General features: G+C 42.3%; 1 protein-coding gene and 1 non-coding gene across 2 annotated transcripts; one reads left to right on the top strand and one right to left on the bottom strand.

Annotated features, from left to right (window-relative positions):
* Positions 1 to 17,298: 17,298 nt before the first annotated feature.
* On the bottom strand, positions 17,299 to 101,072 carry PREP (prolyl endopeptidase). The gene is made up of 15 exons (XM_056856421.1): positions 101,025 to 101,072; positions 98,267 to 98,341; positions 91,960 to 92,093; positions 90,940 to 91,070; positions 90,482 to 90,691; positions 89,671 to 89,792; positions 79,880 to 79,985; positions 64,664 to 64,855; positions 57,718 to 57,915; positions 49,686 to 49,789; positions 32,386 to 32,522; positions 26,647 to 26,741; positions 24,316 to 24,447; positions 19,159 to 19,315; positions 17,299 to 17,779 (listed from the first exon to the last, which is right to left on the bottom strand). Exons 1-15 carry the CDS (start codon positions 101,067 to 101,069, stop codon positions 17,485 to 17,487), a joined length of 2,133 nt encoding a protein of 710 aa, XP_056712399.1. The 5' UTR covers positions 101,070 to 101,072; the 3' UTR covers positions 17,299 to 17,484.
* Positions 101,073 to 136,197: 35,125 nt separating this feature from the next.
* On the top strand, positions 136,198 to 136,272 carry TRNAC-GCA (transfer RNA cysteine (anticodon GCA)). Its single transcript has one exon. It is a non-coding gene; the product is annotated as a tRNA-Cys (tRNA).
* The last annotated feature ends 7,907 nt before the right edge of the window (positions 136,273 to 144,179 follow it).

Consider the following 144,179-nt stretch of genomic DNA (forward strand, 5'->3'; position numbering starts at 1 on the left):
TAAAATGGCCATCCTACTTTCCCTTGTCAATGCACTTTCATTTATTATGGATGAAGTTCAAGAGAAAGTCTTGCTGCAAAGGTTCTGGTAAGAGTCTTCTAAATGGCATTGATTAATTATGTGGAACAGTAATTCACCTATAGGCTTACATTTCTCTAACAGTATTTTTATTCTAGTAATATTATGATAGGAATAAATCACATGATGGGGGTAGGAACACTTTCTCAAATTAAACTTCAGTTCAGCCACAATACAGTGAGATCAGTACACTCCACAATCTGATTAAAAACAGCTTCATGTGTATTATTGTTGAAACTCTTTAATATATGTAGCAACATGAGAGAATAATGGAACTAAAGAAAGAGACTGAAAATCAAAATGGCTTTAACAACATACCATTGTTGGGTTAGATTTAACAGTGATGATGAGCATACACACAAAGTAGCCATGCAGCATTTCACTCTCCCAGTGTAAAAAGGGTAAAGGTCCCCTGTGCAAGCACCGGGTCATTCCTGATCCATGGGGTGATGTCACATCCCGACGTTTACTAGGCAGACTTTGTTTACGCAGTGGTTTGCCAGTGCTTTCCCCAGTCATCTTCCCTTTACCCCCAGCAAGCTGGGTACTCATTTTACCAACCTCAGAAGGATGGAAGGCTGAGTCAACCTTGAGCCGGCTACCTAAAACCAACTTCCGTTGGGATCGAACTCAGGTCGTGAGCAGAGCTTGGGCTGCAGTACTGCAGCTTACCACTCTGTGCCACGTAGCAGTAGCTATATCACTAATCTTTTTTAAAAAATTTATTTTTTACATAAACAGAACAGAAAAATGAAAACAAAAGTTGTATCATTGCAATGATTACTATGACATTCAAAAAGAGAAAGAAAAAAATCACAGTGAGAATTATACATACAACTTAGTAAGCTTAAAAGCATAAACAATAAGCATTGCTTTATATTAGCAATAATTATTGACCATGGTTATTTTAGTGATGGTGATTATCATAATTAAATGATGAATTTCACAATTCTGTTTCTTAGCATAAATTATAAAGTACCCTATACAATACTTGATGAATTTAGATAAGAAAAATTGCTTACAATAATAACTGCTATTAATATTTTCTAAACATACTTCCCAATTTACACATTATTATCCTCTATCCATAATACATCTAAGAGATTTCCATTTCTCTTAAAATACTTTAATTGGTTTGTTGTTCACATAGTTTGTTAATTTTATCATCACTGCGTATTCAGCTACGGTAATTTGCTTTCCCAGTCCTCTCAACGTGGAACTCCTGGACTTTCCATCTTTCTGCAAATGTAACTCTAGCAGCCATTTTCATATATCTGAATAATTCTTCCAAAGTTTTTGTAATATTTTTGGTACAATGCCCAATAACATATTTTTTAGCTCCCATTGCATATTTTATTTTTAACATTTTCTGAATTTAGGCATGCATTTCTTTCCAGTATTTCTGCGTTTTTAAACGTCCACCACATATGATAGAAAGTACCATCCGCTGCTTTACATTTCCAACATTTTCCTTTACAGTTCCTGTCCATATTCTCAATATCCTTGGGAATAAAATACCACAGATAAAACATCTTGTACCAATTTTCTGTTAGTGTTTGACTGGCTGTAAAATTTATGTTTTTCATCCATAAGGTTTCACATTGTTGAAAAGATATTTCTTCCGCAAAAGTTTGCATCCATCTAGCCATGCATGTTTTAACTTGTTCTGTTTCTGTTTCAAATTGAAGTAATAGCTTATAAAATCATCCTAATAGATGGTCTTTCTGCTGTTATCACCTTTTCAAATTCAGTCAGCTTCCTTATTACGCCTCCTGCTGTATGAGTGTCCTTTTTACATCTTGAAACTAGTTGGAAATATAATAGCCATTGTACTTTTTTTACCTTCATCCTTCATCTTTTGCCAAGACTTGATTTCTCCTTAAAAATTAATCATATCTCCATATGTTAAAAGTCAATATTTCTCCTCACATACTTATTATAATATGCCTCTCTAGGAGGACATTAACAGTGATATCGGAGGACTACCCATCTTATTCTAGTAGAGTTCCAAATTCTAAATAGTCCATCTCTAATTTCATGGTTTTTATTTTGTTTTATTTTTTATTGTTTTTTTTAATACTGTAATTATGTAATTCTTCTTCCAAGTCTGTTGTTTCTAATTTTATTACTCCGGGTTTTTCATCCAATCCACAATCAAAACCAAGCTGGCTGCCTGATAATATAATTTGATATTAGGTAAGTACTGCCCTGACCTGGATGGCCCAGGCTAGCCTGATCTTGTCAGATCTCAGAAGCGAAGCAGGGTCAGCCCTGGTTAGTATTTGGATGGGAGACCACCAAGGAATACCAGGGTTGCTGTGCAGAGGAAGGCACTGGCCAACCACCTCTGTTAGTCTCTTGCCTTGAAAACCCCAAAAGGGGTCGCCATAAGTCGGCTGTGACTTGAAGGCACTTTACACACACACACACTGCAAGTCTTCCTCTCTTTTTCTCATCATGTAAAACTCTAACAGTGCATTCCTAAGAAGAGTTACTTAGACTGGAGTAACTCTGCTTAGGAATGCGCTGTTGTTGTTTTTTAATTTTATTTTATAATTAAGGGGATACAAAAAGGAAAAAAGGGAAGGGTAAACAGTTTGATATACAAAAACAATATGGCAATTTCAATTGAGAGATAAACTTGGTCAATTACAGTAACATATAACAAGCCTAAATACTGATCAAGTGCGATATAATATATCTAAAAAAGTAATTATAAAAGTATAAAAATAATTCAAACTATCTAACTCTGAGACATTAAAAATATAGCATATTAAAGCCCAGCATTTACTTAGCAAGCAGCTGAAACATATTAGACATGTTAAATAAAGCATTGCCTGTTATTCGTTTTCGTACTAGTCAGTATGTGTCATTCATTTGATTAACTGGAGGTCATGTAAGTGTAAAATGATTCCCACTTTTCAATGGAATGCGCTGTTAATCTGATTCTTGGTTTTTTTGCCATTCCATATAAATTTATTTATTTGTCTCTGACATTCCTTCAAAAAATTTTCTTATATGTAGATTGGTAACATCTGAAATAGAAAATTTAGTTTTGGCAATACATTCATTTTTATTGTAGCAATTCTTGCTAGTCATGACATTTTTAGTTTAGATCATCTCTGCAAATCTTGTATCTTCACCCACATTATTTTATAATTGTCTTTAAATAGTATGTCATTTTGTACAGATATTTTTATGCCTAGATATTTAACTGGATCTGATGTTACCGCACATCCTATAATCCTTTTGACATCATCCACTTCCAGAAATTCAAAATTATTTCCGTCTTCTTTTTATTAATTTTACAACCTGAAAAAGATCTAAATGTTTCAATTTGTTCTATTGTATATGGCATCGACAGGTGGGGTTTCTTAACTGTCAGAACATTATTAGCATAGCTTTTGATCTTAAACTTTTCTCCATCCACTTGCAATCCTTTTATTCTAGGGTCTAAAAGCAGTGAGACAACAAGCTGAAACCTGATTTGCTCTTAAAACTATTACTTGCTATAATATGATTAAGCAATGCTAAGAACTTTGATGACTTTGGCATTTATATTCACCGTAATTGTAGAGTTAACTTTTTCATGCCTCTATTTTCTCCCTGTCTTGCTCAATAAAAATGAATATTTTCTTTTCTCAATAAAAGATAAAAGTTACTACTGGTGTTCTGTCTTGTTTGAGGGTTAATAATTCAAAGAACTGAACTCAATCCCCTTACTCTTTTGTAATATCAGAATTAAAGGTTGTTAATAGGGTTGCCAAGTGCCAGGTGGTGGTGGGCAAACCCCTGCCAATCCACCTGGCCGCCCGCTGACCAGCTGAGGGTCGGCGGGCAATTTGTGCAGGTAGGGACAGGTCACTAGGAGTTTGAGTGGAAACCAGCCCTTTGCAATGCAGCACTTCCTACCAATCAGGGAGGTGATCACATGTATATCAGGAGCTTGATCACCCTGTGGCCAACTTGCAATTACTGTCTTAACTAAATTCTCTGTGGGTCATTCTGACAGCCTATCAGTTTGGCCTGAACTTTAGCCTGGAAAAAGAAACATTTAAATCAACATGCTTAAAAGTCTAGAATATCAATGAAGAAAATATGGAGAATACTGATTAAACAGAAACAAAAAGATTGGCACCATGAGGGGTCACATCTTCCTAAGACTATCTGATGAATTATATTATAGAAATGCCGAACATTCTGCCTTTCAGTCAGCAACAGCGAAGTCTGCATGTTATAGTTTTCATCTCAAGCTAGTCAGAATCAATTTTCATTGAGTCATCTGGTTTAGAAAAAAGACACTGTGTTATTTTAGAAGACTTCGGTATCATTTCCCCTCATTATTTCCATTATTTATTATTTATTCAGCCTGGGACCAGCTGGGCACTTTACAAAAGGGAAAATGGAAGGCAAGCCTTGTCTACTAAACTTACATGCGAAGGAACAAAGAACAAACGGACGGGGGAAAGGGTGTCTTGCTAGTCATCATGTTACTATAATTTCCAAGAAGCAGCCATCAGGAACACCTCCTTTGTCTCTAGATCTGGCTGTAGCCGGAAGTTCTCCTCCTTCCAATTTCCAGATGGTATTGCTCAGGGCATCAGAGACCAGGGAGCCAACAGATGGGCACCTCCCAGCCTCTCCAGATCAAACTGAGAGGCCTTCTCCTCTCAGCTACCCATTGTCAGCAGTGAGGCCATCTTCTGTCAAGTGAGGTGTTGCACTGAGGGAGCAATTCTAAGCGAGTGTCCTCAGAAGCAGCCTCATGCAATTGAATGGAACTCATTCCAAGAAAAGTGCCCTTTGGATTGAAGTCTAAGAGCTGTGCCTTGCTTTCTGATTGTTAGATACAAAATTGCATCTGTGCTCTTTCTGTCCTTTTACTCAGGGCCGATCAGACTCTACAGCAGAGCTTTGGGACTGCGGACTTTGTATCCAGCAGTGGAGAGATGGAGATTCCCAGGCAAGGATCCTTTTAAATAAAATTAAGCTTTACTGAAAACATTAACGCTTCCTAAACAGATCTCGTTCACACAGAACACTCACCCAAAGTTAGGTTGGCCAGACCTGATGATGGTGGTGGTGGTGGTGGGATTGAAGAGTTCCCCCCCATGCTACATGAGCAGGAGAGCACCCATGATGATGGACCGTAGAAGTCTGCCACTGCAAATCTGGATTTCTCCTTTGTAGGGCTGGTGATGTCACAATGCCTTTGGCCTCCTTTGCTCTTTCTTCACATCTTTTGCCCTCCCCACTTATTTTGCAAAACTGGGGTGCACCCAGTTCTTGCTTGGTCCTTGTTGCCATCTTTATTGCCCTTTTGCCAGGCTCTTTAGCTGTGTCCATCTCTGGCTGCTTTAGGGTTGTTTCTAGGGTTGCCAACCTCCAGGTGGTGGATAAAGATAATGGTATCAAGCTCAAAATGGTATGCAAAAGTGATATATTATTTACAAGTGCAGATGTTATACAGAAATACAAAGAATATGTAGCATAAAGCTACTCAAAGAAGGCAAATAATTTTCAAAGGTAAGTACAATGACTTGTAAAATACTTTCAAAGGTAAGTACAATGACTTAATTTTTTCTCTTTACAGAACAAAATAATGGAGCTTGAGAACGACGTAGGCACGCCTCTGCTGGAGTGTTTTCCGGATGCTTTAAACGCTTTCGCCATCCAAAGACAGCTTCATCAGCCGGTGGCCTTAAAATGTTGCTCCTTCACAAAAGTCTTATCATTAACAATATTCGTATATTCAAAGTCTTATTCTTCCATGCACCAGGATGGCTGCCAGAATAAAGCTGTGTGAAGATGGCACAGGCCTGTCTGTTTCAGGGCTGGACGTAGGGAGCAGCCTCGTCTTGTCTTCCACCTTTGCAATACTACTACTCACAAATACATTTCCCACACACACTAGCAAGCATTCTCTATCTTCAAACATTGCTCAGGAAACTGGAATTGTTATCATTGCTGAATACACAAAATAGTTCAGGGCCAGCTGCAGATTTCAAATTTAATTGTTTTCTAGGTCCTGCAGACTTAGAAACAGACATAGGCACATTTAATTTTTTAAAATTCCATAAAGTCTATATTCGCAACCAGCATTAGATAGGGTTGCCTGCTATGTGTTGGGAAATACCTGGAGAGGTTGGGGGTGGACCCTGGGGAGAAGGGTTGCCAGGTCCTCCCTGGCCACTGGCAGGGGATGGGTGGTAGGTTTGCTAGATCCATGTTGGGAAGCTCCTAGAGATTTGGGAGGGGAGCCTGGGGAGGACAGGGACCTCTGTGGGGTACAATACCATAGAGTCCACCCTCCAATGAATAACTTTTCTCCAGGGGAACTAATCTCTGTAGTCTGGAGATGAGCTGTAATTCCAGGGGATTCCCAGGTCCCATCTGGAGGCTGGCATCCCTACCTTAGAGGGTGGGGTTTGGGGAGGGGAGGGATCCCAGCATGGTATAATGCCATAGAGCCCACCCTCTAAAGCAGCCATTTTTTCTCGAGGAACTGATATTGGTCATAATATTGGGAGATCTCCAGATGCCACCTGGAGGCTGGCAACCCTCAAGTTAGGCCACCAATCTAGATTCCATAGCTGACACAGGAAGTTGGGGAGGGGAGGAAGTACTTTACAGAAGAGGTATACAGAACAGGGATACAGCCAGTGCTTTTGTGCCACTGTTGCTCTGTCATGCAGACTGGTCCATCAGAATGTGGGGCCAGTAGGGATCGGCGCTGCTCCCTAGAGCACTTGTAGGTATCAGCTATGCTTATTCAGCATGCTTGCCACTCAGAAAAGCCTCCATTGTGAAGCACCCTAATGTGTGGCTATGGCCTTACCTGATCAATGATCCTTTGTTGTAGTTGTTTGCTTAAGCTACTGGTGTAGTGGTTAAGAGCGGTGGTTTGGAGCAGCGGATGCTAATCTGGTGAACCGGGTTGGTTTCTCCACTTCTACACATGAAGCCAGCTGAGTGACCTTGGGCTAGTCACAGTTCTCTTAGAGCTCTTTCAACCCCACCTACCTCACAGGGTGTCTGTTGTGGGGAGGGGAAGGGAAGGCGATTGTAAGCAGGTTTGATTCTTCCATAAGTGGTAGAGAAAGTCGGCATATAAAAACCAACTCTTCTTCTTCTTCTTCTAAACTGACACTGAACTTCCAGACTCTGATCTTTCTTTGGCTATTAATTCATCCAATGTGGGAAAGGATGGTGGCAGAGAATCAGGCCAATTTGTTTTGCTCTGTAGCTGCAAAGGAAGCAGTAATGAGAAGGACAGAGAATGATGAATAATAGAGGAATCCACAATAGTGTCCATGGATGTTTTACATATTTGAAGTAAAAATGATGACAATTTAGCCTTGATGGTGGCCAAATCAATGCTAGACCCAAACCTCATTGTTTGCATGTCCATTTTTATGAAAAAAAAGAGAAAAGAAATGCATATCCATAGAAAGCAATGCTGTTTATACCTCCAAATAATATGATAATGAAGGAGTTTACACAACAGATTAGGGCCCATCATGGCCAAAGTAATTAAAATGACAAAATAGAGTCGAGGAAGCTAAATCATCATTAGTTCCAACTGAAAGACCCACGAGGAATTAACCAGACCAGAAGGAAGTTCTAAGCAGTAAGTGTGCATGTCTGATAATTCTGGCTGATTATACAACCCTACAATTGTAACCAAGCATCTGTTATTTAAAATAGGCGACCTGATAGATAATGGAATGGTGCTGAATCAAAAACTGATTTATTACACAAATCTCAGTCTTTCTTTGAAAAATTCACTGTGGTTTATATGACACATCTAGCTCCCTTCTGAGTATTGATCAGGCTGGTATCTGCTTAGCTTTACAACTGTAATGTCGGCACGTATCCTCAGACCATTGAATCGGATCTTCAGTCTGCTCAGTTAATTTTCTTTATTTCTGAGGATGACTGTTTGCGCCACGGGGAAGGTTCTGCATTTTGCTAAGTGAAGTGATAGGATCCAACCCATTATCTAATTCCATTGGAATAATGTGTAATCTGGTACGATATTAGAAGACAACTATCAGAATGCCCATTTTAAATAATAATTTTCATGAAAACAGGATGAATCCTGTGAATTGTGCTATAGAAAAAGCAGAAATGTAGTGCAACATAGTGGTTAGAGTGTTGGACTAGAATTGGGAAGCGTGTGTGTAAAGTGCCATCAAGTCACAGCCAATTTACGGCAACCCCATAGGGTTTTCAAGGCAAGAGACTAACAGAGGTGGTTTGCCATTACCTTCCTCTGCATAACAACCCTGGTATTCCTTGGTGGGCTCCCATCCATGACCTTGCTTAGCTTCCAAGAGCTGACAAGATCAGGACTGGGCGCAAACTCCCAGTCTGCCATGAATCTCAGTAGATGATCTTGGGACAGTCTAACCTGCCTCAGAGAAGTATTGCTAAGATAAAATTATGTGCATGGGGGGTGGGTGGAGAGGAGACTAAGGACACTAAAATGTATATATAGAGAAATATGCTCTTGCAAAAAAATAGTGCCAAATATATTAATTACTAATGTGTGGATGAAGAAACAGAGGAATGCATCTTGTTGATGAAGGCGCAAGTTCAGCTCTGAAGGAACTGTGTATGCTAAACTTCCTTATGCTAATGATCCACATAATTCAAGGTGTAGACAAGGTGAAAACTGCTGGAAGACTAAGGGGTGACAAATGAGCGCAGATAATGTTAAAACAAATGAGAGAGTGTGTGAAGGAGGGCAATTTGTTGAGCTCAAAATAGCTTACAACAGTACACTTGCTATGTTCTTTACAGGGTGAAGTGAACAATCAGGTAAGGTTAATGAGGGAACGTGAGACAAGATATTAAATGAGGACTGAGATGTATTCGTGCCTTGAAAAAAGAAATGCTTTTGGGATTTCCGACAGAAAGAGCTCAGCTTTGCAGAGAGGAGATCTCTGGGGCTGTTCATCAGTGGGTTGTGTGGCAGTCCTGAACAATCCTCTATGCTCATTTGTGGGACTTGCAAATAAGCAGAATTATTTAGAATAATTTGCTCTATGCTGAGCGGTGCCTTAGACAGCCATTTGACAAGTGTGACAACTTGGAACTAATTAAATACTTACTTTGATTCTTCCTCAAGCTTCAGTATTTAAAATACTGATAAGAAGACAAAAATTGCTTTGCCACCTTCTTTATATTTATTCATATTTTATATTGTGGATGTTTGGATTATGTCTATGGGCTATTTTGAATGCTTTAATGGTTTTATTGTAATTTTGTGAGTTGTTTGCTATATGTGTGAGCTGCCCTGAGCCCAGCTTTGCAGGCGGGATATAAGACCAATAAAATAAATAAATAACTGAATAAATAAAATGCCAATGAAGACCAGTGTTCGGTGGCTGTTCAAATGCCGCACAAGCAAGGCTTGAAAGCAACCGTTAGCCTTGTTGTCTAGTTTTCTGTGTTGGAACATACAGTTTCTATTTAACCATTATGACTGAAAGTTTTTGATCAATACATTCTTCTTCAATGTATCTACTCTCTTTTTAAAGCAACCTGGACTTTTAGCAAATACCGCCATATTTAGTAGTGTTTCATAAATTAATACATACTGTATGAAGTTTTCAAAAATATCTCTGCCATAAAACTGCCCTTTTGAAATGTGGGGGAGGAACCAAACAGCATAGTGTTACAAATATGGCTGCAATCAGGGAGGGGCTGTGGCTCAGTGGTAGAGCATCTGCTTGGCATGCAGAAGGTCCCAGGTTCAATCCCTGGCTTTTCCAATTAAAGGGACTAGGCAAGTAGGTGATGTAAAAGACCTCTGCCTGAGATCCTGGAGAGCAGCTGCTGGTCTGAGTAGACAATACTGACTTTGATGGGCCCAGGGTCCAATTCAGTATAAAGCAGCATCATGTGTTCAATTCGTGGCATTTTAAAACCTTCTGTTAGCTTTTCATTCCTTTCCTATTTATTTATTTATTTTTGCCATCAAGGCCCAGCTGACTTATGACAACCCTAGGGTTTTCAAGGCAAGAGACAATCGGAGGTGGTTTGCCATTGCCTGCCTCCTCATCATAAACCTGGTACTCCTTGGAGGTCTCCCATCCAAATACTAGCCAGGGTTGGAGCTGAGAGTGTTTGACTGGCCCAAGGTCATCAGCAAGCTTCCCTGGCATGAGTGGGGGATTTGAACCTGTGTTTCCCAGATCCTAGTCTGACACCTTAACCACTATACCATGCTGGCTCTTTCCTTTTAAAATAATCTATATTCTATAACATTGTGTGGTGTAGTGTTTTGTAGCGGTTAGAGTTTCAGACTAAGACTTAAGAAACCCAGATTCAACTCCACACTCAGACATGAGTGACTTTGACTGGGTCACTCTCGGTCTTCTAGGGATACCAAAGGTGGCTTGGAAAATTCCTGGAAATTTGGGGGTGTGTCCTGGGAAATATAGGGTTTGAGGACAGGAGGGACATATGCAGGGTATAATTCCATACAATCCACCCTCCAAAGCAGCCATTTTCTCCAAGGGAGCTGATCTCTGAAGTCTGGATGTCCGTTGTAATTCCAGGAGATCTCTGGATCTCTGGAGATTGGCAAACCTAAAGCCTAGTTTACTTCACAGGGTTGTTGACAAGACAAAATGGAGGTTGGCAGAATCAGGCCATCCGGAGTCCTTGAGCTCCACAGAGAAAGGAAAGAATGAAAATGTGACATAGGCTGTTCCCACATGGCGGTGGTAGCTTTCCAAAAGTGTGTGTGTGTGGGGGGGAGACACACAGAAGCAGAATGAATAAATGACACCACGTGGATGATCCCCCAAATATTGCTACTCTAAGAAAACCAAGCCCTTGGGGAAGGTAGGCTGCTGCAGGGGGCTGAGGCAAGGGAAGCACATGGAAATCTTCTCTGTGAATGCTCCCATTGCCACCATGAACGTCTATGAAAACTACACAGAGAATTGTCTCCATGTGGAAGTAGCTATAGATAACAGGGAATTGTCACAGTGCTGCTGCATACTAGGCATGTGCATCCAAACAGAAGCTAATGAATCTCCAAGCCAAACAAAAACCTAATTCCATACAACAATTAGCATTATTCATCCAAACAGTACATCCGTAAATAGAGGGAAGATAGTTAATCTTCTGAATTCTCTGGCTTTGTTTCTAATTCAGTTCTACAAAGGGAGGGAGACAGGCAGGTGGGGAGAGTGACACAGCAGATATAAGACTTTAAGCAATGGCTCTCAAACTTTTAAGAGTATGAGAATCCCCCCTAAGATAGGGTAAGGTTACCAGATTTTTTTCAATGAATCCGGGGACACTTTTCAACTTCAGTCGGAATGATAGTTCGATAGGAAGTTTGCCTTTATTACTAAGATAATACATTAAAACAACTACATTAATGAAATGGAAGAGTTCTCTTTGTTTTGAACTAGTTGTATTTTTCCACAGCTCTAGCTCCCCTTCTGAATGGTCCGAGGCCGAGGAGGCCCCGCCCGACAAAACTCCAACATGGGAAGGCACGGCCGGCGGTAACATATTTTAACAACTTAAAATATAAATTCGGGGACATTAAATCAAATCCGGGGACATTCCGGGGACGGATTTTGTCCGGGGACAGATTTGTAAATCCGGGGACTGTCCCCGGGAAACGGGGACGTCTGGTAACTGTAAGATAGGGTGTCTGATGGTTACAACAGAGATGTATTTCCTAGTGGCTCATTTGGTAATGAGGTAGTAGAGCTGCCCTTGAAATTGAAGCTGGCTAATACATTTTTCTAGTTCAGATAAGAATGCTTCTGGTGATTTTAATTTTAGTTGCCTAATAACAAGTAGCTGCTACACATACAGAGAAAGCTTTTGGTTTGTACAGTATCTAAGAACTGAACATTCACCATCATTTTAATACAACAAATCTAATGTTAGCATTTCACATACCACAACCAGATTTATGAGGCATTGAAGTACCAAACCAAAGCCGAAAACAAAACATCTCTTTCCCCCCAATAACATCTTTTTTCACCAGTGCTATCATTTATTAATGAGCCCATTTGAATTATAACCTCATCTACCCAAATGACCAGAGTTTTCAAAAACATCTGAACAGTGAAGAATTCGGAAAGTTGCCAGAATTTCTTAGGCACTGAGCACAGTGATCCAGCAGTTTCAGCTCCAACAGACTACAAGGAAAACACTGCTAAAGATCCCTGGACTGATCTCTGTGAATCCAAATGGCCTACTGGGGAACAAGCAGGAGCGATATTGCTGGCAAAGTCCAGATAGCAGACTGTGATGGGATTTCACGAATACCTGCGCAGCCTTGCTTACCTATAGTACTTCATATATAATTAGCGGCTTCATTAGCAAGGCAGGGGAATTCTTGGGAAGATGTCTGCCAACTGTATACGGTCAAGGCTGAGCATTTTTTCTCATCCTGTTTGCAGCTGTCAAAGCCTCGGTGAGACCTTGGCTCTTAGCCTGTAGCTTGCAGACTGTGCTGAGATATAGTTGGCCCAGTGGATCCAGGAATTACCAGCCCTGGAATTACGCTGTACATTTTATTTCCTCTTCTTCATTTCTGTGTTGTTGTTTTTTTCCAGTAAGCTGCTTCAGGTCCCCAGTGGGGAGAAAATCAGCACATAAATGCCAAAATAAACAAATAAATAAATATACTTCCTGTACTTCCATGTATTCTTCAGCAGCTGTTTCTTAAATTCATTTCTTTTATCATCGCTTGGGGAATTACTGGAAGACTGAGCTTGTGCCTGTGCACATAACAGATTTTTCAAACAGCCTCAGCCTACTATTAGATCTTAAGAAGAGATCAGATTCTGAGGTATGCCAACAACATTTTATGCCAGTTAAAATCAAGTCATAGAGGCATTCAGGTAAACCAACTGGAACGTTGGTGTCACTCAGGTTTTCAGCCTTATTCAATCAGTTGCAGCACAAGGAGTTCCTCCTCATTCCCCAAGTGCCTTGAAACATAGCATGGCATACTCCACTTTCCTGGTATGGTTTTCAAATTCCTATTGACAATTTGAGCAACCCTGTATGGCAAGAGAAACTTGCTGATCTATGTTCCAAAACATTTGTGGAACAAAAGAATGATAGCTGTTCATAGACAAGGGGAGAGAGACAAGCAGATACAAGGAAAAGAGTGGTGGCAGCAGAGGAGTGACAGCTCCCCAAATCTATCACCTGAGGCCACTGCTGTAAGCAGTCGGACCTCACCTCCCGCTAAGGGGTGCCACAAAGGCATGGGGTCCCAAAGACTGGCATAAAAGCAAGACACTGCTCCCCACAAAATGGATGCTTCTCAAACAAAACATCAAATGGATGTTTTGGGATCCATCTTGAGTGTCAAACTTGGGCAGGAAGGAGGATGGCAGCTGTACTTTTGTCCTGGCCCGAAGGTGTGCCTGGCTGCATAATGGGACTAGCTAATCTCCATTGTATCACCTTAAGGTGACTGAATCAGCACTCCAAGCAGACCATTACTTATCCTATCTGCACCCATCCCAGTAATCCATCAGTATTCAGAATAGCCCAGGCATTCTCCTGGATCCTGGTGACTCATGAAGCCTCTCCTGTCTTTTTGTTCAGACCCTGGAAAAGCAATCAATTCTTTGTCTCTGGCTTTCCTGCCAGCTTACTTCACATCATCTCAGGACCCATTTTGGGGTATAAATTGGTCCTTTGTCTGTTCATAGTGTGTGTGTGTCTTGGATCCGTACATATACCACTTGCTTGTGGGCTCCTTTTCTTCACTCCCGGAAACACTGGCCATTCTCTTCCTCAGCACTGCTTTCTCTTGATGTCTCTTCTGAACTGGTAAATATTGCCCATCCCTAAGCTACTACAACTTTCTACCCTTTCACTTTCTTAGCTCTTGTATGATTCACGTGTGTATGTCCATTGCTTGAAAGGTACATTCTTTTATATTTTATTCTTTAACAAAACCCTTTTGATTTGTACAACTGCCTGCTTATTTGAGAGTTTCCCCCGGATTAATACTAATATACATAGGTTATAGATCCCAATTACCCCCTCTCACTAGCTCTGTCTCCTCAGATAATTCCCTCAACTAAAGTGGAGAATGCCTAATTTGGGTAATTCTGCCTCACCTCATTTAATTACATAGCCATCCCTGAACTCATTTTCCTATACAATAACATTTATAAAAAATGAAGGTAAATGACTGTTTCTTAGTATAATTCACTGAAGTTTTATTCCAATTGTTTGTTAATTTTAATGCATGCAGAACTGCCAACAATCAGATAAACTTATTTGTCTTCAGTATGTAGAGCTGTGCTATTTACTGCAGTTCCTGAGAAAAGCACTTTCAACTACAAACATGATTCTGATCAAATGTCTCAGACTATGGTCTCCATTAATGTTAACCTAATCTTTGCTGCAGTTCCAAGTAGTTCTTATGAATAATGAAATCTAACTGAACACTTTTTATTTAGTTAATCCAGGAAGAGGGTTAGAGAAGCCTATAAAAGCTACTCCAGATCACGGCATTTTGCTGGTTGCCATCAAGAGGACTAGCCACTTTGAGTAATAGGTTAATGAAGTAGAAAGTGTTGATCTTCATTTATTCAGTGTTATCATTGCACTCAGTCAGTTTTTAGCAAAAGCAGCAAGACAAACTACCAATATTCTAACTGTGGTGGCCCACACAAACAGATATTTACCAAGTGGTAACTCTCTTCAGCATAAACCCATAGAGATGACCAAACTACCTCAGTATGATCTCTCTCATACTACAGCATCTGTTTGTATATACTGCCATACAATAAGGATTATTTCATTATACTTTCATTCCAGATTTTCTCCAAGGAACTCTGGATGGTATACATGATTCTCCTCCACTCATCCTCACAATAACCCAGTAAAAAGGTGAATGTATGCGACTGGCCCAACATCATGGCAAAGTAGGGATTTGAACTCATGGCTACCCTGTCATGGGCTTATACACAAACACTATACCATACTGGCTTACCATGTACTAGGGCACTGGTTCCCAACCAGGGGTCCGTGGACCCCCAGGGGTCCGCGAGAACTAAATTAAGGTCCGCGAAACAAAGTTATAAACCCATAATAAATTAATATTTTCAATTAAAAGTTATCTATTATAAAAATATATATTCAAATATTATTCTAAGTTTAATTTTTAACTAACAGTTATGATTAAAGTTTATTTTCAAATTCTCAGAATTTTTATTTTGAACCTTGGGGTCCCTGCACCGAACAAAAAAGTCCTAGTGGTCCCTGGTCAAAAAAAGGTTGGGAACCACTGTACTAGGGCATCTAAGGCCATTCCTCAAAAAGCATGATCTGGCCACAATGATCCATGCTCTGATTAAATCCAAGTTAGATTACTGTAATGTGCTCTACATGGGACTGCCTTTGAAAACAGTACTTCAAATTGGTCCAAAATGCAGTGGCCAGATTATTTTCAGGGGTTGGTTACAGAGATTGTATCGCCCCTGTGCTGAAAGATCTGCACTGGTTACCCATCTGTTTCTGGGCACAATTCAAAGTGCTGGTTCGTATGTTTAAGATCATAAACTGCTTTGGGCCAGGGTACCTGAACCATCCCCTCCCATACTATCCAGCCCACCAGTTAAGATCTGCCTCTCAAGCCCTGCTCTCTGTGGTGGCCCTGCCTTCAGAGGTGACGTGGGCAGCACAGAAAATTGCTAAATAAGCAATTTTAAAATGGCAATCTGTGGGGCCTCCTGTCTCTATCACTTTTTAGGCAGTGCTGTCAATAGTAGGGCTGTGCACCTTTTTTTTTGGTGTTTTTTGGATTTAGGTTTAATAAACTCAGAAAATTTCCAAAAATCTCAAAAGCGGAATATAATGGATTTGGCTTTTCTGGAAAAAAAATGAAAATTTCGGGTTCATTAAACCTGAACCCCAAAAATATGCAGTGCAGAGCTGAACGCTGGGACTGGCAGACCACATATTCTGAGACTATTTGGATTTTGGGTGGCTAGTAGTTTACCTGGATGTAACAGAGAAAGGATTTTCGAGAGACTGCATATATTTAGAGTTTAAGCTATTTGTTATCTTTTGTTGTGTCAGGATAGTAAGAGTCCAGATTTACCATGGAGATAATTACCTGTGACTTTACAGGACAAAGATTATGTCAGTATATAGAAATTAAATCACTTATAAACCATAGTTGCCTTGATGTTGGATTTAAATGAAACAGTAGTCAACTGCTGGCAATTGTTTTATAGATTTGTTTAGTCTTTTCTTGCAGTCAATGCATAATAACCCCTTACAAAAGAAAGAAGTCCTATTTCTATGTGCCAGTCAGAAATTGGTGGGCAATTTATTGTCATTATAGTGAATGTATTCCCTGAAGCACAATATGAAGCAAGAAAAATGAGAGGTGTTAATTTCTCCTTCTTTTCACTCTTGTTCTTTTATAACGATTATTTGCATCCTACATATTTCAATCCCCAATAAAAAGGAGTGGTGGTGCTGAACAAGGCTCAGCCTCAGCCAACTGATCTTTCCAGGGATGTTACAAATTGTTCTATGCTATAAGAAACAATATTGTTTTCAATTAGCACTATTATAATTTATCAGGTGCTGGAAAAGATTCCATTTCATTTAAAGGGAAAGCCTGATTTGCTTGGCAGCCACTGGGAAGCTTAAACAATATCGTCATGTGCAGGAAGGAAGGCTGTTTCAGTGTGATTTTCCCTTTGAAAACGTTACCAGTTAACAGCCGTTGGCCCAAGTGTTACTGTTTAATTTAAACCAACTTTATACTGCCTCTTCCACTTACAGGATGCTGAGTACTAATAAATCTGGAGACCTAACATGGCTTAAAATGAAAGATGAGATTCAAAAAGCAGTGTTTCGGTGCATTACATAAATAAAATGCTGTATTACTGCTTACTGAACCGAATGTACAAAACCTAGTCTTTACTAACACACAGTCTGAAATTAGTCAGCATTTGTAGTAAAGAGTACTGGGGAAGTACTGGCAGCAATCCCAACAGTTACTGTGACTGTAAAGAAAACATTGACTGACAGCTTATACTGGAACAGTACTTACATTTATTTACAAGTGAGCCAAATCTTTACAAGGAGAAAAATTACACTGAAAAGCATTTTGTATGAAATAATCACCACCACCACCATGACTCTAAGTATCCACATAACAGCTTCATCTGTAATCCAGCACGTGCTATTGAAAACGAATGACCGGAACTAAAATGAGAAGCCAATTAACCACTGAATAGAAGCAGAAAAGATACAAAGTTGATAGGAAGCTGGGAATTGCCATTCTTAAATGTAAGTACTATACCAGGTGCTTGGTTGGCTCATGTTTTTAAGGTGATGTTAAAGCCCTTGATTTCTAACAGAGACCATTGTGATCTATTCTATCCACTCGAGATTTAGGCATCGTGCTATAAAGGCAAACATATCAGACACTTCCTCTATCACTTTAGCGGTTGGCTTTCCAGCACCATGGCCGGCCTTGGTGTCAACATGAATGAGCAGAGGACTGCTCTGTTTGGGGCTTCGCCCTGCAACATGCTGCAGAGTCGCAATGAATTTCAAGGAATGAAGAGGCACCACACGGTCATCGTGATCGGCTGTGAGAAGTAATATGGCAGGATACTGGATTCCATCGCCTTCAGGTATTTTAATGTTATGAAGTGGAGAATACCTGTAAGAGGAACAGAAACACAGACAACCTTTGAAAAATGGACAGTATGCCTGATGCGCTCTAGCCCTTTGGTGGAAGCAGCTAGGCAAATAAGCGTACAAATAACGGTGATAGAAAAGAGGCTACTTAGGTGGAATCATGGAGATGGATTATAATTAGTGTGGGGTATGAAGTTTTATCAGGTGATATATAAGGAGCTGAGAATCTGACATGTGCTCTGACGGTCGTGGATGATTGGCCCTTGTGAGCAGCTGGATCGATATACAAATGGTGCACATGGATTACCACAGCAGGTTATGGTTTTTAAGCATGGTGCACTTGTGCGCTGACTGTACACACATTTTAAAACTGCAGTTAAGATGCATTACATGCCAACTTCTTAAAAAGCACTGCACAGTCTAGTAACCTTATTAAAGTCAAATGATTTCGCGTTTGCTTTTTAAAATGTGCTATAAACTGATAAAGTGTTCTCACATTCTGATAGCCACTGTATTAATCTCCTTGGAGGACAGCATCTATTTCATATAACTAAATCATGATGACTTTCAAAAATGCAGTTTTTAGAAGCAATCTACCCATATGCCCCTTGGGGGATGGAAGTTTTGGCATTGCAAGCCATTCTATGGTTATATCTGAATATAAATTCAGTAAAACCACAAAGATTTCTTATTTGGAAAAAAACTGCACGTTAATGATCATAATCTTTTGAAACACTCATTAGTTTTCAGTTAATGAAACATTATACCATTCCCTGGCCTCCCAAAAGTGGTCAAATGATACAAATCTCAGTAGTTTTATAAAGTTGGGTTTTGCAAGAGCCACTTGGGATGCTTGTACCACAATCCCAAATACATTCCCTCTGAAGTAAATTTTACAGATTAATGAATTCTGTTTCCAAATAATATACTTAGGACTGTGGCCTTGGGTACATGGCTGTGTATATGTCAGTAATTTCCTGGACTCAATGCGTGCGTAAAGTACCATGAAGTTGCAGTCGATTTATGGCAATCCAGTAGGGTTTTCAAGGCAAGAGACTAATAGAGGTGGTTTGCCATTGCCTTCCTCTGCACGTTGACCCTGGTATTCCTTGGTGGTCTCCCATCCAAGTACTAACCAGGCCCGAACCTGCTTAGCTTTTGAGATCTGACAAGATCAGGCTAGCCTGAGCCATCTAGGTCAGGACACTGCACTCAATAGATCATATATAAAGAAAACTGCCCTAAGATTTTGTGTTATCACTTTTAAATAAATCATTTTATAATCTTCAGCTGTTGTGGGATGAGACAGAAAAATAGTTTTCATATGAAATGCATGATTTATGATTATTCGGCACGTAAGTGCAGCATGCTGCATGTCACCAAGGAAGAACTCTTTCTTACTTGTACAGCCACTCAAACTGTTCTTTGTAATCCGAGCAGCCATAGTCTGTTGTCCAAGCGTGACCAATTGTGAATTTGTGGAACTTCAACATGTCCATGACCCCTACTTGAGCAATAACACAGCCAAAGAGATCTGGGCGCTGATTGGCACAGGCAGCTTGATAAGATGCGGAATGAAAAAACAAACAGACAATCAATATTAACGTTTAATGTTGTTATTAGTGCTACATAGCAGCTATGAATAGCAATTTTTAAAGCAGGAATAGGGCTGTAACATTTGTGAAATGTTAAGAGCACAATGGCATATGAACCTCTTGTTGCTTTTTTTTACTTAAGCACCAAGCACAAAGTTCCCTGAAAAATCAGGATGCAATGCAGGAGCCCCTAAAACATACAATGATGAATCAAGGTCTAAGCAGCCAACAGCAAACCTGTGTGTGTGTTTAAGATACCCTTCCTCCCATCAACACTGGAGGGGGGAAAGCAACATGGGCAGGGAAGGGGTAAGCATCCTCTGCAGGCCACAACTATATATGAAATCCACACACATCCCCACACACACTCCACTTTTACCCAGTGGGGCTTCCCACTTCCTACTCCGTTGGATTCTTATTTCATTGTCCAATTTACAGTGCAGTCCTAAGCAGAACTACACCGTTCTAAATCCACTGAAACAAAGGGGCTTAGAACAGTATGATTCTATTTAGGATTGCACTGTTAAGCCCAGAATTATCAACTTCAATTGGCAGTTGTTCTCATAGGGTTTTGGACAGGTAACTTTCCCCACCAAGGCGCCTTTCAAGTGGATGCCAGGCACTGAAACTGGGACCTTCTGTATGCAAATTAAAGGCTATCATTGATTTCTGGCACCTCCCTGATATGCTCAACCAGGGCTTAGCTTACACTGAACATGAAACACCTAACCCTAGAAGACTGTTCGGCATGCTTGAAATTAAGAAGAAAAACAAACCATTTCCCATTGGAAAGATGGCAGGTTTTTAACATTTAATGCAGGGTTTGACCATGCAGGCACTGTGCTTCCGTGCTGACTTTAAAAATTCCTGGGGATGCTTGAGTGTTTGAGGCTGATCCTGCTGGCCACAACAAGCCCCAATGCTGCCACTGCTGATCACCTGAGAGGTGTGGCCATGCCCCCAAAGACAGATAGAGCCAGGGAGGGGTGAAGGAGGCCTCAAAACAAGTAACCTGTTTCTGGGGAGTCCTGAAGAGCGATCCAAGTGAAGGGAGCTGGGGAACACTATTCAATGCTGTCCCAGTTGTTGAGGCAACAGTCTCAGCAGAACTAGGTGAATTATTCAGGTGGCAATTCTAAGAACACTTTCCCAAGGGTGAGCCTCACTTAATGAAATGGAATGTATATTTGAGTAGACCTGCTTAGGATTGCTCCCTAAATGTTGGTCATGTTTCTTCCTTGCCCAGCCTGCTTCATAAACAGTTACACGTTTATTGTATTTGTTATAGGTGAGTCTGGCTCCTAATTTTGGGCTGGCTAAGGTTGCCAGCTCTTCTGCTGTTGTAGGAGAGCTCCTGCTGGTAGTGCCCACACTCTGCTGCTGTTTGGTAGGGCAGCATGGGGAAAAAATGCCCAGGATAACACCATCGCTCCAATCGTGTGATGACACTTTGGCACAAACCCAGAAGTGATGTCACTGCATCAGGGCGATAATGTAGGATTTTACTGAAACTTTATGTTCGTAACACTATCCTAGATCCATAGGAAAAAAATGGGAAGGGTGATGTAATGGCTGGCAGTGAGGCTGCTCTGAAAGTCCCTTCCACCGAAATTGATTCAAGGGTCAAGCTGAAAACAAGGTGCTGCACAGTTTCTATCAAAAGCCAGCTTTGCGTGATGCCGACTGGGTAGTTTCTCTTGATGCCACCAAAAAAACCCTCCCCCAGTTCCTGGACCAATTTTATACTTTTAAAATTTTATGAGACAACAAATTAACAGATATGTATAAACAGTTATGCAGCAGGTTAAAAGAAATCAGACAAACAGGCTGCCTGAGGCATGAGGAAAAGGGCAAGACTGATAGTTGAGCCAGAGTTCAACTTGTATGCAGGCATATCTGTTACTTTGGTTGTGAAGTCAGGCTTATACCACAGAACTCTGTCATTCCATATAATGCTTCTTTCACCCTACTGGAACGTCAGAAAATTGTCTGTCTCACAATTAGTGAGTATGTGCCCCAGATCTTTTATTTTATATTTAATTTCTCTCCCCTTCCACCTAAACAAAACACTGACTGCCTCATCCTCAAAGGATTCGAAATCGAAGATTTTTTTCCTCCCCAGAAGGACATTTCAAATCTTCCCTTAACTGTACTGGGCAATTAAGGCCATAACCCACAAACACGTTTTGCATTGCTGGACTCTACTTGTCTCTGTTGATGCTGCCAGTTTCTTCAGCAAGCCCCAGGAATGTCTGGGGTCTGGGCACCACCCAGGTTCCAGGTAATGGCCCCAACACTTTGATGATTTGTTGGAGAGGGCGACTGACCAGTGCCTCCAACCAACGCAGGTAGAAGGTGCACAGGCTGTGGAGAGTGTTGCCTTTCCAAGATCAAATATCAGGCATCTGAGCTGGAGAAGGAAAACATCAGTGTTGTGCAGCTGTTTGTGAATCATGCCCTGAGTGTACACCTCAGATTTTTTATTATACTCCGGAGGATAAAGGGTGTGAGTGCATTTTGCAAATGAATGATTTTGGGAGTACTGCTCAAATTTATTCAGTGTCACCTTCTAGTAATGAGACTGGAAAGAAGCAGTGTTCTGGATGAATGCCAACACTTCTGTTTTCTTTTCAGTGAGTATGATCAGAGGAAACGTGGCACTAGGCCTTTACATCTGAGACAGCAGTTTATACTGAGAATGCTGACTACAAGTACATGAACAGATTTTAAAATCCACTTAGATATCATTGGGGGGGGGAGGAGAATCCCAGCATCTCCTTTGGAGAAAACATATATGCAACATTTTAAAAATAAAATACTATGCTGTCTTCCAAAATGAAAAGTTCTCTCAATTAACTCTCTCTCTCTCTCTGTATATACGTGTATGCAAGAGAGCATGTGTGTCTGGTAAGAAAAACTCCATAGATAGGACATTTCTGAATGGACTAGGCAATTTTAAATGTACAATTCAAATAGAAAAGTCCCCCACACCATTAAGCCAGTGTACTTTCATTACATGGTTTTGTGTAATGATTTGGTGGCAGTCCTTAACAGGAGCCTGCACAGATTTCAATGAATTTATAAGTAGTGTGTTTAAGATGAGGGTTCAGCTTGTCAGAGTGATTACGCAAAACACAATTAAGGAAAAAGCATCAATAGCAGTTACCCTGATGCCCTGATGAACCAAGCACCGGCCTGCATCCTTCATGAATTCACTGATTCACTTCCCATGGCAACCCATTAACCCTCCCCCACATTTTGTTCCTGAGGGTCAGTGGACCCTCTTTAACAGAATAGGGAACAAAGTGGAGATCTTCAGTGAAAGGGGGGGGGGAGGAGTTAGCAGAAATAATTCCTTTATTTTTCTACAGCAGAATGCCCTGCTGTTTATGGAAATAGATGGTAGGACACAAGCCATCATTTGAAGACCTGACACCTGGTATCTGCTTACGGGTGCTCAGAAATTCATTTACTTGGTTAGTCTATCTCTATGAATAACAGAAAAAGTAAATGGAATGACTAGGAAATTGGTTTCTTATTAATTCCTCCCCTTTGTTTACACCCCTTCCTTGTTCCCAGTGGGGACCCAAGGAATTTCACATTGCTCTCCTCTCTTCCTGTGAAGTAGGTAAGGCTGAGAGTATATGACTGGCCCAAGGTCACCCAGAAACCTTCCATAGGAAAGCAGGGATTTGAACCTAAGTTTCTCAGATACTAGTCTGACACTCTAACCACTGCACCGCACTGGTTTCTGTCACTGCGGCACAAGTAACCACGGTCCTGCCTACCTATACTCCCATGCATAGAATACAAAGGATCCTTTGTTTATTAAGCTATACTTTTTTTCAGTAATGGGCTACTGGTGTAGAAAATCAGTTTATCCTAAATGAATGAATTGCACATGGCCAGATGATGACATCAACACAGGATTCCTTAGAGCCAATTCTCACAATTCATTTTTGTTTTTTGAGCAGTCCTGACTTTTTAACAGTGTGCTCATACACGCAAACATCTAAGCAAGCTAAGACCCACATATTTTTTTCCAGCTGCCGCATCAACTGAAATTGCAGTAGTTTGTGTTTAACCGATTCACCTTCTGCATTAGCTCATATGACCAAGTATCCATATCGGTCCTTAGTTGCACATTGGTCCAAATAAGTATGCACACTTTAGATTATGACAGAGGCCAATAGCATGGTGAAATGTTGTCAAAATTACAGTTAATGGTCTAGAACATACTCAAAATGGTGTGTGCACTACTGGTCTCATTCCTAAGTGCTGGAGAAAGGTGGGATGCATCAGTATCAGCAACGCAATAATCTGGGCAGGAAAAAGCCAGTCAGTATTTTAAGACCAGACTAAAAAATGCTAAGATGTTTCACTGCAGCTGGTCATCTTCCAGTGATATTTCAAGAGAGGCTTTGGTCCTAGACAGACATGAACCTTCAGAAAATGAAAGACATAAGAGCCATAAACCTGAAATAGAGGACATGAAGAAGGAGACACTGGCAACTAAAAATACAGGCTGAATGCTGATTCAGCTAGTTTCTAATACATCTGGCCTCTTTGCTTCCCTATCCATTATTTTTTAATACACTGTGTTCTGCACATAACTAGTTCTAACCTATCGGAAGAACAGATGTTTCTGAGCAATAGTGATGTACATAGTTCATAATGGCAGATAATTGCTTAAACTGGTAACTGGTATTCTACAGTAGAAAAGAGCAAGAGCCCAATAGCACCTTAAAGACTAGCAAAATTTCTGGCAGGGTATGAGCTTTCGTGAGTCACAACTCACTTCTACAGACTTCAACAACATTTGGATGCTGAGGGAGAAGCTAATTATGTGGTTCAGTCAACATTATGATGCCACCCACTTTTTAAAAGGTCCTTTTAGAACATACTTTATATTAAATCCCTCCAGGTTAGCCATAAAAACCAAGGTCATGCAAACCATCCTTACCCACTAGCAGGCCTCCATTTGAGCCTCCATTAATGGTCAGCTTCTTTGGAGAAGTATATCCCTGTTTGATAAGATACTCTCCGGCACACTGAAAGTCATTAAATCCATTTTGCTTGTTGGCTAGGATACCACCTAAATGCAAACAACGAAATTGTGTTAACCCATTTAGAAACACACGCAGACACACTTGATATTACTGATTTAGAATATTTGTTCTTATATGTGTGTACATGGAAAAAGAATTGCTTGGGGTGAGTGTTCAATTTCATTAGCATTTTAATAATTCATGCTGTGGAGAAATACAAAGACAATGGTGATCTCTTTCAAGAAAGAATTTACAAGATGGCTCTGCCAATAACTTTAATGCTTTCAGAAGCCTTGAATAATACATACTTGGGCTGAGGATTGAGAATAAAAAAGGTGATGTTGCTAATAATTGAGACATCTAAAAGCTGCACATTGCAGATTCAAGATGAAGTGACCAGAAGTGTCTCCAGCTCTGATTTAGCTTAATGGAACATTTATGACATTATATTCATCCATGGCATTTTAAGATACAGAACTTCTTAAACGTGACATTGCAAAAAGCACATGAGCAGAGTTTTTGGGGTCTTTTTTTGTTTTGTTTCAAACTTGCCAACAATATACATTTGAGGATATGGCATTTCCAGCAGATCAACTCAAAGTATATAGCTGAAGCTAGCCAGACAAAAAGACAGAACTGAAAAATGGTTATGAGGAAAGTTGACAGCACTCTAATGTATATGTCCTTATTTTCTGCTATGCTTTCAAAAGTTGTTTTAGAGAAGTGGGCCAAAACATGAAAATGCATCTCCCTCTCACCACTCCCTCTCACTACTGTAAAGAAACAGATTATTTTACCCAGGACTGCTCAGAAGCTACACCTTCAAAGAAAGGAGTCTTTGCCCCTAATTTCCTCAGTATGTTCTCAGTCTACAATGCCTCTGAAGGTCAAGAAAAGTACTCTGCCCTACTCAAAGGCAGAGTTTTATTATTAATTTATATTGACAGAGCTCTGTGACTTAGCTCCTTTAAAGGCTACACTTTAATATTTCCATTCCTTTTTGTAACTTCTGTACTGTGACTTTATGCCAATAAAGGAATGATGATGATGATGGACTTAGTTCCTTGGCTCAAATTATGGCTGACTATTGGGAAACTGAACTTATGTCGATAAAAATAATATCCTTATATCAGTTGATTTTGGGTGTTCTTTACTGATTTGGGGGGGTTAGTTTTGTAGGACAGAGCTTTTAAAAAATCACATATAAAATCCAGGCTTTGATTAGACGCTGGATTTCATCACTTCCAGCACAAACAGTTGGCATTAACATATGAATACATCCCATTTACCATTGTCTGTGTTCAATTTTAATCCTGTGTCATGCATAAAAATAAACCACCCAATATTGATACCTGTGTCTTTAAATTCATGAAAATAAGGAGCAACACAAGCTTGTACAAACTGTCTTGGTATCAAGCTTATGTTAATTACTATAAATTACAGACATGGAAAACATTACTTTTTGAAGCAATGATCCATAACATTGATTGCATTAAAAAAATTGTGTTATGTATATCATGGATATAGGTAGTCTGTAAACATTTGTACATGAAGCTGTTTAGTAGAACCCATTGTCTTTTCCTTGTAGATTAATAAAATCTGACTGTCTGATTTCAGAAATGCTTTTAACTGCATCTCTTTTTTAATAGTAATGTGGTAATGTTCTAGTTAATCATGATCCTCTCCATGAAATCTAAGCAATTCTAAACTTTCTAAACCTCAGAAAAAGCTGTCTATGAAATTAACAAACAACAGACTTCCAACTAGAACCAATACATGGACTGGTGCAGAAATTAAGCCAGGAAATTGGGAAAAACAAACCTCTCTTTAATCAGGGTAAATTTTATTAAAAACTCATTAGAGAGCTACGGTTAATTTCCATTACTGAAGGGTACTTTGTCTTGAGGAATACTACTGTGCATATGCTATCATGAGTGGTTTCTCTTCATGAAAATCATCAGATTCTCTTCTTTCAATTACTGGGAAACATTCCAGACAAGCCCTGCCGCCCAAATGAAAATAATGATACTGATCAAAATTGTGAAAGGATAACTTGGCCAATGCAATGCAGGATAACTACAATTTTTCAAGAAATTGTTCAAAATGGCTTTGGGAAAGGATGCAGCAGAGAAAAAGAAAGAACAGCTCCAAATTAGTTTTTGCTGCAAGTACAAAAAAGGCCAAAACAACTATCTTAGAGTTTCTTAGCGTGGGTAGTTGCAGAAACGACAACAAGAAATCATTACCTTTGTGCCACCTCTCTCCATATTCACCTCCTCCTCTGATGTTTGCTACAGCTAGAATACCACCAAGGTGCCTTATAAAAATAAGTCTTGAAACACTGCAAATATAAATAGACAATTGATAGGTCAATATTTTCACCACATGGCCCCTAGTATTCCTTGTTTTCCAAGCTGTATCTGTTGAAGAAAGATGTTCCTATTTGCATAAAAATATCAATGCGATGCTTCTCCTGCTGTTCTAAGCTTAGCAGCAAGGATCAAAGATGGACGCAGAGATAGCCACAAGCATAAATGCCTTTAAGACATATTCATGGAGGATGGAGTCCATCAATAGCTTCTACTTACGGTAACTCAAAGAAACCTCCATATTCAGAGGCAGCAAACCTATGAATACTAGTTCTAGGTGACAACATCATAGCTTAGCCTCTATGCCCTGTTTGTTGGCCTTCCAGGGAAATTGGCTGGCTGTTCTGCGAAACAGATTGCTGGACTAGATGGGTCACTGGTCTGATCCTGCAGGGCTGATCTCGTGTTCTTATGGTTTTTTTCCTCAAGGAGAATCCTGCTCACATTTATATAAATAGTGTTGGGTTGTTTGTTTTTTTGCTGTCAAGTCAAAGCTGACTTATGGTGACCCTGTGGAGTTTTCAAGGCAAGAGATGTTCAAAGGTGGTTTGCCATTGGCTGCCTCTACATCACAACCCTGGTATTCCTTGGTGGTCTCCCTTCCAAATACTGACCAGAGCTGTCCCTGCTTAGCTTCTGAGATCTGACGAGATCAGGCTATACAGATCAGGGCTTATATGAATATGTCAAAAAAAAAAACCCTCCTTATTAATTATAAACTCTTGGATCCCCTCCCCCTTCAAAGCTCTGTATAAATCTAATTCTGCAGCAAACTCTTCATTTACCAAAATAGATTCCAAGACCTGTTTTCTTCCTGAGTCATAGCTCTCCAGAGAATTAAGGTGATGGGCAGCTCCCAATTATGCATGGATAAGGCAAGAAAAAAATATCAAGCTCTTGTAATTAAGGTCATTCACTGAAGTTCTAATAATTCCCTACTTGTTTAGACTTACAATACTGTTTGAAGAGAGGCACAGTGCTCCTAGGTTGGGGTCAGCACTTTGTGATTAGCTGGCAATCAGGTCACCAGAATTTGGACATACCCTATTTAATGAAAAGGAATAACTATTTCCTTTGGACTACTGTCTATTTATTTCTGCAAAAAACAATGTATTGAGTTTACCAAATACTAAGAAATGAGCTATATTCTTTCACCAGTGTTGGGGAAACAGATTTCCTCACACCATTTGAGTTCAGAAAACAGCAACCAGACTATTGCTTGGATGGGAACATGTCTTGCCCAGTTTAGAACACATCTTGCCTATTTTAAAACAGCTATATTTGGTGCCAAATCATTTCAGAGTTCAATTCAAGGTAATGGTTATGACCTGTAAAAGACCTTCTCAGCTTAGAATGCACACATTAATAAAGTAAATAAAATTAACTTCCTATGTATCCCCATGCGCCAACTGAGGTCTCCTGCTTAAGATGGCCTGTTTGGCATCTACTGGTACCTTCTCTGTAGTGCCTCTCACCTTTTGGAACAAGCCTTTTTGAGCTGGCGAGGGGGCCCTGTCATTAGAAATGTTCAGGAAACCCTATAAGGCCATTTTATTTGTGAAGGCTTTTTAACAGGGTTGAATATGCAGGCATTTTCTTGGGGAGGAGAATTAGTAGCGCTTTATTGTATTTTGCATGCTTTAAATCTTGGGATTGTAAACTGCCTTGAGCTACAAGGGAAAGGTGGGGCATAAATATTTTAATAAACAAAATCATGGTTTGAACTGAATTTATTAGTCCTAAAATAGTTCTATCTTAATCCTACTCCTGGACATTAGCCTTCACTAAAACACAGGTCAGGAAACCAGCCAGGTCTCTGTGGGTGAACTGGGGAAATAGTGAAGATGACGAAACCAATATTTGTTGAGGAAACTATGGGTTTGAATGACTGCCTGCAAGCCAAACCCTGCTTTTACACATTAACCATAGTTAAAATAGGCCACAGAGCCAGCATGGTGCAGTGGTTAAGTATGGTGGACTCTAATCTGGAGATCCAGGTTCGATTCCCCACTCTTCCATATGAAGCCTGCTGGGTGACCCTGGGCCAATCACAGTTCTCTTAGAACTCTCTTAGCCCACGCAAAGGCAGGCAATGGCAAACCACCTCCGAACGTCTCTTGCCTTGAAAACCCCCCAGGGGATGCCATGTCAGTTGTGACTTGATGGCACACACACACACACACACACACAGTAGGCCATGACATTATGTATGAATCAAATCATCAACTTTGCTCTATACATTTTTGCCTTTGGGTAAAGGCTTTTGGTACTCAGTTCCATAACACAGTTAATTGCACAGAACGGGGCGTGTGGAGTTCGCATCTAGAAACACCATTCTGCTCAAAGGGAAATCTCAGTCCATCCACAGATATTTGTGAATGGGGAAATTAAAATTAAGAAGTAGATAGCTTTTTTCAGTTATGTTGCTTGTTTACTTGTATTACTACTCTATGGGCGAAAACGCATGGTCGCTTTAGCCTCCTTTATTCCCTGTTTCAGCCAGAATTCAGCCAGGATCGAACGCACGTTCAGCGAAATGCATGCATTCAATCCTGGCAGAATCCTGGCTGAAACAGGGAATAAAGGAGGCTAAAGCAATCGTGTGTTTTCGCCCTATGTATCTTTCTTACCCCTCTATTAATAAATGAGTATTAAAAACTATATTGCCAGCCATGGAAAAGATAGGAGAGGAGAAAAGGGCACTGTACTTTATTTTTGCTTTAAATATTTATATTTGTAAGCCTCTCCCCAGTGGAAAACTGTTACTTCCCCTGATGTTTGTATTGCTTACAAATGCTAATATACGTAATACTGGTTTAAAAGGGAAGTACCAGTATTACCAATTTATTTATTTGCTCACATGCTGTTCACCTGTTACACACAGAAAATATCTTTAATTTCTACTACCTAACCTTTTAAATCTTTTTCAGTGCAGAGGAAAACAAGAGTTCTGCAGCTCATTATGAAGACGTCTGAATCATTAATCATTTTTAAATATAGTTATTAAGCAAGACATTTAGAATTAGTGATCAAAAAGGTGAAATGATAAGAGAAAGGCCTGCTGTCAAATAAGCCTGGAAATTAATGGATGCCCGAATACTGACAATGCACAACAAGAATAGACTACAAAACATTTCAGAGTTTCCCCTTAGTTTTGTTGTTTATTTGCAATTTTAGCAAGAGGCTTGCAGTCAAATTCCACTCAAGCATAAAGCTCACTGAGTGACCTTGGGCCAATCATACACTGTCAGTAACGCTCCACAAATTGGTTACTCTGCTCCCTCTCTCCAGTTCCTTCCCTACCTCCTGGGCATCTTTTGACTTTATTTTGCAAACACTTTACATTTGAAATTCTGGAATATGATCAGGACCCAACTGACCTCACGGGTGGAGACAGAGGCAGTTTAATCAGGGTCTGAAGGCAGGGCTCAGCACACAAGCTGAGAACTGGCCTGAAAGACAGAAGAATCTAGTCAGGCTGGATTCGCCCCTGCTAAGGTTTCCAGCCTCTTTTCTCCTGATTTTCTTCCACTGTGCTCTTTCTCCTCAACTCTGAGATCTTGTCTCGCCAAGCACACCTGCCCGATCCCTCAAAGTAGCGCTAGCGGCCCAAACACAACATTTCACCCTGTCCCATCCTGTTAGCACTAACAGTGAACAGTTCAAAAGCGATTATGGTTTGTGGCTACTGAGCCACAGACGGTCCGAGGTCTTTCACTCTGAACTACTAGGAATATTTTATGACTTGTTAAAACCCGCAAAAAAAGACTGACACGCAGCCTGCATGTATTCTGTTTGCTATGTGGCTGAAAAGAAAGATGTTTTCTGATCTTCCAGCTGAGGTCCTTTATTAAGCAGGAAAGATATCCAGCCTCAGTACTATGCAAGCGTTTAAAAACCCCACTTTGCCATCTCCTGGAACAGACATTTTGATTTCCACTTCTGTACCTACAAGTCATACACTTGGGTTTTATTGTCACATCAAATCTATATGTGCATGGTTGAGTGTGCGGCTGCTGGAGAAGACATATGTTAAGAAAAAAAATGGAAATATAAAGCAGGCAAAGAGAAGCTCTTGGGCTGTGGATGGTACAAAGTCTCCTGCTGCCACCAGCTCCTGGGATCTGGCAGTTATTCAAATACAGAGTTCAACAATGGTATCAACGTGCTACCTGCTTGGAGAATTTCCCTCTAAATTTATTTATTTACTTCATTTGTACCTCACCTTTCTCCCAGTGGGGACCTAAAGTCCTCCCCTCTATTTCATACATCTGTGAGGTAGATTAGACTGAATGTGCATGACTGGCCCAGGATCACCCTGCAAGTTTCAATGGCAGAGTCAGGATTTTAACCGGGGTCCCCCAGATCCTAAAGCCTGCTCTTCTGCCAAAGAAACCTACACATGAAAACAAATACTGAAGAGAAGGTGGGCTTCATAACCTCCGCACTTAAAATAAAGCTAAACATCCAGATTCTGTGCCAAGGAAATCCTGATTGTGCAATTAGGTTAGGGTTGCCAACCTTTAGGTACTAGCTGGAGATCTCCTGCTATTACATCTGATCTCCAGCCGATGGAGATCAGTTCACCTGGAGAAAATGGCCGCTTTGGCAATTGGACTCTATGGCATTGAAGTCCCTCCTCTCCCCAAACCCCACCCTCCTCAGGCTCCGCCCCAAAACCCTCCCGCCAGTAGCAAAGAGGGACCTGGCAACCCTAAGTTAGGTGCAAACAAAGTACTTTCCGAATATTTATTCTAGAATTTAAGACAAAAAAATAAAGGGGCAAAGGTCAAGGAGTAAGGAAAAAGAAGGCAAGACCAAGGATAATATGCAGGTAAAACCTCTGCATGGACCTGAAAGGAGCTTTCAATTCAGATCAGGAGTAGGGAGGCCATATTCTCTGACTACAAGTTGTTAGCCACTGGATAGGAACGTCGACATAAAGATTTAAGGTCATTCTCAAAAGGAAACTTTCACAAATACATTTTATAGCATCAGACCACTAATTTTCTAACTTTCTGGAAACTCAATAGGGCTTCTGCTGCTTTTTTACTTATTTCGTTTAAAATTTCTACTTTGCCATGCAGCTCAACAAAGCTCTTAGGTCTTTTTTCACAGTGTAATCCCGAGGTACCATTTAGGCACAAAGGGAATTTAAACTTCTCCCCGTGCTTCAGACTATTCCTCGTGATTTCTTATCAGGAATATTCCCAGTGTAAGAAAAATGTAATGTAGTCCTATAGTCCTGTAAATGAACTGTGACCTCTCAAACTTGTCTAGTTCTGTTACAGGAGAAATAGACCCTAGCATCTCTGTTTTAAAAGTATTTGCAAGGGCTGGCTACCTAAATCTTCTGAACAGCAAAGGAGCATGCTATTTAATTTGTATAGGATGGCTTCAGTTTTAGTCATCTCTTTTGAAGTGAACAAAGATCCAGTGTTGTGAGAAATCCAGTTCTGTTTTGGTTTAGTATCAGTGGGCTTCAATATTTGTTAGTCACAAATTAAACCTACATAATAAAACGATCGCCTTCTCATTCTAAGATTACCGGTGCTTTTGTTACTTTGATCAATGTTTATAATACAATATCAAAACACTGCTCCCAAATCTACTTACCTGTAGCTTGGTGTGATAGATATGTTGAACCCACCATAACCATAAAGGAACGCAGGATGAGACCCATCTAATTTTATTCCTTTCTTGTGGATAATAAACATTGGGATCTTAGTACCATCTTTGCTGGCATAAAAAACCTAAAACACAGGGGGGGGGGGATAAATCATTACTAAAATAGAGAATGGGTTTGCAAGAATGCAAGTTGAAGGTGGGCAAACCAATTCATCCAAGAAACAAAAAAAAAAAAAATAAAGTTGAGACTTGAGTTCCTAAAAACCATCAGATCAGACTGCAAGATCAGACTGGAGTCTATGTAGTCCAGCATTCGGAAAGGTCAAAAGACAGGGATAAAGGCCTTCTCCTTTACTGTATCTGCAATGCATTCAATGCGGAGAGCTCCATTTCCTAGAATCATAGAGGTGGAAGGGGCCACCAGGGTCATCTAGTCCAACCCCCTGCACAATGCAGGAAATTCACAACTACCTCCCCCCACCCCCCCAGTGACCCCTACTCCATGCCCAGAAGATGGCCAAGATGCCCTCCCATTCATCATCTTCCTAAAATCATAGAATCAGCACTGCTGACAGATGGCCATTTAACCTCTTCTTAAAAACCTACAGGGAAGGAGTGCTTACCACCTCCCAAGGAAGCCTGTTCCACTGAGGAACCGCTGTTAGAAAATTCTTCCTAATGTCTAGACGGAAACTCTTTTGATTTAATTTCAACCCATTGATTCTGGGGCAACAGAAAACAACTAGGCACCATCCGAGCTACATGCTAACTACACAGATGGCAATACATGCAGCCACACTCCTAGATTGCTAGGAAAGCTATTGCCTTTCATCCATTGTTTTCATCAAGGGATTTAGAAGCATTTAAACAAATAAATGGACCTTACAAGAACTAAACAAAAGCCAACTCAAGTTTCTATGCTAAAGAGAGGCTTACTGTCAAGTTGCCTATGTCACTGGTCGGCAAACGGCGGCTCGCGAGCCGCACGCGGCTCTTTGGCCCCTTGGGTGAGGCTCTGCCCCTGGGCGCCGTGCCTGCTGCTTAGTCTCCCCCGGGGCCGGCCGGCAGCAGTTCCTGCCGGCGCTTCTCCTGTTGCTGTGACGGCTGGCGGGCGGCTGCCCCTCCCTCCTCCTCCAAGACGCCTCTGCGCAGGCGCCGCCTCTCCCGCTCCCGCCTGGGGCTCCGCTCCCCCGCGCGTGCGTGGTCACAGCCTGCCAGCCCCCGGGCCGTCAAGCCCAACCCCGGTCCCAGCGCCAACCCACAGGGGAGGGGGGAAGAGCCCTCGGACCCCCACTCACCTGGAGAGAAGCCTGGAGAGGCGGCAAATGGCAGTCGGCTAGAGCCGCATTCCAGCACCCGGGGGGGCGGGCTCGAGGTCCCCACAACCGCCGACCGGCCCGCTTGTCAGCTGGTCCGGGTAGACCAAGCCCGGCCAACGGGGCGCTGCAGTGGCTGTGACGGCCCCCGGCCCCCAGGCTGGCCCGCCAGCCAGGTCCCCGGGGAGAGGCCGAACTGCCCGCCCATCAGCTGGCAGGCGGAGGGGGGAGCGCAATGGCGGAGGGAGGCGCCGTGGAGGCAGAGGGGTCGGCGCGGCTCCAGTCCCAGCTCCCACTGGGAAACGGTTGGCGGGACGGTGGGAATAGGCGCTGAGAGGAGACGCCTGAAGGAAAGACCCACCCCACGCAAGACGGGCTGAGGGTGGGCGTAAGAGCCAGGGGAGGGCAACGATGAGGCCCCCACCCTCTGAGACAACTCTCCTGGCAAGGAGAGGAAGAGGTGTGGGGGAAGGGATCTTTATAGCCTCGGGTTGAGGGAAAAGTGGGCGGAGCCTAGGTGGCTCTCAAGGGAAATCTCAATTGTTGTGCTGTTGATGTTTGGCTCTGTTGACTGGCGAGTTTGCCAACCACTGGCCTATGTATTTTGTAACACAAAGCAAACTAGTCTTCCAGCAATTAAAACAATACCTTTATAGAGATATATCTATATACAAATAACAGCAGTGTTATCTCATTATCATGCTCTAAACCAAGACTGGACCAAGTTTAATTCCTAAGGGTTAATTAATAGTGTGTTTAATGAAAATGCTTTCATTTGTCTCTGAAAGGCAAACAAAAGGGAGTAACAGAGGGCTTCCTTAGAAAAGCAGCTACACAAAACTTCAGCCACTACTGAAAAGGCCCTACCTTCTTGCTCACAATGGTGCTATTTTACAGGGAAAGCTGGATTAGAGTTCTCCTGATTATATTAATGAGCGGCAGAGTGGGGACAACAGCAGCTTCTTGTTAGAGCTGGCTGAACCTAGGCTATTTAGGGCTTTAAAACCAACACCTTCTATTGCTATGTAGACCTTTCCAACCAAGGAGAAATAGAAAGAGAAAGGAATGTTATTTGTGGTTTTTTATTTGCTGCCCAAGGAAACACCAACTATCATTCTAGTAGGTCATCCAGAAAGCTGGGCAAGAGTTATTTTTATACTAGCGGGTAACTCCAAGAGTAATATGATTCTCTCCACCACATGATATTGAATAAGTACATCATCATGCATACTGCTGGTAAAATTAAACGCCAAATACCAGTATGGCATCTCAAATTAGTTTGTCAATTGCAGCTGTACAGGCAGAAAACATTTCAGAAGCAAGGGGAGGGGGGAAGAATGCAAAAGATAGATGTTTAAAGATGCTTTGCATAAATTCCAGACATTTTTCTTTTAAATCCTCATGTTGCATGCAAACAAGTGACAAATAGTTCCTGAAAGCACTTGATTTTTACAGGTTTTCTACCTCAGCACACATTTTCATAAACAGTGTACAGAATGACAAACAACCTGCAAATCTGCAATGCAGAGTGATAGGGATTAAAGTATTGCATGTGAAGAGGGGGAATTGAGGCGGCATCAACCCCACAGACATCTTTCGAGCTCCTCATAAACATGTTGCCTTCTAGATTAAAAGTAATCAAGCAGTCAGCCAGCACCCTAGTGGGGAACAGGGGATCCCCTGGCACTCAGGTGGTGCTTCCCACTGCCAATCTGAATGGCAGCAAGAAAAAAATACAATAAAAAATGACTGTCAGCAAAAGATGTAATGCCACTTCTGGGGAAAATCAGAAATGACACTGCACCTCTCTAGGAACTGGCTGAGACTCTGTGGTCAAACCACAGAGTTTTTGACAATTCCTACGGAGGCGTGACAACAGATGACAGCCACCCCTATGGCCCCGCACCCCCCCCCCCACTGGTTGCAGTGGCAGTTAAGACATGTCTGGAGAACTTCTTGTGTAAATGGGGCACTTCTCCCAATCCCCACATGCATCCTGATTCAGAGACCCTGTGTTCTTTAATGAACATACTGATATCTTGGAGGTGTGGGGTACCCCATTCATTCCAACAGAGAGAACATGTTTCCCACATGCAAAGGAGTGCAAATGTGGGTGGACAACATACTGTGTCTTCAGTGGACAATGGAAAGTCTGTATTTAAGAGGGCTTAAGTAAGATTCAAAGTTTTAATTGAGATAATAATTATAAATCATGTTCTTCCCTGGAAAAATTGCTATAGAAGAATAAACAAACCAACCTCATAGTTAATTCTGTGCAGGCTGGCGGATGTTTTGTCATTTAAATAGTTATCTAGGGATTTAATTTTTTTCAATGTTAACAGCAAATTATTTTTCCTTCCCTTTCTAAATATGGGTTTTTCAAACATCTCTCTCTAGTATTTTCACTTAAAGAGTTTGGTAGCTAATCGGCACTAATGCTATTGAAAAAAGTCTTTAAAAACGTCAAAGTGACATTACTCTTCAGAGTTAGAATTTATCCCACATAATCTTTTCTACAATGATAATGACTTTAATTTTTATGGTGAAATGTAACATGGGAACCATTTTAAGAGAAATTTGTTGCCAGTGTTTCATAATGGCCACCTTGTAACAAAATTAAAAATCCTAGCAACTGTGGAACTGCAAGAGGGAAAGGACAACTTTAAATGAAGTTGCAGAAGTTGTGGCTGTTCTGTATTGTAGGAATAGATCCAGCTACACTATTGAAGAGATCACTTTAGTGTGCCTCAATAATTATTACTTGTTTTTTTCCACCAAGCATTTGCATTATGTGCCACCCTTATTCATATGTCTCATAAACACTGTGTCTAGATTATACCGTTGCCACTCCTTAATTTGATATGATTAGTAGCCATTTGCCCTGACCTGGATGGCCCAGGCTAGCCTGATCTCGTCAGATCTCAGAAGCTAAGCAGGGTCAGCCCTGGTTAGTATTTGGATGGGAGACCACCAAGGAATACCAGGGTTGCTGTGCAGAGGAAGGCACTGGCAAACCACCTCTGTTAAGTCTCTTGCTATGAAAATTTCCAAAAGGGGTCGCCATGAGTTGACTGTGACTTGACGGCACTTTACACACACACGGTATCCATTTATCTTTTTAAAAATATCCTGATCATTTATAGTGAACACAAGACCCCATTCCGAAAGGATATGGAACACACCCTTTAAGAATATAGGACTATCCAAGACCCTGATTTTTCAACCTTCAGAAATAAATATAAAGAAACAATAATATCAAGTCCCTATTCCTTATATTTATGGAATGGAAAAAGTAGTTAAACAGAAGGCAGTGAAGTTGACAGTACTCTAGTATTCTAGCTTGTGACTGATATAAATTCCAAACAAGAAATGTCCAGGCTCACTTTACTTAGCAGAAAAACCATGATCTTCTCAAACCTGGGTTCTATTTCTTGGTCATGTTAGAGTTTGAGAGTACCCATAAACTGACTTCCCTAGTTTGATAAGAAATACAATGGTATCTCAACAGAAATGCTTGAAGTTACCTCCTGTTTTGACGTGGCTTATGGGTAAGACAACATTCTAATTGACTGATAGTTGTTCTAAATCGAACTACTTTCAAAAATTCCTGAACTTAATAAATAAATAAATAAATATATTTGAATGACCAAACTGATCAGAATACATAGACAGACACAATACATAACAGAAAACCTATCCAGTCAATTGAAATAGCCATTTTGGTAGCTAGAAAAATTCTGAATATAAGAACCAGATGGCTAGATAGTAAAAACATGAGAAAACTAAATAACGGATCTATCTATGTTCAATAAAAAGCAAAGGTGCCCAGCCATCATTATGTTAGGTCACAATGAGAACTAGTTCACTACTTGTAACTACTGCATAAGTACACAAGAAGCCTCTTGAGGGTTAGTTTCTGCTTTGCATGTCCTTTAGTTTTGGCCTTGCAAGGCTCCTGTATGCAAGTGGGCTGCTGATGTAGCTGACTGAGACCGACTAAAAAAGGCCAAGCCAGAGACAGAGTCAAAAAACTAAAAAAAAAAAAACCTTTCTGAAGATGAACAGGAAGCGTTGAGGGCAGCAGGAAAAGAGGAAGACCCAATAAGAGATGGATTGACTCTATAAAGGAAGCCACAGCCCTCAATTTGCAAGACCTGAGCAAGGCTGTTAAGGATAGGACACTTCGGAGGACATTGATTCATAGGGTCGCCATGAGTCGGAAACGACTTGACGGCATTTAACACACACACACAAGATGAAAAATAAAAGGTTTCTAGCCTCAGTAAAATAGTTGCATTCAAAAGTCATGTGAGACACTACCTGCATTGCAGTCACATACTCTATCAGAGTAGGTTATTTTAAGATATCTCCCTTGCAAGAATCTAGATGGTAAGGCCCGAATTCTTGGTGAGTACAAAATAGAGAATGGGAGATCCATGTCTGCTGCTGTGTCCTGTTGTTCATGATACTACAATAAGCTTCTCAAGTCATGCTGGGTTTGAAGCATGTCAGCAGACACCGTGTTGACAGCACAGAAGCTGATGTGTCCTGTTGTTCATGATACTACAATAAGCTTCTCAAGTCGTGCTGGGTTTGAAGCATGTCAGCAGACACTGTGTTGACTCCAAAGGCAGCTTCATGTGTTTAGCTTGACTGCCATGTGATTCTTTTGTGTTTGACTCCGCCTCCTGTGGCAGCCATTTGGGGTGGCACTCAGCAGTCCTCTCAACATTTCCCTCAGGCTCAAAAAGGTAGGGTATTCCTGCGAGATTGCATCACAGCTATGGCACTGTATTTGATATGGTTTGATGGTTCACCAATACAAGTAAACATTCACTGTTCTTCTCAACAAAGTATGCACAAATGGCATTTTCCCCCTGGGTTTTCAAATACAGGATGTCAACGGTGATCTGGAGATAGTGGAAACATCTTGGGATGCTTTTTTAGAATAGGGACTGCTGTGTTTGCATCTGCACTGCAGGAATCATGTATGCACTGGATTTCCATTTGTCACACGACTATCTTAAATCTGATTTACTCCAATGAAAGAGCAGCAGCTTGTGCTTATGCAATACAGATGGTGCCAAACTACTGAATAACAGAAAGGCTTCTATATACAGTTAAGGATGTCAGATGCACACAGACCTTCAAAAAAACTGTTACAGAAAATAGCAGAGTCGTTATAAAATAATCAAGGAGGCCTTCAGAAGAGTTCATTTCACCACCCACCCAAGGGGACGAGAAGCAGCATCATGCTGGCAGAGGCTAAGTGCCAGAAGGCAAGTCATTTAGAAAAATCCCTTGTTAGTGAGCCTAGCAGCAAATGGTTGCTGGGATGAAACTCACTAGGTGGCATGGGGGAAAAGGAGGATAATTCTTTTTTAAAAGGTTCAGACAGAAATCCTGCAGTGAAAGAATAATGTTAGTTTTTTGTTTTTTGTTTGCTTAACCAAGATTTTAAAGAAAGATTTTTTTACGCAAATATCAAATGTCAAAAGGTTTGATGCAAGGTGGACTAATCAGTTGCTTTTAAAATGTATTGTTCTTTTGCTCAACTAGAACTTTATACTAAAAAGTGTCTATCATGTGAACACATGACTAGAGAAAAGTGGAGAAATTAAGGTCAAATTCCTTTCATTAAGGTAGAGTTTAATACCAGAAAACTCTGTGATGCAGGCAATTATTGAACCAAAAGCCCACAGCCAGGGGAAATGTAGTAAAAAGAAAGCATAAACCCAACACAGAAGTATCTGCAATATAAATACGGGAGGCATGTATTCAATTTAACTGTGACGCACAATCTTGATCCTTCTTCTCCCAACCTGCACTGCCTCTCACTTTAACAGTGCACTCCTATGCAGAGTTACTCCTGTCTAATCCCATGGAAATGAGTGGGCTTTGAATAAACTTTCCTTTGGATTGCACTGTGAGTTCTCTTAACTGTCTCCCAGTAGGGAGGTACTGTGTGGACCAGCACAATGAATGGAGAAACACCTTCTTTCACTGGATAGCAACAGCTGTTTTATACCTTGGGACCCATGACTCAGTCCAGCTCAGTACTGCCAGCCCAGATTGGTGGTGGCTCTCCAAGGCCTCAGACAGGAGTACTACTCGTCTGCTACCCAAAACATTAAAGTAAAAAAACTGTGCAATTTGTTCATCTAAAAAGGATTTCATATTTTACTATGTAGGTTTCAGACTGTTATGTAATTTTGTTTACACCTCATCACTCCACATATAAATAATTAAGCTTTTAAAAAAAAGCTTATTCAAATTAGTCTTTTACCTACTTTTAAGAACTACTTTTTGCTGCTCTTACTGGAAACATGATTTGTAATCAGACAATTTATTTACTAGTTTTTATAGTACCTGCTGGCTGGAACAACATCAATCTGTGACAATGGAAACCATCTCTTTATTTTCCTGGACCTCTCAGTGGCTTTTGATATAACTGATCATGGTATCCTTCTGGACTGCCTATCTGGACTGGGACTGGGAGGTGCTGTTCTGTGGTGGTTCTGGCCTTACCTGGAAGGTAGGTTTCAGAAGATGGTGTTGAGTGACTGCTGTTGAGCCCTTTGGGGTCCCACAAGGCTCCATCTTGTCCCCTACACTCTTTAACATCTACATGAAAGCCATGGGTGAGGTCATCCAGAGATTTGGGCTCGGCTGTCACCAATATTGTTGCGTTGCAGGCTATCAGCTAGCTGGCCTGTACTTAGGGCTGCCAGGTCCCTCTTTGCCATTGGTGGGAGGTTTTTGGGGTGGAGCCTGAGGAGGGCAGGGTTTGGGGAGTGGAGGGACTTCAATGCCATAGAGTCCAATTGCCAAAACAGCCATTTTCTCCAGGTGAACTGATCTCTATCGGCTGGAGATCAGTTGTAATAGCAGGAGATCTCCAGCTAGTACCTGGAGGTTGGCAACCCTATTTCCCACCCAAAGCCAGGGAATGTGTGTGCATGCAATAAGAAAGGGGAAGAAAGGTAGATAGGAAAGGGAGCTGGAGTGATCATTTCCCCATCCTCCTAGCGTTACCAACCCCCAGGTGGTGGCTGGAGATCTCCCACTATTACAGCTGATCCCCAGGTGGCAGAAATCAGTTCACCTGGAGAAAAAGGCCACTTTGGAAGGTGGACTCTACGGCATCATACCCCATTGAAGTCCCTCCCCTCCCCAAATCCTGCCCTCCTCAGGCTTCGCTCACCAAAATCTCCAGGTATTTCCCAACATGGAGCTGTCAACTTGACATCCTCCCCAGCTTTGAGTGTGTGTGTGTGTGTGTAAAGTGCCGTCAAGTCTCAGCCGACTTATGGTGACCCCTTTTGGGGTTTTCATGGCAAGAGACTAACAGAGGTGGTTTGCCAGTGCCTTCCTCTGTCCCCAGCTTTAAGGGGACAGATAAGAAAGCAATTGCAGAAGCACAGGAGGAGTGGAGACCTACTTTTAGTTACTGGTCATTCCCGAGTGGTCTTCTGTCAACCTTAGTCTATCATTTACTGGGTCCAAGAATCAGGGATATACCTTGGAAGCTTAGTTTAAAGGCCAAGTCTTCACAGATCCACTTGACAAGCCAAAAGGTGATTGAGCACAGGCTCACCCTAAAATGCCACCTTTGTTTGATTAAGTTCATATTCCAGCATACGTTTGACACACACATATCCTTTGTCTAGAGTTCTATTATATTTAGGGGGGAAAACCCAATTTATTACTACCTAAGACTATGTTACAGCACTACCCTACATTGTAGGACTGTAGGCATGTTCCCACATGCACTCTCTTCATTTGATGATTACATCAGAGAGGGAGAAGATAATTAATCTGAGAATTAATCAATTAATTAATATGATTAATTAATTAATTAATCATCAATCAATCATCAATTAATCACTCTCAATCAACAGTCACTGGAATCAAAGGCCCTCGCCAAAACTTTCATACAATTTCACAGGAACTTGGGCATAACGTTTTTCAGTGGAGGCATTTCATGCTTCAACTGAGTCATCCGCCAAGACATACACCTATGTGAATCAGCAGAGAGAGAATTAAATTGGGAATAGAATTTTCAAGCTGTTTTTATTCATCCCAACTACGTAAGTACATGCTGAAAAGTGTGAATTCACCACAGGTTCATCACGGGCAACTGCTGTATTTTAATGATTGCTTTGCAGAGGAAGAAATTACCATTCTCATATGACGGGACAAATTTAGGATTGGTAACCCTTCTGAGTAAATCAAAGATGACTGAGGATGCATGAGGCATCCCATGCCATCACCAGCAGCTGTACATAAAACGCAGCACTTGCCGTTCACAGCATTTCATTTCCCATTATCAGACTCAAACCCATGCTGTTTATTATGGCTTCCACTTTGAAAAAGTGCCATCTGGAAATCAATTTTCTCTGGTAATGGCTATGGGCAAGGTGTAATGTTTTAACTGGCTTTGGGGAGATGGAGAACGCAGAGAAACTGCCACTTCTCCCATTGTTTTATTTATTTTTATATACCAAATTTATATCCTGCCTTTCTGCCATCGTAAGAGCCACCACGGTGGCTAGCAAATTAAAAAATCCCGTTTTAAAACCACTAAAACCAACCAAAAAAACACACACATTAAAACCAGTACTAGAATATATGCAAACATATAAAAACAACAATCAAAACATAGAGCAGGAAGGAGGAATTACTGAGGGAAAGCTGAATAAAACAAAAAGATCTTCACCCCCTGGCAGAAGATGGCAGCAGAAGGGGAAAGATTAATCTTCCTGGAGAGAGAGTTCAAAAATTTTGGTGCCACAACCGAGAAGGCCCTCTCCCAGCTGGCCTCAGAACACAACCACAGTGGCAAGGTAGGTTCTTAAGAAAGTAGGTGGCCCTTCAGGTGTGTTGGACCCAAACCTTACAAGGCTTTAAAGAGCAACACCAGCACCCTTAATTGTGCCTGGAAACCAATTGGGAGCCAGTATAGAGGGTCCAAAACTGGAATGGTATGGTCTTTATAGCCCACCCTAGTCAACATCATGGCAGCAGCATTCTAAACCAATTGAAGTTTCAAAACACTTTTAAAGGGCAGCCCTATGTAGAGCTCATTGCAGTAATCTACTAGATGTAACCTAATCTACATTAGTAATCACTAATGGGTTCAGTTCAAAGAAATTAATCTACAACACATTTTCTTTTAAAGTCTTGTTCAGAATACAGTTCTAACTAGATCAGAAGAGAGGATATCTTAACCTGGACCAAAAGGAAACAGGAGGAAGGCAAACAGTGGAGAAATACTTATCAGCTGCATCAGCTTGCTGAGGATTTTCACCCTTCCTGTTGTAGTGCCTAATCTAGTTTAGATTAGGCCCCAGAGGACAAGAGCCAAAGAGCTCTTGGCTGTTTGACTTGTAGCCCATGGATCATAGCCCAGGCTATGAGAAACTAGCAATGAGTCTAGGAGCCCTGCAAGATGTGCTCTGCATGCTGCTGCTTTGTTTATTGGTTTGTGCATACAGTCCCTTTTTGGGTTGTAAACTGTTCTGGGTCCCTTTGGAAAGAAAATCAGGCACACACAAATAAATACAAACTTTGAAAAGGAAAGACGTCTTTGCAGACCACTGAACCATGGAGACGTGGCTGTCCCAACAGGCACACTAGTGCTGCCGCATCGAAATTTGGAGAGAGCCTCTCACACTTTTCCTAAACCTTGATAGTAGTTCTGTTACTTCCCCATGGGCAAAAAATTGTGAAAACTGATTAAGACTCAGAAGTAGTTGCCCTATACAAAGTACTGCAAACCACTCACCCTCTACATACCCCAATGAAATTTCTGGTTCTAAGTATACCCTGCCAGTACCTGTCCTAGCTGAAGAAGTCTAGTAGGTCTTTTATCACTGATTTTGGACCCAGTATGTGCCCTACACATATTGCAAGAAAATACAGTGTGCTCTTCATTATATCAGTGCACATCAGTGGAGGAAGCTTTCATTCCAGCCGATTCAACACTCATTCTATGCATTGAGTCAAAGAAATCACAAGTCATCCAGGAGCTTGTGTAGTTCTATCCACAAGTGTTTAAAAAGTTCTGCCTCTACAGAAATCTTTCAAAACCTTAGACTCACACCCAACCCCCCAACCCCAGAAAAGCTTGAATATAAATTGTGATCCAGTTCTGAGATAAGATGACAGAATTCTTTATCTGTCCTGGGAATATTGGTGTTATATGAAATAGGAAAGTGTTAATTGTTAATCCGCAGAGGTGAGATCGGTCTGTGAGCGCAGAACTTGTGAGCAAGCTAGCAAGATAAAAAATGATAAAAGAAAGGAGAAGTCTCCATTTCCTTATGCAGTTTCAGAAGCAATACAAATGAACGTTATCTTTCCGGAACAGTACAGACGAATTCAATTACTTACTGTAAACTTTTGAAAAATCAGAGATCTGCAGCCCTTTAAAGATTACAAAAGCCATCCTTTAAATTGCCATTAAGCATTTTGAGTACCGAGTATGTTTTAGATACAGTAAGCGTTTTGTGAGTACCAGGATCAATGGCTATGGATTTCAGCAGATCCACTTCCATTTGACACCCCCTTTTATTGAGAGAGATTCCGATTCAGAATCAAGCCTTAGACCTCAAATTCTTAGCCATTAGGCAACCTTGCCATTAGACATTTGACTCGGGTGAGTTAATTTTTGCCTAATGAGTAGCTTGTTAGAACCAACATTCAAATTACCTTGACAGGCAAGTTGTTAGTTTTTTTTTGTATATCGTCTCCCCCCACCCCCCTTTCATCTTCCAGAGATTACCAGATGCAAGAGGACAGGGCTCTAGTACTTTCAATAGCTGTGCAGAAAATGAAGGTTAGTAACTGCAGATTGTTACACAGGCCTGAAAACTGCACCTGATGAAGCTGTGTCTTCCTTTCATCTGGTTACATGAGCTTAAAAGAAAGAATTTCCTGCCAATTAACAGGCCTACCCGCCGCCCCTCAGCTGGAGGGAAGGGGAAACAAGCCAGCTAAAGGGGGGCACTACAATGTCCCTTCTGAGATAAACCCGGAAGCGACGGGAATGCTCTAGCATGGCCCTCAAAAAACTCTATGGAAGCCATAGTTTTTGGAGGAAAATGCTAGAGCGTCCCCATCACTTCTGGGTTTGATGGTGGTGCTGTAGCACATTCCTTTTTTAGGGACATGCTAGAGCATCCCTGTCACTTCTGGGCTTACCCCAGAAGGGACATTATTACATGCATGCGTGCACTGTGCCCTCGCAAATCACCCTCCCCACCAAATCTCTTGCTGATGGATAATAATAGCCTACTCCCATACCAATCTGTCCACTAGTTGAAGTTAACTTCTCAAGGCCTATGCTATAGGCCCTTGGGTTGCCAGCTCCGGGTTCCGATTTGAGGGTGGAGACTGGGGGTGCAGGGCTTAGGAAGAAGAGCGACCTTGGAAGGTATAATGCCATGCACGCCACCTTCCAAAGTGCCCATTTCCTCCAAGACAAGTGGAATCAATGTTCTAAATAAATAAATAAAAAATAAATAAACAAGCAACTTATGTAGCCTAGTTGTAATTCCAGGAGATCTCCAGCTGCTACCTGAAGGCTGGCAAGCCTACCTCGCTGTCTGAAGTGATGCGAGTGGCAACCAGATACAGGGCTTTCGCAGTGGTGGGGCCTCTGACACAGAATACCTTCTTTCAGTGGTTTACCTGCTGCCTAGACCAGGTCCTTTATGTATTAGTTAAAAATTATATTATTTGCCTGGCTTTTTGTTAATGTGGTTTAAAGGCCTTTCCTGAGATACCTCAGGACAAAGGTTGTTTTATATTGTGATTTCGCCTGAAGCCTTGCACTTTCTTCTTACTTTAAAAAATAAATCTTATGCTTAGTTATTTCTCATTGATCTTATTTATTATTGTTCTGTAATAGTTTTCCAGTTCTGATTGTATTGTCTTGCTAATGCTATTAATTTTATTGCAAGTCACTGAAAGCTAGACAAAAAAGTGGAAAAGCAGCAGATCAGTAACTTGAACAGATATATTTGTTTCAGTGACAGTGCTAATCTAAGTCCCACATGAAGGAGAGCATCAAGCACAGCTGAATGACTCACTGAGAGCTTTTTATTATTATTACTACCTCTCTCTTTGATCTTATATTTCATCATAAAATACAGCCATTTCTCCCTTGGTCAGAATCATCACTGACCAAACTCATCCTTCCTCTTTTCAAACACAAGACATCGACTTCTCCTGAATGTGGCTAAACTCTCAAATAGAACGGTTGTGGGTTTCTTCCATAATCTAGTATCACAATGAGGCATAAACACAAAGCAGCACAGGAAAGCCACACAGACAGGTTTATGACGATAAAGAGATATGGCCTTGACATAAAGGGCTGTCTGAATGAGTCACATGATAAAACACAAAAACTCTGTCAAGGACAAGAGGGCAAACTTCTCTCTCTACACACACACACACACACACACTTACTTAATGGTCTTTGAAGTTTTGGGGATGGAAAAAAAGTACAAGTAAACATGCAAGTATTTAGAGAGTCCAAAAGAGCTTCCACGCAGCAAAAAACAAAAAAAAGTCAAACAAAAAAACAATTAGTAGGCATTTATTTAATTAAAATGGATTATTGAAGAGGAGAAGATGCTGGATTTTTTATGCTGATATTTTAAAGATTTCATTAGATTATCCTGCATTGTTGGCTGTCTTGTTTGTCCTATTTAAGGTAAAAAGGCAACAATAGCAAACCTTACACAAATAAACATTAAAGGACCTATTCTAGAATTGATGCATGTGGGATTTTAAAAAATAAGCATGCCATCTCATAGTCTGGCTGTGCTTCGAAGGCTGACTACAATTTGAGCAAATCTTTTTACAATGGCGAAAGCCTTTTTCTGGAATATGTTCATGATGGCAGTTTAAGAAAGTCACCCCAATCTCTTTCTCTGGTTTAGGATACTTACCATGTGCTATTCTGGAATCATAATGAGATACTGGGAGCGTACCTAGAAAGTATTGGCTAAACAGGAATACTTCTCTAGGCAGGGGGCTTCAAAAACACCACAAGCAGAGGTTTGGAGACCACATACTGCTACTGAGGAACGTTACTCATTACTTTCCTTGCGTCTCTTCTTTGCAGGCAAGCCCTCCGACAGGGCTAGAGGCCAGGATGGGCTCCACTGACAGTACAGGTAGGGCAGCCAACCTCCAGGTAATAGCTGGAGATCTCCTGCTATTTCAACTGATCTCCAGCCGATAGAGATCAGTTCCCCTGGAAAAAAATGGCCGCTTTGGCAATTGGGCTCTATGGCATCAAAGTCCCTCCCCCACCCTCCTCAGGTTCCACCCCAAAAACCTCCCGCAGGTGGCAAAGAGGGACCTGGCAACCCTACCTGGAAAACACATTGTCTCTACAGCATTCAGCAAAAGATACCATTTCATCAGTGATGAAGGCTCAGTTCTCAAAAGCTTAATGCCACAATATATTTATGCTATCTTGATAAATGAATCTCTATATTGTTAATCACATGCTGGCCACCTTTTGCAGTACAATGAAAACAGAACCTTTATTTTCCTAGTTTTTACACTAGTCTACAGTATTGCCCTGCACAAAAATTCTGAGATTTCTTTTGAGTGAAATTTATTTACTTCATTTACACCCACCTTTCTCTGTAATGGAGACCTAATGCACCTTACATCGTTCTCCTTTCCTCCATTTTATCATCACAACAACCCTGTGAAGTAGGTTAGGCAGAGTGTGTGTAACTGGCCTAACGTCACCCAGCAAGATTCTCTGGCAGAGTTGGGATGATCCTGAGTCTCCTAGATCCTAGCCTGACACGATCCACTACAAAATGCTGGCTCTCATGCAAAATAAAACCTGTCACTTTTCTAAACAATCAGACATGAAGATATTAGAATTTTAAAAAATAAAAAATGGATATGCTTCTCACCACTGGCAAAATACTTTAAAGCGCTAAGTGCCAAATGATAAAAAGCCTAGCCTTTCTTCTCTTTATCAGTTCATTCATGAGATGAGTTGATAAAGAAGTGTAGGTAATAATGACGGTATGAGAAGGTAAATTGGTTTCTAAAGGCATGCAAGAAAATAGGGGGCTGCACCAAAACAAAACGAAGGCAAAACAAACACACAAACAATAATAGGTGAAAGGGAATTACATTTTAATAAATTCTGTAACCCCTACATGTTTCGCACAAGCTTCTTCAGGGGGATCTAATGAATAAAAATGGCACAGCATTAACACAGATATATGGGATACAGAGTTAAAAACACTACTTAAAAAAATGTGCAAATTCTTTACACGTTTTTTAAAAATAGTGTTTTTAATTCTGTATTCCATATATCTATGTTAATACTGTGTTATTTTTATTCATTAGATCCCCCTGAAGAAGCTTGTGAGAAACACTTACAGAAATTATTAAAATATAATTCCCTTGCACCAATTATTGTGTTTTTTGGGGCTTTGTTATGAAAGTATGCCCTTTGAGAAGTGGTTTTGACATTATGTCCGTTAAGCAATTCTTCCTTTGGGGAATCTGATCCTTTAATCATGTTTCCGGTGTCTCCCAGAAAAACACTTTGGGCATATGCAAAAACTCCTCAGGAAACACGTTCTTCTACTTCTGTAGCAGTGTCTCCTCAGTTTGCTGACATCTTTGAGTCCAACAAAAAGTATCAAATTGGAAGGACAGCTTTTCCTTTTCTTCTGATCAGAACTTATATGTAGACCAATAAAAGTGTTCAAGGAGTACTCAATTGCTTCTGGCATTGGGCTGTTATGACAATTTCCCCCTCTGTAAGCATTTTCCGTGTCTATATATCAACATAGTTATGCTTACAAAAACCCCTTAAAGTCTTTCGATTCTCAGTATTTTGCTGTTTTCATTTCCTGATGACATTTCTACTGCACTCCATACAATGAAGAGAGAGGCAGAGCACACGAAAGCAGAAAGCATATGAAAGCTGAATGACTTATTTAGTTATCTCATGCCACCAAGGATAAAAAATGGTGGATCCTTCTTAAACACAAAATTGAGAAGTTTCATTTCAAAGAGCTTTCTATATTCCCTTCATATATTTGCTAAGTTTAAATACGGAATTGATTCAAGTGTAGAAATGATTTTAGATTCCATTAACATCTTCACTGCATACACCCAGTAGGCTTCTTTTTCCATTGAAACACTTTAATTACACGGATATTTGAATTCAATTATTGTCAACTCACTGAACTTAGAAATATCATACTTATTAAAGCCACATAATCACATCACGTCTCTCAAGGAACAACACACGACTCCCTCACCCCTGAAGGAAACAGATCTCCACTGTGCATCTGTCAAGCAATAATGTAAGATCCTTCATGACTGCACTTTTGACAACCTATTTCATCCATCAAAGATAGGAAAAGGCTATTTACAGGCACAGCTGACCTTCACTATGCCAGACCACAAAAATTTAATCTACCATGCTGAAGTATAGGATCAGTAAACTATACACTGCACATAGACATCAACCCTGACACTAGACCCCAAAAAGTATACATGCGACTGGAGCATTTTTTTTCTCCTGCTCCAGCAGAAACTACAATCACATTTCTATTTAAGCTACAACTCTACTAATTATTTGTCCTGGGACTGTCTCACCAGTGTCCCTTTGATGTCAGTCAGCCATCCAGGAAACCTTGTGTGTGAAGTCTGAAGATTTCACAGAAAAACTGTGCAGGTAAGTAAGCACCAGTTCTTAGACAAAATAAAAACAAAACAAATACTACAAAATAAAAACAATGGAACTTCTTTTTTTTGGGGGGCATGATAATGTTTTATGAGGGAATGGTCATCAGATGTGAAATGTCTTATGTTTTAAACAAAACTGTAGTTGTGGAGGTACAAATTCAACTGAAAGGTCAAGTCAAAATGATTTCAGAACCAGAAAAAAGGATGTTTTCCTTTACTTACCTGCACTGTTTGATAAGCTGAAGGATCAAATCCTTTTACTGTGATCTCTCTGAAAACCTTTGGCTCCAGTTCTTCTTTGGTAAGATCACAGTGATAAATAATACCTAAAACAGAGTTTATATTTGTCAGTTTACTATATATTCTCTGACGTAGAAGTTATGAAAGCCTTGTATAACAATAGCCAGAAACAAGGACACATCAGCAGCCAAAGACCTTAGCTTTTTGGCCCACCTCAGCTGTTTGGAGCCCCATAAAATACAATACAATTAACATTTCTTTTAAAATAAATGGTTTGGTTAGCAGACACTGCTAATGTTTCTTTTTAGTTAATGCAGATCTCTTGATCTAGCTACGAATTCAGGTTTGCTAAAATTTACGCCTTTCAGGAAGCAATTCTGTTCCCCTTTAAATTAAATGGTGGCTGAAATCTTTGTTCCCTCAAGAGAACACAAAGCAACTTCCCAAACATGGCAATATTGTATTTTATTTAAAAGGCATGTTAGAAACAATACAAAAAGTTGCCTTTAATGAATAACACCCGCAGACTTCATTGCCTTTTCTTAACCCAGGCCTTTGAAATAGGGTAAGATGTTTTATTATATGTCAAGCGAACAACTAGTAGATCATACTTTCCAGATGACTTGATAAACCATGAAATGCATACCTGTTCCACTTAGTGGCAATTCTGGTTCCAAGTGGTAGCAAAAACCGCACCAACCAATCTATATATTCAAAACACTTGCTATTTCCAATTACTCTTTCCACTCCCAAACAAAGCAACATAGATCCTGCTGTCCATTGATTCAGTAGCTTTCTTGCACATCTTCTCTATTTTCCCTCACTCCTAAGTCTCTGCAGTTTCTGATTTCAACTTATCCTTCCCCATAACTAGACCTTCCCCCCATCTCTGAGTCACCAGTCCCTCTCATCCTCAACATGTGGCGAATGGGCCTCAACCAAAATTTTCCATTGTGAACTTTGATAGATTTTCTTGGCTTGATGACCTGCGCTGCATTTTGGTGCAAAGCATAATATTTCCGGCAGACTTGGGCCTTTTATGCATGGCTGTTTCCCTCGCCGTTACCCCTCCGACGACTTCGGGCCTTTGTTTTGATTATGAATGCCAGAGGTTGCCTCGCTTCCCCCCGTGTTTCCCTGCATTTTGCCCACGTTTTCAGGGACCTGTTTTATCTTGAATTTGAAACCATGAGAAAACGCGGGAAAACGCAAGGGGAGAGCGAGGCGACCTCTGACGGCTGGAAACAGCAAGCATAATCAAAACAAAGACCCGAAGTTGTCAGAGGGGTGGGAAACAGCCCTGCATAAAAGGCCTTGGATATCTGGATGCGTGAGTTAAAGTCTGAATGCTTGCCTGACAACCAAGGCCTACTAATTGTGACTGTGTTCCTTAGTGGAACAGACTAGAGTCAAAGCAATGTTGCTGTGTTATTGAAAGCTGTTTCTTTTTCTACAAAAGGAGAAATACAGGTTAATGTGTACAAACTTGAACTTATCCAAGTTCATGCTTATCACCTTTTCTACTGCTGTATTTTAAGAAAACTTTAGAAAAAGAGAGAGCCACTGCCTCCATTGCTGGGGGGAAAGTGGGTGGGCAGGCAGGTAAGCCAACGCCATTGCTAGAGGGGAGGTGCTGGGCGGGCAGGGAAGAGAGCCGGTGTTGCTTTGAGAGGAGGAAAGCAGGCAGGTGGCTAGGCAGGTGGGGGGGGGGAAGCAGCTGGAGGAGGCAGAAAGAGAAAGAGAGAACAATCGGTGGAGGAGGCAGAAAGAGAGAAAGTGACAGGTATGGGGGGAGAAAGTAAGAGAAGGGGTGGCAGGAGAGAAAAAGAGTGAGAGACTGAGAGAGGTATGGGGAGGGGGAGGAAGCAAAAGTGGGGGGACTGGGATAGCCACTCCCGCAAGTTTCTTGTGGGTCCTCATTTGTTGCTTAACTATTTTGTGCAGTGATATTTCACAATAACAAGAAAGCTTTGTCTTTTTCTCCCTACAGTAAAACAGGAGCAAAACGTAATGTGCTACAATGGTTACACATATCGTGGTGCTCACCAAAATATGTCAGATTCGAAGTCATTCAGTTTAATACTCCACCCAATGCAATGAGCAGGGATTAAGCAAATGCGCAGATTTTGCTGTTTGATTGTCACTGACGAAGCACCTTGCTAAATCCTGACATATTTCCATCCTAGACTCTTATACTTCCAGCTTTAATAACATCTTAACTTGCTTTTCCCACAGAAGACCTTTGGCTCCTGGAAATAAATGCATTTTGCTCACAAATCTTTCACAATACAGGGACTAAATATGTCTCTGTGTGAAATAAGCTTTACATAAACAAAGAATGCTGAAATAGCATTTGAAGAGAGACCAGTTTTGCAACTGCAGAAGAGTTAAGAGTTAAAAAGCTGCTGTGACAAGTGCATTCCACACATGCTCTGGCACCCCTGCCCCCACCTAATTGCTGAAAAGTTAGTACGACACCTACCCAGACTGTAAGCTCCTTCACTGTGATCAAATGTGTAAGTGCTCCCGATCTTAAGGACACACACTCTATTCACACACAGTTTGTACACACAGTGGCGGATCTACTATGAAACTAATGAAGCTTAAGCTTCAGGGCCCTTAATCCCGGAGGGGCCCTGAAGCACCCTTTTTTAAAAATAAATAAATGAATTTGTCAACAAAATCAATGGAGTTTTTTGAAGTGTTTGTTATTAAAATAAGGCTATTTTAGTGATAGAATCAGAAGCCAATGGCTTGAAGTACTTAATATTGACCTTAGAATATGCTCTAATACCCATTTGACATGGCCTCAAAATGACCCTGTAATTGGTTACATTTCAAAATTTTCTCGGTGATTTGCAGCACCCAAACCCCCAGCTGTATGGGGCTTGCTGAGCTCGCCAGAATCTCTTCTGTGTGTCTAGCAGAGGCTCCACCACCGAGCTGAAACCCCTCTCCTATTAAATCTGATTTTTTACTTTGTTTTAATTGTATTTTATTGTCTTTTAACTGAATTGTTGGTTTTAACTAATACTGTTGGAATCGGATGTATTATCATTCTCTGGTATGTATTGATCTGACCTGCCCTTAGCCCGGCCATGGCTGGGATAGGGCGGGATATAAATCATCATCATCACTACCACCTGACTCCCAGGAATGGCTGCAGCCATAAAGGTACTAAAAATTAGATACAGTTAATTATTTAAAACATTTATACCCAATTCTCTATTAAAAGCATCTCATCAATACAATTAACATGACTTAAACCCAATAAAACAGTATAAATCACAATTCCAGAGGCTGTGTTACGCATCTGCAAGTGTTAAAATGCACTGCTGGAATAATTACCAAGCAAAAACTGGAATAGGTACCATATTTTTCAATTGCTACCCCCACAGTCATATTCAGATAGGAGCAGCTTCCTGACTCTCCCTAACTCCCACTCAAAAGGCAAGAAAGGGAAGTACCACTCAAGGCGCTCAGCTATCAACAGGAAACAATTTTTTTGTTCAACTAGTAGAAAAGAAAAAAAATGGAATGGTTTAATTTTTAAGCTTTGGATTACATTACAGACCTGCTGATTCTACACTATGGTATGGTTGCCATGTGCCTGCCGGGGGCAGGAGATCTCCTGCCTGCATCAGGCCTTACCTGCCCACATTCCATCAAGCAGTGGGAGAAAGGGGGGAATCGCCATTGGTGACAGCATGATATCACTTCCGGGAAAACTCAGAAGGGACCTTACTAGGATTGCCAGGTCCCTCTTCACCACTGGTGGAAGGTTTTTGGGGTGGAGCCTGAGGAGGGTGGGGCTTTTCTCCAGGTGAAGTGATCTCTATTGGCTGGAGATCAGTTGTAATAGCAGGAGATCTCCAGCTACTACCTGAAGGTTGGCAACCCTGTACCTCACTCTTCTCTAGACCTTTCAGCAATTCCTAGGAAAGACTGATGCCACTTCCAGGTTTCCCCTGGAAGTGACATTATGCTGTCACTGATGGCCTTTCTATCTCTCCCCCCCCCCCACCGCAAGTGTCCCGCTGATTGCCAGACTAGGCAACCCTACTTTACTGGCATAACAACCAATCTGTAAGCTATAGTGTAAAGCAGGGGTGGGGAACCTTTTTCCTACCAAGGGCCATTTGCACATTTATAACATCATTCGGGGGCCATACCAGGCGTAGATCTCCTGGCGGGGGTGGGGGGGAAGAGGCTAGGGTTGCCAGATCTCCAGCCACCACCTAGAGGTTGGCAACCCTAGGGGAGGCTATGCAGAGGAGGGAGGGAGGGAAGGAAAGAGAAGGAGGCTTCCCCCCCCCACACACACGCCTTCCCAGCTCCCCCCTCCACACACACACACACTCACTCATTCACTCTCACTGGGCCGAGCAAGCAGCGCAGTGATCGGGGGAAGCCTTCTCGGCTTCCCCCACACATACATGCACACACAGCCCTGCGGCGGCAATGGCAGTGGCTTCCGCGGGAGAGTCCCGCAGGCCACACCAAATGATGTCGCGGGCCTTAAATGGCCCACGGGCTGGAGGTTCCCCACCCCTGATGTAAAGGGACAAAGGAAATCTACTCCTCTTGCTGAAGTACTTGTTATTACTCCTGATGACTAGGTATTAAACACACAATTTTATCATTAAAAGAAAAAGTCACAATCTTTTAAAGATTCTTCTCATAAAAGTACACCTTCCTGCTTAAAGAGCTACCTTTATAACCACCACCATCCTATTCCAAAATTATACTTGATGCCTATGAAGAAGGAGCCCCGTGGTGCAGAGTGTTAAGCTGCAGTACTGCAGTCAAAAGCTCTGCTCACGACCTGAGTTCGATCACGACGGACGTCGGTTTCAGGTAGCCGGCTCGAGGTTGACTCAGCCTTCCATCCTTCCGAGGTCGGTGAAATGAGTACCCAGCTTGCTGGGGGCAAAGGGAAGATGACTGGGGAAGGCACTGGCAAACCACCCCGCAAAAACAAAGTCTGCCTTGGAAACGTTGGGATGTGATGTCACCCCATGGGTCAGGAATGACCCAGTGCTTGCACAGGGGACCTTTATATAGCACTTTTGTGTAGAATGGATAATTGATGTAAAAACCCATTTATCTTCAGAACACAGAGATATCACCTTAATGCCTAGAATGGATAATTATTGTAAAAACCCATTTATCTGCAGAACACAAAGATATCACCTTAATGTCTCCATTTTACAGATAAGAAACACACTTAATTCAGCCGTAATGGTAGTGCTATTCAATGAACAATGTAAGGGCTAAGGTGTATGTATATTCAGTGGAATAAGGCAGTACGCTGTACTAGTTCAAGTTGCAGGTATATGTTTGCATGTTTCAACCTTTCTCCTACAAAAACAATGGTTCTGCATATATAAACTATTTATTTAGTACATTTTTCTACCTTTCCTCTAAAGAGCTTAGGCTAATATACATCATTCTCCCCTTCTCCTATTTATTCTCATAACAACCCTGTGAAGTAGGTTGGCAGAAAACGAGCGTGACGAGCCCAAGGTCACCCAGCAAGCTTCATGGACGAGTGGGGATTGGAACCTGAGTTTCCCAGATCCTAGTCCAGCACTCTAATCATTATACCACACTGGACCGCCATGTGTCATGGAAATGCCTAGCTAAACCCTTCTCCCTGAAAGGCAAGCTTTTTATACCCAAGGAACTATTCTAATAGGGAAACAGAATCATAGATCATTACCGCACCGAGTGTTGCTAAGTGTTTTTAAAGCATCTCACCCATGTTTTATTACATCTTGATGGCACTTCCCCCCGTTTCGTGTTGAAACCATTTCTGAAGCTCCCCCCCCCCGTCGCTTCCCAAAACCCTTATAACCCGAGGTTTATATTTTCTCCGCTTTGATGACGTTTCGCTGTGGGTGAAATCATGCCCACGTCTCGGAAACTCCCTTAGCCACCTTTCTCATGCTCCCTTGCGTTACGACTCCTGCCCCTGCTTCCTGTTCCCTTGTTTCCACGACAGCCGTTTCACTGCTCTCCTCTGTCCTCCCATTTGTTTGTTTGTTTTTTTGCTGCCTTGCAGCGTCTAGCATTGGTAGAAAGGGACACAGGATCATTCGAACGTTGCCTTACTTGCCTTACCCTTAATTTGATCACCTCCTACTATTCACGCATGCGTGGGAACAAAAAAAAAGGGCGGCGTGCGGTGGGCGTGTACGGCTTTTACTACGCAGCATGCTGCACACGCCCCCTGCTTCGATGTTCGTGTTATAACTGTAGGTGCGAAATGACAAGCAACGTCTTGGAAACAGATCCGGAAACTGATTGGGGGAGATGAGTGGAGGGAAATCATGAAACGCGATTTGAAACTCGGGACTGAAGATGGGATTTTGTAGATGACAACACTTGGACACTTGGTGTGGTAATGGCCATAGAATCATAGAGTTGGAAGGGACCAACAGGGTTATCTAGTCCAACCCCCTGCACAATCCAGGAAATTCACAACTATCTCCCCCACACACATCCAGTGCCCAGAAGATGGCCAAGATGCCCTCCCTCTCATGAACTGCCTAAGTTCATAGAATCAGCATTGCTGACAGATGGCCATCTAGCCTCTGCTTAAAAACCTCCAGGGAAGGAGAGCTTACCACCTCCTGAGGAAGCCTGTTCCACTGAGGAACCGCTCTAACTGTTGGAAACTCTTTTGATTTAATTTCTATCCGTTGTTTCTGGTATGACCTTAGAAGTCAAATGGCAATACGTATACCTGCAGCAGTATAGTCTCAGAAAAGCTTTATTGTTTGATTCTGCTGCATATATAAACTGGTCTTAACATGACATCTGCTAAAGCATACTGTCTCTCTGTGACATACACCATCTCTAGGTCAAAACAGCTTATCCTTCACAAAGCAAATCAGAATAGGTTGGGTACATCTTGCGCGTTTTGCTATCCTTTTGTTCATCTAATGTTGTAAACCAATTACAGGTTTGTTTAAAACAATTTTTATATGACAATGCCTTCAGGCTTTTAAGGAAACTTATTAAAATAAAAATTGCAATTTCTATTTTAGTAACAGTTGATGGAATATTTATAGGGAGCAGTCACGCTCTGAACAATAACAGAAATAGCATCACTGAAGACCGTTTCATAAATTGTAAATATAATATTATAAATGTTAGACACTGATTTTCCAAAGGCTGGCTTGCATACACTCAAAAAGTCACATTTTAATCTGTGATTAATTCATTTGTCACTGAAGGCTGACAGTGGCTGAATTCAAACATAACGATATATTGTGGCTCATTCATTATGAGAACAAGCCTTAGAAGTCTTCAGGTGCAAATGATCCCACTCCAGCTCCTGCCCTCAGCTATTATAGACTTCATGGTTCACAACAAACCAACGTTTGCTGTGATGTCTGCATTAAATGAAGCAATAGTGGCTCAGATCAGGCATCTTGTGAAAACATGGTCTCTTTTAATTAATGTTAGTTTGTGAAACCAGGATTCAGCTCACAGACAATCACTCAAATCCCGGTTTGCTTGAACAAATGCTACTTTCTTTGCCTTCTTCCTGTAGCCTGAGACGGTGTCATTGAGGAACAATTCAGGATTAAAGCCATGCATCATGCCAAACCACATTTAACGAAACAAATTCAGATCCTGACAGGCCCTAACTAACTGTACTTGGCCTGTATTCAATCACACTAACTGTAATTAGTTCAGTTAAACCATGGTTTTCTATAACGGCTGAACTGCATCTGAGGGTTTGTTGCCTACAAACCAGGATACCATGCCACAGTTTAATCCTTCCCCACAAGTAGTTAAGAAAATTCCCCAACACAGCAACATGAGTAAAGACTATGTATGGGGTTCTGTTTAACTGTGTACATACATATTGTGAACATCTAGCTATTTGTTGCTTCCAAGCATGTGACTAGGTTATAAATCACATATTACACATGTTATGGTCTATATTCCTTAAACATACATGCACTTGTGGAAGAAAGAGACTCTAAGTGATAAAACTTACCTGGTGATAAGAAGGATGTAAACTGATAAAATATTTCACTGTCTTTCTTTTGGCCACTGTATCCCACAATGCTGCCTACGTCCAATGGAAACGTCTTGAGATGGGCACCCGTTGCTAGGTCATGAAGTTGCAGGACATTCTTCACATCATGGAGATAACACAGGACAAGGAAGTTGGATCTAACACAAGCTACCCATTCTGTTAGCAGGAAAGGAGAGACAACAAGGTGTGTGTGTTTTTTTTCAGAATACAAAAATTTGTTTCGTAAATAGTCATTTTTAAATATGTGTGACTGGCACGAGTCATATAACTGCCCTTAACTCCCTAAGTGAAAATACATGTTTTCTGGATTCCATGTTTCATAAAAGCCATTATTGTCACATTCTAGTGTACACTTCGGTTTGGAGTAAATCTGAACAATACATGGAAGCACATGAAACAGAAAACTATACACTGCCTCTTAAATCCAGCAAAGGAATGACATTACATTTGCACTCTTCGTGGTTTAGTACTGAAACCTTTAGAAGGCCGTCTGGTTCTGAACAAAGACAGCAACTCGAGAGAGAGTTTCTTGATATAAGAGGAAACTGCAGAAAATAAAAACCAAAATATATTATCTCTAAATTTAAATTGATGCAAAAATGGCACATTGTCTAAATTGCTATCATGGGTAAGGCTCATAGTAGTCGTGGATGGTAAAGAGATGAACAAGTTAAGGAGCCTGAACTTTCTCTTGTTTCATATGCAGATTCCTCCTCATCAACCTTAACCATACTGGCCCTGACTTGCATAACCCAGGCTAGCCTGATCTTGTCAGATCTCAGAAGCTAAGCAGGGTTGACCCTGGCAAGTATTTGGATGGGAGACCTCCAAGGAAGACCAGAGTTGCGAGGCAGAGGCGGGCAATGGCAAACTACCTCTGAACATCTCTTGCCTTGAAAACTCCACCAGAGTCACCATAAGTCAGATGTGACTTGGAAGTAAAAAATTAATAAATGTATAGTGACATTAACTTCGTTAATGCTAACCTGAGGTCACTCTTTAAAAACCTGAAACTAGCTTAAACCTCTGTTTTTGCACTCTGGACTGATGCAAATGATATATATTTAACAAGTTCTTGTCTAGTGACACGTTGTCTGGAAAGAGTACAAGCTTAACTTGTGGCAAATGTTAATTTGCATTGTGTGGTTTAAAAGATTTTAAAAACTGTTTCAGATCTTTTAGGTTTCTTATCTCGTAAAAGTGTCTGCAAGCTTCCTAAAGGAAATTCTGAAGCTAATAATCTGGAAGGAGAACCAAGCACGCCCCCATTTTTCTGTTAGTTTGGAATGAGAATTTCTATAGCCAGCCGACACCGAAATCTTCCCCTGGGAGTATACTGCAAAGGGTCAGAATGACATGGTCTAAAGGAAGTAATGGGAAACCATCTCAGGATTGCTGTGGTGGATTCATGAGGTTGCAAGGTACCAACACACCAAATGCACAAGGTAAGTCTTATGAACAAACAAATATGTCATGTCAAAACAGAACTGTCCCTTTGATGCTTGTATTGTCGGACCTTGATATAATCACTGTTATTATCAGTGCTTAAACACCACTCTACCATGGTAAAAATCAGATAATAATAAAATAAGGTCTTCTTTTAGGTAAAGTTCACACTGGAAAATATAGTCATGCTAGGAAAAGTTGAGGGCAGCAGGAAAAGAGGAAGACCCAACAAGAGATGGATTGACTCAATAAAGGAAGCCACAGCCTTCAATTTGCAAGATCTGAGCAAGGCTGTCAAAGATAGGACATTTTGGAGGACTTTCATTCATAGGGTCACCATGAGTCGGAAGCGACTTGAAGGCACTTAATACACACACAACCACAATCAAGCAGTATTATTTACTCAAAGGTTACAGCAGCAAGTTCCTTAATTTTCCTTTGAAAATAAAGGACAGATCTGAACCCCCCTGGCTCTTCTACTGGTTGGACCATTTCTCAGAGCTACAGTTGTATTAAGAAAGGTTTTATAAGTCCCCACACAACAGGAGATCCATCTCTGTCAACATTCAGTGTAGTACTAATTTAAGCAATAAGGGTAATAGTGATGCTACTGTGGAATAAGGCAAAGCTGCCAGTTGCAAGATGCTCCCCACACGCAGCTCCCTGCTGTGAAACTCTAGTTACTTTATCAAGTTACTTTTCAGAAAGTTAAAGAGAAATAAAGTGGAGATCAAAATATGATCTCCCAAAATACGGTCTCAACCCCTGCTAATTTTTGATGTCCCAGAGGTCTTGCCCTACACGTTCTCTTTTTAAAACCATTTCCTTTATATCTAAATCTCTTCAATTCACATAATATAGCTCTACATTTATCTCAATGTGAGAAGCCTCTCTTTTATAACCAACTCCTGTTTAGAGCTTTGGGAGAAAAAAATAATGATTGAGCTGAGATAGAAAACTGACACCTCTTTCCATTTCTACAATGGCAACTACTACTGTTATCAATAAGAGCAATTACTACTCAAAATATATGTTAAAAAGCAGCACTGAGCTATGGCATTCAGCAGTGAGCAGCTACCGAAGAAGTGGATCGCTACTACTATTAACAACATCAAATGAAAGAGCATTTTTGTTTCTAGTAACTGAACACTGATCCTATGGATGCTTGCAGACCTGCTGCCTAAAATCGTAGATGGCAGAAAGCTAGATATATCAATGAATATTAACAAGTTAAAGTCATCCGCTACAAAAGAGGGACAACAGTTGCCTTGCAGCCATCTGGAATATGACAACATGTGAGGAAGACTAGAAAACTTAAAAGAAAACAGTCATCAAAGACCAATTCGGCGAAGAAGCTCTCTCTACGTTCAAGCACTCCCAATGGTTCCAAGGAACATAGCTCATGCTATGCTCAATGTCTCTTGCAACCCATGCAATTGCTCATTGAGCAATTCCCGTGACAAAGAGGACTGGCTGCTGTTGGTGTGTCTGTCATCGGCATAGCTGGCATTGCTTGTGTGTAGGGCAAAATATGCCAACAAGTCTTAAACTCTACTGAAAAAAAGGTAGTTGTGACTAACTTTAGTCTCACGGCTCTCATTAGCTGGGACTGGGCATATGTCTAAAACACATGAACACATGAAGCTGCCTTATACCGAATCAGACCCTGGGTCCATCAAAGTCAGTATTGTCTACTCAAACTGGCAGCGGCTCTCCAGAGTCTCAGGCTGAGGTCTTTCACATCACCTACTTGCCTGGTCCCTTGAACTGGAGATGCTGGGGATTGAACCTGGGACCTTTGGCATGCCAAGCAGATGCTTTACCACTGAGCTACGGCCATTCCCCTAAGCCAGTGATGGCGAACCTTTTAGAGACCGAGTGCCCAAACTGCAACCCAAAACCCATTTATTTATCGCCAAGTGCCAATACGGCAATTTAACCTGAATACTGAGGTTTTAGTTTAGAAAAAACAACTCATACATTCACATCTTTTGCCTTAAAAGAAAAACACAACAGAGCTTTCAATGATACAAACAACTTTTTTATTGATTTTCTAAATCTAACCAGTGTAGGCAGGAAAGATCAAGTTCTTCAAATTTGGCTTTATCTGGAGAAGTAAGAAAACACAGGGTTGTCTCCATCTTACGGAACTGTAAAAATCTGTTGCTAAGATTCACCTGTGCAGCTGCTACAATGCTAGAAAATTCCTTGTAGATTTCCTGATGGCTTGTAGGATTGTCTGCAAATGTTGTAGAATTTTCTAAATGCATTTTTAGTTTTGGAAAATATTTCAGCTGCCCACTTTCAAGGTCTCTTTCAAAAACCTGCAGTTTTCTCTCAAATGTTTTAATATTACAAAACATCCTTTCTGCTGGTTCTTGTAGGTTATCCGGGCTGTGTAACCGTGGTCTTGGAATTTTCTTTCCTGACGTTTCGCCAGCAGCTGTGGCAGGCATCTTCAGAGTAGTAACACTGAGGACAGTGTCTCTCAGTGTCAAGTGTGTAGGAAGAGTCAGAGAGGGGTTGGGTTTGAGTTGAGTACTGTCCTGCAGAAGTAATGTGCTAATCATTGTCCTGTAAGTATCAAGATAATGTACTAATGAGGGTGTGGTATGTTAATATGGAACCGTTGTATCCTGAAGTGATCTGTTAATGTGTGAAATCCAAAGCTAATCTGCATGGCTATTGTTGACTGTAGCCTTTGTTAGTCTGGAGGTTTTTCAGGGCAGGAAGCCAAGCCTTATTCATTCTTAAACTCTCTTCTGTTAAAGTTGTGCTGATGTTTATGAATTTCAATGGCTTCTCTGTGCAATCTGACAAAATAGTTGGTAGAATTGTCCAGTCTTTCAGTGTCTTGGAATAAGACCCTGTGTCCTGTTTGTGTCAGTCCATGTTCAGCCACTGCTGATTTCTCAGGTTGGCCAAGTCTGCAGTATCTTTCATGTTCTTTTATCCTTGTTTGTATGCTGCGTTTTGTGGTCCCGATGTAAACTTCTCCACAGCTGCAAGGTATACGATATACTCCTGCAGAGGTGAGGGGGTCTCTTTTGTCTTTTGCTGATCGTAGCATTTGTTGTATTTTCTTGGTGGGTTTAAACACTGTTTGTGGGTTATGTTTTTTCAAAAGTTTCTCCATCCTATCAGTGACTCCTTTAATAAATGGCAAGAATACCTTTCCTATGGGAGACTGTTTTTCCTGAGTTTTCTGATTTTTGTTTGGTTTAATGGCCCTCCTGATTTCATTCTTGGAATAGCCGTTTGCTAGCAGTGCGTGATTTAAATGATTAGTTTCTTCCTTGAGAAACTGTGGTTCACAGATCCGTCTTGCACGGTCCATTAATGTTTTGATTATTCCTCTTTTCTGTCGGGGGTGGTGGTTGGAGTTTTTGTGTAAGTAGCAATCTGTGTGAGTTGGTTTCTGGTAGACCTTGTGACCTAACTGAAAGGGTATCAAGAAATGGGAGTTTACCCTCAATTTCCTTTTCCATGGTAAACTGAATGTTTGGATGGATATTATTAAGATGGTTTAGAAAGTCCATTAATTTTTCTTCACCATGGCTCCAAATGGTAAATGTATCATCTATGAACCTGAACCAGACTGTAGGTTTGTAAGGTGCCAATTCTAATGCTGTCTTTTAAAAATATTCCATGTAAAAATTTGCTATTATATATCATATTATATATGAAGCGGCTGGAGTCTCCGAGAGGGGAGCACTTGCCCCTAGAGGAGGAGCAGAAGCGCCGGTGGAGGCAGGCGCATTGGCCCCCATAGGAGCAGTGGGTGGGAGGTCTTCTCCCCCCCTCCCCCCAGTGAATGTCCCGCAGGAGCCGGCAGGGACAGGGGAAAAAGGGGGAAAGGGGGTGATTTGGGGCTTGCGGTTGCAGGCAGGAGAAGCAGAGCGGGCGGCCTGGGCGGAACAGGAGCGCGCGAAACAGCCGGCGCCGGTTCTGCCTGCCCCACAAGCCCCGCCCAGAGCGGGGAGTTTGACAGGGAGGCCGGACAAAGGAGAGGGGGTGGCGCGGCGAGAGCAGAGCTGGGCAAAAGGGGACAATGTACATCTGCCGGCTCTGCCTGCCCCACAAGCAACGTCTATGGCTCCGCCTACAGCAGAAGCGCAGACAGAGGGGGGAGGCGGCGCGGGCGAAGGGGCATTGCAAAAACAGGCCAGCGGCTTGGAGGAACAACTGAGCCACGGCCGCAGCTCAGCTGAGAGAGGGAGGGGCGAGGAACAGCTGAGCTGCCGCCGCAGCTCAGCTGAGCCGCGAGTGCCGGCAGAGAGGGCTACGAGTGCCAGAGTTGGCACGTGTGCCATAGGTTCGCCAACACGGCCCTAAGCCGTCCCCTAACCTTAAGCACAATTGCCAGGGACCAAGTTCCATGGAACCAGTGGTCTTTGCTTCTAAATAAACATGTTTAAGGCTGTGCTGCTGCCCATAGCTCTATAAAAGTGGGCGGCCTGTCATGCCAGCTGCAATGATTTTATCTTAATGTCTTAAAGGACACACACAAAGAATTTCAAAGCGATTAAACCTAACATTGAAACCACAGTAGTTTATATAATCTGCATAAACCAGACACTGTAAACTCAAGTTTGAAAAAGTTTTGGTAGTGTCTCTCTTGTAACAAAAAAGGCTACAGTAGAAGGCTTACAAATGTTACAGTACCTAAAATGTGTATAGAATGATGTCAAACAGAGAAATTCAGCTTATTATACTAGGACAATGAATCACTCTATGCTAAGTAACCATTTAACCTTTGGATTCTTACATGTCTTGCTTTTGCAGAAGGCATTTCATTAACATGTCATCTCTGTATCAGGTAAAGTCAGATTCACTTGACTGCAGAGCTATCAGAGCAATAAATTATTAACTGCCTTCTGCTATAATTATGCCTTTCCAAACCAAATCTTGGAAATGACTAAAGCAATATGACACAATGGCAGGATGGCCTTTTAGCATTGCTACAAGTTGCTCTTTAGGAAAAAGGAGTTTTTGCTGGAAATGTGACTGGCTGAATACTGAAAATTCTATGGTTCTTCTAGATCACAAGGATGCAAACACTGAGGGACACGTTAATTTTTAATACTGTTTGAAATAAACATTTCATCCTGATAAGAACATTACAGCCACAATAAAGTGATATAAGAAACTCTTTCTAAAATATAGCAGGAATAGATTTTTAGAACTAACACTCTACCCGCATTCCTCAAAAAGCGATCCTTAAAGGACAAGTCACCATTAAAAAAAAAAAAAAAACCTCTGCTATTGTGCACTATTTGAGGTTTCCAATAGAAGTAGCTGTGGTTGATAAAAATGGTGAGATGACAGATAAATTATCTGCTTTACAAAAGTTTCCTCAGACACATTCATTGAGGCTGCAGGTGATTCCTGAAAGTGCTTGCGTTTTATAGTCACAATATCCCCCCCCCATAGCTTACCACTTTAAAAATATTCTTACCCAGAACATCCCTGCCATGCTCAGGAACCAGCACTTTCCATTTGCATTCTTCAGGATCACTAAAATCAATGTTAATTAATCGATAATTTGGAGCATGATGATTCGTCTTGAAGGTAAACACCGTCCCCTCATTGGTGACATAATCATATTCTGCATCAAAGTTGTCTATCAGTTTCACCCACTGAAGAATACCTATTAAGACAAAAATAAATGATTTTACACTCTTAAAATGTGTGACTGAGGGATCCAATGGAAAAGTGCCTTTGGGTATCACAGCTGCAATGGTCAGGACTGAGAAACGGTCGCAAGAAAGGGGGCTACGGATTGTATGGCAATTCACATTGCATTTATTTTTAGCAAGCTGATTAGCCACAGACCAGAACAACCAGCCTACAGCTGTGAAGAGACAGTGCTCCCTTTGCTACTTAAGGAATTCGGAGGGGGTGGGGAGAGAAACAGGCGATTCCCTTCACAGTTTAGGAACCACTGGTTGCTTGGTTGGCTAAGGGATGCACGTGCATAGTGCTCACACTGCCAGCAATTGCTGGCAGCAAGAACTGCATTCATTTCCCAGAGTTCTTTGTGGGCTTGTATGTTCCACCATACAAAAAAAAATTTTTTTTTCTCCACAAAGAAAACAAGCAAATCATGATGGAGACTTGGCTAAAAGCATTCCCCTTTGGCTTTCTGTGTCCTCTACCTGTAATTCCAAACCAATGCCTTAAATCCATAACAAACAGCAAATCCTCACTACATGTTCAGAGCTGAAGAAACCCCCGTATGAAGTTTGTTTTGCTAGTCATAGGTTACATTTACTTTTAATGGTGCATGCCTTTTCTCTTTGGTTTGCCAAGAGTAGCTTAAAACCTAATAATCCTGAGCCATTCACTGTCTGCCTCTCAGAGACTTAGGTATGAAGAAGGAATGACTGACAATTTCTAAGAGGGAGAAAAATAGGTATGTGATGCATATCTATCAAAGAGGGCACTTCATTTGAACAGATTTTTAAAAGCTTCGTGACTGATGGAATGGTTATGTTAATAACTCTGTTACAAGTTAATGTTTTTAATGTGAGGGGTGACTCAATCATGTAATAATTGTTTTAGAAAGCAATCATTGAGGAAAGATGAATGGATGCATTGATACAACTTTGATAAGTTTATTTTATATATACTTAAACATATTTGTGGGAGCTAACCATTGAGTAATGGTATTGTTTAATAAATTATGTTTCCAGTGCTACATCATGCGATTCATAATCCCACTGAGTGAAACCAGGTAGAACCTGAAGTTCAGATTGACCATGGGTCCTACAGCCAAGAAGGAAACAAAGCAAGGGACACAGCACTGAAAACTAAAAGCAAATACGCATGATTCACAGAAAAAGAGCATTAACATTCACCTAAGGTAAGGTAAAGGTCCCCTGTGCAAGCACCGGGTCATTCCTGACCCATGGGCTGATGTCACATCCTGACATTTCCAAGGCAGACTCTGTTTGCGGGGTGGTTTGCCAGTGCCTTCCCCAGTCATCTTCCCTTTACCCCCAGCAAGCTGGGTACTCATTTCATCGACCTCGGAAGGATGGAAGGCTGAGTCAACCTTGAGCCGGCTACCTGAAACCAACTTCCATCAGGATCGAACTCAGGTCGTGAGCAGAGCTTTTGACTGCAGTACTACAGCTTAACACTCTGCGCCACGGGGCTCCTCATTCACCTAAGAGATCTATGAAAAACTCAAGAACTGCCAGCTAGATTGCAGTTAAGCATACTGTAAGCATACCTGTAAGTAGAGTTGCCAACCCCCAGGTATTACAAAGTCAGCATGTAGGGTCTAATTAATCTGTAATAATGATACAAGATATAATTCACAGTTCATTAATGTTCATTTTACTGATTTTGCTGTAGTGTCCCCCTACGGAAGATATCCGGGAGCTCCCGCCCACCGGGAGGCACATCTTTTGCTGCGGAAGACAGCGGATCCTTGAGAGCACGGGAACCTATTTGGGGCGTTCTTCTTTCCTGCTTTTCCTTCGTTACGCAGCCGGTTTGTGAATGAACACTTTGTGCTGTGGAAAGTTGGTCGCGTTGTGACTTTTGATTTGAACTTTTTGTTGCTGTGTTATATCATATTTGGGACCACAGTCAACTCAGTTTGAGTGGAAAATTATTTTGGGACATTGCTTTATTCTAGTTGGAACACTGATTATAAGAACTGAACTCAGTATTGCATATTGTGTGATTCAACACAATGCAATGTATGTAAGGTTTCTTTTTTGTATATATCAGTAAAATGAACATTAATGAACTGTGGATTATATCTTGTATCATTATTACAGATTAATTAGAGCCTACGTGCTGACTTTGTTATACAACTGTGTTAATACAGCATATGTATTTGTTTTGTTTAAGAAACCTCCAGGTACTAGCTGGAGATATCCTGCTATTACAACTGATTTCCAGCCGATGGAGATCAGTTCACCTGGAGAAAATGGCCGCTTTGCTAATTGGCCTCTATGGCCTTGAAGTCCCTCTCCTCCCCAACCCCGCCCTTCTCAGGATCCACCCCAAAAATCTCCAGGTATTTCCCAACCCAGAGCTAGCAACCCTACCTATAAGGATATACTGTTTATAAAACAATTTATTTATAAATTTCCTTTGACATCTTGGTCTTTGAGACACATGAGCAGCAAGCAGTCAATATGGCTATCTATACTATTCCATATTAGCATTTCATGTGCAGTAAAGTTGAGGGCAGCAGGAAAAGAGGAAGACCCAACAAGAAATGGATTGACTCTATAAAGGAAGCCACAGCCCTCAATTTGTAAGACCTGAGCAAGGCTGTCAAAGATAGGACATTTTGGAGGACGTTGATTCATAGGGTCGCCGTGAGTCGGAAGCGACTTGATGGCACTTACACACACACACACACAAGATTTTCCACACCATTAGCAGGATGATGCAGACTACCACAGGCTAAGAGAGCTCACTTTGGCATCCATGTTGGTCATAGACTTTGAGAAAACTGAACATAATTAACATTCAGAACTGCCTTATACCAAGTAAGACTATTGTAGTGTATTCCCAAGAACATGTTTCCTAGTACCACTGTGTAGGCTTGAGAAGGTTTCTGAGTAGACCTGCTGAGAACTGTGCCGCTGGTCCAGTACTAATTCAGTACAGTGCACTTCTAGAGGCAGTGGCTCTGAGGATTTCAGACAAAGAAATGTCTTTCCCCACATCCGCTACCTGAAATCCTTTACCTGGAGATACCAAGGATTGAACCCGAGATCTTCTGTACATGAAATATGAGCTCTAGCACTGAACCATGCTCATTGCTATTAAGACCAATGCACAACCATATTTTATTCAGCAAGAGCTTACTGAAAAACTAAATCAAGCGAAGGTCACATTTTGGTATCATGGGAACTCTTTGGAACCCCTTAGAGGAATGAGTATATATTTTAAACCACTTTGATTAAGAAAGAAAAACTGTGTTTATATTCAGAGCAGGCTTATTTTTAATGGATAAAATGTAGGCCATTTTAATAGGTGTGTTTTGGCATAAAAATGACGCACACAGCTCAGATCCATAACCACCTTCCTGTACTCTATTGCAGCTTAATAAATATGGAACATGGCAATTAGCACCAAAACTTGCAAATATGCAAAAGTAATAATTAACCTTAAACTGTCAATCAACATTTTTGAAATTTCAACGTGCTGTGCATGACACCAAATAGCTTAATTGCTTGGACTTGGGAAAGATGGAAGCGGGAATTCTATGTCTCAACTCACTCCCCCCCCTTAAAGACATACAGCCATTTGAAATTCAGGCCTAAACATTTGCATCACTATATGGAAGCATATAGAATAAAAATGTGTCACTATTATTTAACATTAAGTTGTTAATCATAAAAATATCTTATAAGGCAAAATAGCCTTCCTAGAGCATTCATTTGTGAAAAAGCAGAATGGAAGACTTGTGATCCATGCACAAAGCTTGCTGCTGAACACAGTAAAGTTTATACTCTCAAGAGTTGAAGGTGGTGGGAAGCCAGAATGGTCACCTGTGATCAAAACTAAATTAAAATGTTTAGCTTCCATGTTGCTGGGGTTAGTAACACTTGTTTTTTTAACTTAGTTTTGTTTTATGTTTTACCTTAGTTTTGTATATATATCAAAAATTTATCAAATACATTACTATAGTAATGCTAGATTATTATCTGGAAAATGCTGGATTATAATCCAGTAACGCTGGATAATTAATCCAGTAATGCTGGATAATTATCTGCATTTTGATACTTTTAAACATGCTTGTGAAATGGTAGGTGACAAAGTAATAATGTTTAATAGTAGGAGATTTTTTGTTCAATGGGCATGCAAGGTCCAGGCTGTTGTTTGGGGTTTGCAAGAATTTATCTGATGTAGGAGAATTTAGAAGCATGTGAATTAGCATGCCACTAAATCACCCCACCTTGCTATGCTACATAATGGAGACCCCCACCAAGCATCAAAGATCTGCTCTACAAATGATTATGCAGAGATCGTCACGCTTTGTCATGTACATACAGCCTGCTACAGTGTTCAAGGATTGGTGGATTCGGACATTAAACCTATACTAGTATTAGAAGAGAAGAACCCCTGACCAAGAGGAAAGCCTTGGGGGAGAGCTTCCCAGAACATTAAACAGCTACGTTGTTCTGGCTAACAGGAGAAATTATTCCCCAGGTATCTTAAGAACTCCCCCTCCATCTACTAAAGAATGCTGTGCAGAAGAGTCCCCACAGTAAGATCGCTCACTGCAGGGGAGGAAAATAAAATCAGAGGGAGAGTCACATATGAGGAGAGGTGGGGGAAACTGCAGGTGCTTGGCACTCCTTCAGCAATAGGAAGCCTGGCTAAAAGAAGATAACTGGCAGGTGGTGAATAAAGTTTTGGAATGCAGAAACATAAATAGATCCCAAATGTGTATGCAGAGCATACTGTAAAGTGAGAAGATGGATCTACACTCCCTTCTCTACTGGGCTGGTAAGAGGAGAGAGGTTCACAGGAGGCATGTGTGGGGACTACGTGGCAAAAACAATTTCAGGATCTCGTAAAGCTTTCTTATACTGAGTACTGTCAACGGGTATCAGCCCTCCAAAATTTCAGACAAACATCTTCCTTAGCCTTGCTACCTAAGAACTATTAAGTGATTGTGCCTGAGACCAAACCTAGAACCTTATGCGTGCAGGGAATTTGCTCTACCCACTACCCTACAGCCTTTCCTTTGAAGCAGAGAGGACTGTAAGACAGACAGGTTGGCAACAACCATTACAAATATAACACACTATAAATCCTGATATATGTCAAGTAAGTCACAGAATTAAACCAGTGTGATGTAGTGGTTACAGCATCAGAGTAGGATCTGGGAGACCCAGGCTCAAAAACCCACTCTGCCACAGACGTTTGCATATTTCAAGATGTAAAGACTAATGGTCACAATCTTCATGTACACCATAGATTTAATTGCCTTACAGTCTTTCTTGGGACAGGCATTTGCAAACAAATATTCAACATATGGCTTTAAAAATCTAAAATATACCACACAAGTGGGAACCCTCAAGGACTTGCGAGATACATCTCATTTGCCCCTCCCCTACTATTCCTCTTTCCCTTTCCTAAAAGCCCCCAAAGTCTCTCCCCTTTTCCTTCTTCCCTTAGGGTTGCCAGCTCCAGGATGGGAAATTCATGGAGATTTGGTGGTGGACCCTTGAGAGGTGAGGTTTGGTGAGGGAAGCAATCTCAGAAAGGTATAATTCATAGAGTCCACCCTCCAAAGCAGCCATCTTCTCCAGGGGAACTGATCTATGTCATGTGGAGATCAACTGTAATTCTGGGTGATCTCCATCCACCACATGGAGGTGGGCAACCAATGGAGGAAAAGGCTGCTTTGGAGAGTAAGGCATTATACCCCTCTGAGGTCCCTGCCCTTCTCAAAACCCAACCTCCCCAGCCTCCACTCCCCAAATCTCCTAACCTGGAGTTGGCATCCCTATCTTCTTCCCAACCAACAGCCAGCCTACTTTTATCTGCCCTTTTGTCTTAAGATTTCACTCCCCGCAGCCTCTGGCCCAGTTTTGTGGTGCGGGCCACTGGGCCACAACCACTTACATTCTAGGGAACCCTCAAGAACTTGTGGAATGGCACCTCACTTTCCCCTCTTTCCCCCTCCCCAAACTATTACCTCTTACCGTCCCCCTGGCAACCTCCATATCCTCTCCACTTCCCCTGCCTCATTCTCTCCTTCTCAGCCATTCCCAGCTTACCTTTTATCTACCTCCCATCTTTAGCTATATTTATTATTTATTTACTTCATTTTTACCCCACCTTTCTCCATAGTGGGGACCAAAGCAGTTTACTTTATTCTCCCTCCTCCTTTTCATCTACACAACAACCCTGTGAGGTAGGTTAGGCTGAAAGTATGTGACTGGTCCATAATTACCCAGTGAGCTTCCTTCCACAGCAAGATGGTAATTCAAACCTGGGCCTCCCAGATTCTATTCTGAAGCTCTAACTGCTATACCACACTGGCTTTCATAGGGTGGCTGCTGCTGAACAGCAGCAAGCAACAGGGCCTATTTGAGTCATGCAAATTGTGTGGTATCAAATCACCTAGAGTTGCTCCCATGTAGGGCTGCCAACCTCCAGGTGGTGGCTGGAGATCTCCCACTATTACAACTGATCTCCAGGCAACTGAGATCAGTTTCCTTGGAAAAAATGGCCGCTTTGGCAATTGTACTCTATGGCATTGAAGTCCCTCCCCTTTCCAAACCCTGCCCTCCTCAGACTCTGCCCACAAAATCTCCAGGTATTGTAAGGGTCTGTAAGCTTTTGCTTTGTGTGCTCCCCCCCCCCCCGGACTCATAAAAGCAGTCCAGGCCTTTTGCCTTTCTTTGGTTCAGGCGCTGCGTCCAGCAGGTCCCAGGTTGGAATGTCTCTTCCCACCATCCTCCTCCCTTGCTCTCTCCGACTCCCTCCCACCAGCTATGGCCTTGGTGTGTAGATAGTAATAACGAGCTTCCTGAGGTCTTTGATGTTCCTGTACCATGCACAATTATCTCGTAGATGCCCATAACATGCTTTTGACATCTGCTTCCCTGTAGGGGTTATAATTCTGTCTTTGTGAAATTGCTAGCACTTGCAACTTTGCCATTGTAAGGCCTATACTAACCTGAAGCTTCCAATAAAGTTCCTTGTTTCTGCATGACCGTCTGAGCAAGTGATTTTATGGAGTTTGCACAGGGAGGTTGGGAACCCTCACAGGTATTTCCCAACCTGGAGCTGACAACCCTACTCCCAGGCCTCGTGTTGCCAACCTCTACCCAACTTGGAGCTGGCAACCCTACTTCCAGGCCTCGTGTTGCCAACCTCCAGGTGGGACCTGGAGATCTCCCAGAATTACTGAACTGTAGACGTCAGAGATCTGTCCCCCTGGAGAACATTTCTGGTCTGGGGGCTGGACTCTATGACATCATATCCAGCTGAGACCTCTCCCCTCCACAAACTCTGCCCTCCTCAGACTCTACCACAAAATCTCCAGATGTTTACCAACCGGGAGCTGGCAGCCCTGGGTCTGGCTGCAGTGAGTCCTTCCTCAAAGGCCAAAACAGCCTCCTCCTGCCTTTTACTCACAGAAACTCCAAACCTGAAATGTTGTAGATGCCTGGCAATGGCCACTGAGGGAATCCGTTGCTTAAAGCTACAGACACTGTTTTTATCATATTTAGGTTTTTTAAACCCCCAATGTATTTTTTATTTTAGATTTCACATTTTTCTGCAAACCTGGAGCCCTTTTCAGGTTTGTAAAAAGATCTGCCTTGCCCGTTCACAGCTCCAGTCACCGGATTTAAGTATCCAAAGATTTAGCCAACTTTGCAATTAGAATATAAGATTGTCGAAGGCTTTCACGATCAGAGTTCATTGGTTCTTGTGGATTATCCGGGCTGTGTAACCGTGGTCTTGGTATTTTCTTTCCTGACGTTTCGCCAGCAGCTGTGGCCGGCATCTTCAGAGGAGTGTTACTCCTCTGAAGATGCCTGCCACAGCTGCTGGCGAAACGTCAGGAAAGAAAATACCAAGACCACGGTTACACAGCCCGGATAACCCACAAGAACCAAAGTATATAAGATTGTTACAGTCAGTAAATGGATAATGCAAAGTCTAACCTAAACTCATTTTCTTCCAGAGACAGAATGAGTTAACTTCAAACTTATCCACAGGCAACAAGCATATCAAAAAGCAGTGAACGGACAAGGCACAGCTGCCTCTGCTCCTCAGTAGAACTAATAAAATGTCACACTTGCCTACAGACTTTAATGACAGGACCTTTAATGACCTCTTAACTTACAATCTAAAAGGCAAAAAGAAATGGAGAGTACTACAATGTAGACTTTGCATGGTATACTGAGACAGCAATAATTAAAACAAGAGCAAGTAACAACCAAACTGCAGAGTGTGTAAGGACAAAATGGAAATCAGAAGGGCAGTCAGATTCGAGGCAATGGAGAATAACATTCGGACATCAAAGAAACTGAACAGCCCATTAGCCGTGTGTATGTGGAAGTAATTTAAAGTCTTATCAAAAACTGCTTCCTTCCAAAGAGCTTCCCCCTCCCCACTTCCACCATAACATTCTCTACCATAGTACAGTGAACCCAGGAAATGCTGGGTTACCCACACATTTTTACCTTCACTATTCAAGATCTGACCTCTACCTGTTCACTTGTAAATTTTGAGACTATGTCTGTGATTACTTATACATATCATGTTTGATATTTTACATACTCTAATGGCTGAGAAGAAACGACAGAAGGGCTGTCCTCAACAGAGATACTATTTTGGTGTTCGGCATTCACTTCACATATATATTTCATATATCATGAGAGAGAGCATCACATAACAGTAGCCCTTTTTCACACAGCGGAGCTTTCACACAACAGGTGGAGCAGTGGGATTATGGTTGGAAACCCCTAGTGTGCATCTTCATTGTAAGGTGTGAAGAGGTCTTACGCATAGGTATGAGCAATGGAGGATTCCCACTCAAAAGGAGAGATCCTCGTATGAATACATGGGTACCTTACCTCGAATGTGTGTCAGGGAGGAACTCACTGCCATGATCCCACACATGCAGTTTCATTATCTCCCCCAAAAGTTGTAAGAAAAGCCCCAATCGTATCAACACTAAATGAAACATTATTTGCCATACTAATTTGTATCGCCGTGGCTTTCCTTTTGCCCTAGTCCCCTTTCTTCACCTCTAGCTTTATGCTGTTATTGTACAGGCAGTATGTGGTCTGCACAATACACACAGCATGCCAAGCCCAAGTCAGGTACCCCGGCTACACAGCCTTCACACTTACAGAGCATGGCCTGCAGAGTCATCAGGGCCACTTTTCCATATAAAGGAATAACTACGGTTCCAAGTGACATTTCATGTGATGCTGTTAGCATATCACACATGCACCCCCATGGAAAGTGCTAGAGCATGGCACATATACAGCATGCTGATAGCACCACATGAAGTATTGTTTTAACATTACTGCTACTGTACTTCTACCAGTCCATTTCCAGTAATCGAGCAACAACAAACCTAGCCGTCACCTGAAGGGAAAACACACAAAAAGCCCCAATCCTCACCCTTTGTATGGATCACCTTAGTTCTTTAACACTTAACATAAATTATGTATGTTCCAGTGACAGATTCTCCCCCTCCTTGAAAAGAAGAGGACATACACCTGGACTGTAAAAATGGCAGCTGCTACAATTCACAAACACTTTCTCCAACATGCTGCTCAGTTAGAGAGAACTGCAAAAAGATGAATTTACACACTGCTACAAAAAGGATGATGATACAACTCATAAGAAATTATTAAAAACATCTTAATAATGAGCTGTAAAGGGAAGAATATATTTTCAAAATAAATGGAGTGGAAAGAGGTTCTCCCATGAACAATGCTGTTAAGCCAAGGGTCTGTAGGCATAATTAAGTTAATAGCAGCCATCTGATGATACATTTGCATATTCAAATGGCTAAATATGCAAAAATTTAAATTCCTAATTATACAGTATGTTTACTTTGGATACTTATTCATTCAGTTTAGAAATGTCCATACATTTGAATAATTGGTCTATGGTTGCTTTAAAGATCAGTATTGTTCTAGAGGTTCGCAATGAAAAAGTCATTATAGCCAAAACATTATACTGATTAAATTTCCTTTCTTTTTTGTGATCCTGCTTTTAACATCTGCTTCATTTTCTAAAATGTGAATTTAGTTATCAACTATGACAAAGCCTCATCAGTAATTAGAAATTCTTAATGCAGGTTAAATAGAAAGAAAATGCATGTCATTCTGATCCTTTGTAGGAACAAAAAATAATTACTGGCTTTTGATGGTTTGAAATCATCAGTATGCAAAAGAGATCTACTTGCTACCATTAAAAGATTCAAACTGCAAGAGTCAGTGAAATGTAATAATTAAAGTGCTGGGCCAGGAATGGTGAGTTCTAGGTTCAAATCCCCATAGTGTCTACTGGGTGACCTTTGACTTGTCACTCTCTCAACTTACCTTAGAGGGTGACTATGAGGGTGAAATGGAGGAGAGGGAAACTGCCCTATGCTCCTTGGAGAAAGGAAGGAACAAAAGTGTATTAAACAGAAAGACTATATTGTGCTGATTCTTCCATAAATGTAAAGACACTAACAGCTAAATGAATTAACAATCATTTCAGAGGTGACTAATCAGGATAACTTTCTCCTTTATTTCCTCTTGAATCAGAAGCACAGTTGGTGGCATTTTTTGAGACTGCTGTTGCTAAGCCACATTGTTCTATGTGATACTAATCAAGGAAGAGAACAATCAATTTCCTTTTCCTTTTAAAATACATAAGTGAACTGACTGAATAGCTAAGGAACCTTTCATATGGCTTCATATGATGTCAGCTTTGACAAGCCACGCTTTCTTTGGCCAGCAGTCGTAGTTCTAAGTGGGCTGCAGTAGGCTGTTGTGATTCGGCACAGACAAACCAAAAAGTACAGTAACTGGTCCATATCCAGAAGACAAAGTACTTACAGAGTGGAGCATCTAGCAAATGGAAAGCAACAAGATACTCTAAAACCATAGCTCATCAGCACATTTGGAAGCTCTAATTCTGGTTGCATGCAGTATACATTCATAACATGTGTCCAGAAAACAGGCATGTAAGATAACTACAAAATATGCAATCACTGCTCCGTTTTCACCCCTCCCCCACCTTCATTTTTTAGGCATTATCAAAATGATGTGGTCCATGTAATTATTCAGTAGAATCAACAGCCTGATGTACTTTTACTTAACAGCCACATCTAAAGCTGAAGTCTAAATCACATAGTAATTCTGGATGTCACCTGTAGCTCAGATGCTGTGGGGTGGGGGAAGAGTGCATGGATCTCACCGTGGGCAGTTTAGACTGAAAAGGTAAACTACAATGAAGCTACTTGTTAAAAAAAGTATTATTTTGTCCTTAGGTACAAACATCTCAGATTTCTGACAATCAGGTTTATAAATTGTGGCTATAACGAGAAGCAATCGAGCCTATGATTTGGAGGTACAATTTTCTTAACAAGCCACTCATGTGTACGCAAGATAGAAATTAATCTTATTTTAGCACTGAGTTTAATCCCACATTGAAGTAAGGGACAGATTGTGGAAGTCAGTTGAATGGTATCCCACATCCTCCACCCACATGTTTTCCCTTGTGTACTTCCATCCAAGATGAAACCAAATTCAGACATGAAGGAACAGGAAATATGCAAATATGTATCAGAAGCTCAAAAGATACTAAATAAATTGTCAATGATCTTTTAATCATCGAATTACAAATATGCTTATATTAAGCATAGAGGTTAGAGTACTATACTTAATTGGTGCAAGGAATCATTCTGCTTTTTCTTGCTATTGGTTAGCCTCAGATAACACTTTTGTAGCTTATTTCAGTCTCACACTTATACATACTTATTCTAATCTGACACCAAATCAGGTTAAAAGCTAGTAATAAAGGTTTCTTAACTCTTTTAGTACATGATAATTCATTATACAAATAAAATGTCCCTGCTCCTTAGTGGATTTCCAACCTTATGTTCCTTACTACACCAAATAGTTTGAGGTTTAGCAGCACTGAGCAGCTATCAGCATCATTAAGGTCCTTCTGCAACAAAAATAAATTTGAAATTTGGTACATGAGTAATTCAACGAAGTCTAATGGAACCAGGAATATTTTTTATTTAATTTTAATTCCTCTCATCACTGAAGAGAATGCATTATGGGAAGTTGTGCCTACCTAGGGTTGTTAGCTCTGGGATGGAAAATTACAGTAGTTGGAAGTGGAGCCTGGAGGGCAGAGTTTGGAAAGGGGAGGAACCTCAGTGGAGGATAGTGCCATAGAGTCCACCCTCCAAAGCTGCCACTTTCTCTAGGGGAACTGATATTTGGAAATCAGTCTGGAAATCGGTTGTGATTCTAGGAGGTCTCCAGGCCCCATCTGCATGTTGGGAACCCAATGCCTACCTGAATTCTTAAACTAAATAGAAAGTGAGACAGAATATATTGATGGATCTGATTTGAACATATGCATAAGTCCATCACAGAACAAGCCAAGCCACTTATGAGTCATAATAGTAAGCTGTGGTAATTTTCTCTTTTCTTAACTGAAACAGACTCAGATTGGGGGAAGAGGACTTACAGGGCATTCCTAAGGAGAGTTACTCCAGTCTCATTGAAATGAATGGGCTTAGACTGGAGTAACTTTCCTTAGGAATGCACTGTTATAGTAGAAGCCGAGATCATAATTATGAAAATGAGACAAAACAAAAGTCAGAAAAACATGTTGAAAAGATCATGACAGGAAGGGCCGTAGCTCAGTGGTACAGCATCTGCTTGGCATGCAGAAGGTCTCAGGTTCAATCCCCGGCATCTCCAGTTAAAGGGACTAGGCAGGTAGGTGATGTGAAAGACCCCTGCCTGAGACCCTGAGGCCGCTGCTGGTCTGAGTAGACAGTACTGACTTTGATGGACCAAAGGTCTGATTCAGTATAAGGCAGCTTCATGTGTTCAATAAAAGATAAATGTAAGCAAGAACGTTCCCACTTTCTTTGGTTTTCAAAATCTTTATCACCTGTTCAGTTACTTGGGCATACCATGCCTGAACTTTACATGGCTGTGTAGGTCAAGGTTGGGCCAGAGGTTTCTTTCCCACATCTAAACTGCAATCTAAATCAACCAGATATGCATTATAGCAAAAAGAGACGCTAGCTCAGCTATTTACACTTAATTATGTGCCCCAAAAGTGCCTTCATCTCTGTGGAAGAAGCTAACATGGATTTCTGTCACATGAAGTAGATTGAAAGTTTTCGGAGTGAATCTGGTACATAACAAATAATGGGGGTTTTATTTCTAACTTCAATGGGAGGTCAACTGCATTTCAAAAAGTCTGCTTAGATAACTGAATACGTAGCATTTCTGTAATGCTTTCAAATGTTCAAAGGACTTCATGCACATTATCTTGTTGAAATCCTTAATCCTGTAAATAAGCTAAAAGAAAATGACTTGCCTAAGGCTATCTAGTAATTTCCACAACAGTGGGGAGATCTATACCAGCAGCTTACTCACTTGCAGTACAATCCTAAACACAGTTAAACCCTTCTAAGTCCACTGACTTCAATTGATTTAGAAAGGTATAAGTCTATTTAAGATTGCACTGTTGCCTACTAGGGCCTACACCACTTTTTTTCAAGGATACACAGGGGAATTAAATAAATGAGTTTCAGACTTGAATAATGTTAAGTTCTGTCACACCAAGTATAGCTGCCTGTAGCTTCCTTCACTTAGGCTCTACCTCACCCCACCCCACCCCACCCCACCCCTCCTGGTCTCCTTTCTCCAGTGCTTCCACTTTCACTCCCACCTCTGGCCCTCATCCACTGCTTCACCTCCTAGCTGTCTCCTCCCACCTGGCTGTTATAGCTTGGTGCTGCTCTGGCACGCAGTTCTATTCTTCCCAGGATGGTTTTCTTGTGTCCTGTCAAGGCCCTCCAGTGCCTCCATAGCTGGACTCTCCATGATGAGCCTGAAGTTATGGCCTTTAAGGTGAACACATGCAGCTGCCTTATACTGAATCAGACCTTTGGTCCATCAAAGTCAGTATTGTCTACTCTGACCAGCAGCGGCTCTCCAGGGTCTTAGAAAGAGGTCTTTCACCTATTTGCCTAGTCCCTTTAACTGGAGATGCTGGAGATTGAACCTGAGACCTTCTGGGACCTTAGCACTAGCAGTTCTCCTGGCCTGGGCCACATCCTGCTTCCTGTGTGCTGCCAATGGAATCAGAACCTTCCAGCCATGCCAACTGACCAGCAGGTTGCCAGGCTAGGGTTGCCAGCTCTGGGTTGAGAAATACCTGGATAATTTGGGGGTGGAGCCTGAGGAGGGTGGGGTTTGGGGGAGGGACTTCAATGCCATAGAGTCCAATTGCCAAAGTGGCCATTTTCTCCAGGGGAACTGATCTGTCGCCTGGAGATCAGTTGTAATAGTGGGAGATCTCCAGACACCACCTGAAGGTTGGCAACCCTATGGCAGTCTGAGTGGTGCCTGAAGGTTCCCCCTGGCCTCTCTGACATCCTGTGGACCCCTGGCCCCAGGTAAGGCAGCCACACGGTATATAAGAATCACCATCTCTCTCTCTTTCTCTCACATATACACAGATAAATAAATGTTTTGCCCTCACTGGCTTAGGTGCTCTTCACCAGATAGAACGCAGATGCTTTCTACATACCCATATGCACTACTTTATTACTAGTAAAGCCTGAAAACTGGACATTATTAATATCCAGTGGTTGAAAAATACAATATGAGATCTTCTCCATAGAACTCTAGTAAAGACAAGACAGTACACATATTGGATGGAAAATCAAGTTCACACTATATTTTCATGAACAAGCCTCGTATCAGGGAAAGAGGGATGTAACAGCATCCAGGAACACAAACACGTTTTGACAAGATACACATGCAACAAAATGCCCTTCATGCACTTTCACCATTGGACTGGAACATGGAATCTTTCTCACGGCAGCTAGAAGTATTTCTTATTAAGATATATACAACTCTGAACCTCTCTTTAAAAAGTAAAGAAAAAAGCATCACCTTACCAGTTATGCCATTTGATTCCTTCTGTAGATCACAGTACCACAGTCGGTTCACTGGATCACATCCTTGTCGTATGGACAGCAAAACATATTGCCCATCATCTGATACCTAAAATTTATCAACATTAATGAAACTGAGTTACTAAAGGGTCAATAACATTGCATATATTTTCTGGTTTTCTTGCAAGAGAGGCTATGAATTAAATTGCGCATTCTGTTTGTTGAATAAACACTGTTCCTGTAAAATGGCAAAACAAATGAACAGACGACTTTAGATTTTCAATTATACTATTTCCTCAAGTATGAAGAAATAGAGGAGATAATTTCAAAATACAGAGTTGTGACTTAGTTGTGTATTCTGATATAGCATAATTGTCTGAAATTGTCTGAAAAGTGAGCATGAAAAAGCTCGCTTCAATTCCTTTCATCACTGAAGCCAATATTTTATGGACAGTCACGCCTACCTGAATTTGTTTCACTAAATACAAAGTGACAGTAGACAGAGTTAAAATTATGCCAACAGATCTTTATTGAACATAACCTTTCTACACAAAGCATCACAAATCAATTACATCACACTACCATTCAGATATACATTTGGCACCATTCTAGAAGATCAGCATAGTGCAATTTTTAAAATGGTATCCAAACTCTCCTCCTGCTTTATCATGCCTAATTGTATCTGAGTTACAGAATTATTGCTTGTTATGTATTTGCATACTTTTCTTGCGGTAGGCTTTTTATCTACCTTAGATTACAATTTTATATTTTAAAATCCACCATTACTTAAACCCAAAAAAAGAAGAATGTATCGAAGAGTCTTATTCTGAACTATAATAGCTTGTTCCAAAGTGTAAAGGGCTCATATTACTGTAAGAGGCATATAATGATAGTTGGTCCAGAACAAAAAAGAGTAACGTTTATCTGCACTGGTCTTGAATTTGATCACACAGCTTTGTGTAAGCCACAATAGACCTGACAATGCAACTGAGAAAGAAAAACATGTACTCAGCGAAAGAATGGCTGCAGGTAAGTTTTCAACAGGCACGCAGTTTTAATATCTTCTAGCTGGTCACACTAGTAATGCTGCTCTAAGGTTCCATTGTGGAACCCCCCTGCCCCAGGATATGGTGATGGCTGCCAACTTGGAAGGCTCTAAGAGGGGAGTGGACATGTTCATGGAGGATAGGGCTACTAGTAAAAATGAATACTAGTCATGATGCATACCTATTCTCTACAGTATCAGAGGAGTATGCTTATATTAGGTTATTGTTTGTGGGCTTCCTAGAGGCACCTGGTTGGCCACTGTGTGAACAGACTGCTGGACTTGATGGGCCTTGGTCTGATCCAGCATGGCTTTTCTTATGTTCATTATCGCTTGAATGGCAATAATCTCTATTTGGCCATGGAATGGGAGGTTGCAATATATAATTGCTTCTTGAACTATATACGCCTAGCTAAATAGTGTTTGGGGCAAACTAGCAAACCTCCCACTCTTTGATAGGGCTTGCAAGCTAGTACCTTGAAATTTAATTTTAAAAAATTATAAATCCATGGCTAGAGCCATTGGCACATCTTGCTGATCAGGGATCCAGTATATATGGTTGGTATCTGCCCCAAGCAGAAAACCATTTACATTCTGGCATGGAGAAAAATGGTTTAAAGTAGACAATGAGGCCTTAGCACTTTAGTGGTGAATGTGCCAACATTCACTTTTATGAGTTCATGTATGTGTGTGTGTGTGTGAAGTGCCGTCAAGTCGCAGCAGACTTATGGCGACCCCTTTTGGGGGTTTTCATGGCAAGAGACTAACAGAGGTGGTTTGCCAGTGCCTTCCTCTGCACAGCAACCCTGGTATTCCTTGGTGGTCTCCCATCCAAATGCTAACCAAGGCTGACCCTGCTTAGCTTCTGAGATCTGACGAGATAAGGCTAGCCTGGCCCATCCAGGTCAGGGCGTTTAAAGTTCATACCGACAATTAATTCTGGTCTAGGCTATCAAAGTGAAAAATAAATCTTTGTAACTTTTTTCTTTTCTGGAATGATTGTCAGGTGCCCCTGACAGCAGTAATTTTCAGCTGATATATAACAAGCTTTTCTTTCAGCATTCCCTCCTGGACTAGTGAATAGTTGGTCACAGTTTACCTAATGAGACTCCCGGAGCACATTTTTAATTTAATTCCCAAACACACATTGCTGGTAGGGTGCCAATTAAGTCTGGCTTCATCGCTACAGCTGTTCTTACATCAACGTATTTGGAAACTCAAAAGAATTAAAAAGTAACAAGGTAAAAAACCCCACTGTTGACTACTGTATTCAAAAACTACATCTTTCAGATATTGTACTGGTGATAAACAACAAAGGAAGAGAATTAATGCCAGTGTACCCACATATGTACACATATGTATGCATGCTAGCTTCCATGTGGGTTGGCAACTATGCCCACTATACATCCAGAAAACAAAAGTGGGGCTCTTTATAGCTAGTTTCTTCTCTACAAGCGGAACCATTGTGGTTTTCCACTCCAGGATGATGAGACGGTACCATAAGGACCAGGACATCAGCATCCCTGGGCAGCTGCCAAGTTCACCAGGAGGGCCCACTGCTGACCTATGAACTGGGACAGCACAGCAGCTGCCAAAGCGAGCTTTGTTTCTCTGGGTGGCAACAGGAAGATGGGACCCCCTTCGAGCCCACCATGTTCTGGAAGCTTTGCTGTATTCCATGGTGGCTGAGAGATAAAAAAACAGCAGCAGCAAAATGGTAAAATGTCACTATAAAGGAACTATTGATGTCCATTATGAGTTATATGTTATGAAGGGGTGATGAATAAATCATGAGTATGTCTTTTTTATCAATATATTTATAATTCTCAGTTTCTGAATATGTATTTATTGGTGATTAATATATTTTTGTATTACTCCACTGGACATTAAATTGTATCTGATCAAAAGAATTTATACAAAAGGTATTGTGGTGTGTTTGTGACAATATACATAAAATGAATTTTGGCTATATTATTATCTACATTTTAGCATATTTTGTACAATTTGTGTGTTGCATTCATATACGATATATTGTATCCAATCTTTGCAGTATTTTTGTATTTGACACCTAGTGCACACAGCAAACCTTTTGGATGTAGGGGGATTTTTTATGATTTATTAAATACATCTGTCTGTTTTTATATTGATGTTCCCAATGTTGTTGCTGTTGTTTTTCTCAACCTTCCAGGTTTACCCAGTCAATCTGTCTTTTGGTTCGTTCCCCCCCCTTTTTTCCTTTTCCTTTTTTTTGACATAGTATGCAGGTATTAACAACAGCACTAGCAATACTTTCTCGCCTGCAATGAGGAAAAATGGCCCACTTTACTTCTGGCCAAGCCCACCGAAGTGGAAAATAGGACATGAGAGATAGCATTATATATAAATATCTCTGTGTCATCATCAGAATCTATAAATGCAAATGTACACTGCCCTGGAACAATACCCTGGCATTGGGAACAAATATTTTTGTAAAGGAAAAATAATTGTCCATTTTGTTCAACCGGAATACTGTGGCTGTTTATACACTGAACTGATTACATCTAACTCAAGTGTCTGTGCACTTTTAACCTCTGTACCTTGTTGACAAAGTGACCCTGCCAATTATACACTTGTACTCAAGCTCCTTAAAGCCCTGAGTTGGTAATTTTCTTTGGATTGATGTACCAGAACAATTAATCCCAACCCAATCTACTGCTTTTATAAATCACTAGTTCCTACTCAAACATAAGTGAGCCTTCCAGCAGGAAAACGGTTAACACATAATGCGCTCCTAACAAAACTGAACAAATGCATTAGCAGCATGCAAGTGAAGTGAGAGTTATCAATGTGAGAATTAGACTGCATTCCTACAAAAAAAATCCTTTTATCCCTCCTAAAGAGCTGTCCAGCAAGCCGACTATGCCAGGCATCAAGAACAGTAACCAGATTTCTAAGAGAGATACAAAGTCACATACATTTGACATACAAATTGTTCCTGTCCCAAATACTGAACACGTGATTGCTGAAGACCAGATTATGTTTGCATCAGCATGCAGGTTCTGTATTTTTTTAGTGGAATTATCATAGGTAAACTATTTTCTTATCATTTATCTCTGTATTAGGAAAAGCATCACTTTCTTAATTTGAGCGAGGCTACTCTTTATGGCACAGAAACAGGAACAGTATATTTAAAAAACCCTTATTTTCCTGTGTATGACCCCTTGTGTTCCTATGACCTGAATACAGTAGGGATCTCATGGCTATAAAGGCAGTAGGGAAAGCATTAATGTTCAGTTCAATTTTATTGCACATTGCCAAAGGCTGTTACAAAGAATTAACAAAATAAAACTCCCCCCCCCCAAAAAAAAACCTGGATTAAAAACTATAAAAATACATTTGGAAAACAGTTTTAATACTCATTTCATAAGAGAGATAGAGATTTCCATAAGTGTCCATTAGATATCTAATACAGATTAGGTCTTTAACTGACCTGTGCTGACACTAGCATGACTTGGATTTTCTTTGAAGCTAGGGCAAAAAGAGCAAGCTTCTATGAAACATCTGGCTCAGCATCTGCAAGCAGAAATATGGCTTTTCCCCTTTCATACCTTATGAAAGTATTACGTATACGTAAGGGGAGGGCTCATGCTACAAGTTCAGACCTAACCAAGGGGAAGGGCAGCCCAATCTTGAAGGGAGAGCAGTTAGGCAGCGCCTAGGAGTGGTGCAGCCGCACCACCTCCTCCCAGACATCCGGGCCACCGCGGAGAAGGGGGGGGGGAAGGGAAAAAGGAAAAAAAAGGGAAAATATCCCATTGAACAAAGTGAGGATCCCACCAAAAAAGGTGGCACAGCCACGCTGTAGCTCAAGTTCCACGGGAACGCCTTCCCTACGCCAGCACAGGCATTCTCTTCCAGGATTTAGTTCCCGGAGTGGCTGCGCTGGTTGTGGGGTCCGGTGGAGCTCCGTGGCTCCCAGACACCGGCATGTTTGCCATCACACTGGTGTAGGTGCCACTTTATTCCATGATAAAAGTGGCACCTATGATAAAAGATTCGGCCCTCCCCTTCAGGACTGCAGCCTTAGTCAGCCATTTCCTTCAGCTACACAAACTCCCAGCCATAACCCTTCATTAAGTAGCACTATACTTTCTTATGATCCATCCCTGTCAATAATACAGTTTCCAGTGATCTACACAAGGCAAGAAGCCAGGGAAAAGTTACCTCCCTACCCACTCGCTTTCTTAAATTATCTGGCTTTTCTGCCTGCTTTTTCCTCAGGACTCAGTTTTCTCCACCTACTGTTCACTCACCTTAATCTCAATCTGCTGCTTACACTCTCCACTTTCTTTGGCTACCATGCCTGTTAAGAGTCCCCTTCCTATAGGACATCTTCTCACTCACTCAGGTTAAGTTGACAACACAGCATCTCTTGCCTTAGAACCAGTATGAGGTTTTCTTTCCAGCTCAACTGCTTTCTCCCCTCAAAGGAAATTGTCTTCAAAAAAATCCATGCTGCCCATTTTTATTTTTCTGCAATTAGAATGTTCAAGAACATTCTAACAAACCATGTTATATAACCAGAGACATAACTTCACTGCTTCTGTAACCATCACAAATCCCTAAGTACATTAAGTGGGACCCAAGCTAAATTTTTCAGCGGCAAAATAGAACTTTCCTGCTTCCCTCCTTCAACTGTGGACCACTGATCTCCACAAAGTGCTGATTCCGGGGGATAGTGGAACTTGAGGAATGATATGAAGGGGGTCTGCAGTTGTATGGAGGAATTAGTGGAAACTGCCAGTTTCATTGGAATCCAACCCATATTTCTCCAAGTCTTGTACTACCTACTTTAGATAAAAGGCCAAAGTTTATTCAATTCAATATATCAAGAATGTGCTCTTTTTCAGTAAAAATGTTCCTCTATCAATTCCGTTTTCACAATAAAAACCTCTAAAACACAGCAAGGCTGTGTTATTTACTGGGGAAGAAGTAGTTAAAATTAGTTCGTATAACTTCATGCATTATTTTAAGAATGCAAACATGATGAAACAGTATAGTTCAAGTTCACTGAAATCAACAAGGGCCTTTTTCTTGCTTAGGTTGTGCAAATAACACTGGAATCATCATTCTACAGTGCCCTCTTCTGGGAACTTCTTCAAACTCATTCCTTCCACTTGTCCTAAATTCTGCACAAGCTGGTTATACTACACCCAGGATCAGTGCCATGATATTTATGGTTACAGTTTTGTAATTTGCATATGAACACATACACAAAATTTCTTCAGATCAAGAAGGTTAAGATTTGGGAAGAGTTTGCCTTGACTAAGGGCCAACAGAATGTAACAGTCCATTCCTTTCTCTAGATTTAACAGCCACTGGCTATCAGCCACTTCATACTTTAAAAAATGGGAGATGAAATTTAATTTTTCCTTGACACTATAAAGAGATAAGTTGCCACATCTCTCACGCAATTGACCAATATATTTGACAGCAGATAATGCAGTATCCGCTTCGCAGAAAGTGTCTTTAGCTGTTTTATCCAGGGATTGATATGTTTATTTTGTGCAATATTATTTTGTGGACATGCTAAAACAATGTGGGCTAGGGAATCTCTTTGATCAGAGGTAATTAAGGAGGGGTTCTCTCCCATCTTCCATTTAGAAGCCGTGCTGGTCTATGACCGTAACAACAATAAACTAAAAACAAAAACAACAAAAACATTTAGAAGCATTATATTTAAGAACAGCAGAGCTGGGCAAAGTTAGGCAAGATTGCTGAAGACCTTAAGGATAGAAATATTAGATTTGATTTGGGTGGATCCAGCTGGAAGCAGAGGGGGAAATATATTTATATGAATGAGAAGCAGGTGGTGTACGATCGGTGTTAAGAGGATACCTCTGAGTTTCTAGCTGATTTTTTAATCTAATTCCTTCCCAAACTCCCTTCTCTAGTTCCAAAGTGCTGAACAATGACTTCCTACATTTGTACAATAACCTGTACTGTGGTGACTAAGAGAAAATTGGAGCACTTTTACCAACATTTATACAAGCTCAGTGTATAGAAAGATTTTCAGAGACAAACTGTACAAAAACAGAAAAGATTTTATCACTCTGCTTCTGTTGGTTTGGCCAAAAGCACAAGCATATTTTAGAACTGTAGCCCAGTCATATTTCTTGTTATTGAAAAATAGTCTGAACCATTTAACTGCTCTTGTAAAATTATTCATCAGAAAGTGACATTGCAAGAACACAAATAATAAAATATTCTCAACAGGACAGGAAAGCTAGTAAACACCTTTAATTAACAACAGATGCTCTGGGTGTAGGCAGCCTCCAGCAAATGTGAAATCAAAAGTTATTAATTTCTTCATGCAAACACGGGCTCCAAAATGTTTACAAGAGTGTCACTACAGATTTAATAACCAAGCTGTATTTAGCAAGATTAGGATCTCTCCTCAAGCTTTATAGCCTAAAATGCTTTGACTGTGAAGACCCAACCTAGATACGCCAAGGCTGTGACTCTAAGCACACTCCTAACTAGCAATGAGTGATCCCTACGGAAACATCTTCCTGCCCAAATTGACCACTTGTATGCACAGGAGGTTTCTCCAGGGAAACCTCTCTCTATTGGCTGGAGATCAATTGTAATAGCAGGAAATCTCCAGCTAGTACCTGGAGGTTGGCAACCCTAGCCACTGTTGAAAAGGCTGTGGCCCTGGCTGAGGACAGCCAAATAACCTTCGGCCAAGGATCACCAGAAGGTTGTCTCCCGAAGAGTGTAAGGCTTTCTGGGGGGGGTGGTATATTGAGAGAGGCGATCCCATAAATGTAGGGTCCCAAACCATTTAGGGCTTTAAAGGTGAGCACCACCACCTTGAACTTAATCCGGTACTCAATTTGCAGCTAATGCAGCTGACAGAGCAATTGTTGCACATGTGCTCTCCATGGGGTCCCCATAAGAACCTGCGCAGCTGCATTCTGGACCAGTTGTAGCTTCAAGAGCAACCTCAAGGGCAGCCCTGTGTAGAGCGAGTTACAGTAATCCAGTATGGAGGGACCATTGCATGGATCACTGTGGATAGGTCAGGGCGGAACAGGTAAGGGATGAGTTGTCGGGCATGGTGAAAATAGAAAAACGTCATCCTGGCCACATTATAATTTGGTTCTTCAAGGAAAGGGAAATACCCAATGTTACTCCCAAACTCTTGACAGAAGATGGTACCAATTAGATTTCATCAAGAGGTGGGAGTGGATTCTCTCGATCCATGCCTTTCTGACCTAGCCACAGGACCTGTCTTCAATGGATTTAGTTTCAATTAGCTCTGTTTAACCATCTCACTATGGTCCCCAGGCATTCAACCAGGGTATTTAACAAAATACCCAGCTGGCCATCCATCAACAGATACAGCTGGGCATCATCTGCATATTGATGACACCTCAGCCTGAAACTCCTGACTAGCTGGGTGAAGGGGTGCATATAGATATTAAAAAGCATTGGGAAGAAGATTGCCCCCTGAGGGGCCTCACATACTAGTGACACCCTCTGTCCCTTACCTTGGAGAAAAGAGACCAGCCACAGCAAGGCTGTCCCTTGAAGTCCAATGTCAGCAAGGTGGTGGGTCAAAAAATCATGACTGCCCATGTCAAACGCTGTTGATAGATCCAATAAAAACAGCAGCGCTGGCCCATCATGGTCCAGCTGTCACTAAAGCTCATCAGTAAGGGCAACCAGTATGCTAAAGAACTATCAAACACTTGTGGGGTAGTACCTCACTTTCTCTTGTATCCCACTCCCCACACTATTTCCGATTTCCCTCTTCCTGGCAACCCATATCCTCTCCCTTTCCCATGCCTCATTCTTTACTTCTCAGACATTGAGGAACCTACCTTTTATCTACCGCCCATCTTCAGCTATATTTATTACTTATTTACTTCATTTATACCCTGCCTTTCTCCACAGTGAGGACCAAAGCAGCGTACATTATTCTCCTCCCCTCCTTCTTACTGCAAAACAACGCTGTGAGGTAGGTTAGGCTGAAAGTATGTGGCTGGACCAAAATCACCCAGTGAGCTTCCACATCAACATGGGGATTTGAACTTGGGTTTCCCAAACCCTACTCTGAACTCTAACTGCTCCACCACACTGGCTTTCATAGGGTGACTGCTGTTGAACAGTAGCCAGCAGCCAGGCCTAATAGAGTCACACAAGTCAGGCGGGAAGTCATCCAGAGGTTGCTTCCAGGCCTAGGGTTGCCAACCTCCAGGTGGGACCTGGAGATCCCCCAGAATTACAAATGAACTCTAGACGACAGAGATCTGTCCCCATGGAGAAAGGGACTACTTTGAACAGTGGACTCTATGGCATTATATTTGACTGAGGCCTCTCCCCTCCCCAAATCCTGCCCTCCTCAGACTCCACCACAAAATCTCCAAGAATTTCCCATCCGGGAGCTGGCAACCCTAGTCAGTCCTCCCTCAAAGGCCAAAATAGGCCTGAAAAGGACCCTGCCTTTTTACTCACAGAAACCGAGCCTGGAATACTGTGGTTTCCCAGCAACAGCCACAAAGGGAATCTGTTGTTTAAAGCTACAGGTGCTCCTTTTCTGGTTAGAAACAAAAACAAAAAACACCATGTACTTTTTTTTAGGAATAGATAAGAAAATTACTTGGTTATAATTCAGCAGTACATTCATTGTACTTTTATTATCTCAAACATCTAGTCAATCACATGCACAGTTACGGGTTTAACAAGATCAAATTCATCATACCTCAGCTCCACCCATCCATTTTGGCTCGTGAGGAAATTCAGCACATAAAACATCTTTTGATTGGTCAGTTCCCAAGACATGATAGTACAACTTCTGATGCAGGTTTGTTGCCGTTTCAGTTCCTGGGGCAATTAAATATGTTGATTACACATATGCAAAATATACTTCAAAATTTCTTATTAACACTAACAATTTGCAAGTTTTATACTTTCACAGCTCAGAAGCTATTTATTTGATGAGCTAACCAAGAGAACACACATTAATTAAAGAAGCATAAATTTTGTAACACTAATCTGGTTCCTGGATATGTGAAGAAACAATGTAAAATCTGTTTGCCTTTTAAGCATGATTTTTCTTTGATACTGAAGTCTAGCACAGTTAAAGATTTTTAATATTTTACTGTATTTTATTTTTACTGTATTTATCTATATACATATCATAAATAAAAAGAATATAAACTGACAAAAGAACGTTCATAGGCATTCTTCTCTCAGAAAAATGAGATGTTATTTGGCTGCAACTGAAACTTCCATGACTTATAGTGCAACCCTAAGCAGTTTCTAATCCTAAGTATTTAGAATGATGTAAGACTTAACTCTGTTTAGGACTGCAGCATTAAGGGTCAGAAGGTTTTAGTTGAGTGAGAAGGCCAAACAAGAAGCAGTCCCAGGAGGCAGAGAAGCTAAGGGGTGGAGAGCCCAGAGAGCGGGAAGCCAAAGGAAGGGGGCCAGCATTGAGAACAGAAAGTAGATGGAGAGAAGCCAGAGGAAAAGACATGCTTACTCATGAAGTACTACTGTATGCCACTCACCATCACTTTTCCCATCTTGCTTTGGGTAGCAGTTATAGAACATGCCTTTACCATCATGGGTCCAAGACATACAACTGAATTTTACCATTTCCAGTACATCTGGAAGTTCTTCAGCATTGTCCACTTTCATAAATTTAATGGTAACCCAGTCTGACCCACTCGAACTCAAGCCATACGCAAAATATTCACCATCTTCACTGAATGAATAACCTGCACATCAAAAACATACCATGCAATGATTGTCACATCAACAATACTGTATTTTGCATTCTACTGTATGGCTTTCTAATGTTTGTTCTGAATGCACGAACAACAGCTAAACACATGACAATGACAGAACATCCTGAACTTCCAAAAACAAAAACTTTTCAGCTGTTCCTGTTAAAAGTGCATGATTAAAATACACAAATTTAGACAAGTGTCAAATACTATATTTACCAAAAATCCATGACACTGACCTCGCAAAGCCACAGTACCATCATCTGAAAGCTTATTTGGGTCAAGAAATACTTTGGCATCTGCATCCAAGGCATCTTGCACATATAATACTCGTTGGTTCTGAAGGCCGGTATTATAAAAATGAAAATACCTAGAACGTATATATTCATGGATTAAAGGGAAAGTTAATTTTCTGACAGCAACAGTCTAGAATACAGCAACAGAATACAGGCAAACAATCTTCTTCAACAAAATAGATGTGTGTGTAAGTGCCATCAAGTCGCTTCCGACTCATGGCGACCCTATGAATCAGTGTCCTCCAAAATGTCATATCTTTGACAGCCTTGCTCAGATCTTGCAAGTTGAGGGCCGTGGCTTCCTTTATTGAGTCCCTTGACCGAAGAACAGTACACTCCTTCTATCTGGGATAGTCGTCCTCTTCCACCGAGCGCACAGCTTCGGGAGGGACACACATGGAGCAGTGAGGGAGGTAGGGGACACCCGCCTAGTCAGCCAGATCAGCCACATCAACCCTGCCAATCAATGGGGTGACAGATGTCGCAGCCAGATCGCCCTCACATCCACCTTTATTGAGTCAATCCATCTCTTTAGAATGAAATTTTTTGCCCAGATGAAACTGTGCACACTTCTTGTGTCAAAGGGTTGGCATAGATCTAGTCAGGCTGGATTTAGGCAACATCATAAACTCACAAAGTCACTTTAAATAGCACACCATAACATATCAGCATTGCTTAAGCAAGTGTAGAAAGAACATCAGACTTCAGTGGTCCCTCCATTATTTTCCCATCTCATGAACAAGCCATGATTTGGACATAACAGCAAACTATATGCAACTATTACACATGACATAAAATTCAGCTTCCTTAGAAGTTCTTGTACGTTTCTTCCTTGTTAATTATAGCAGTTATATGGCTGTAGCTGGCCATGGCTTTTTGTTCCCTGGTGGACCAAGTAGGCCTTATTTTACTTAGTTGAGATGAAATGGAGGGGCACCATTTTTTTTAAAGTCCCTTACATACCTTTTTCCTTTTTTGAAATGACAACTATACTTGGGATAGTCATACAGTTCAGTCATCCGTTCTTTAAACAGGCCTCGGACTGTGCATTGTTCAAGAAAGGGCACTGTGATCTTATTTTGTGCCTCCACAAAAGCCTAGGGAAGGAAGAAGAACTTTAAAAAACTGAATCAGAAGATATTTTATAAGCAACAGCACTTATTACGCTAGGGGGGAAATTAGGCAATGCTTAGGCGCCGCCTCATAATTAGAGTTCTGAATGTAGCCCCACATGCTTTGCCGGGAATACTGCCTCCAACACTATTGCAGGGCTTCCTGTATTTAGCAATGCAGTTCTGCCAAGCAATCTACTCAATAATATCACAGCTAAACTGGTTACCTAATTTTGGGGACAGGATATCCAAAGCAATCTGTCTGGTTCTCCAATTACCACCCTTTCCTTTCAGCAGCCCTGGTGAAATGTGTGCTTTGCATACACGTTTTCAAGCAGATTGTTGCAGAGAGATTAGCAAGTAAGCGTTAATTTCTTCTTTATAAACCCTCCAGGTTGTCAATCTAGTTTCAGAATACCACAGGATCAAGGGACTCTTGCAACCTGCTTTTGGGTGTTACCACTCCATATATGAACATACACAGTTTTAGCGCTTCATAACTACCTAAATAAAGAAAGAGGTTTTTAAAGAGATTAAAGGGGCAACGACTGATACCTCTATGGCATTCTTCATCTAAATTCAAACAGTGACCCAAGAACTGTGCTTTACCGTGCTCATTCTTTCCAGCCCAATTCTGTGCAAGAAATAATGAGTACGCTGAATTGCTGCCTCAGAATTACATCTGAGATGGTTTACCAGCAGATACTGAGATGTTGTAAATACAATAAAAGGGAAAATAAGGAGAGAATGAACAGTTGAATAAAGAGTTCAAGAGGGAACATAGTATATTAGTTCCTATAAAATAACTTGGCAGTTTTTACAACGTAGTTCATAGCACTAAAAAAAAAATCAATTTCTTTTTAAGAGGCCACTAGAGTGCGCAATAATATTATGTTCCAGTTCAAGGCTCCAAAGAGAGTGATATGAAAAAGCTAATTTCAGACTACCTTGTACAACAACCAGAGTCACAAGATTAAGCTTTCCATGACAACCAGTGGCGACAAAATAAGAAATGCCTGATGCTTTTAAAGATGACAGTTAAATGTAGCTGTTTCCATTTTCAGGACACCCTACAGAGTACTGGCTTTGTGGCAGAATCTTGGCCTGAACAGAGTACATTCCAGAATACTTGTTTAAAGTCAGGGCCCCTCTAAAATGACATCCATAAATGCTGTTTTTCAAACTAGATCAAATATGCTTTAGCCTGGTATGGCCATAGGCTAGGATATCGCCTACAATCTCCTCAGATGGAATAATTTCCATCAGTAAAAGCATCACTTGGCTGTGGCTCAGCGGTAGAGCATCTGCTTGGCATGCAGAAGGTCCCAGGTTCAATCCCCAACATCTCCAGTTAAAGGGACTAAACAAGTAGGTGATGTGAAAGACCTCTGCCTGAAACCCTGGAGAGCTGCTGCCGGTCTGAGTAGACAATACTGACTTCAATGGACCAAGGGTCTGATTCAGTATAAGTCAGCTTCATGTGCTCATGAGCAATCTTAAATTATGGTTTTAAATTCTGGTTTTCATAATTGTTATTTTATATTGTAAGCCTCCTTGAGTTCCATAAGGTAGAAAGGCAGCTAATAAAACTTTTAAATAAATAGATGAACTCCTCTCCCCTCTGCAGTCCCAAATGCCCCCTGAAATGCCACTCCTGGAGGATGGAGGAGCACCCCAAGAATATCTTGGGGATTCAAAACGGAGGACTGCAGAAGGAAGGGAGAATCAGCCAAATTGCGTCCCTTTGTGAGGGTAGTACTTTTAGGCAGGATCCAACCCATTGTATTGATCTCACTAGTGATGTTCCTTCCCAACTATTCAGTGTGAATTCCACTTCCCTTGCTTTCTCAGAATTAACTATGGTTTAGGCATTGTCTGACCACATTGTCTTATAATCAGGATTTGAAAGCCCTCCACAAACCATGATTAGAAAAATGTTATATTAGTTAATAGCAGTTCAGACAGACTACTAAACTATGGTTAAACTGGGAAAGAAAATAAGGGAAGAAGAATTTGCCCCCAAAGAGAACCCACAAACTTTTACTCAATTTTTTTAATACTTAAGTGAAATTCATGTGCATGTCCACATCGCCATATACACACATACTCTGGGAACCCACTTCAATTTGCAATTTGTCAAGGTTATCAACAAACTATAACATCAGAATGGATTCTTGGGGCATAACTTATATCAAACGAAACCACCCAATTTGCAAACAGATGCTAGATTTTACACAATTATTGAAAATTGAAGTGTGGACTATTCTGTAGCTTCATAGCATCTCACAGCAAAGTGAGCTGAAAATGTAGGAAGACTTTGAGGCCAAACTGCACACATCACTGAAAGACCCATGAACGAGTCCACCTCAGTTTTTTTTTTTTTTAAGTCAATAGCGGCCACCTCAGGGCTCAAAACCACCTCGCTACAAACTGGTCATTTTAGGAAAGAGGTTGGAGGTTAGGAGGTGGGAGGGAAGCTGGCAGACAAGAGACATGGTCACAGTAGACAAGCTACTCCTGACTTTCCCCAAGCACTGGAGATCCAGCCTATTTTGAAATGAGACTGGCACATTGTGTCTACCTTCAGTCCTCCAGAACTTTCAAAATATACAAGAAGCCTGTACTGAATATGGCCACTCTAGCTAAGAGACACAACAGGTCACTTTCAAGCGCTTTGCTGCCAAAATGCAACACAAGACTTTAAAGTTCTCTGGTGACCACTGTTGATGTTCCTATTCCAACACTGGCTGACTCCACAAGGAGGTTTTTGCCATTTCAGCGACTCTAGCTGTCATGTGGAAACAAAAAAGAAAAGAAAAGGTGTACATCATCGTCCATTCCTGTTCAAAGTGTGAACAGGCCATTTTGTTTCTGCTAAGAACTCTGCTTTTTTAAACCTGAAAGATCTTCCCCAGTATGGCATTGTGGGGACAATCTTTTTCATGTGTCTTGAAAGGAAGGAATACCTTATGTTTGAATGAAAGGAAATATCCATTTGCCCTCTTAGTGAACCGCTTCACTGCACTGACACCAACCAAAATGAGACTAAAAGAAAAACGGTCAGGGCAAGCCTTCGGAAGGTGTTACCTTGCAAGCAGGTGACATCAGCAATTGCCTATTAACTCATATTCTCTGTGGGGGCTATCAGAAGGCCCACCACAGTTTCAGCATTTTGGACAATGAGCAAAACAGAAATGTTCAGTACGTATTTCTTATAAAAGCAGCACCTTTAGTGGGTGAGGTTGTTTACGTCATTTTGCAAATCAACTTTTGGGGCAACTTTTCAATACACACTCTGGTATTTGGAAAGCAACAGAAAAAAATTGCCTGTGCTATGATTGCGAACTGCTATTACTTTACACCAATCCTGACTGGTGTAACAGTCAGTGTATTGGCCTGGGACCTGAGAAATTCAGATTCAAATCTCTAAACTGCTCTGAAGCTCACTGGGGACATAATGAGAAGTAAGAACCAAGTATGCTTCCATGATCTCCTTGAAGGAAGAGCAAGATAAAAAAATGGATATCTAGGTAAGATTACTTTTTGAGGTACCCTTGTGTATATTAAATCATGCGGTCCCCCAACAAAGTATGAGAGGATAACTTTTTTCCTAAGATTTTGCTATTAAAGTCCTTGAACCAACCTCTGTTTCCTTTAGAGATTGGTGATTCTCAGGATTGCTGGCTTCCTACATAGTTTGCTTGCTTACGCTATCTAGACATGTCAAATTAAAAGTATTGCTTGTCTATCCTATAGTTAACCGTGGTGCATTGCTCTTCCGTGCAGAAGGCAGCACCAGCTTGAATTATTACAGATTTCCCCTTGTTATGTGAGTTAGGTGAATTTGGGCAATGCGGATTTATCACCCTTGCAGAAGTCTGAATGTCATATTTACCGCCAGAAACAGTTATACAAAAGCGCACCACCAGAAGAAACATAACTCTACTGTCCCTAATGTGCAGCAATAAAAAATAGTGAAAACCACTGTCTGCTCCAAAATTCACAGGCTGCTTCTACAAAGTCCTGGGCAAATGAAGGCTGGAAGAAATCCCCAAGTTTGGCACTTCCAGAAGCAGGGCACACTGATAATTTATTCACTATTTACTAGGGAGAGAACGGCAGTCCCACAAAAACAGGTATTAGGACCAGAACTATTAAATTTGTTCATGAATGATCTGGAACTGGGGGTGAGCAATGTAGTGGTGGAGCCTGCAGAGGATGTGAAATTATTTAGGACGGAGGTTCTCTCTAAAGAGGGTAAGCGGGAAAAAGTGTTCCAAATAAAGTTCAATATAAGCAGATACAAGGTGATGCACACTGGGAAAACAATCCTAACTTCAAATATACGTTGATTGAATCTGAACTGGAAGAGGTTGAGAGGGGGAAAATATCTTTGGGTTAAAGTGGACAGCTCGACTCAGTGCACGGGAGCAGTGAAAAATGCCAACTCGTGCTGTGGATTATTATGGAAGGAATTGAAAATATAACAGCCGCTACAGGAATATTCTGTACAGTAGTTCCGTATTCATACGGAATACTATGTACAGTATGAGAACCAAGACAATGAAGGGGTTGGAGCACCTTTCCCAAGAGGAAAGGCTAAAGAATTCTTCAGTTTAGAAAAATAGGTGACACGATAAAGGCTTATAAAATTGTCCATGGAGATGAGATAGAGAATTTCTTCACTGTCAGTAGATGCAGCAATGGCCACAAGCATGATGGCTTTAAAGTGCGGGGGGGGGGGGGGGTGTTAGACACATGCATGGAGAAGTCTACAAGTCATGGCTGCTATTCATGGTAATAAAAAGGAACCTCCAGAGTCAGAGACAGCTAACTCTGAATACTAGGACTTGGGGGTAACATCAAGAGGAGGCCTTGCCCTAAACGCCCTGTCTGCTGGCCCTCCAGGGCAAAAGGTTAGAGCAGGATACTGGACCAGATGAACCACTGGTGTAATTCAGCAGGTTCTTCTTATGTTAAGTCAGAACATGGGGCGGGATGTGGTTATGATAAACCACTGTCTGAACTGCCTCCTCCTGCTCTCTCCTGTTCTCCAGCCCTGTTTTTCTTGCAGGGGAGCTTTCTTCTCTGACCTAGTTCTTCCATTCCCTCTAAGCTGATCTACCAATACACAAGCCATAGATCGATATCATTCCAGCATCTGCCACTTTCTCTGATCTACAAAAATTCTCAGTCTAGATTTCTAAAATGTTGCAACATATCATTTCTTCATCTGCTGGGGAGGAAAAAAACCCTTCCAGGAACAACATTCAGTTGTACAGTTCTTGGAAGTCTGCCATGATGTGAGTTTTCTTTTTAAAAAATTGAATTAGGAAAATTCTTGAATAATTTTCCCCATGCAATTCAGTGGCAATAATTATATTATTAATTTTATGAAACCATTTTTATAAATGGAAACTTTGGGACCACATTACTGCATCTGCCCTATCCAGCCTCACCAGTTGCCTGTGGCAATTTAGACCATTTGGTTTGCCACTGCCTCTTCTAAGCTGAAGCCTCATCTCAATACCCCAAAAGCAATAATCTCTAGTTCTATTCACAATATCATAGTATATGCAACAGGAGAGGGAGGGGAAAGGCAAGATCATATTCAGCAGCTTTAAACTGTTTTACATCAGATTAGGTTGGCCCATCTGAACCAGGACTATATACTCTGATGAACAGCCTCCCTCCAAGGCATCAGTCTCTCTCACCACTAGTACCCAAGGTGTTTTTAAATGGAATTGCTGGAGACTGAAACAAACTTCTCCCTCACACCAGCTGCAACCCAACTCATCCCTTCTTCCATAAAGGAGTTCCTAGGATGAAACCCATGGGCCTCAAGGAAGTAGTTAATGCATTAAAAGATTTGCATCCCATTTTGCTTGGCAGGAAATAACAAACTAGCTGGAATTACCATTTCTGATGCAAACTGTTCATGAGTCAATTATAAGCGAAGTTACACCCTTCTAACTCCACTGAAGTCAATGAGGTTAGAAAGGTGTAACTCTACTTTGGATTGCACTGTGTGAGGCCTAAACATTTCCTATGCACAATTACAAGGTTCCGGGACTGGCACCACATTTGAGCACTGCTTTGCACCTCTAGCTTGCAAAGGTATCTGCACCAAGACAACTAATATTATAATAAAGTGTTACCTTTGTTTGTTCACTATCAGGATCTTCGAGCCAGCTGTACGGGTCACATACTTTACAGCCATGATAATCTTGCACCTGAATTTAAAAGAACAGACTTTTTTTTAAAATAAAGCAATCCTTAATCACATTATGATTTATATCAAAAATTGTTCCTGGTACCTAATATGCTGAGATGGAAAACTAGTTTTAGACAGCCACCTGATAGCACAGCAGTGACCTATTCTAAAACAGTTTGCCTGGATGAAATAAGGGTGTTAAAAGAATGGTACATTTTGCAGAAGCTTGCATGCCCGTCACAAAACCTCTGGTACCAGAAAGCAATCAGGATTGAATTACAGTAAACTTTCAGCAGTGAGCAATGACCAGTGAGGACCGAAGCAACAGGAATGATTTTACTGAATAACACAATCAAATCACGGGTGTAGTGTAGGCAGGTAGTTATAGAACAAACTGTTCAAGAGACCCCGTAAAAAAGCTACCTCCTGCAAACACACCTCAAGGTTGCTAGCCACTCTGGGGAAGTATTTCTTCTCTACTCAAACAAAAGGTGTTTAGGTCTACGCAAAACGTTTGAGAAAACAGTTATTAGTTACTGGCTTTTAGGGGAGATTCTCACCATATAGTTGCCCGCTTTTCCATATGCAGAAACACCATATATTTGCCCCATTTGCCATATGCAGAAATACAATGTATGAACCAGCAGATAAGCTACCACTGCAGCAGCTAATATAAATGGAAAATAGTGATCACTGGCACCTGTGCACCTAAATGGGGTTTCTTTCCCCAGCAGGGCTAGAAACACTGGGAGATGGGGGGGGGGGGCATGTATCCCAAAAGCTAAAGTCATACTCTTTCAGTCCTCTAACACATCAGTACCTCAAATACATACAATCCCTGGCATCTCCAGTTAAAGGGACTAGGCGAGGAGGTGATGTGAAAGACCTCCGCCTGAGACCCTGGAGAGCCGCTGCCGGTCTGAGTAGACAATACTGACTATGACGGACCCAGGGTCTGATTCAATATAAGGCAGCTTCATGTGTCCATTTGGGGAGGGGCCGTGGCTCAGTGGCAGAGCCTCTGCTTGGCATGCAGAAGGTCCCAGGTTCAATCCCCGGCATCTCCAGTTAAAGGGACCAGGCAAGTAGGCGATGTGAAAGACCTCCGCTGCCAGTTTGAGTAGACAATACTGAGTTTGGTGGACCCCAAGGGTCTGATTCAATATAAGGCGAATGTGTTCATTTGAGGGGGGAGGGGCGGTGGCTCAGTGGCAGAGCCTCTGCTTGGCCTCGCAGAAGGTCCCAGGTTCAATCCCCGGCATCTCCAGTTAAAGGGACCAGGCGAGTAGGTGATGCGAAAGACCTCCGCCTGAGACCCTGGAGAGCCGCTGCCGGTCTGAGTAGACAACGCTGACTTTGCCGGACCCAGGGTCTGGTTCAATCTAAGGCAGCTGTCATGCGCCCGTGCGAGTCCACGCGACAGTTCAGTGCGAAAGCCGACCCTCTTGCCCATATCCTGCAGATTCCCGGGCTGCCGTCCACAGGATGCAGCCTTGAGACTTCCCCACGAGACTGTCGCTTTCCAAAGGCTAGTAGAAGAAAAGGGCAAGAGCCCAGGAGCACCTGAAAGACTAACAAAAATATATTTTCTGGTAGAAAAGGGGCAAGAGCCCAGGAGCACCTGAAAGACTAACAAAAATATATTTTCTGGTAGAAAAGGGGCAAGAGCCCAGTAGCACCTGGAAGACTAACAAAAATATATTTTCTGGTAGAAAAGGGGCAAGAGCCCAGGAGCACCTGGAAGACTAACAAAAATATATTTTCTGGTAGGAAAGGGGCAAGAGCCCAGGAGCACCTGAAAGACTAACAAAAATATATTTTCTGGTAGGAAAGGGGCAAGAGCCCAGGAGCACCTTACAGACTAACAAAAATATATTTTCTGGTAGAAAAGGGGCAAGAGCCCAGTAGCACCTGAAAGACGAACAGAAAATATTTTCTGGTAGGAAAGGGGCAAGAGCCCAGGAGCACCTTACAGACTAACAAAAATATATTTTCTGGTAGAAAAGGGGCAAGAGCCCAGGAGCACCTGAAAGACTAACAAAAATATATTTTCTGGTAGAAAAGGGGCAAGAGCCCAGTAGCACCTGAAAGACTAACAAAAATATATTTTCTGGCAGAAAAGGGGCAAGAGCCCAGGAGCACCTTACAGACTAACAAAAATATATTTTCTGGTAGAAAAGGGGCAAGAGCCCAGTAGCACCTGAAAGACGAACAGAAAATATTTTCTGGTAGGAAAGGGGCAAGAGCCCAGGAGCACCTGAAAGACTAACAAAAATATATTTTCTGGTAGGAAAGGGGCAAGAGTCCAGGAGCACCTGAAAGACGAACAAAAAATATTTTCTGGCAGGGTGCGAGCTTTCGGGAGCCACAGCTCACTTCTTCAGATACGGTATCTGAAGAAGTGAGCTGTGGCTCCCGAAAGCTCACACCCTGCCAGAAAATATTTTTGTTAGTCTTTAAGGTGCTCCTGGGCTCTGGCCCTTTCCTACCACTGCAGACAGACGAACCCGGCCACCCACTGGGAATTGTCTCCAAGGGCTAAAGGGGTCGTGTTGGGGGTGCTAAGAGCAGCCAACCGGTCCAGCCCAGAGCTCGAAGGCGAGGGATCCGCGTGGCCGGCGGCAAAGGACAGCCGGGGCCTCCCCACCGGGGGTGGGCCGCAGAGACCCCGACCCAACCCCCGACCCCCGGACGGCACTCACCGACGACTCGTCCCGGTACACCTCCGGGTACTGGAAGACCTGCATGCTGGCGGGGAAGGGCGGGACGCGGGGACAGGAAGGAGCAGGCCACGCGACGGCCCCGGCTTCCCTTCTGCCGGCGAGGGGCGTGGAAAAGGCGGGGCCCCGCCCCCCACGGCACCGAAACAAGGAGCGGCCGCCTCCGGCAAGAGAGGCCGCCGAGGGAGCGGCACGGCGCCCCCTGCAGGAAGGCGGCGGCGGCGGCGCGGCGGCCCGTTGGGCTCCTGTTTGGCTTGGATCAGGCCCAGGCCCGTCGAGTCCCACAGTCTGTTCACACAGTGGCCAAACCAGGTGCCTCCAGGAAGCCACAAATAAGACGGCTGCAGCAGCACCGTCCCGCCTGTGTTCCACAGCACCTAATCTTATTACATATAATATAATTATAATAAGAACATGAGAAAGGCCCTGCTGGATCAGGCCCGGGCCCGTCGAGTCCAGCAGTCTGTTCACACGGGTGGCCCAACTTGGTGCCTCCAGGAAGCCCCCAAACAGCACGACTGCAGCAGCACCGTCCTGCCTGTGTTCCACCGCACCTAATATAATAGGCATGCTCCTCTGATCCTGGAGAGAATAGGCATGCATCATGATGGCTAGTATTAATTTTGACTAGTGGCCATGGATAGCCCTTTCATAAGAACATAGGAAAGGCCCTGCTGGATCAGACCCAGGCCCGTCGAGTCCAGCAGTCTGTTCACACAGCGGCCAACCAGGTGCCTCCAGGAATCCACAAACAAGACGACTGCAGCCGCACCGTCCTGCCTGTGTTCCACCGCACCCAAAACAATAGGCATGCTCCTCTGATCCTGGAGAGAACAGGGATGTATCGTGACGTATTCATTTTGACTAGCAGCCATGGATAGCCCCATCCTCCATAAGAACATGAGAAAGGCCCTGCTGGATCAGACCAAGGCCCATCAAGTCCAGCAGTCTGTTCACACAGTGGCCAACCAGGGACCTCCAGGAAGCCCAAAAACAAGACAGCTGCAGCAGCACCATCCTGCCTGTGTTCCACCGCACCCAAAACAATAGCCATGCTCCTGTGATACTAGAGAGAATAGGGATGCATCATGACTGGTATTCATTTTGACTAGCCCCATCCTCCATAAGAACATGAGAAAGGCCCTGCTGGATCAGACCAAGGCCCATCAAGTCCAGCAGTCTGTTCACACAGTGGCCAAACCAGGTGCCCCTAGGAAGCCCCCAAACAAGACGACTGCGGCAGCACCGTCCTGCCTGCGTTCCACAGCACCTAAGATAATTAAAAGGTAAAGGTCCCCTGTGCAAGCACCGGGTCATTCCTGACCTATGGGGTGACGTCACATCCCGACGTTTTCTAGGCAGACTTTTTTTTACAGGGTGGTTTGCCAGTGCCTTCCCCAGTCCTCTTCCCTTTACCCCCAGCAAGCTGGGTGCTCATTTGACCGACCGGAAGGATGGAAGGCTGAGTCGACCTTGAGCCAGCTACCTGAAACTGACTTCTGTCGGGATCAAACTCAGGTCGTGAGCAGAGCTTTTGACTGCAGTACTGCAGCTTAATAATAAGAACATAAGAAAGGCCCTGCTGGATCAGACCCAGGCCCGTCGAGTCCAGCAGTCTGTTCACACAGTGGCCAACCAGGTGCCTCTAGGAAGCCACAAACAAGACGAGTGCAGCAGCACCATCCTGCCTGTGTTCCACCGCACCCAAAATAATAGGCATGCTCCTCTGGTACTAGAGAATTAGGTATGCAGCATGACTAGTATCCATTCTAACTAACAGCCATGAATGCCCCTCTCCTCCATGAATATGTCCACTCCCCTCTTAAAGCCCTCCAAGCTGGCAGCCATCACCACACCCTGGGGCAGGGAGTTCCACAATTTTAACTGCGTTGTGTGAAAAAAAAATACTTCCTTTGGAGAACTTCAGCGCCAACCAGACCTTATGCGAGCACTGGGAGTCTTTAGTCTTCGAGGTGCCGCAAGACTCGGTAAAAAACGGAAGCTTCAACCGCGGCCGAAATACCAAGCAGGACCCTGTTAACACCGTTCAAAATGGGTGGGAGTTGATTCCCTTTAATCACACGAAGTCTAGGGCTGTTTTCGAAACTCTGAGATGCCAAGGTTCACGTCTGCCTGCAAAACTGACGTCTAGTGCTAAATGGCAATCAATCTTCCTTCCTTCCTTCCTTCCTTCCTTCCTTCCTTCCTTCCTTCCTTCCTTCCTTCCTTCCTTCCTTCCTTCCTTCCTTCCATCCTTTCTTCCCCAGTTCCTTCCTTCTCTTTCCTTTCCCAGTTCTTTCTTTCTTTCTTTCTTTCTTTCTTTCTTTCTTTCTTTCTTTCTTTCTTTCTTTCTTTCTTTCTGTCTGTCTGTCTGTCTGTCTGTCTGTCTTTCTGTCTTCCTTCCTCCCTTCCTCCCTTTCATCCTTTCATCCTTTCTTCCCCAGTTCCTTCCTTCTCTTTCCTTTCCCAGTTCTTTCTTTCTTTCTTTCTTTCTTTCTTTCTTTCTTTCTTTCTTTCTTTCTGTCTGTCTGTCTGTCTGTCTGTCTGTCTGTCTGTCTGTCTGTCTGTCTGTCTGTCTGTCTTGGCGGCGCTTCTAGGTCTTTTAGATACGAACTCTGGTTTATATTTTAATTGGTTATTAGTTACGGAAGTGTACATAACAACATAAGAAAAGCCCCCTGGATCAGACCCAGGCCCATCAAGTCCAGCAGTCTGCTCACACAGTGGCCAACCAGGTGCCTCTAGGAAGCCCACAAACAAGACGACTGCAGCAGCACTGTCCTGCCTGTGTTCCACAGCACCCAACATATTCAGCATGCTCCTCTGATCCTGGAGAGAATAGGTATGCATCATGACTAGCATCCATTTTAACTAGTAGCCATGAATACCCCTTACCTCCATGAACATGTCCACTCCCCTCTTAAAGCCTTCCAAGTTGGCAGCCATCACCACATTTTGGGGCAGGGAGTTCCACAATTTAGCTATGTGTTGTGTGAAGAAATAATAGAGGATTGGCTTCCTGCGGCTTGTTTTGGAAGAGACTGTATGCTACCTTAAAGAGCAGGTTTGCAGTCTGAGACTGTAAGTTTGCTCCTAGACTCTTATTAATGCTTAGATAAAAGCAGGTGGCAGAGGTGGCTAGAATTGCTTTTTACTACCGTAACTAGGACAGCAGAAAGAAGGTCTTGGATGTGGCTGTGATAACGTCTACATTATAATACTGCAATGCATTTTATGTGGGACTGCTTTTCAAACAGGTCTGGACATTTCAACTGGTACAGAATGTGACTGCCAGAAGGGATATACTAAAATGCATGACAGGAATGCCCATTGGGAACAATGGGAGATGCCTGAAGCCCCAGTGAATATAATGGGAGGCAGGAATGCCAATTGACTTGCATGGGCTCCATTGAAATACAATGATGGTGGGAAGTGCTGTCAAGTTGCAGTCGACTTACGGTGACCCCATAGGGTTTTCAAGGCAAGACATTCAGAGGTGCTTTACCATTGCCTGCCTCTGCGTAGTGACCCTGGATTTTCTTGGCGGTTTCCCATCCAAATACTAACAAGGGCTGACTGCTTAGCTTTTGAGATTTGAGGAGATTGGCCTAGCCTGGGCCATGCAAGTCAAACACTTGGCTGGGAATGAAGGTGGGCTATAAATTAGAAAATAAATAAATAAAAGTTGCAATAAAAATTGGAAAGGATTTAGAGAAACCTGCCCTGGGTATGGAATGATGGTACCTGGGAGTAGCATAAATGTTGTATGACCATAGTGACAGCCCCCCAGAGTGGAATGATGGTCCCTGGGGCCCAGATACTCTGTAACTGGAATGACAGAACTAGAGTAGAATGACACTCCCTGGGACTGGAAATCATGCTCTGTGACTGGAATGAAAGCTCCTAGAGTGGAATGACAGTCTCTGGATTTAGAGTCAGTGCTCTGCAACTGCAACAGCAAACCTTAAGAGTGGAATAAAATACCTTATATTTTAATTAATAGTTCTGGAAGTTTAGCAGTTATCATTGAATCAGCTCCGACTAAATAGTTATCCTGCTTGTCAGCTGTTCTGTTTCCTTCCAGGGTCATGAATTTGCTATCAGCTGCCCCATTCTACACTGCTGACAAGTATCATTCTTGCCCTCTTCCCTCTTCCTTTTCCTCTTTAGAGCCCTGCAGTGTCCAGGTCTGCTTCCTATACTCTTTGTTCCTTTTATGTGTCACACGCTGCCACTCTACAGTTGCAGAGCACTAATTCTAAACCCAGAGACCATCACTCCCCTGTAGGTTCTCAGTATGCTACTCTCAAGGGTCCCCATTCTACTCTGAGGGCTGTCATTCTAGTTCCACAACACATGCTACGCCCAGGGACCATTATTCCACTCTGAAAGCTGTCATTCCATACCCAAGACAGGTTCTCAAAATTCTTTCCTTGTTTTCATTGTAACTTTTGTGTGTTGTAATAGATTTCAATGTTTGTATTAAATACAAAGAACTTCATGGCCTTAAAAAAAAGGTAAAGGTCCCCTGTGCAAGCACCGAGTCATTCCTGACCCATGGGGTGACATCACATCCCGACATTTACTAGGCAGACTTTGTTTATGGGGTGGTTTGCCAGTGCCTTCCCCAGTCATCTTCCCTTTACCCCCAGGAAGCTGGGTCCTCAGCTTCATGGCCTTGGACCCTCATATTTACAAGACTGCTTCTCCCCCATGCACCCCCATGACAACTTCACTCATCTGAGCAATGTCTTCTCTAGGTGCCAGCCTGAAAATGGGCAAAATCAACAACTCCCTGTACACATGCCTTCTCCGTTGTGGAATCCTGCCCGAGGGAGGAAGGCAGGCTCTCGTGGCTTGCTGCAAACTATGCAAAACTGAATGATTCAAGAGGGCTTTTCTACACAGGTGACAGGGAAGCACTGTACAAAATGATTCACAAAGTTACTTGGACAAATTACTAGGAATTGTGGTCTATATAACTGTGCACAGTTGGCTCGCACAATGTAATTTTGCATCATTTAATGTGTCGTGTTAGCATTTATGCTTTGCTTCACTTCTGTTTTTAGATTTCCGATTGGTTCTACAACCCTAATCCTATTGTATCGTTTATTGAACACCCCATCCTGTCAATCATATTGACTCACTCTGTGTAATCTGCCTTGAGTCCAAGTGAGAAAGGCAGACTATAAATTATGTAAATACAAATAAGTAAATAGATGTCAATGGAGTCCATGCAGACATATTGGCATTTCTGGCTTCCATTATGTCCAGAGGGTGTTCAGGCATTTCCCATTGTTCTCAAAGGACATTCTTGTGATTTGCTTTAATACATCCCTTCTGGCACTCACATCCACTCAATTCCAAATGCCCACTAAAGATTTATCATGTCTAAAACACTCTGAAAGACCAGCTTCTCAGAAATTCAATAGTAGTTTGTATTTATATTACAGACAACATGTGATATTGAAGTTATATGACTGGAATGGCGGACGTGTAATTTGGACCTGGAAAACAACTGCAGGGATCAGAGCTAGGGCTGTGGGGCAAGAGGATTAACTCTTTCTCTCCCATAACGTACTGTTTTTTAATTTAAAACATCTTTCCTCTTTGAGTCCTAATTTTTTAAAAAGGCAGACCCAATATGGGTACCTGACTTTTCCCTAGTGAAATTTAAAGCAGCTTAGAGGAGCTATTTCTGAGTGAGGAAATAGGGGAAAGAAGAAATAAAAACCCATGAACCCATGCTACAATCCCATACCTGACTGGGTCTTTTACATAGCTTTTTTTTTAGGGTTCTTTTATTAGGGGTGGATTTTAATACTACATTGGCAGTTGTCAAGATTGTCCCCAATCAGATAACCAATAAGAAAATTAGTATTTTTTATCTCTCTCTCTCTCTCTCTCTCTCTCTCTCTCTCTCTCTCTCTCTCTCTCTCTCTCTCTCTCTCTCTCTCTCTCTCTCTCTCTCTCTCTATATATATATATATATATATGGCAGACGTGTAATTTGGACCTGGAAAGCAAGATATATAGATCTTTTCTTTAATTTTTAAAAAGTTTGCTCTTTTATTGTAAAGTGCTTTGAGCAGTGAGGGAAAGCAATATAGAAATACAGCAAATAAGAAATGTAATTTTAGTTAATTACAAACAATAAGCCTGTGCATTTAGGCAAGCATGCCAAAGGCTCAGATATCCTTTTCATACCAAGCAACTATTTGGGGGCTGCCTTGCTTTCGTGACACCACAGTTATTATGAAACATATCAAACAAAGCAAATGATCACAACACATGCTCTAAACTGCAAACATGTCCTCGAATCAGCCGCCTTTATTTTGAATATAGCCAAAGGGGTCTTTAAATAGGCCTTGCCTTTACAGAAATCTACAGTGGATCACCACCAACTTTGGGGATGGATCGCCTTCAAAAGACAAGTCACTGGGATGTTAAATTATCATATACTTCAAATGATCATGAATGATTTAAATTATGGTTTGTCACCTAAACTTTATTTACTTTCAAATGTATTTCTTCTGCTTAAAAGTCTGAGCATCCTCACAGTATAGAGATTGGGTTGAGAGAGTAACTTGTTTGTCCAACCAGCCAGTGGCCTTCATCAGATATTAGTGTATGTGTGCACTAGTCTCCCACATTGTGACTGAAATCTGTATTGCAGTAACTGCAAAGGAGATGAACGCAGAGAAGTCATGACGTACATAATTCAATCCCAGGCATGTTTACCCAGAAGGAAATCCCAACTGATTTGGCTTTTTCTTTAATTTTGATCTTAGTGTGACACTGTTCAGGGCCGAATTGGCCATATGAACAGTATCATTAAAGTAAGTAGTTACATAGCTCATTTTACATCTGGAGTTCCAGGCAGGTTTAGCTTCTAGTCCCTTGAGGTAAAAGTTTTTTCCCCCCATTCACTCTGATGTAGTCTACTGGTTTCACATTGATTCAGTGACTCCCTGAATTCTATTATCAGTGAATTGAGCATCCAGCACAGCTTGGGTTGCCAGGTCCCTCTTTGCCACCAGCAGGAGGTTTTGGGGGCGGAGCCTGAGGAGGGTGGGGTTTGGGGAGGGACTTCAATGCCATAGAGTCCAATTGCTGAGGAGGCCATTTTCTCCAGGTGAACTGATCTCTTATGGCTGGAGATCAGTTGTAATAGCAGGAGATCTCCAGCTAGTACCTGGAGGTTGGCAACCCTAAGTACCGCATCCAGTGAATTGAGCATCCAGTACAGCATCCAGGCTTCCAGATATGTATGGATTTAGATTCACAAAGGGATTACTGCACACCCAGGCTGTCCCATTCATTGCTGTGGAGACATCTTTGTTTGGCCACTTGGATCAGATACCCCTGTTAACATGTGCATTTGAACTGACATCTTTTTTTTAGAACATTTTTGTCTTGCCCTTCCTCCAAGATGCTCGGGATTTAAACCTAGGTTTCCCAGATCCTAGTCTGATACTCTAGCCACTACATAACAATGTGAATCTACAAAAAAGTCTCCTTAATCTCCTGCTGGCACTTGTCCATTATGTTTGTATCAGTAACTAGAAACACTCTTAACAAATTGCATCATTCTTTCTTTTCTCCTACATTACTATATTAAATTATTGAACTTCTGAACTGATTGTACTTCTGAAACATATCAAGAGGTGGCAGCAAAGTCACAGGGTTTCCCTGGCTCAGAACTGAAAGTCCAAAAGTTTTAATTGTGTTTGGCTTTCTGGTGATTCAAGATAACATGACATGGAGAAAGTGTGTGTCTGAAGATATCTGATACACTTCAATATTTTATTAGTGTTTGAAGAATATTTTTTTACAAAGAACACACAATATGTTCTGTGCCTCTGTAATTAACATCTTGGTGGTTGCTGTTTAATTGGTTTTAATAGACTTGCCTTTGTTCTTGTTTGATGTTTACTTATGTAGGCGTTTCCTTTGCCAAATGAAGTAATTAGCTCTTTCTAGAATATTTACTCTTTCCTGCCCAAATCCGGTGAATGTAGTAATAAAGTAAGTACAGTATGAAGATAATTGGGTATGAAAAGTTTGGGACCTCATAATTATCAGCAAACTGTCCTAACCCAACAAGGGACACAAAGGAAGGATTAGTTTGTAGAGAAAAAGTGGTTGGTAATTCCTTTTTTTTTTTTGGAAAGGAAGCCACTAAATTGGGAAAACCCTAACAAATAAATTATATATTGTCGAAGGCTTTCACGGTCATTGTTCATTGGTTCTTTTAGGTTAACCGGGCTGTGTAACAATTCAAACCCCGAACAAAGGATTGCAACAACATTTATAACTTTGGGTCAGGGGTGTTTACAATTACGTAGATTTACTGGACATTGGTCGTCTACTTCACTTTAATACCAAGACCACGGTTACACAGCCCGGATAACCTACAAGAACCAAATAAATTATATGTTTAATATTCTGTATTGTGTCATCACCTGTCAATGTGAACAAGCATTGTTGTGGCAGGAAAGGGAACTTGTTTCTGCCTTCATTGTACCAAGCACTGGAAGCTAAGACTTTGAAGAATGCTGAAGATGGAAAAAATTCTGTGGAAAATGGTGTTTACTATGTATCTGCAATAGAGGTTTTACATTCAAAGCATAGGAAGCTTAAGTAATCCTCCAGGGTAAGGCAATGGAGTTTCAAACCTTGGGGTGAAACTGCTGCATACTGAAATGCCTGTATTATTGCATTAATTCCCAATGACAATAACACAGTAGGAGGTTGATAGTTCAAGCCGTTGTTTATTAGGCCCAATATACACACCGGGTGAGAATTGCCCCAAATGCGCAGGACAATTCACACCCCGAACAAAGGATTGCAACAACATTTATAACTTTGGGTCAGGGGTGTTCACAATTACGTAGATTTACTGGACGCTGGTCGTCTACTTCACTTTACTTAGCATAGAGTATAGATATTGGCCGAGGCTGTCTCTAAGCAAATACCAGGTCTTGTGATCTTTGGAAGTAGGAAACACATTCCTCGGGAGGAAGGTAATTCTGAGCTTTCTATTGGTGAAAGGCTGTACCAGGCAGCAATGTAGCCTTATGTTCTGGCAGCTCATAATGGCGTCTGCCAGACTCATGCTAACTTAAATGATTACACATTAGGGCAAGGATCAATACTTTACCCTTTATACTTGGGGCTTCATGTCAGTTACATATATGTGCTCTCACATGGTATTGTGCTAGATGCTACCCCTTATATTTTGGGCTTAGCATCTTTATAAGTGCGAGTATGGGGACTGAGCATAAAAGCATACATTTCCAATACATTTCCCATAGCATATAATGATTTCAGGCATTACAATACCTCCACCCTTGAGTCAATGCTATGTGTGATGTTCCAATGGGTCTGGGACTGCCCCCTTCCAGTTTGCCTTTGAATCATTTCCAAGAGTGAAGCGGCTGAGGGGTGAGATGTGAGAATGGATTGCACTACCTCAGACTGTTTATGGACGATTGGGGACATTTGGGAATGGTTATTATGTTCAAAACTCCCTGCAATTATAAAACCAATATAGTAAGCTGAGCTAGGAATATTTACAGCTGATGTCTACCACTGGCAGTCTGAAGAAAGGTGGTCCAGTCTAGCACCTCAGCTCTTTGCCACCTGATTCCTCTTCGCGTGTGTCTAAGCTTTATCCTTGTACACAGGCATTAGGAGCCCCCGCAGCAGTAAAAGCTGCTTGGGTAGAAGATGACTGTGAGTGAAAAACAGAAGATGGGGAAAGGATTAAGTACACTTTCCATTGCTATTGTCGGTCATGCGCCAACACTGCAGCCTCCCAAGTCTGCTTTTTATTTTTTCAGACTTGAAATGTGAGTAGCATCTAGCTTGCCCCTTGCTCCTGTCTTCCATTGCGGAGAGAATATATTTTCATCCACCTGCATAAAAACTGTGATGCGGAACAGCTTTAATTGAAATCAACAGCGCTTACATTTGTAAGTGTATGCAGGACTGCAATTTTGTGTGCTCAAGACCTCTTAATAATCATGCCTCTTTATTTACCTAATTTATGCCTTTATTGTTGTGAATTGTACAATATTTACTAAAGTGCAATGTTAGTAGTTACTAGGGATGCCAACCTCCAGGTGGTGGCTGGAGATCTCCCGCTATTACAACTGATCTCCAGGCAACAGAGATCAGTTCCCCTGGAGAAAAGGGCTGCTTTGGAAGGTGGACTCTGTGGCATTATAGCCCAGTGAAGTCCTTCCCCTCCCCCAACCCCTCCCTCCTCAGGCTGCACCCCAAAAATCTCCAGGTGTTATCCAATCCAGACCTGGCAACCCTAGTAGTTACCAAACCTAGGGAGCTTACAAAATAGCCTAGTTAATTTAAATATAACACGCTATCTGCGTCTTGTGAGAGATAAACTGATTGGGTAGACCTTTCTTTTCTGATAGACTGAATATAAGAGATTGTAGAAATACACAGATGTTGGGTGATCTTGCAATAAGCCTGAGTATGATAAACACCTCCTAAATTACAGGTTATGGATAATATGTGACACAGCTGTTAAAAATGCTAACTGCTACAATGAGAATGTATCACCCTAGTACTAAAAGACCATTACTGGCTGTCAGACTCTTTCCAAGCCAATTCAAACTGTTGGTTCTTTCCTTTAAAGCTCTAAGTGGCCTGGGACCACATTACCTGAATGTCTGCCTCTTCTCATGTGAGCCTGCACAAATGTTAAGATGATTATCATACATACACTCTACTCGGCGTGCCTTCATTTTATGAAGTGAGATGGGTAGCCAGAAGGATAGGGCCTTTTTAGTACTGGTGACCTACCTGTGGGAATGCCACTGTGCAGCAGTTTGTCTATTCTTTTTTGTTGTTGTAGATGACAGGTTCTCCCAAGTACTTGGCAGTGTTAGCTAGTGTTGACTGGGATATTTTGCCACTTGTTACATCTTGTTCTAATGGCTTTCTGTAATATTTTGATACATTGCATTGTTTATTGCTGCTAGCCTCAGCATTATTTTTGAATGGTTGAGTTTTATCAGCTATTATTATCTATTTGTATTATTAACATTTTTATGAATAGTCTCAAGACTCTTGATTAGGAAACTGCAGAAACGTTTTAAATAATGCATGACTCAAAATGCAAAATATTAAAAAGGGACCAGCTATTTGCCAATGATATTATTATTCATTTATTCACTTCATTTATATACCATCTTCCTCCCCAATGGGGAAGAAGAAGAGTTGGTTTTTATACCCTGATTTTCTCAAACTGGCTTACAATCGCCTTCCCTTCCTCTCCCTGCAACAAAACACCTTGTGAGGTAGGCCCAAGGTCACCCAGCTGGATTCATGTGTAGGAGTGGGAAAACCTACCTGCTTCACCAGATTAGAGTCCCCACTCATGTGGAGGAGTGGGAAATCAAACCCGGCTCTCCAGATTAGAGTCCACTGCTCTTAACCACTACACCACACTGGAACCAAAGTGGTTTACATAATTCTCTTCTCTGTTTTTATCATCATAACAGCCCTGTGAGGTAGATTAGACTGAGAGTGGTGTGACTAGCCCAAGGACACCCAGAAAGCTTCTGTGGCAGAGTGGGGATTCAAACCTGGGTCTCAAAGATCACCGATGGCTCTGGGACTGTCCCTTTCAGTTTGCCTTTGAATCATTTCCAAATCACCAGGAACTTCCTAAACTGGAGTTGGCAACCATGTTTCTGTGGTAACTTGTATCCTCTGGAAAGCCTCACCTGGTCAGCACCAGGAGAAAAGAGCAAGGACTCATCAACTTTAGGAATGCCATCAATAGTCTTAAAAATGGAAGACCAAATTTAAAATTCATACAGATAGGTTATCTGTATGTTGGAATCACATTTGATCCAGGCAGTATGTAGTCTTTTGCAAAACAACTTATACTATTGTGTTTACATTGCACCTATGGTTCCCAGAAGAGTGACGTGCCTGAGTGCTTCTCAATTATCCCAGTCTTGCTAAAGTTAGTTGTGACCAAGTCCCATTGAAATGACTGGAACAGGTTTGTTGTACCTAGCCTTTGGCAGCCCGCTGTGATCTATTAACCATGCAATTTGTGGATACAGTCACTTACAGTCCAACTTGAAAACCATGTTGGATGCAGTACAATTGCCACATTGTACCATTCTTAGCCCCTTCTTGCATCCATCGTTAGAATGTGTTCCTATTCTTGCAGCCTAAGGATGTTGATGGGTTGCTTGGCAAAGTGTGGCCAATCATATGTCTGCTCCACCCTTGCTGTTCTTGGCTAATAACTTCCTGTTGAAGGGGAGTGGCTGGTTGGCTGAATGATGCTGTAAGCACCTCATGAAAAGAGGATAGTCCTGCCTGCTTTTATTTATTTAATGCTGTTTTTATTGTGCTGTTCCACCAAGGAATGACATTGGCATACACAGTTCTTTCTCTGCGCTGAAGAAGGCAGAAAACTCTTGAAGAAACACTCCTTGGCCTCAGAATAGAGGTCTAACTACTACCTTCTTGCAAATCTCCCATCCCATGCCTTTTATTTTCATATGTATAATACAATAACAGAATGAGCACACATTCAGATTATCCAAATCTCAGAAAGTTATTATTTTTGGAAAATCAATCTCTCCCTTGATTTGTGACACTCCCCTACTGGATCCAATCCCCTTCACCCAGGTTCTCAAAAGAGGGTACACAGGAACGAGGAAGCATGTGCCAATGGCTAGCCATTCCTCCTGGGCCATCCCTTGATGTTGCCTCCTCACATCTTGGTCTCTCCCAGCCCTGGTTTCTTCCCCTTCTGACTCTCTCCTGCCTTTGTGTTCCCACCCCTGCAGGGTTTCTAACCTCCTGCCGAGCTCCCAATGAACTGAGGAGCTCCTGGTCCCAGCCAACTGCTCTGTCTGTATCACAGGCTCCATCAACCTTTCAGGCCCTAGCAGGCACTTTTTCAGCCAGCTCTGGGCCTCTTAGGCTTTGTGGTGGGTTGGGTTGCCTGACGCTGCCTTCCAGAACTGCTGCAAGCCTGCCTTGGCTTTCAAGTGTCCACCTGCCGTGGCTGCCTCCTCTTCCACCTCTTACTTCACATTGGTGGATGAACCGCCGGATGGAGGCCATGGCCCAACCGCTCCCAATCCCTGGACCACGAGCCAGGTGAGTAGAGCTTTCCCCCTTGCTCCAGTCATTCATCCTGGACCATGCTGAGTCAGGAAAGATCCCTGCTGAATCAGGGAAGGTCCCTGCCCCCCCGCCAACTGTAAACATGTTTCCTGCTTCTTTCAACCTAGAAAACCTCCCTTTAGCTTCTGCAATCTTGGTACTGTGTTTGGTGTACCATATTTATCATATATTTACAAGTGGGGACCTGCATGCAACTTGTGGGAGCAGCCATTCCACCTCCCTACCTATGATTCCTCCTCTCTCCCTCCACTTCTCTCAGAGTATCCCTCTTCCCTCCCCTCCTACTTTCTGTCTCTCTGCCCATGTCTACTGTCACTCCTCTTTTTCTGCCTCCCTCACTGCATTACTCTCTCTTGCTCTCCAGTAGCTTCACCGCCTGGGTGGTCCGCCTGACTACTCACTTAGCCCCTTCCCTGCTGTGGTGGCTGCATCTCGCCTGCCCAGCCCTGGAAGCATTGCTGCCTCAGTGGCTCTGTGTCAGCTGCTTGCCTGGCCTCTCTACTGCAGCCCAACCTATCTGCTGCGTCCTCTCTTCTGCCCAATGGTAGGGGCTTGCTTGCCCCTAGGGTTGGCAGGTCCCTCTTCGTCACCAGTGGAAGGTTTTTGGGATGGAGCCTGAGGAGGGTGTGGTTTGGGGAGGGGCTTCAATGCCATAGAGTCCAATTGCCAAAGCAGCCATTTTCAGGTGAACTGATCTCTATCAGCTGGAGAGCAGTTGAAATAGAAGGAGATCTCCAGCTAGTACCTGGAGGTTGGCAACCCTACTTGCCCTCCTGGCAGCGGCAGCCCCTCACCGTCTGCCCCAGTCTCTTTGCTCCCTTGACCGCTTGTCCAGCTACTTGCCTGGTCTCTTCACCACCTTAACAACAGTGGCAACTCTTTCTCCATCTGCTTGCAACTTCACCGCCTCAGTGGTATGTTGGATTGAGGAGTATAAGAACTGTGCAGGCACAGACAACACTGTTGGTTTGGGGGAGAATTACCCCCCCCCCCAATTTTTAAATGTTTCAGATTTTTCTGCAAACCTGTGGGAGAGGGGGGTCCCACAAGTTTGGAGAAATGTCTCCTTTCTCTCTGTGTGCGTCCAATTCATAGATTTAGATAGCCACAGATCTGCCCTCGCTTGAGAAACAGATATATAGATTGTCATATATAGGCCCCTTTTCTGCTTTCATAAAGTGCCAGGACATATATGAGCCAGGACAGTCAATTGGCACAAAGGATGGAGCCAGAGTATGACAAAGCCGATAGTAGCCCAGTGACTGGAAGCTGGTGAGGGCAAAGCAGGACAGGCTTCCTTTTCTCCATTCCAGCTTACCTGGCTGGAGCCCCCTAAAGCATCATTCCCAGAACTTGCTGCCATTTGCTCTGCTGTCTGGTGGAAGAGGGGAGGAAGAGGAGGAGTGACATAGGGGTCATGCACTCAGAGGAGTGTACTCAGGAGGAACCAGCTTCTCACCAATGCTGCTGTTGCCACCCAGACCAAAACAGACCAACCCAAAACAGGCAGCAAAGACTGCTGCTAAGCAATAGCAGGGTGGGAGGCAGTGAGCCCCCTGTGGTCTCTGAGCTCTGGTGGTTGCCTAACAATGCCACCTCTCTAGCAGCCCATGGTGTCTCACACGAAGTTCAGAGATGCTAGAAAAAGGTGGCCCACCTTGCCCTCCTGTGAATCGGGCTTCTACTTGATCAATAGAAATAAGCAAGAAAAGTGGTTCATCTGCATGATGATAATATGATTTCTACAGATCAAGATGTGTTAAGGGCCTGGATTGAGGTGGCTTTTTTTTTTTAAAGAAAGAAAGAATAATCGCTAACCCTAATTGAGCTGCAATACAGTTAAGGAACTGGGGATGGAGTATCAGCCACATCCCAGATCACCAATAATTCTGTAACCGACGAAGTATGTGCTAGTTAACCATTTTGCCCAGGTGATGATGCTGTTATCAGTGACACATCCATGCTAGTAAAGGTCAGGAGCAAGGTCAGAAGTAAAAACAGAGCAATATGCCTTCTTTGGAATCTTGTTCTGCTCTCTCTGGCCTTGAACACTCTACCCAGCCTATTTTATATATCCCTTGTATGCCTTGAAAACATCTTCCTAGATGTGACTTTTCCCTATCTTTTTATCATGAGTTCACAACAATTCTGTATTATGCAAGTCAAAATCTGTTGAAACCAAGGGTATTTGACCCTGACCTCAGACTTCTGATCCTTCAGCAAACAGTGGAAACATTCCAGCTGACACTGAATGTTCTACTAAATCTGACACAAAACCTGCAAATCTGATCACCAGATGGTAGATGTACAAATGCATCATTGCAAACCACTCCCCAATTTTTCTGAAGCTTGCTTAATATTAAGTCATTACTGTATTTTATTATATGTTTGAAAAAATACATTGTTAGGTACACAGTTGAACTCTACAGGCCCAAAGAAATTGCCAGAAAGTAACCAATGTTAGAGAACACACAACTGACTAATTTAACTAAAATGTACACATAGCCCTGCAGCTATTGAGGCCTTGTTTGTTTGTTTGCAATTATCTTTTTTTATTATATATCTGTTTTATTATAACAGAGGAAGATTCCTATTTTACTGCTGGAAGTATGAGAGTGGGGGGGACAGTGATTTGCCCAAAGCCAACAGGCTGGATCCAGAACCTTCTCTATCAGAACCACATTCCTAGTAAAAACTGGCATAGATGAGCCAGGTGTAAGAGGCTTCTTATCTGTGAGAGAGCTCTAATTGTGCTATGGGGTAATAGCTCAGCTCTCTCTAGTATTGCATTGTACCCAGTGCAGTTCATGTGACATTAAACTTTATGATCAGATGTCAAAATACTGAGCACATGCTTCCCAAAAAGCAGGGAGCAAGCATGAGGGCATGAGAAAGACGTTTATTCTAGAAAATGAATAGGGAATTGTAGGCAATTGCACTGGTTACCTGTCAGTTTCTGGGCACAATTCAAATTTCTGGTTCTTACCTTTAAGACCCTAAATGGCTTGGGATCAGGGTACCTGAAGGACTGTCTTATCCCATACTATCCAGCCTTCCAGTTAAGATCTGCCTTTCAAACCCTACTTTCTGTGCCCAGGCCTTCAGAGGTGAGGCAGGTGGCAACCAGAGAAAGCATTTTCAGTGGAGGCACCTCTCTGTTGGAATACTCTCCACCTTGAAGCTCCCCTGGCACCTACTTTACTTTGTTTTAGGTACAAGACTAAAACACTTCTTTTTACCCAGTCTTTTAATTAGGGATTTTATCTTATCAGCGTTTTAATGGTCTCCTTCTGTTTTATGAATAGTTTTTGTGCTGCTTATGTCCAATGACTTTTCATTGGCTTGTTTTTAATATTTTATTTTTTAATTAATTGTAAGCCTCCTCAATCAGGACTCTGAAGAGGCAGCATATAAATATTCTAAATGAATAAAAACAATGTGTGCTTGTGCTTACTAGAATACTTCAGTCTTCAGACGTCTTTCAGGTTTAATACAAACAGCAGCAATGTTGGTTGCAGCATGAGAAACTTCGAGACACTTGTCCTGACAAACTAGTTCTACACTCCATTCTCCCAGAAGGACGGGGACAACATTGCAAAGTCTGAACCAGGACTATAAGCATTGCCCAGAATATTCCTCTTGGACTTTAAAGTGCTTTCCAGCAACATATGCTACCTACATAAGCCTTGTTCACAAGTTACAAAAAAACACTTGTACAGTCTGCTCACAAGTTACAAGTATAATCCAGGGCTGTATAGATGACCCATCGGCATGTTGACTGATCTTGCAGGAAGGGAAACAAGGCATGAGCGTGCTCCCCGCCACCTTGTGATGGCTCAGTTGTCTGCACAGAGTGAACATTCACTTGTTTGCTCCCTGTAGATAACTCAGCAATTGCACAGAGGCAGGCAAGGGGCCAGGGAGCTCATGTCCACTCTAACTCCTGTGCTGTCAGTCAACCCATGGGCCAGTCATTTGTACAGGCCTTCCGTGTACATTTGATCTTTCTTTATTCATGTGTTGAGTAATGCATGTACAGCTGTATGTTGATTTAAACTTCGTGTTTATCTTGGTACTGGTTTCATTTGTAAAGTGAACACACGCTGATTTTTTCTTATGCCCTGTTCACAAGTTACATGAATGCACGTACAACCTGTGTGCTCATTGGCACATGATTCATATTATTTTGATGACGCCGTAGCTGTAAAAACAAACAAGCCCTGATTCCATGCGGTGAGACACTGTATGTGGCTATCTTGGATCATGCAGATGTTTCTTGCCATGATGCTAGTAGTCCTCATGGAGCTGCACACCTGGAAGGTAGGTAAGATGTCATGATGCAACTGGGGCAACCTACCTACTTTTCTATGCTGAAGTGGGGCTTTGTGTGTTTTTTGCAAATACCAAATTGCCCAAGTTAATTAAATAAAGCAAAAACCAATATAACTATACAACAGCATCCAGATTATACATTATCAATTGTTTACTGAAGGCATTACAGAGGCCTTCTCAAATAGAAAACAAATAAAAGCTAAAGCTAGCTGTAAATATGAAAACAACTAAATGTTAACTGCTAGAAACAGGAACAGAAGAAAAGAACAGAGACCTATGCACACTGTGCTCAAGACCTCTGGTCAGGTGAGCCTGAAATAAAAGGAAAAGAACAGACAGCAGAGAAAGTAGTAGAAGCCCATCAGCAACCAAACCCTTTCTCTAACTTTGGCTTTGGGTGAAACAGGCAATGTTCTTTGGATGCATAGTTTGGTGATTATCTAACACAGAAATTATCTTGCTAAAGAATTCATTGGGAAAGTAGTTATTTTACAGCTAGTAGGATAGCAATTTGTACTTCTCGTTAGATTAGCAGTTAATATTTCAGCTCTACCCATCAGCTTTCAATCATGCTAGGCAAGCTTGCATTGTTAAAAAATTACAGTGACATTTCCCCAGACAGTAAAATATTCTTTCCTACTTCTTTTCTGGTGCTGTTTCACAAGTAGCCCACGATATACTAATGATATATGCCAATAAAGGCATATAAAGTATGTGATATACTAATGGTTCCACACGCCAAAATTGTCACACGGTGGAAGATCCATAGAAGTATCAAGACTGATCAAGAACAGAGTGGAGATCAATATTCCACCCAGGGCATTGTCTCTATTACAGACATATCAGCATTGTAGTCATTTAATTGTTTTGAGTCACTCAGTCTCACCGAGAAAGGCAGATTATAAATAAATAAAGAATCCTGAGAATTGTAGTCTAGTGAGAAAGCTGAGAATCCTGTTAGTGGTCCTAGCACCTTCATGGAAATATTGTTCCTAGAACTCCCTGGAAGGAAGGGAGAACAGTTAAACCAAAATGAAGCTATAGGGCTGCAGATAATTCCATTCTAAACTGTTTAATTGCAACATATCATTTTTCAGGTGTATTGTTCATTAAAAAAATTAAATCTCAAAATATTCTTCTCATTTCCACTTGGGATTCATAAGAACATAAGAAAGGCCCTGCTGGATCAGATCAAGGCCCATCAAGTCCAGCAGTCTGTTCACACAGTGGCCAACCAGGTGCCTCTAGGAAGCCATAAACAAGACGTGTGCAGCAGCACCATCCTGCCTGTGTTCCACCGCACCCAAAATAATAGGCATGCTCCTCTGATACTAGAGAGAATAGGTATGCAGCATGACTAGTATCCATTCTAACTAATAGCCATGAATACCCCTTTCCTTTATTGAAGACCTCAGAAAAAAAGAAAAGTAAACAAACGCTAGAGTTTAACCCAAGAGAAACAACAATAAATCTCTAAACTGAATTTGACTTAAGATTTTCTCTCAGATTAAAAGTTCATTTATTATGCTGCTGCATCTTTCACAGCATCAGCAGAACCAACTTAATCCTATTGTAAAGCAACCAGCCCATCTCTAGCCCAAATGATCAGTTATAGCGGCAGGAAGCTGTCTTTTATTACTTGCGAGCCCTTGTACGGCTGCCCTGTCTCCTATGCGTGGATGGTTTCCCCTTTGTGTCTTTGGTTGGGTGCCTTTGGAAACACTTCAAACAAACAAACTCCTTTCTCTTCCTACAGACAGTACACAGAATATTAATGGTTATATGCCTGTGATAAGCTCTGCAGTCTCACGTTACATGGCCTGAAAGGGTCATCTGTATCGTCAAGCCCAATTAACCTGTCTTACCCTGAAAAAACAGAGAGCTACTGAGGAGCTATACCTCATCACATAGCTCAAGAATGAGTTCCGGCATAACAGGTAGATCAAAGGGGATTCTGAAGTACCGAAGTCTCTGTACAATAAACAGAATGCACACTTGTATTTAGCATAGTGGTGTCTGTTTTTTTTTGGGGGGGGGGGAGGCTTTCATGACGTAAGTGATTCACGAACAACGATCCATTGCATTGCAAAATATATCCCAGCAGAACATTTTCGCTGCTCTCTTTCATACTTCTGAAAAGAAAAACAAAACAAAACACGTGAGATATTTAATTAGATATATTGTCTTTAAAACCCTAAAATAGGCAGAGTTGTAGCCTAGTCCTGTGAATTGGTGCACTGAACAGAACAACACCTTATTTCTTTATAAAATGAACACACGCAGCTGCCTTATATTGAGCCAGACTGTTGGTTCATCAAGGTCAGTATTGTCTACTCAGACTGGCAGCAGCTCTCCAGGGTCTCAGGCAGAAGTCGTTCATATCACCTACTGCCTGGTCTTTTAAACTGAAAATGCCAAGGATTGAACCTGGGGCTTTCTGCATGCATAGTCAATGCTACCCCATTTCCACATTTATTTATTTTTTGCCATCTAGATCTCGTAGGGTTTTCAAGGCAAGAGACATTCAGAGGTTGTTTGCAATTTCTTGGTGGTCTCCCATCCAAATACCGACCAAGGCTGACCCTGTTTAGCTTCAAAGATATGACCAGATCATGTTAGCCCGTGCAATAAAAATCCTCAATACTAACCAGCCAAAAAAAAAAGGGAATAGAAAAAGCATTGAGGGTCGGAACTAGAGAGTGAATATAACAGCACTTCTTGTTTCCCTATCTCATTCTGATCAAAGCCCAACTCCACCAAAATTCAGGTCAGTCTGCAACGAGTTCATCCCAGCACCATTAACACAGCCAGCCTCCATCTTCCCAAATTGTATCTGTAGGTAGCTCTGGTAACAGGAAGTCCCCTCTGTTTACCCCTATGCCTGTAACTCTGCAGAAGTGGCCAAATTTCAAAGAGCCTTGCGAAGTGAAGTTTCCTAGGTGCTCAGCAGCCATACTCAAACACATTTCCTAGGGTCCTTGGCTCTGCCATTTCAGTGTTCCTGATTGCCAGGGAGAAAGACCACCTATACCATTACCGTTGTCACCAGGTATTCCCACCCCCGGAAGGGAAGGGAATAGCGGTGCAGGGCTCAGAGGCATGCAGGGGTGAGATATTGAAATCATGTCATGCTTCTAAAAATGTAATTGGGAGCACAGGAGAATCAGAATGGGCTTTGTGGGGGGGGGAATTACAAATCAAATGAGCAAATTGTTGTAGGATAAATAGTTCCTGCCTTTCCCGGGCTATCTGAGATACCCTCAGTCACGAATATTAGCCAAGTCCTTTCAGTATTGAATCAATGGTGTTTTTCTCATAATTAGACAAAAAGGAAAGAAATACCCATCCACCACTAGTTCTCTCTGGAATGAGAAAAAGGCGAAACGAGCTCATTTTCACTGATCTTGCTCCCACAATCAAACACAATACTCCTCTCAGTGGGTGCATTAAAACTACAAGCTTGAAAGCATGGACTGGTAAACTGTTTGCAGCAGGCAATCTTGAGATACAAACTAAAATCTTTTCCCCATCTCTACACCACAACTCTCAGCAGCTACCACAAGTTGCTTTGCCAACAAGACGGCTGGCTTACAGGGCCAGATTTAGGTTTGATGAGGCCCTAAGCTATCGAAGGTCACGGAGCCCTTTATATGTCCAGCTGTCCTTTGTCAACAACAAATTGTTGCTGTTTTTTGTGTTGAATATATGCTATGCAACCAGTCCATGCAGAATGTAGGCACCCTATATATAGAAATGAGCAAACCAGTGATATTTTAGGGAGCAGGCTAGCAGGCGGGGCCCATTACTTACATCATAGGAGCCTACACAACACAAAACACTGTTGCTGTATGTAGGTTTTATTTTATTTGTTTTTTATCTTATATTTTGGAAATGTACATCCAGTTTTTTTCCCTTTAAATTTTTTTGGGGCCCCCAAGAGAGTGGGGCCCTAAGCTATAGCTTGTTTAGCTTATACGTAAATCCGGCCTCACTCTTTTCAGATACCCTTTTTGTGCAATGGTCTTTAAACCACCATATAGTGTTACTTTCCACTAAATGAGCTATTTCATCGTGGAGTTGGCTAGGTTATTAACTTATAATGAAGCGGTTTGTGTGTGAAGGGTTTTATTTCCCCCCCTTTCTGTAGGTTTTTGTAAAAAGATTATGTCAGTGTTGTTTGTATATATTCTCATTACCAATAAAAAAGGATGTGTTTAATTCATGTTGTTATGAAAAGGCACTTGAATAATCTAATTATTATTATATGTGTATACTTTTCTCAGTCTTTACCACAGACTACCATAGATTGCCTACAGCTAACCAGCATCTGTTTGCAGGTTCGCTGTCAGATTCCTGGAGATGTGAAATAGACTGAAACCATAATATTTTTTAAAAATGCTCTTTAGAACACTTCCCCAAGTTTACATTCTTTCACATGCAGAACTGCATAATCATAAAACAATTCACTTAAGCTGTCACAGCTTAACTGTCTGCACACATTGTTCTTCCACCAGCCACAAGTAACTCACACTGTACCTACTATTTGTAAAGGAAAAAAAATGGTGACCCAAAAGGTTTGGAGGTTTCACCATTTCTGTTAAATGTACACATATATACCGTAGACAAACTTGTATAAAGATACAAGCCAGATTTCTACCAGTACAGTCAAAAACAGATGCTTCTTAGGGCCACTGTTGACTCAATATGATCACATATTTTGATAGAATATTGTTATGACCTTTAGCCAAATGGCTCATTATATCAAGCCCTCTCAAAGTAGTTTGTAGATAAGGATGTGTGCATTCTTAATCATTTGTATGAACATTCAAAGATAGGCCAGAACATTTTGGGGCTTACTTGAAGCAGAAAATGTAACCCCTTCCCCTTAACAATAGATTAGACATAACACCAGTATATACTGCAGTGTCTGAACCAAACTGCTACTGTGGTTAGGTTCCTTCTGCTGCGAGCAGAGGGGAAACTGATAGCATTTGCCATATCCCCTTCCAGTCTGCAGCGCTACCTACCTGTGCATCAGTGCACACAAGTCTTTTCTGCCTGCGGGGTCTCAAAGAATTCCGCAGGACCTGCAAGATGGAGCTGTTTCACCAGGCATATGGTTGAGGCCAGCTATGGTTTTTCTCTGTAAATACTGGCCTCCCTACCCTTCCACTGCTGATATCCCCCTTGCGCTTATACCATCTTTGGAGCTTATTTATCTGCTCTCCTGGCTGCGGCCGGATGTAACGTCCTGGTGGTGCCATCGGACGTTTTTTTAGACATTTTTCATCCTTTAGTTAATAGATTTTATAGGGCTGGTTTTTTAAAATCTGTTTATTTTAGATGTTTTTATCTGGTTTTATTGCATTCTACATTTTTGTGAGCCGTCCTGAGCCCAGCCTTTGGCCAGGGAGGGTGGGGTAGAAGTGTAATGAAATAAGTAAGTAAATAAATAAATAAACAAATAATGAAATGTTTGCTCCTGTACCTAGCAGGCACGACCTCAGAAAGAACAGCAAGGAAACTGGAGATAGTGCTACTGGGATAAGCAAGCTTGAAATTATGACATCAGAGTTAAGGGAGGCCAGCCATGGGCTGGGGATTCCAACCATTGGGGGACGTGGGAGGTGTGGTGCTGGGAGCAGATAATATAAAGGAAGGTATTGCAGCTATGGATATGCTCGGACATCTTCCAATTTGCATCCCATCCCGAGAGACAATGGTAGGGGGTCCAGGAATTACCTATCTCCAACTCTGCTGCTGTGCAACACCAACTCCATTAAGAATAAGACTGCCACCCTGCACGATTATTTTGTCATGCAGGGTGTGGACCTGGCTTGTGCGATAGAAACCTGGGTGTGAGAAGTCGAGGTTGTCACCATGAAGGAACGGACTCCTCCAGGTTACTTGGTTCTCCTCCAGTCTCAGACGATAGGCTGGAGGGGAGGGGTGGCTTTGGGCATCCGGGAGGCTTTCTCTTTTAGGATCCTCCCTGATCCACAGATACCTGGCATTGAGTGTGTTGGTCTCATGTGGTAAGTTGAGAAGAACTTGGCTATCTGGATGGTGTACCGGCCACCTAATGCACTGGCGGATACCCTGTTGAGCTTGCTAGAGGCAGCAGCAGGCTAGGTCTTGGAGTTTCCCAGGCTTATAGGCTTGGGGGACTTCAACATTCATGTTGATGCTACTCCTTTTTCGCATGTGTTGGACCTGGTGTCATCCATAGTGGCACTGGGGTTCTCTCAATTTGTTTCAGGTCCCACACATCAAACAGGCCACATGCTGGATTTAATCTTTGAGGTTGTGATAGGTTTGGATCTGATGGCCAGTGAGGATGTTCCATGGTCATATCACTTTGTCCTGAAGGCTTGGATAGGCTTTCCACCTTCACCCTGTTTGGGCGGCGAGCTGATTTATGCTCGCCCATGGAGACTCATGGATCCACTTGGATTGCAGAGTGCTCTTGTGGGATCCTGTTCCCCCAGCAATTCCCTTGATGTGATAGTGGAGGACTGGCATGATCAGCTCTCCATGGCCATTGATGAAATTGCACCCCGACGCCCTCTTTGCTCCTGCCAAAACCAGGCTCCTTGATATACTGAGGGGCTCTGTAGTATGAAGCAGGAGCGTAGATGGCTAGAGCTTGCAATGAATCTGCAAGAACATCTTATAGGATGTTTACGTAAGCCTATGAGATGGCATTGAAGGCTGCTAAGAAGGGATATTATGCCGCCTCAATTGCGTCAATAGCTGTCACCCGGCACAATTGTTTGGGGTAATTCAGTCCCTTACATCTTTAGGCGAACAACCAAACATAATTAATTCAACCCATAACCATGAAACATTGGGGAGCTTCTTTGTGTATAAAGTCTTGTCGCTCTGCCATGACCTTCCTGCCAACTTTGATACAGTAAGGGAACTAGAGGCCCCTTGCCCATCTTCTGGTCCATTTTTAGACCACTTCAGGCGGCTTTCAGTGTCTGATGCGGACAGAATCCTGTTGGCTGTGAGGCCTACCACTTGCCTCTTGGACCCATGCCCTTCCTGGCTGATTAAAGCTAGTTGGGAGGCAGTACAGGCTCTCCGGGGGAGATGTAGGTCAAGTCTTTATTTGGTACATAACCAGCAAAGTTGCAAAAAGTCTAATACACAGGTATACCTGGGGGAGATCATCAACCTATCCCTGAGATTCGGGGCACAGTCCATCAATGACTGCTTTCCATCCTACATGATCAGGGATAAAGGGTGGTGCTCAGGGACGAGGTTTCACAGCAGCACCCATTGGAGTGCTGGGTGCCACAAGGCACGATCTTCTCCCCAATATTATTTAACATCTATATTCACCCCCCTGCCCAGATTGTTCAGAATTTCAGGCTGGGTTGTCATCAATATGCTGATGACACCAAGCTTTACCTGTTAATAGATGGCCATCTGGATTCCGCACTGGACTGGGTGTTTGAGAAAGAGCCGCTTAAAGCTGAATCCAGAAAAGATGGAGGTTCTGTGGCTCAGTCGGGGTGGTTTGTGAATGGGGTGCTGGCTCTTGGTTCTTGGCAGTGTAAAATTAACCTGCACCTGCTGTCAAGAGCCTGAGTGTGATCATTGCCTCCTTATCTATGGAGGCTCAGGTAACAGCCATGGTCAAGGCGGCATTTTTCCGTCTCCACTGGGACCAGCAGCTGGTGCCTTACCTCTCCTGCCTAGATCTAGCTATGGTTATCCATGCAACAGTCACCTCTAGGCTGGATTACTGTAACCCGCTCTGTGTAGGGCTGCCCTTGAGACTAACCTGAAGGCTCCAGCTGTTACATAATGTGGCTCCTTACAAGGGCCTCACTCCGAGACCATACAGCCAGTGCTCCGACAACTGCACTGGCTCCTGCTGGAATAGTGGATCAGGTTTGAGGTGCTGTTTTTGACCTTTAAAGCCTTACATGGTCTGAGACCTCTTGCCAAGAGGCAAGTGGTAGGCCTTGGGAACCAAGTAAGAGACCGGCATTTCACATTATATGGAGAACATAAATGAAAATAATATTCTAACAAAATAATGAAAGATCCAGACACAGTAGTTGTGACCTAATCTGAAATGGTGATAAAGTAGTAAATCACTAAGGATAATGTTATTAGTTATATATTAGAAGAGAAAAGTAGGGATCAAAGTTGCATGTATCTTCTGTTCTCCAGTGGGGATGGGATTGTGGATGTATTCAATACATTTGCATAAGTTTTCAAGGTATACTTTTGTCCTTGTCATGGCATTCTAGTATGGTCCAGCAACTGTTTGGCTATTACTCTGCCATTGTATAAGATTGACAGCTGATGTAAAGTGAGCCTGTCTAAAGGTCAGTGCCTAGTCCCCACAGCCTGTGTTGTGCCTATCAGCATCATCTCATGAAACAACAGGCAGTTCCTGGACTCCTTCATCTTTTCTTCTTCTTATTTTTTTTACATCTGCAAAGCTTTCTCCCAACTCCCTGTCCTTTTTCTCCATCCTCTTCCTGGCACACATCTTTCAACACCCTTCTCTCTCTTTTTTCTTTTGCTTCTCTTGTTGTCATTGCAAAGATGTCTTTCATTGAAATGTCCCCCTTCTCCAAGCTCTCCCTGTCTTCAATGAAATCTACCACTGAATTTCTGAATAGAATTTCAGAATAGAAAGGATAATTTTGAATGTCTGAATGAGACATCCTGAAGAAAAAATATCCTTGAGGATAATCCACAGCGATAGGATTTCAACTACACTGGGACAAGTAAATTCCAGATCTTGTCGCTAACTGATGCATGTTCTCAATGTCCCTTCCACATTAGGTGAACTTCCTGAACAGTCTATTTATGACCAGTTTCCTTGAAACTGGGAAGTGTTTAGTGTAACAAAGACTTCCATATTGGCCTGCCAAGTTAGTTATTAAAATAGACTATTGCTTTTCTGGTTTGAACACTCATGACCTTTCAGATATTTGTCTTACTGCTCCAAATTATTTTTCACTGTAGATGAAAACGTAGAAGTTTTTCTCTGGCTGGAGATGGATGGTAGGGTTTCCCTCCCCTTAGACTCAAAGGTGGTATGAAAAGGGAGCATAGCCTATGGTGTACATAGTCATCCGATTATGGTCCTTGACTGTTCACAAGCTAGCTAACATGTTTGATCAGCAATGAAAGTGAGATAGAAGGAAATGAATCTGGGGACGGGGACACCCCATGAAATAATGGTTTTAGCATGCTACCTTCAACCCTCATAAAAGTATTTGGCTCTCTGCACACTAAAGGATCTTATTTATTTATTGGATGAGTTGTTAGTTCATTTCTTTGCCACCTCTCAGCCACCAGGCTTTTGAGGCAACTTCCAATAAAAATAAGACTTTAATAAGACTTTACAATAAGACTTTAAAACTGGTCAATGAAACAGGATATAACATCAGTCTGCTAAAATCCCCTACAAGACAGAAAAACAGCTAAACTAAAGATAAATGTGCTCTAGTAGTGTCTAATATTTGCACAGCTCCTAACCAAAAGGCCTAAACCACATGGCAGAAATGTGTATGTACACACTCTGTGTGTATTTCCTTGGTTCCAACCCTAACAAACAACTTGTGCTCTGAGAACTGAGAGCAGGAGCCAGTTGTTTATTAGATATTTGCATACTTCCTATTAAGGCTGGGGAGTCATATGTCTGACCCCAGGTTTTCGAACAGTTGACTGCATTCAGCACTATTTTGTACACATAGTCTCATCAATGCAGAGTTCACAGAACTCATGTGAAAATCTACTTCCGTGTGGATAGCCCTTGCTACACGGAGCAAATAAATCATAACATTACATGCAATTAGGCTTGCCAACAAGCCTGGAGAAAAATGTCTTGTCCCTTTTTTCCTAAAAAACTGAAATAAGCCAAATGCCCATGCCGGTAAATGGGTATTTGGCTTTATTTCTGGGTTTCCCCCCAAAAATTGGGTCAATTATACTCTATGGAATTTATTTTCAAGGCTTCGGGGGTGGGGGGGGCATTTTTTGAGGTTGAGTCACCAGATTTGCAGCATAGTTTGGGGAAAACTGGTGCTTTTAATTAATTAATGTCTTGCATTTATAGCCCACCCTTATTCCTAGCAAGCTGGACTCAGAGCTGGTCACAACATTAAAACTGGAGGGGTATATCCCTCCGGACAGGACTGGGTGAGCCCCGTCTTTTAAATGACTCTTCTGCTATGCAGACTAGTCTTCTGTTGGGTGATGTACCTGGAAAGTTGGTCAGATCAATTTGGTTCCGATTACACAACCCCTACCTCAAAAGGGCCCCAACTATGGGGTCCTAACAAAACCAGTCAAAGACAGAAAAATGGGAGAAGGCACAGAGCTGTTCATCTGAGCAAAGTGAATAGCCGAAACCTGAAAAAGCTGAATTTCTATTCGGCTTTTCAGGAATCACCCATCTGGCTTTGGGCAAATTCCCAGGTTTCAGTATTCAGCAGAAAATAAACCCGAATATTGCCATAATGGCTAATTTTGGGTTTATTTTTGGTTCGGGTATGCACAGCCTTACATGGTGGTCAATAATATCACCAGGTAAATAAGTCTCTATTAAAAAGAGTTTTTTCATCCAGGCAACTGGCAACACTAAATGCACATGAAGTGGCTCTATATAGTATACGCTTCCTTTTTTAAAAACATGCACAAATGAATGAAATAATCTTATCAACTTGGTTTGGAATTTCTCTGGAACTAAATGGCAACTACTGTACAAACAACTGTGAGGAAAAGGACTGATGAAAATATAATGAAATCACTGAATAAAAGAAAGTATGGAAAACTCAGTTATGTAAACTTCATTTAGCCAGGAGTTTTTATTAACAGACACTTTTCTCTGGCCTCTCCATTTCAGATGTGAATGTGTATCAATGATAGAGCATTTTCCATTATGGCACATACCTCCCCCGACCTCCCCAGCAGTCAGCCCGATGCTTCATAGTTGGAATTCAGACATTTGAATTACCTTCTACTCTGGGTTGTCTCCTACTCCAAATTTTGTCTGTACTAGTTTTTTGTTCTGGGTGATGGCTGTTTTGTTGCTGCTTTTTCATGTACTCTTAGAGCACAATCCTGAAGGGGGGGTAGATACATGGCGGCTGGGAGCGGCGGATTTGTAGTGCCTTCTCAGAGGCTTCCCGGCCACTGCGTACACAAAAAACCCTTAAAATTACAGGAAAAGGGGTAAAAGGCCCCATTGAAGAAAGTGAGGTTGTGCCACCAAAAAAGGTGGTGCAGCTCTGCCACCACTGAAGGGGGTATTCCCAGGGCAAAAGGGCTGTGGAAGCTGCCTAAAAGCAGCTCCACCCCCAGGAATGCCCTGGGAACACCCCCCCCCCCATGATGGTACAAGCTTTCCCTTCTAGGAAAGCCCTGCTGGCATGGCTGTGTTGATGGCGGGGCCCAGCAGTGCCCAGATGCCGGCATGTTTGCCCCCACGCTGGTATAGGTGCAACCTTATCCCGCGATAAAGTGGCACCTACGTCGACGTGGGGTCACACCGGCTCCAAAGGAGTTCCCCCCTTCAGGAATGGGCTGTTGATTTCATTGTCTTGGCTTTATTGTGATTTGTTTCACAAACTTTTTTATAAGCCACTTTGAACTTTTTTGGGAGAAATGGAGTATAAATATCATTAATAACCATTAATTAAGACATCTGTTTTATGGGTATATACACTGGATTGGGTATACTGCCTTGAGTTTTATTGGCAGTAAAACTTGCATGCCTTATAAATCTGGAGTTAAGTTTTGGTGTAATCCATAACAAAAAGTCTCGTGAAATTTTTCTTAGAGGAGAATTAAAGTAACAACAACAGTGAACCCTTGGTCACCTATGTAATATTTGAATTATTTCTCCCAGCAGAGGCTCTTGGCACCATAAGCAATGGATTAAATATAAACATTTTAAGCTTCCCACAACTCCATTAAGCACTCAATATCTTCCTGAACAATGGGATTGATGGATAAGTTATAGCTCAGTGGCAAGTGTTAGTTCTCATTTGTATCTGTAGACACGAACAGAGATAGTCAGGAAGACCTGGACAATACTTCTTACAGGACATTTTAATCTCATAGGAAATGTCACTTGGTTCTCCTTGGTGTTAAATTGCCAGTGGCCTATGGATGATTGTTTAGACTGGTCTGGGCTCTTAGGCATAAGGGAGCAGTCTCCTGATCAAGCTGTCCACTGAGGTGATGGCCACCTGGACCTGCAGCAAACATGCGGCAATTTTTTTTCTGTTACTCAGTTGGTTGTATCTTCACACCAAACATATTCTTTCTGATTCTGATGGTGCTGAATTCAGGCTATTACATGGATCCAGAAATTACACTGCACTGTATCATATTAAGGTTCTTTGGTGTACCACATGCCCCAAGGAAGTGAAGCAGAAAGAATGCTGTGACATTTCTCAACAGGAAGCATTTATCTTTGCCTCATCAGTACTTAATTGACTTGCAAACCACTCAGGACACTATCAGTGCTAAGTGAGCAGCTCTTTAGCAGGCAGCTATGTTTGACATGAAGTGTTTCGAAGGTACATTTACTCTTGCACACTGGAAGTGGTGTGGAAACAACTCTTTTTAAATACATACATCATCCTAGCTACGCTTATCCTAAGAGTTTGAAGGGTCCCAATGAGTAAGAATTCATGCTTGAAACTCTTATTATTATGTAGAAGCAACACAGAATTAAATCTACATTCATATATATCTAATTTTAGGCTCTCGTTATTTAAGAAGGCATAACTATGGTACAACACGGAGAAGACTGTTCAGAGTGAGGCACATTCCTTCACTATGAAATTTATGTAGCCAACTGGGTGTTTAAACAATGCCAAGGTAAGTTTCATCAGGTAGCTTTCCACATACAATTTCATTTAAAGTATTCATTGGTCAATTCTGACTTTTTTTGCTGTTGAATTGTTTTCTTGTTGTTGTTTTGTGCATTTCCCCACCCGCAAGCCCCCAAACTCTTTCAAGAATAAAGCAAGTGTGGTTTCTATGGACACAAATGGCTCTATAACACTACCAGCTCTTTTGTCTGTCTCTATATCTGTCTCCATGCAGGTATTGCTTGGACATTTCCCCCACGCTATATTATATCTGTGTGTCCAGGTGTGGCAGGCCTGCCCCTGCACTCACTTGCTCCAGAAGATATTCCAGCAAGTGACACTTTGCCCAGGCACCAGGGTTGCCAGATACCTTAAAAAAATACTGGACATGCCAAACTCAAGTACGAGGCAGCAGAGACTGCTGCTTCGCGCTTGGGGTAGGCCAGCACAAACAGTGCAAAGCATGCTGTTTGCACTGGGAGGAGTACCCTCACCCACAAATGCAAAGCACTCCCCCCCCTTCTATTGCATTCAGGGGATCAAGTCCTACTGCCACAATGGCAAATAGGGATTTTCATGTTTGCACCTGGCAACAGGCCAGAGAAGGAGGTCAGCAGCGGCTGGGGGTTAATGAGACCTGTCCAGGTAGGAAGAGTGGCCTCTTGAAACCTCAGTGGAAAGCAGGACAGGGCATGAGAGGGGACAGCCTAGCCCAGGAGGCCAGTGGCCCAGATGCCTGTCAATCACCACAAGCCCGTCCCTGAATAGAGATCATTGGACTGGTTCGGGATCAGCCTATCCCCAGACATGCCTTTATTAGACCAGCTCTGGGAAGGCCAAGGAGGAAGAACCAGACCTGTCCCATGTCAGTCAGGGAAAGGTTGCTGGCCTAGGGTTGCCAGGTTCCTCTTTGCCATTGGTGGGAGGTTTTTGGGGCAGAGCCTGAGGAGGGCGGGTTTTGGGGAGGAGAGGGACTTCAGTGCCATAGAGTCCAATTGCCAAAGCGGCCATTTTCTCCAGGGGAGCTGATCTCTATTGGCTGGAGATCAGTTGTAATAGCTGGAGATCTCCAGCTAGTACCTGGAGGTTGGCAACCCTATGCTGGCCAGAGAGAGAGAGAGGGCCCAAGGATGTACCCAACCCTCCTCCTCTCTGAATTCTGAAATCCTTACTGAGGCACGGCTGACAGAAAAGAGGACCTGGAGGGCACAATGCCCCTTGATCACAGGCAAGGAAGAGCTAGGCACTGTGACACCAGCTGAAGTACATAATTTCTGAGAAAAACATTTGGCAGTCACTAATGTTTTGCATAGTGCAGGCACCTAGAGTCTTTCAAGAACCTAAAAGTCCACTCTTAAACATGATTCTTATACTGGGACATGGGTAAACCATCCTGTGAGAATCTGTTAATGTGTACAATTTGCTTTCTTACCATCAATATACTTAATTAAAAAAAAAAAAAACCAGAGCACTTTTGGCAGAGTACACTGACACATTACATTTCACAGGTATCCAGACTAGGAATGACCTATGGGAATGATTCCATGACTGTAAAACCATAACATCTGAAACAGCTGCAAGTATAGCCTATGTTTCCAGCATGCTCAGTGGTGGCAGTGACAAATCAAAGACAGCTCCTGTGTGAGTACTTGAGAAAATTGCAAAAAACACCATTCATCTGACATGATTCCTGCAAATAAAAGAGGAAAATACATGCAAAATAAGATGTACTTGTACACATGTGATAGCATGACGTAGCTTTATAAAGAGACAGTAATTAAATACAATATCCTGGCCTGGGTGGCCCAGGCTAGCCTGATCTCGTCAGATTTCAGAAGCTAAGCAGGGATAGCCCTGGTTAGTACTTGGATGAGAGACCTCCAAGGAAGTCCAAGGTTGCAATGCAGAGGCAGGCAATGGCAAAGCACCTCTGGAAAGACTCTTGCCTTGAAAACCCTACGGGGCCACCATAAGTCAGCAGTGCCCTTGACAGCACTTTCCACCACCAACAAATAATGCAATACTCCCCAAAAAATTCTAGACAGAAATTACTTGTCTGTACGCTTTGCTAGTGAGAGAAAATTAAAATAAGATTATGTTTTCAGACATCTGCTGCAGGGAAGTCTTTGACCTTCCTCCTCCTTGCAAAGGCAGTCCAGGATTTATGAGTTTGGTTGCTTCCACGTGGGGGCAGGAAAAATAACCCCCACCGTGGAAGCAGGAGCATGCATGCTGGAGGTGGGACTGTCATCCGCACACCACGTCACCATGACACTTAACATCTGTCACTGCCCCACCCCCTTTGTCACTGGGGCAAAAATGTCCACGTGACAAGACTCTTGCTGCCCCACCTAGCCTGGCAATCTTCTTTTCCCCCTTAACAGCTGATCTATGGGTCATAGCTTAGCCACAGCTCAGCTGTTTAAGGAAAGGCTCTTAAAGGGCTGGAAGAGGAAGAGAAAAGCAAACCTGAGCTCTGCCCCTCCCCCTGGGTTGGCTGCAGGTTGATCATCCACATGAGCGCTCACCTGCCTGCAGCCACCCTGCTGTTTCCCCTTTGAGTCATAGTTATTTTCTACAGCTCAGAAGGGACATACATGGGAGCCACACACATTGTGCTCAGAACGAGAACATCATGTAGAAACAACAAAAATCCCTGCTGCAGTAGGGAGGGACGGTAGAGCAAAAGCTCTGTGCGGAACCCACCTTCATGAGTTGTGTTCATGTTGTCTTTCATTCTATAAGGTTGCAAAACTGCCATCATTAAAATTACCATCAAGGTTTCTTAACCTGTTTGAATATTTTAATGAGTGCTTCTAAAGTGAACATGCCTGCCTGACTAGTAAATGTTTAAAAAATAGAAAGTTGCCTGCCTACCCATCAGCACTTGGAAATGCCTAATTAAAATCATCCTTAATTAAAATCTCAGCCAGGTCAGTTGAGATAGATTATAGGAATAATGAAAGCAGAAAATGCCCCAAGCATATTCTACTCATATGTCAGTGTACTAATATACATTCATTAACATTCCTCTTAAATGGAATTTGGACCACTTCCCATAATGTAGTCTACAGACAAGGAAGCTTTCTCATGGGTTACTTCCATGTGTAAAAATGGCTTCCCAAAGTAATTAAAGCACATAAATACCATGCAAAAAGATTGCTGCAGTCTCTGAGCAGCTACAGGAATTTCTGGATGATACGTTGGCATTGGACTCATTTCAGTCAGGTTTCTGCTCTGGCCATGGGACGGAGACAGCTCTGGTTGCCCTCACAGATGATATCTGTCAACAGCTGGATCGAGTCGGGGCTGCTGGTATTTTTAGATTTGTCAGCAGCCTTCGCCATGGTCGATCATGATCTTCTTGACCACAACCTTGCCAATGTTGGGATTCGGGGCACAGCCCGTCAATGGTTGTACTCCTTCCTGCAGGGTCGGGGGGAAAGGGCGGAGCTTGGAGAGGAGGTCTCACAGCAGCACCCCTTTGGTGTGCAGGGTGCTGCAGGGTGCGATCCTCTGCCCCATGTTGTTTAACATCTATATGCGCCCCCTTGCCCACCTTGTCCTGAGTTTCGGGCTGTTATGTGATCAATATGCTGATGACAGCCAGCTTTATCTGTTGATGGACGGCCATCCAGATTCCACCCCAGACACACTGACCAGGTGCTTGGACGCTGTGACTGAGTGGTTGAGGAAAAGCCGTCTGAAGCTAAATCCAGCAAAGATGGAGCTACTGTGGCTCAGTCGGGGTGACTTGGTGGTGGGGTGCCAGCTCCCATCTGCATGTCTGCACCTGCCATCAAGAGGCTGGGTGTGATCCTTGATGCCTCCTTGGCTATGGAAGCTCAGGTCGCAGCCGTAGTCAAGATGGCATTTTTCCATCTCCGCTGGGCCCAGTAACTGGTGCCTTACTTCTCCTGCCTGGATCTAGCCACTGTTATCCATGTGGCGGTCACCTCTAGGCTGGATTACTGTAACTCGCTCTACGTAGGGCTACCCTTGAGACTGATCCAGAGGCTCCAGGTAGTACAGAATGCGGCGGCGAGGTTCCTTAGGGGGACCTCGCCCCGAGAACTTATACAGCCAGTGCTCTATCAGCTGCACTGGCTCCAGCTGGAATACTGGATCTGGTTAAAGATGCTGGTTTTGACCTTTAAAGCCTTACGTGGTCTGGAACCCTTGTATCTTTGGGACCACCTCTCCTGGTACACCTCCTGAAGGCCACTAAGATCTCTGGATAATAATTTATTGGTGGTCCCCGGCCTTAAGAGTATGCAGCTGTCCTCGATGAGAGCCAGGGCTTTTTCAGCCCTGGCTCCAGCCTGGTGGAATGGTCTGCCTAGTAACATCAGGGCCCTGCGGGACCTTAAAGAGTTCCACAGGGCCTCTAAGACAGAGCTGTTCCACCAGGCCTATAACTGAGGACAGCCGCAGGTGTTATCAGTGCTGGCCTCCCTCCCGTCCCCCCTCTTTTTCTGGTATTTTGTGCAATTATGTTGGAGGGGGTGGCCTGTCTGCCTGTTTGACACAGCAGGTGCTGCCAGAACTGTGTGCCATCTTTGGTTTTAATGTTTGGAAATTTAGTTATATTTTATTGTTTATTTAGTTATATTTTATTGTTGTTACCCACCCTGAGCCTGGCCTTGGCCAGGATGGGCAGGCTAGAAATTTAAAAAATAAATAAATAAATTCTTTGAAACCTCCATGCTAAAAAGTAATATACCTCTGATTACTAAATGCTTGAACCAAGCAACAGGGAGAGGATCTGCAGTCACAATGGGGGAGAGGCTGTAGCTCAGTGGTAGAGCATCTGCTTGCAATGCAGAAAGTCCCAGGTTCAATCCCTGTCATCTCCAGTTAAAGGGACTAGGCAAGTAGGTGATGTGAAACACCTGTACCTGAGACCCTGAAGAGCCGCTGCCGGCCTGAGTAGACAATATTGACTTTGATCGACGAAGGGTCTGATTCAGTAAAAGGTAGCTTCATGTGCTTGTGAAGTCCTCAGGGGCATTCTGCTGGCGGCTGCAGCTGGAAGCAGTGGGGTAGACCAGCAAGATTTCTGGTTCAGTCCAGCAGTGGAGCTCTTGTGTTCCTAATAAGAGATAATTGGGGGGGGGCATTTTATACACCTCATATAGTATGTTACAAGTATTTAACAACTCCAATATGATACTTGACTATGACATTATGATTCAACATATTTTAATTCAAAAATTTAAAATGGATTGGATAATAACTATATAGACATCTGCTCTTGTAAAGAGCACAGAAATAAATGTGAAATAAATCTTGCAGTTAATTGACCTGATGAGACAGGGTCAAGTTAAACTTGCAGTTAATTGACCTGATGAGACAGGGTCAAGTTAAACCTGTGATGGGACCATCTTGCTTTTAAAAAATATATTAAATGACAGCTACAGGGAGGCTCGATTTGGAACAAGACAAAGGGACAGCCTTGGGAGTTAACATTTTCTCCAAGTCATTTCCTGAAAGAAACAACTTCCTTTTCCAAAGTGCTATTAGTGTACTGGATTGGTGCCTGTAACCCCCCCCCCCCCGCCAAGGCTGCTAGCAGCTACATGAAAGGGAAAAAGCAGTGGAGAAGACATACTTGATTTATAACTCTGGTTTCACTTGTAGTAGAGTATGTCACTAGACATAGCCCTCCAGCAGGCTATCCTAAACAGAGTTGCATTCTTCTAAGTCCATTAAAGTCAATGGGTTTAGTAAAGTACAATTCTGCTGAGGATGGCACTGTTAATGTCTCCTCTCCATTTGTATTTTGTTGGTTATATACATTCTTCCATCCCCAACCATCTCACTCAAGAAGAATGCAAACCAAAAAAAAAAAAAAAGATTCAAAAAATGAGTCAAAGCTTCACATCTGTGCCATTCAAGTGGGTTTGAAAATAGGCCAAACCGTTAGACCCTTGTTTTGTTTCGGTCCCTGACAAACAGCTTATGCTGCTTTTTGACTAATGTGAAGGATCGCAATGAGCTGACACTTGCCTGTCTTTTCATAAGAGAAGCTGTGGCAGATCACTGTGCATCGCCTGGCTTGCAAAAATAAGGTTTGCCTCAAAGAAAAAGAGGCCGTATTGTCCCCCATGTTCATCTGAGAAACCTCATGTTTTCACTTCTGTCTGGAATAAGCAACAAAGTACAGCATCATGTTCTTCTGAGGGCTATTGAGTTAATATGCTTAGAAATGCTAAGGTAGAATCAGCAGTGTGATTTGTACCAAATTAGGATTTGTTGAGCAAGTTTTAATATTGGGGGGCGGGGGGGACGACCAGATTTTAAAGAGTAGTCTATAGTTGTTCTAAAATAGAACGGTGTGTTATTTTTCCGTAGCCATTTCATTTTCTTTTGTAAATGCCTTTGTGTGGCAAGTCAAAAACACCCTTTGCCGGTGGCAGGCCATATGCAGGCCATAACTGAGGGCAACTCTGCATGGCCGGAGACCTCCAGAAGGCATCGGTCAGAAACAAAAGACATTGTCCAAAAGGGCATGGTTCAAAATCTGGACTTTTTTCGAACCAAGGATTTCCTATGTTCCAGCCGCCCAACTGGTGCACTTTCCACCCCCCATGTTTCCACATGGCATCACCCTCTATTTGCGCAGAGACCATTAACAGCCTGTTCCTTCCACACACACAAAAATCTGCTTGTTGTTTTTTGTTTTTTTCTTTCCCGATGTTTCTTGCATCAGAAGAAGAATAGCTGAATGGCAGGACTTTGGTGAAGAGCTAGCCAATTACTCTTTTAATTTGTTATGTAGTTAGCATAACAGAAGAGACTCACCTACCTTTTAAACAGGGGGCGGTCCAGAGGTGCCTCTGTAAATACATGGAGGTTATTTATTTTTTTTAAAAAAGTATTGTGTTATTCCTATGCAACATTAGGCAACCTTGTGAAGTTTTGTTTTTTTTTAAAGAAGAGAACTCCTCACACCTAAGCCTACTTTTTGTACAGTGGGAGTGAAGGGGATTGTTCCTCAAAATAAAGGGGGGGGGAGACAATCCTGAGGGTCAAATAAGAACACAGAGTCAAGAATGGAGAGAAAGCAGATTACCCTCTGCCATCTAGAATCTCAGTTGCAATGTCTTTTTTACTCACCATCGCATTTGCAACCTGACCACCACAGAAAACCACCCTGGGATGGAAGCAGCCCAAGTTATTCAAGCCCAAGCTGCAGTACCTGTCCAAAGAAAGTAGGGTGCAGACAAGACATAGAAATAAGCAAAGGAATCAAACAGGCTAGAGCAGGGATCCTCAGCATGGTACCCATGGGTACCATGGCACCCACCAGCACCTTACCTGGTGCCCATGAAATGTTTCTAGAAAGTGGGTGGAGCCCTTGCCCAGCATATCTTCTGATAGGCCATTGCAGTTCTGATTGGCTGTGTATATTAAATTTGTCTCAGCGGCAGCTGCCACCAGAGTTGGTTTTGGTCTCTCACTCCCCTTTTGGAGTGTATTTTTAAAATTATCCCTCTCCTCCCCTGCATTTGAACTTCCTTTCGGTGTGTGTATGGCTTTGCCTCCCACAGCAGCCATTGTGTGGTTGTGCCCGCCACCCTGTGCTAAAATCCCAAAGGTTCACACAGGCTCAAAAAGGTTGGGGACCACCGAGCTGGAGGCTGGTGCAAGAACTTAGTAAGCTGGCAATAACCAGGCCATTGTGCCGAGGTTCAGGGCTGGCGACAAGAATGTACTGCTAAACCCAGTCAGGAAGAATGAAGGTGCTCAGGAGGATGGGTAGATTGATCCTGGAGCTTGAGAAATACAAGGCTGCTAGTTTTGCCCTCTGTTCCGCTGCCGCACATCATTCATCATAAGAGGCTCTGCCCTGCAGACTAGGATATCCCTGGCTCAAGTCTGAACTGATCCTGGATAGCCCATTCAATCCAGTGGTTACTATGGTTGCAAATGATCTTATAGGAAAGAGTCAGGTACAAGGTGCCACGCTCACATTTAAAGGAGCTCCTTGTGTATATAATTAGGGCATGCAAAGCTCTAAATTAGGAGGCAAGGCTATCATCTGTTATCACCAATCGGAGAACTTTCCACACTCTTCTGTGCATTCCCTTTGAGTGCACAGTGTTCTCTTCCTAAAGGAAATAGGAAGGTCTCAGGATTATGTGTGTGCTTTAATAATATATTAACCCTAAAAGAGAGTTTTTGACTAGGGGATGAGCTATAGCTCAAAGGTAGAGAACACAAAAGGACTTGGGTCCAGGCCTTGGCATCTCTGCTTAAAGGGTCTCAGGTAGCGAGTGCTGAGAAAGACCTTCCTCAAAAACGTCTATGTTATCAAAACAATGGTATAATCAATTGTGAATGGTAACATAAAGCAGGATTCTTCTTTCAGGAGCTTCACAAGATGTCACCCCAGCGACTGACATTTTCCCACCTTTGCTTTTCGTTGGGAAATACAACAGGAGGCTCACTGGGTGGCTTTGGGCAAGTCGCATTCTCTTAGATCTCTTGTGCACCGTTGTTGCTTTTTTCATGAGAAGTAGGCACAGTTGTTACTCATTAGTTGTGCAGGATCCAGATGTCTGTCTTCAAAGTAGTGCTTCGGTTGCCAGATAGTACATTTGTGAGCACTTAGAGTGCAATCTTTTTTCCCCCCTGAGGGAAATGCAATTTTTTTCCTCCAGATTGTACAGACATTTTACTTGCTGGGTGAAGATGGTTGTGTGTTCATGGACACCTGTTGGATAATGATGAGGTCCAAACTAGACGTGATGCTTTACGTAGTATTCCAGCGCGGGCTGGCAGCCATATTGCAGCTGTGTGTGAAAGTACCGTGGAGCCCAATTCAGTTTGGGATGGCAGCGCAGGTGGAGAAGGAGCTCCTTGTCTTCCCCATGCTTTTCTCGACAGCCAAAATGAATGGGAAGGCATTATTAGCTCTGTTGGGAAGCTGCATGTGTCCTGAATGCTTGCACATGCAGCTCTCCGATGGGGCAAATAATGCACCTCACAAACATTTGGGGTTAGTAAAGTGTCGGCGGGGGGGGGGAGGTAGGAGCCCCTATCCATAGTGACCATGTGACAAATATCACATCTAGTCTGGCCCTGAGCATTCCATGGCAACAGCAAATACTTACTGCTACTACGACGACGATTACTACTTACAATGCTTTGGATGCAGTGATTTTCTGAATACCGCTGCTACAGAGCAATATTAAACACTGCTATATGGGCAAACCATTTCTTTGTCCCCCTCCCCTTCTGAAATCTACCTATATAATATTTGTTTTAAAGGCCATGCATTGCTCTGATCCCCTGCCTCCTCTTAACAAAAGAGTCAAAACTCAATACAAGTATCTAAGTACAGCGAAGTTACACACCACCCTAGGAGGAAGGGGGAGGAGAGATTTGGACAAAACATCTTCATAAGCAACGAGTTGACCCTTGGGGAAGGCTAACTCATTCAGCTGTCTGTTGGGCATAAGTGTCACCAGAAGAAGCACCACCCTTCTAGACAACCTAGCCAGGGCAACAGTTCAAAGGATCAACACAGGAATCCAATAAACTTTGACAGGACTACGAAGGGACCATTGAGGAACCCATTTGGCAGTGGTGAACTTTTGTCAAACCTTTCAAAACAAACATTCCGACAAATGATGTGTAAATTAGAACCAACCATCCACCAAGCCAGGGTATGCAGCAAATAACCATTAGGTGGACCTTACTGCCGATGCTGCCAGTCCCTTGAGTGCCAAGAACAACAGATAATTCAAACCACCAACAAAAGGAACGTAGGCGAGTGAAATCCCCACCATGTTTTTTACCTATTGCTCAAACAGATCCCACTCTCTTGCATTAAGTACCAAACAGATGGTTTCCTAAGTAGGGGTATTTTGGCTTCCTGAGACAGATCCACACCCATAGACACAGTAGCCAATCCACTGAGTGAAGGCATCTCACGCCTGTGATGAAGCAATTAACCCTATATTGGTGGGTCACTTCCCCTGTAAGGATAATATATTCTGATCCTGCCAGCCTGACAATCTTCAGGAGCCAAAACTGGAATGGTCAAAAGGGCTATCAGGGAACACTCCTGGTGGTCTGCTACTACCTTCCCTCTCACTCTGGACAGTAACAGGAAGGGGGGAAAGACGGAACAGAGGTAACACATCCACTGAGTTGGAAAACGTGTACTAGCAACATGGGTCCTTCCCTGCTGGGGAGCACAGCAGTAGGGCTCTCCTATTTAAATTGGCTTTTATTGTAATTACTATTATCAATAATGCTCTGGTCATCCTTTCTGAGCAGTCGCCTTTCTGAGTCTGAACAATGTCTACTGTTTGTGAGAAAGGAGAGCAAGGTAGTGCCTAGACGTAGGGTACCGTTTGTAGCCCAGTTAAGATCAGGCACAATGACCTCTATAGGAAAATGTGGTGAAGCCCTGCTGGTGGGGAGCAAGGAAATCACATGAGAGCAGGTTAGTGGGCAGCACTCCCAAGGATTTGGCAGTCTGCCTGTTCCCTCTGTCTCAAGTGAGAGAGCTGTATTGTGCAGTTTGTTTGCCTACTCCAAACAGCACAGGAAGCCAGAGCTGTTGTGAATATGACAGCCGCATGTCCACCTAAGTAAATCGCCTGCTAGGAAAGTTTAAATGTGTCCTATGGGATCAGTTGTCCCAATGATGTAGTATGAAGAGTGTCCAGAGGGAGAAATAATCTTCCCATAGGAAGGGTTGATAACCAACCCTAACGGTCTGATAGTTCTCAGGGGAGAAAAGGGGAGGCAGATTGCCATGGGCTCACGGAAGCCTTGTTAGGGTCACTCACTCTACAGAGCATAGGCGGTGGCAGGGAATCTGCCACGACCTCTGAACTCAGGAGAGAAAGAGCCCCTATTCATGGAGAAGCAGGGAATCACCTGCTGATCATCTTGTCTTAGAACCTGTTTTCCATGGCTGCAATCTTGATATCTAGGGCCTTAGCCCTCCTAACATTTGTTCTCCTCAAGAGTATCTGCTACGGGAAATGGGAGTCAGATTCCAAGAGCCCTTCATTGGGAGAGGTTTAGACTGTCCTTCCGAACTGTAGAGCAATGCATGATCTTTTCATTGTCCCGTTCCAAGATACAGACAGACAAAATGAAGCCATCAGTTTACTGCCCTTCATCTATCCAATTACTTTCTCCAGGTACCTGTTCAGGACTTCACAGATCCACCTAACTCAGCTGATCATGAGAAATAGAGCTGGGTGTCATCCACACATTGACTCCAAATCCACGGATGACCTCTTCTAATGATTTCATGTAGATGCTAAACGGCATGAGAAACAAAATGGATCCCTATGGGACTTGGTAGCATTAATGCCATGGGGCTGAGCAGCAGCCCCCAGCACTACCACCACTCATCATTCACTAGACTAGATTTATTAATCTGTACCTTTAAGGAAATTGCTACACTTGGGGTACAAGGTGTCATGGATATGGCCAAGAATATAGGGGGACTCCGCTCACCAGAGACAGAGCTGCTCTAACCTCTGAGCGCAACATGCCAAAGGAGAGTTTAGACCCAGAACAGAATAGCCTCGGAGGGGCAAGAAACAAAGAAGTAACACAAGGTTGATAAGGTTGATAAGAATGGAGATGAAACCGGCATTAACTGGGACAGTTTCACATTTGCTTTATTGCTTGCACAGGACACTGAAGTAGAATATGAAAAATTCCCCCAGAAGAAGCTTTACGCAAAACACATTGGGGTTACAAAATTTATTAAAGCATCATTTCCCTTTCACCAATTGTTTCTTTGCCATGGAGTCCACCCTGTCTTCCTAGGGTTGCCAACCTCCAGGTACTGATATGAATACAAGATAGCACCAAGGCTCGTATTAAATAACTCTATCATCACACTCTAATACCACATGTAGTGAAATTGACAAGAAGGTGACAACAAAGTGAACTGCAATAAACAGGAAAATACAAAACTGCACAAACAACATGAATTATGAACTATGTGCTACTAACGCAACAAGAAGTCCATCAAAACGTTAACAACAGTCCCAAACGACTTGCGGTAAAGAGGGACATGGCAACCCTGCATCTTCCCCTGTACTACAGCGGTCATTTATTAAAGAAATCAGGACAGATCTTCCACCATCTTGTGTGGTTTGGGGATTTTAAATCAGATTATCTGGAGAAGATTCCTCATTCACATGTTTTTTTTTTTTTTTAGTATTTATAGAGAAGCATAATTTATTTTCAGTTGTTTGCTGGCACCACTTTATATCTTGTAATTGTTTTCAGAAAAGGCACGCTGGACAAGCGCTCTGAAAATATGCAGAAATGGCAGAAGGCTATTTGTTTACAAGGCTAGACATTTTTAAATGCTGGGAATTCCTGGGCATTGTATTATAATTTTCTTCAGACCCACGTTTTTGAAGTTCCCTTTTTTTGTTGAAAATAATGACTTCACGTTCCATGTGGTTGATTATTGCCCCATATTTAAAATGTTAATTGCAGCTGTTAACTCCCCAATCTAAATAGAAAAGCAAGCAAAACTCTTGCATTGAGCAACCTAGGAATGTAAGGGCCACCTCACATGCCCTGCCAACTGTTAATCCAGGGCAGTCCCAACAAGTGGGAGGACTCTAAGGAATGTCACATGAAGTGATGGCATTTCAAAATTCTACCCTGAGGGAACTCTTTGAACACTGACCTGTCTGTCAAAGAGCCCCTGCTGTATATTCCACAGTGTGCTCTTAGATCACGTGAGCCATTGCTTGTTGAGGGA

This window comes from Euleptes europaea, chromosome 10 (assembly GCF_029931775.1).
Source record: "Euleptes europaea isolate rEulEur1 chromosome 10, rEulEur1.hap1, whole genome shotgun sequence".
NCBI lineage: Eukaryota > Metazoa > Chordata > Lepidosauria > Squamata > Sphaerodactylidae > Euleptes > Euleptes europaea.

Excerpts from the sequence above, each read along its gene's own strand:
- PREP (XM_056856421.1), bottom strand. The coding sequence starts at position 101,069 with ATGCAGGTCTTCCAGTACCCGGAGGTGTACCGGGACGAGTCGTCG. Across the intron at positions 64,856-79,879 it reads GGAATCAAATGGCATAACTG|GTATTCTTCAGTGGGTGAAA; the intron begins GTAAGGTGATGC and ends TTGTCTTAATAG. Across the intron at positions 57,916-64,663 it reads GCATGGCAGGGATGTTCTGG|AATGGGTAGCTTGTGTTAGA; the intron begins GTAAGAATATTT and ends TCCTGCTAACAG.